The following is a 144,179-nucleotide window of genomic DNA, read 5'->3' as shown; positions in this document are numbered from 1 at the left end:
ACGAAGGTTTGAATGTCCTACCATAGTTTGTAAATAGCGGGTAAGAAAAGGTTCGAATGCCCGACTATATATTAACAAAAGCGGGAGGAGAGGTCTTCGGATGAGAGTGGGTGAGAATTTCCAACCATAATCTATAAAATACGGTGAGTCTTTTCCGCTGTAGAATGCCCGACTATAGACCATCAAATGCGGGAGCGGAGGTGTTCGGCTCTGAGTAGGTGTGAATGTCCGACCATAATTGCTGAAGAATGTGTTAGAAAAGGTAAGAATGCTGGACCATACATCATCAAAAGCGGTAGAGGTTGTGTTCGGCTGCAAAAAGGTGTGACTGTTCGACTAAAGTTTGTAAAAAGTGGGTAAGACAAGGTGCGAATGCCTGACAATGTATGATCAAAAGCGGGAGCGGAGGTGTTCAGCTGCAAGAAGGTCTACATGTCCATCAATAATTGCTAGAAAACATGAAAGAAACTTTTCGAAAATCAAACCGCACATGATCATAAGTGGGATAGGAGGTGTTCAGCTGCAAGGTGTGAATGTCCACCCATAATTCCTGAAAAATGGGCAAAAAAAAGGTGTGAATGCCCAACCATACATCATCAAAAGCAGGAGTGGAAGTGTTCGGCTACAAGAAGGTGTGAACGTCCAACCAAAATATGTAAAAAGAAGTTAAGAAAAGGTTCGAATATCCAACCAAACATAATCAAAAGTGGGAGCAGAGCTGTTTGACAGCAAGTAGGTGTGAATGTCAGATCATAATTTGCAAAAAGCTGATGAGAAAGGGTGAAAATGCCCGACTATACATCATCAAAAGCGAGAGAGGTTGTGTTCGGCTGCAAGTAGGTGTGAATGTCCAGCCATAATTACTCACAAACGGGTAAGAAAAGGTAGTATTGCAGGACCATATATGATCAAAACAGGGAGCGGAGGTGGTTCAGCTGCAAGAAGGTTTGAATGTCAAACTAAAGTTCAAATATATTAACAAAAGCGGGAGGAGAGGTCTTCGGATGAAAGTGGTTGAAAATTTCCATCCATAATGTATAAAATGCGGTGAAAAAAAAGGTGTGATAGAACACTAAAAGGTTGAGCGGAAGTGTTCGGCTGCAAGAAGGTGTGAATGTCCGACTATATTTGGTGAAAAGCAGGTGAAGCAAGGTCTGAATGCCCAACCTTACATCATCAAAAGCAAGATCAGAGTTGTTTGGCTGCAAAAAGGCCATAGTTTGCCAAAAGCGGGTAAGGTGCGAATGTCCGACTAAATATCAACAAAATTTGGGGCGGAGGTTTTCGGATGCAAGTGGGTGTGAATATCCCACCATACAAGTATGGTGGAGCGGAAGCTGTGAATAGCCGACCATAGTTTGGAAAAAGCGGGTAAGAAAAGGTTAAAATACCCGACTGTACACAATCAATAGCGGGAGCGGATGTGTTCGGCTACAAGAAGGTGTGACAGTCCGACCATGGTTTGTAAAAAGCGGGTAAGAAAAGGTGCGAATGTCCGACAATGTAAGATCAAAAGAGAGAGCGGAGGTTTTCGGATACACGAAGGTTTGAATGTCCTACCATAGTTTGTAAATAGCGGGTAAGAAAAGGTTCGAATGCCCGACTATATATTAACAAAAGCGGGAGGAGAGGTCTTCGGATGAGAGTGGGTGAGAATTTCCAACCATAATCTATAAAATACGGTGAGTCTTTTCCGCTGTAGAATGCCCGACTATAGACCATCAAATGCGGGAGCGGAGGTGTTCGGCTCTGAGTAGGTGTGAATGTCCGACCATAATTGCTGAAGAATGTGTTAGAAAAGGTAAGAATGCTGGACCATACATCATCAAAAGCGGTAGAGGTGGTGTTCGGCTGCAAAAAGGTGTGACTGTTCGACTAAAGTTTGTAAAAAGTGGGTAAGACAAGGTGCGAATGCCTGACAATGTATGATCAAAAGCGGGAGCGGAGGTGTTCAGCTGCAAGAAGGTCTACATGTCCATCAATAATTGCTAGAAAACATGAAAGAAACTTTTCGAAAATCAAACCGCACATGATCATAAGTGGGATAGGAGGTGTTCAGCTGCAAGGTGTGAATGTCCACCCATAATTCCTGAAAAATGGGCAAAAAAAAGGTGTGAATGCCCAACCATACATCATCAAAAGCAGGAGTGGAAGTGTTCGGCTACAAGAAGGTGTGAACGTCCAACCAAAATATGTAAAAAGAAGTTAAGAAAAGGTTCGAATATCCAACCAAACATAATCAAAAGTGGGAGCAGAGCTGTTCGACAGCAAGTAGGTGTGAATGTCAGATCATAATTTGCAAAAAGCTGATGAGAAAGGGTGAGAATGCCCGACTATACATCATCAAAAGCGAGAGAGGTTGTGTTCGGCTGCAAGTAGGTGTGAATGTCCAGCCATAATTACTCACAAACGGGTAAGAAAAGGTAGTATTGCAGGACCATATATGATCAAAACAGGGAGCGGAGGTGGTTCAGCTGCAAGAAGGTTTGAATGTCAAACTAAAGTTCAAATATATTAACAAAAGCGGGAGGAGAGGTCTTCGGATGAAAGTGGTTGAAAATTTCCATCCATAATGTATAAAATGCGGTGAAAAAAAAGGTGTGATAGAAAACTAAAAGGTTGAGCAGAAGTGTTCGGCTGCAAGAAGGTGTGAATGTCCGACTATATTTGGTGAAAAGCAGGTGAAGCAAGGTCTGAATGCCCAACCTTACATCATCAAAAGCAAGATCAGAGTTGTTTGGCTGCAAGAAGGCCATAGTTTGCCAAAAGCGGGTAAGTTGCGAATGTCCGACTAAATATCAACAAAATTTGGGGCGGTGGTTTTCGGATGCAAGTGGGTGTGAATATCCCACCATACAAGTATGGTGGAGCGGAAGCTGTGAATAGCCGACCATAGTTTGGAAAAAGCGGGTAAGAAAAGGTTAAAATACCCGACTGTTCACAATCAATAGCGGGAGCGGATGTGTTCGGCTACAAGAAGGTGTGACAGTCCGACCATGGTTTGTAAAAAGCGGGTAAGAAAAGGTGCGAATGTCCGACAATGTATGATCAAAAGAGAGAGCGGAGGTTTTCGGATACACGAAGGTTTGAATGTCCTACCATAGTTTGTAAATAGCGGGTAAGAAAAGGTTCGAATGCCCGACTATACACCATAAAAAGCGGGAGCGGAGGTGTTCCGCTGTAAGACGGTGTGAATGTCCGACCATAGTTGGTAAAAAGCGGGTAAGAAAAGGTTAAAATACCCGACTGTACACAATCAATAGCGGGAGCGGAGTTGTTCGGCTACAAGAAGGTGTGAAAGTCCCACCATGGTTTGTAAAAAGCAGTTAAGAAAAGGTTCGAATATCCAATCAAACATAATCAAAATCGGGAGCAGAGCTGTTCGACTGCAAGTAGGTGTGAATGTCCAGCCATAATTACTCACAAACGGGGGAAGAAAAGGTAGTATTGCCAGACCATACATGATCAAAACAGGGAGCGGAGGTTCAGCTGCAAGGTGTGAATGTCTGACTATAGTTTGTAAAAAGCGGGTAAGACAAGGTGCGAATGTCCAACAATGTATGATCAAAAGAGAGAGCGGAGGTGTTCGGCTGCAAGGTCTGAATGTCCAACCATAATTTGTAAAAACCGGGTAAGAAAAGGCTCGAAAGCCCGACTATACATCATCAAAAGCGGGAGCGGAGGTGTTCAGCTGCAAGAAGGTGTGAATGTTCGACCATAATTGCTAGAAAAATGTGTTAGAAAAGGTAAGAATACTGGACCATACATCATCAAAAGCGGGAGAGGTGGTGTTCGGCTGCAAGAAGGTGTGAAAGTCCGACAATGGTTTGTAAAAAGTGGGTAAAAAAAGGTTCGAATGCCCGAATATACATCATCAAAAGCGGAAGCGGAGGTGTTCGGATGCAAGAAGGTGTGAACGTCCGACCAAAGTTTGTAAAAAGCATTGAAAAGCGAGAAAAAGCATTTCGTGAGTTCTGCATGATTTGGGATTTTGCTTATAAAATGCATTACTTCACTCAAACTATGTTAAAACTGATTTGTCCTTCATATTTACCATGTCTATAAATATTTAAACAAAAAAACAACGTTGGACTTTGCAGTAAAAGAAAGAGCAAATCTAAAGTTTCAGGAATCCGAGTATAAGCCTGCTTTCATGAGTTCTGCACGATTTCGGATTTTGCTATAAAATGAATTGCTTTGCTCAAACCAAGTTAAAACTGCTTTGTCCTTCCATATTCATCAATGTCTAGATCGACTTCAACAAAGAAAAACATTGGACTTTGCAGTAGAAGAAGTTGAAATCCATCTACACATTGATAAATATGAAGGACAAAGCAGTTCCCACTTGCCCATAAGAAAATAAGCTTATTCTCGGATTCCTGATCCTTCAGTGTTGCTCTTTCTTCTACTGCAAAATACAATGTTGTTCTTTGTTGAAGTCGATCTAGACATTGATAAATATGAAGGAAAAAGCAGTTTTAACTTGGTTTGAGTGAATGAATTAATTTTAGACATAAAATCCGAAATCATGCAGAACTCCTCAAAAGGGGCGTATGGCTTAATCACAAGTGTGGTTCTTTCTCATTCAGGGTAGTATGAGGAAGTTTATGCTTGAAATATATGTAGAAATGGGTACATATGAAGGACAAAGCAGTGTTAACTTAGTTTGAGTGAAGGAATTCATTTTATACATAAAATCCCAAATCATGCAGAACGTATGAAAAGAAGCTTATTCTCGGATTCCTGATCCTTCAGTTTTGCTCTTTCTTCTACTGCAAAATACAATGTTGTTCTTTGTTGAAGTCGATCTAGACATTGATAAATATGAAGGAAAAAGCAGTTTTAACTTGGTTTGAGTGAATGAATTCATTTTATACATAAAATCCGAAATCGTGCAGAACTCATGAAAATAAGCTTATTCTCGGATTCCTAAAACTTTTGATTTGCTCTTTCTTTTATTGCAAAGTACAACGTTGTTTTTTTGTTTAAATCTATCGAGACATTGATAAATATGAAGGTAAAAGCCGTTTTAACATAGTTTGAGTGAAGGAATTAATTTTATAGATAAAATCCCAAATCATGCAGAACTCCTCAAAAGGGAGGTATGGCTTAATCCAAAGTGTGGCTCTTTCTCATTCAGGGTAATATGAGGAAGTTTATGCTTGAAATATATGTAGAAATGGGTACATATGAAGGACAAAGCAGTGTTAACTTAGTTTGCGTGAAGAAATTCATTTTATACATAAAATCCGAAATCGTGCAGAACTCATGAAAATAAGCTTATTCTCGGATTCCTAAAACTTTTGATTTGCACTTTCTTTTACTGCAAAGTACAACGTTGTTTTTTGTTGAAATCTATCTAGACATTGATAAATACCAGCCGAAACTCTGCTGCCGCTTTTGATAATTTATGGTTGGGCATTCTTACCTTTTCTTACCCGCTTTTTACAAATTATGATCTTACATTCACACCTACTTGCAGTCGAACACCTTCTCATCCACTTATGATCATGTGCGGTTGGGCTTTTGCACCTTTTCTTACCCATTTTTCAGTAATTATGGGTGGACATTCAGACCTTGTCTTACCCGCTTTTTACAAACTTTAGTCGGACTTTCACACCTTTTAGTAGCCGAACAACTCCGCTCCCGCTATTGATTGTGTACAGTCGGGTATTTTAACTTTTTCTTACCCGCTTTTTACCAACTATGGTTGGACATTCACACCTTCTTACAGCAGAACACCTCCGCTCCCTGTTTTGATGATGTATGGTTTGACATTCGCACCTTCTCTCACTCGCCTTTTACTATGGTCGGCCATTCACAGCTTCCTCTCCACCATACTTGTATGGTGGGATATTCACACCCACCTGCATCCGAAGACCTCCGCCCCCACTTTTGTTGATATTTAGTCGGTCATTCGCACCTTACCCGCTTTTGGCAAACTATGGCCTTCTTGGAGCCAAACACCTCTGATCTCGCTTTTGATGATGTAAGGTTGGGCATTCAGACCTTGCTTCACCTGCTTTTCACCAAATATAGTCGGACATTCACACCCACTTGCATCCGAAGACCTCCGCCCCAAATTTTGTTGATATTTAGTCGGACATTCGCACCTTACCCGCTTTTGGCAAACTATGGCCTTCTTGCAGCCAAACACCTCTGATCTCGCTTTTGATGATGTAAGGTTGGGCATTCAGACCTTGCTTCACCTGCTTTTCACCAAATATAGTCGGACATTCAAACCTTCTTGCAGCCGAACACTTCCGCTCCACCTTTTAGTGTTCTATCACAACTTTTTTTTCACCGCATTTTATACATTATGGTTGGAAATTTTCAACCACTTTCATCCGAAGACCTCTCCTCCCGCTTTTGTTAATATATTTGAACTTTAGTCAGACATTCACACCTTGCAGCTGAACCACCTCCGCTCCCTGTTTTGATCATATATGGTCTGGCAATACTACCTTTTCTTACCCGTTTGTGAGTAATTATGGCTGGACATTCACACCTACTTGCAGCCGAACACAACCTCTCTCGCTTTTGATGATGTATAGTCGGGAATTCTCACCCTTTCTCATCAGCTTTTTGCAAATTATGATCTGACATTCACACCTACTTGCAGTGGAACAGCTCTGCTCCCGCTTTTGATTATGTTTGGTTGGATATTCGAACCTTTTCTTAACTTCTTTTTACATATTTTGGTTGGACGTTCACACCTTCTTGTAGCCGAACACTTCCACTCCTGCTTTTGATGATGTATGGTTGGGCATTCACACCTTTTTTTTGCCCATTTTTCAGGAATTATGGGTGGACATTCACACCTTGCAGCTGAACACCTCCTATCCCACTTATGATCATGTGCGGTTTGATTTTCGTAAAGTTTCTTTCATGTTTTCTAGCAATTATTGATGGACATGTAGACCTTCTTGCAGCTGAACACTTCCGCTCCCGCTTTTGATCATACATTGTCAGGCATTTGCACCTTGTCTTACCCACTTTTTACAAACTTTATTCGAACAGTCACACCTTTTTGCAGCCGAACACCACCTCTACCGCTTTTGATGATGTATGGTCCAGCATTCTTACCTTTTCTAACACATTCTTCAGCAATTATGGTCGGACATTCACACCTACTCAGAGCCGAACACCTCCGCTCCCGCATTTGATGGTCTATAGTCGGGCATTCTACAGCGGAAAAGACTCATTCTTATGTTTGGTTAGATATTCGAACCTTTTCTTAACTGCTTTTTACAAACTTTGGTCGGACGTTCACAATATCTTGCAGCCGAACACCTCCGCTTCCGCTTTTGATGGTGTATATTCGGGCATACGAACCTTTTCTTACCCGCTTTTTACAAACCAAGGTCGGACTTTCACACCGTCTTACAGCGGAACACCTCCGCTCCCTCTTTTGATGATGTATGGTTAGGCATTCGCACCTTTTCTTACCCATTTTTCAGTAATTATGGGTAGACATTCACACCTTCTTGCAGCTGAACACCTCCTCTCCTGCTTATGATCATGTGCAGTTTGATATTCTAAAATTTTCTTTCATGTTTTCTAGCAATTATTGATGGACATTCAGACCGTCTTGAAGCCGAAAACCTCCACTCCCTCTTTTGATCATACATTGTCGGGCAATCGCACGTTTTCTTACCCGCTTTTTACAAACCATGGTCGGACTTTCACATCTTCTTGTAGCCGAACAACTCCGCTCCCGCTATTGATTGTGTACAGTCGGGTATTTTAACCTTTTCTTACCTGCTTTTTACCAACTATTGTTGGACATTCACACCGTCTTACAGCGGAACACCTCCGCTCCCTCTTTTGATGGTGTATGTTCGGGCACTCGAACCTTGTCTTACCCGCTTTTTACAAACTATGGTCAGACATTCAAACCTTCTTGTAGCCGAACACATCCACTCCTGTTTTTGATGATGGGTATTCAAACCTACTTGTTGCCCGCTTTTCATTAATTATGGGTGGACATACACACCTTGTCGCAGCCAAACACCTCCGCTCCCTGTTTTGATCATGTATGATTGGACATTCGCACCTTTTCTCACCCGCTTTTTACTATGGTCGGCCATTCACGGCTTCCTCTCCACCATACTTGTATGGTGGGATATTCACACCCACTTGCATCCGAAGACCTCCGCCCCCACTTTTGTTGATATTTAGTCGGTCATTCGCAGCTTACCCGCTTTTGGCAAACTATTGCCTTCTTGCAGCCAAACACCTCTGATCTCGTTTTTGATGATGTAAGGTTGGGCATTCAGACCTTGCTTCACCTGCTTTTCACCAAATATAGTCGAACAGTCACACCTTCTTGCAGCCGAACACTTCTGCTCCACCTTTTAGTGTTCTATGGGGTATTCACACCTTTTTTTTCACCGCATTTTATTGATTATGGTTGGAAATTCTCACCCACTCTTATCCGAAGACCTCTCCTCCTGCTTTTGTTAATATATAGTCGGGCATTCAAACCTTTTCTTACCCGCTTTTTACAAATTATGGTCGAACATTCACACCTACTTGCAGCCGAACACCTCCGCTCCCGCTTTTGATGGTGTATAGTCGGGCTTTCGAGCCTTTTCTTCCCCGGTTTTTACAAATTATGGTTGTACATTCAGACCTTCTTGCAGCCGAAAACCTCCGCTCCCTCATTTGATCATACATTGTCAGGCATTCGCACCTTGTCTTGCCCGCTTTTTATAAACTTTAGTCGGACATTCAAACCTTCTTGCAGCTGAACCACCTCCGCTCCCTGTTTTGATCATATATGGTCTGGCAATAGTAGCTTTTCTTACCCGTTTGTGAGTAATTATGGCTGGATATTCACACCTTCTTGCAGCCGAACACAACCTCTCCCGCTTTTGATGATATATGGTCCGGCATTCTTACCTTTTCTAACACATTTTTCAGCAATTATGGTCGGACATTCACACCTACTCACAGACGAACACCTCCGCTACCACATTTGATTATGTTTGGTTGGATATTCGAAACTTTTCTTCACTGCTTTTTACAAACTTTGGTCGGACGTTCACACCTTCTTGCAGCCGAACACCTCCGCTTCCGCTTTTGATGGTATATATTCGGGCATTCGAACCTTTTCTTACCAGCTTTTTACAAACCATGGTCGGACTTTCACACCTTCTTGTAGCCGAACAACTCCGCTCCCGCTATTGATTGTGTACAGTCGGGTATTTTAACCTTTTCTTACCTGCTTTTTACCAACTATTGTTGGACATTCACACCGTCTTACAGCGGAACACCTCCGCTCCCTCTTTTGATGGTGTATGTTCGGGCACTCGAACCTTGTCTTACCCGCTTTTTACAAACTATGGTCAGACATTCAAACCTTCTTGTAGCCGAACACATCCACTCCTGTTTTTGATGATGGGTATTCAAACCTACTTGTTGCCCGCTTTTCATTAATTATGGGTGGACATACACACCTTGTCGCAGCCAAACACCTCCGCTCCCTGTTTTGATCATGTATGATTGGACATTCGCACCTTTTCTCACCCGCTTTTTACTATGGTCGGCCATTCACGGCTTCCTCTCCACCATACTTGTATGGTGGGATATTCACACCCACTTGCATCCGAAGACCTCCGCCCCCACTTTTGTTGATATTTAGTCGGTCATTCGCAGCTTACCCGCTTTTGGCAAACTATTGCCTTCTTGCAGCCAAACACCTCTGATCTCGTTTTTGATGATGTAAGGTTGGGCATTCAGACCTTGCTTCACCTGCTTTTCACCAAATATAGTCGAACAGTCACACCTTCTTGCAGCCGAACACTTCTGCTCCACCTTTTAGTGTTCTATGGGGTATTCACACCTTTTTTTTCACCGCATTTTATTGATTATGGTTGGAAATTCTCACCCACTCTTATCCGAAGACCTCTCCTCCTGCTTTTGTTAATATATAGTCGGGCATTCAAACCTTTTCTTACCCGCTTTTTACAAATTATGGTCGAACATTCACACCTACTTGCAGCCGAACACCTCCGCTCCCGCTTTTGATGGTGTATAGTCGGGCTTTCGAGCCTTTTCTTCCCCGGTTTTTACAAATTATGGTTGTACATTCAGACCTTCTTGCAGCCGAAAACCTCCGCTCCCTCATTTGATCATACATTGTCAGGCATTCGCACCTTGTCTTGCCCGCTTTTTATAAACTTTAGTCGGACATTCAAACCTTCTTGCAGCTGAACCACCTCCGCTCCCTGTTTTGATCATATATGGTCTGGCAATAGTAGCTTTTCTTACCCGTTTGTGAGTAATTATGGCTGGATATTCACACCTTCTTGCAGCCGAACACAACCTCTCCCGCTTTTGATGATATATGGTCCGGCATTCTTACCTTTTCTAACACATTTTTCAGCAATTATGGTCGGACATTCACACCTACTCACAGACGAACACCTCCGCTACCACATTTGATTATGTTTGGTTGGATATTCGAAACTTTTCTTCACTGCTTTTTACAAACTTTGGTCGGACGTTCACACCTTCTTGCAGCCGAACACCTCCGCTTCCGCTTTTGATGGTATATATTCGGGCATTCGAACCTTTTCTTACCAGCTTTTTACAAACCATGGTCGGACTTTCACACCTTCTTGTAGCCGAACAACTCCGCTCCCGCTATTGATTGTGTACAGTCGGGTATTTTAACCTTTTCTTACCTGCTTTTTACCAACTATTGTTGGACATTCACACCGTCTTACAGCGGAACACCTCCGCTCCCTCTTTTGATGGTGTATGTTCGGGCACTCGAACCTTGTCTTACCCGCTTTTTACAAACTATGGTCAGACATTCAAACCTTCTTGTAGCCGAACACATCCACTCCTGTTTTTGATGATGGGTATTCAAACCTACTTGTTGCCCGCTTTTCATTAATTATGGGTGGACATACACACCTTGTCGCAGCCAAACACCTCCGCTCCCTGTTTTGATCATGTATGATTGGACATTCGCACCTTTTCTCACCCGCTTTTTACTATGGTCGGCCATTCACGGCTTCCTCTCCACCATACTTGTATGGTGGGATATTCACACCCACTTGCATCCGAAGACCTCCGCCCCCACTTTTGTTGATATTTAGTCGGTCATTCGCAGCTTACCCGCTTTTGGCAAACTATTGCCTTCTTGCAGCCAAACACCTCTGATCTCGTTTTTGATGATGTAAGGTTGGGCATTCAGACCTTGCTTCACCTGCTTTTCACCAAATATAGTCGAACAGTCACACCTTCTTGCAGCCGAACACTTCTGCTCCACCTTTTAGTGTTCTATGGGGTATTCACACCTTTTTTTTCACCGCATTTTATTGATTATGGTTGGAAATTCTCACCCACTCTTATCCGAAGACCTCTCCTCCTGCTTTTGTTAATATATAGTCGGGCATTCAAACCTTTTCTTACCCGCTTTTTACAAATTATGGTCGAACATTCACACCTACTTGCAGCCGAACACCTCCGCTCCCGCTTTTGATGGTGTATAGTCGGGCTTTCGAGCCTTTTCTTCCCCGGTTTTTACAAATTATGGTTGTACATTCAGACCTTCTTGCAGCCGAAAACCTCCGCTCCCTCATTTGATCATACATTGTCAGGCATTCGCACCTTGTCTTGCCCGCTTTTTATAAACTTTAGTCGGACATTCAAACCTTCTTGCAGCTGAACCACCTCCGCTCCCTGTTTTGATCATATATGGTCTGGCAATAGTAGCTTTTCTTACCCGTTTGTGAGTAATTATGGCTGGATATTCACACCTTCTTGCAGCCGAACACAACCTCTCCCGCTTTTGATGATATATGGTCCGGCATTCTTACCTTTTCTAACACATTTTTCAGCAATTATGGTCGGACATTCACACCTACTCACAGACGAACACCTCCGCTACCACATTTGATTATGTTTGGTTGGATATTCGAAACTTTTCTTCACTGCTTTTTACAAACTTTGGTCGGACGTTCACACCTTCTTGCAGCCGAACACCTCCGCTTCCGCTTTTGATGGTATATATTCGGGCATTCGAACCTTTTCTTACCAGCTTTTTACAAACCATGGTCGGACTTTCACACCTTCTTGTAGCCGAACAACTCCGCTCCCGCTATTGATTGTGTACAGTCGGGCATTCGAACCTTTTCTTACCCGCATTTTACGAACTATGGTCGGACATTCAAACCTTCTTTTAGCCGAACACATCCACTCCTGCTTTTGATGATGTATGGTTGAGCATTCGCACCTTTTCTTACCCATTTTTTACAAACTATGGTATTGACATTCACACCTTCTTGCAGCTGAACACCTCCTCTCCCGCTTATGATGATGTCCGGTTTGATATTCGAAAATTTTCTTTCATGTTTTCTAGCAATTATTGATGGACATTCAGACCTTCTTGCAGCTGAACACCTCCGCTCACGCTTTTGATGATGTATAGTCGGGCTTTCGAGCCTTTTCTTCCCCGGTTTTTAAAAAATTATTGTTGGACATTCAGACCTTCTTGCAGCCGAAAACCTCCGCTCCCTCTTTTGATCATACATTGTCGGGCATTCGCACCTTCTCTTACCCGCTTTTTACAAACCAGGGTCGGACTTTCACACCTTTTAGTAGCCGAACAACTCCGCTCCCGCTATTGATTGTGTACAGTCGGGTATTTTAACCTTTTCTTACCCGCTTTTTACCAACTATGGTCAGACATTCACACCTTCTTACAGTGGAACACCTCCTCTCCCGCTTATGATCATGTACGGTTTGATATTCGAAAATTTACTTTCTTGTTTTAAAGCAATTATTGATGGACATTCAAACCTTCTTTTTGATGGTGTGTAGTCGGGCTTTCGAGCCTTTTCTTCCCGGTTTTTACAAACCATGGTCGGACTTTCACACCTTGTAGCCGAACAACTCCGCTCCCGCTATTGATTGTGTACAGTCGGGTATTTTAACCTTTTTTTACCAGCTTTTTACCAACTATGGTCGGACATTCACACCGTCTTACAGCGGAACACCTCTGCTCCCGTTTTTGATGGTGTATAGTCGGGCATTCGAACCTTTTCTTACCCGCTTTTTACAAACTATGGTGGGACATTCAAACCTTCTTGTATCCGAAAACCTCCGCTCTCTCTTTTGATCATACATTGTCGGACATTAGTACCTGTTCTTACCCGCTTTTTACAAACCATGGTCGGACTTTCACACCTTCTTGTAGCCGAACACATCCGCTCCCGCTATTGATTGTGTACAGTCGGGTATTTTAACCTTTTCTTACCCGCTTTTTACCAACTATGGTCGGACATTCACACCTTCGTACAGCGGAACACCTCCGCTCCCTCTTTTGATGGTGTATAGTCGGGTATTCAAACCTTTTCTTACCCGCTTTTTCCAAACTATGGTCGACTATTCACAGCTTCCTCTTCACCATACTTGTATGGTTGGATATTCACACCCACTTGCATCCGAAGACCTCTGCCCCAAATTTTGTTGATATTTAGTCGGACATTCGCACCTTACCCGCTTTTGGCAAACTATGGCCTTCTTGCAGCCAAACACCTCTGATCTCGCTTTTGATGATGTAAGGTTGGGCATTCAGACCTTGCTTCACCTGCTTTTCACCAAATATAGTCGGACATTCACACCTTCTTGCAGCCGAACACTTCCGCTCCACCTTTTAGTGTTCTATGGGGTATTCACACCTTTTTTTCACCGCATTTTATACATTATGGTCGGAAATTTTCAACCACTCTCATCCGAAGACCTCTCCTCCCGCTTTCTTTAATATATTTGAACTTTAGTCGGACATTCAAACCTTCTTGCAGCTGAACCACCTCCGCTCCCTGTTTTGATCATATATGGTCTGGCAATACTACCTTTTCTTACCCGTTTGTGAGTAATTATGGCTGGACATTCACACCTACTTGCAGTCGAACACAACCTCTCTCGCTTTTGATGATGTATGGACCGGCATTCTTACCTTTTCTAACACATTTTTCAGCAATTATGGTCGGAGATTCACACCTACTCACAGCCGAACAACTCCGCTCCCGCATTTGATGGTGTATAGTCGGGCATTCTCACCCTTTCTCATCAGTTTTTTGCAAATTATGATCTGATATTCACACCTACTTGCAGTCGAACAGCTCTGCTCCCGCATTTGATTATGTATGGTTGGATATTCGAACCTTTTCTTAACTGCTTTTTACAAACTTTGGTTTGACGTTCACACCTTCTTGTAGCCGAACACATGCACTCCTGCTTTTGATGATGTATGGTTGGGCATTCGCACCTTTTTTTTACCCATTTTTCAGGTATTATGGGTGGACATTCACACCTTCTTGCAGCTGAACACCTCCTCTCCCACTTATGATCATGTGTGGTTTGATTTTCGAAAAGTTTCTTTCATGTTTTCTAGCAATTATTGATGGACATTTAGACCTTCTTGCAGCTGAACACCACCTCTCCCGATTTTGATTATGTATGGACCGGCATTTTTACCTTTTCTAACACATTTTTCAGCAATTATGGTTGGAGATTCACACCTACTCACAGCCGAACAACTCCGCTACCGCATTTGATGGTGTATAGTCGGGCATTCTCACCCTTTCTCATCAGCTTTTTGCAAATTATTCTCTGACATTCACACCTACTTGCAGTCGAACAGCTCTGCTCCCGCTTTTGATTATGTTTGGTTAGATATTCGAACCTTTTCTTAACTGCTTTTACACAAACTTTGGTTGGACGTTCACACCTTCTTGCAGCCGAACACCTACGCTTCCGGTTTTGATAGTGTATATTCGGGCATACAAACCTTTTCTTACCCGCTTTTTACAAACCAAGGTCGGACTTTCACACCTTTTCTTAGCTGAACAACTCCGCTCCCTCTTTTGATTGTGTACAGTCGGGTAATTTAACCTTTTCTTACCCGCTTTTTACCATCTATGGTCGGACATTCACACCGTCTTACAGCGGAACACCTCCGCTCCCTCTTTTGATGATGTATGGTTAGGCATTCGCACCTTTTCTTACCCATTTTTCAGGAATTATGGGTAGACATTCACACCTTCTTGCAGCTGAACACCTCCTCTCCCGCTTATGATCATGTGCAGTTTGATATTCGAAAATTTTCTTTCATGTTTTCTAGCAATTATTGATGGACATTCAGACCGTCTTGCAGCTGAACACCTCCGCTCCCACTTTTGATGGTGTATAGTCGGGCTTTCGAGCCTTTTCTTCCCCGGTTTTTACAAATTATGGTTGGACATTCAGACCTTCTTGCAGCCGAAAACCTCCACTCCCTCTTTTGATCATACATTGTCGGGCATTCGCACCTTTTCTTACCCGCTTTTTACAAACCATGGTCGGACTTTCACACCTTTTAGTAGCCGAACAACTCCGCTCCCGCTATTGATTGTGTACAGTCGGGTATTTTAACCTTTTCTTACCCGCTTTTTACCAACTATGGTTGGACATTCACACCTTCTTACAGCAGAACACCTCCGCTCCCTGTTTTGATTATGTATGGTTTGACATTCGCACCTTCTCTCACCCGCCTTTTACTATGGTCGGCCATTCACAGCTTCCTCTCCACCATACTTGTATGGTGGGATATTCACACCCACTTGCATCCGAAGACCTCCGCCCCCACTTTTGTTGATATTTAGTCGGTCATTCGCACCTTACCCGCTTTTGGCAAACTATGGCCTTCTTGCAGCCAAACACCTCTGATCTCGCTTTTGATGATGTAAGGTTGGGCATTCAGACCTTGCTTCACCTGCTTTTCACCAAATATAGTCGGACATTCACACCCACTTGCATCCGAAGACCTCCGCCCCAAATTTTGTTGATATTTAGTCGGACATTCGCAACTTACCCGCTTTTGGCAAACTATGGCCTTCTTGCAGCCAAACACCTCTGATCTCGCTTTTGATGATGTAAGGTTGGGCATTCAGACCTTGCTTCACCTGCTTTTCACCAAATATAGTCGGACATTCACACCTTCTTGCAGCCGAACACTTCCGCTCCACCTTTTAGTGTTCTATCACACCTTTTTTTCACCGCATTTTATACATTATGGTTGAAAATTTTCAACCACTCTCATCCGAAGACCTCTCCTCCCGCTTTTGTTAATATATTTGAACTTTAGTCGGACATTCAAACCTTCTTGCAGCTTAACCACCTCCGCTCCCTGTTTTGATCATATATGGTCTGGCAATACTACCTTTTCTTACCCGTTTGTGAGTAATTATGGCTGGACATTCACACCTACTTGCAGTCGAACACAACCTCTCTCGCTTTTGATGATGTATGGACCGGCATTCTTACCTTTTCTAACACATTTTTCAGCAATTATGGTCGGAGATTCACACCTACTCACAGCCGAACAACTCCGCTCCCGCATTTGATGGTGTATAGTCGGGCATTCTCACCCTTTCTCATCAGTTTTTTGCAAATTATGATCTGATATTCACACCTACTTGCAGTCGAACAGCTCTGCTCCCGCTTTTGATTATGTATGGTTGGATATTCGAACCTTTTCTTAACTGCTTTTTACAAACTTTGGTTGGACGTTCACACCTTCTTGTAGCCGAACACATGCACTCCTGCTTTTGATGATGTATGGTTGGGCATTCGCACCTTTTTTTTACCCATTTTTCAGGTATTATGGGTGGACATTCACACCTTCTTGCAGCTGAACACCTCCTCTCCCACTTATGATCATGTGTGGTTTGATTTTCGAAAAGTTTCTTTCATGTTTTCTAGCAATTATTGATGGACATTTAGACCTTCTTGCAGCTGAACACCACCTCTCCCAATTTTGATTATGTATGGACCGGCATTTTTACCTTTTCTAACACATTTTTCAGCAATTATGGTTGGAGATTCACACCTACTCACAGCCGAACAACTCCGCTACCGCATTTGATGGTGTATAGTCGGGCATTCTCACCCTTTCTCATCAGCTTTTTGCAAATTATGATCTGACATTCACACCTACTTGCAGTCGAACAGCTCTGCTCCCGCTTTTGATTATGTATGGTTAGATATTCGAACCTTTTCTTAACTGCTTTTACACAAACTTTGGTTGGACGTTCACACCTTCCTGCAGCCGAACACCTACGCTTCCGGTTTTGATAGTGTATATTCGGGCATACAAACCTTTTCTTACCCGCTTTTTACAAAACATGGTCGGACTTTCACACCTTTTCTTAGCTGAACAACTCCGCTCCCTCATTTGATTGTGTACAGTCGGGTATTTTAACCTTTTCTTACCCGCTTTTCACCAACTATGATCGGACATTCACACCGTGTTACAGCGGAACACTTCCGCTCCCTCCTTTGATGATGTATGTTCAGGCATTCAAACCTTTTCTTACCCGCTTTTTACAAACTATGGTCGGACATTCAAACCTTCTTGTAGCCGAACACATCCACTCCTGCTTTTGATGATGTATGGTTGGGCATTCGAACCTACATGTTGCCCGCTTTTCATTAATTATGGGTGGACATTCACACCTTGTCGCAGCCAAACACCTCCGCTCCCTGTTTTGATCATGTATGGTTTGACATTCGCACCTTCTCTCAACCGCTTTTTACTATGGTCGGCCATTCACAGCTTCCTCTCCACCATACTTGTATGTTGGGATATTTACACCCACTTGCATCCGAAGACCTCCGCCCCCACTTTTGTTGAAATTTAGTCGGTCATTCGCACCTTACCTGCTTTTGGCAAACTATGGCCTTCTTGCAGCCAAACACCTCTGATCTCGCTTTTGATGATGTAAGTTTGCGCATTCAGACCTTGCTTCACCTGCTTTTCACCCAATATAGTCGGACATTCACACCTTCTTGCAGCCGAAAACTTCCGCTCCACCTTTTAGTGTTCTATGGGGCATTCAAACTTTTTTTTCACCGCATTTTATAGATTATGGTTGGAAATTCTCACCCACTCTAATCCGAAGACCTCTCCTCCCGCTATATAGTCGGGCATTCGAACCTTTTCTTACCCGCTTTTTAAAAATTATGGTCGAACATTCACACCTACTTGCAGCCGAATACTTCCGCTCCACCTTTTAGTGATGTATGGTTGGCATTTGTACCTTTTCTTACCCTCTTTTTATACTGATTGCTAAAGATTAAGTTGTTCTTTCTCAAACTACAACATTTTTTAAATTGTTGAAACTTGATTTGAAGTGGATAAATAAGGAGGACAAACAGTTTTAAGTCAGGCTGATAGAAGGAATTAATTTTATAGCAAAATCTGTACTACGTAAAATGTCGAGAGATGCTTATTGCTGAAGAAGTTCTTTCTCATTCTACAAAGTACAACATTGTTTATCGTTGAAACTTGATTAGACATGAATAAATATGGACAAAGCAGTCTTAACTTGGTTTGAGTTAAGGAATTCGTTTTATAGGAGAATCCTTTAAAATAGAGCTTTTTTTCGGATTCCTGAAGAATGAGTCTGGTTCTTTCTCATAATACAAAGTTTGTTGTTTATTGTTGAAACGTCATCAGAAGTGAAGAAATAAATGAATGCCTATCAACAAATGTGGGATCTAAACTCTAGTGCTTCCTCTAAAATAATTTCCTCTCTCAATTCAGAAATGTGTGTGTGTAAGTCACAACACCCGTGACACCAAAACGGCTTTCTTTTCTCTCTTTTCTCTACACTCTGCACTGTGAGCACACACACCAAATCAGAAAGGCTTTTTTCCCCCCTTTCTACATTATGGACTGTGGGGACACAAAACCGCTCTCTCTTTTTTTTTTTGATTGTGTACCAGGGCGTTGTCTCACGTATTAGATTATGCTTAAGATACGAATGGGTTTATCAGTCACACCAGAATCCATACATACTGATCCTCCCGTAATAAAATGGTCGGATCTTATCAAACACACTTTGTTTCTTGTGACAATCAAGTCAGCGAAACAGCGTATACACGTCAAGACACTAAATCAAGTTTGCCACAAGAACTCATAAGTTTGGCAGTATTGCTCTGCCGTCAGCAATCATACACCCATTTTATTTTCGTGAGACTTGTGCAGGGCACCTTTTCATCTACTGTTCTATCACTATGAATTAGTTTATCTATTATCAATAAGGATACTTCTACAACTACTATCTAAGTATGTCCGGACTTCTTATGTTGTCAGTTGCTATATATGAATAAGTGGGTAGCTACTGACAAGCATTAAGCATGTCACACAGCCCAAACATATAACATTTCAGGACACACCACACAGTTAACAACCACAGTGAAGCGTGTCAAAGCCCAAACATGTAACATTCAACAGGACACTTACACAACACATTCAAATCAAACAGTCAGACAACATACAAGAACATATACCCCAGCCGGCATTTCCGGAAAGACCAGCCCAGTTCTCCAGTCGTTTGAGTAATATATTGTGGTCAACTGTATCAAAGGCAGCACTGAGATCCAGTAAAACTAAGACTGACATTTTTCCACTGTCTGTATTCAGACATATGTCATTAAACACTTTGGTCAGAGCAGTCTCAGTGCTGTGGTTCTGTCTAAAGCCTGACTGGAAGGTATCATAGCAGTTATTTTGTGTTAAAAAGTAATTAAGCTGTTGAAAAACCGCTTTTTCAATGATCTTACTTAAAAATTGGAGATTTGAGATGGGCCTGTAGTTGTTCATTTGCGTCTTGTCAAGATTGTCCTTTTTCAGCAGAGGTTTAATTACAGCTGTTTTTAGTGGCTCTGGAAACACACCTGACGTTAAGGACAAGTTCACGATCAGTAACAGGTCCAACTCCAAAGTCTTTGAGACCCCTTTGAAAAAACCTGTTGGTAGGATGTCTAAACAGCAAGAGGAGGACTTCAGGTGACGTAAGATGTCCTCCAGGTCTTTACTGTTAATGGGTTGAAATAGTGTCATGGTGTTTAAACCGGTTTTCGGTGGACACAGTGCATATGCTGAACCTGCTGCTGATGTACCAACTGCTTGTCTAATATTTTGGACTTTGTCTATGAAGAATTTGGCAAAGTCATTGCAGACCATGGTGGAATGGAGTTCAGTTGCCACTGACACAGGAGGGTTTGTTAGCCTGTCAACTGTAGCAAATAAGGCCCGAGCATTATGACTGTTTTTGGTGATGATGTCAGAGAAGTAGGATTTCCTTGCATTCCTCAGTTGTAAATTATAAGAGTGAAGTTTCTCTTTATAGATGTCATAATGAACCTGGAGATTTGTTTTTCTCCATCTGCGCTCAGCTTTCCGACACTCTCTTTTCCCATTTTTCACCAGTGTGGAATTTCGCCATGGAGACTTCTTCCTTCCAGAGATAACCTTCACCTTAATGGGAGCAATAGTATCCATAACATTTAACATTTTAGTATTAAAGCTACTGACGACCTCACTGACTGAACCCCCGGAAAGGGCAGGTGTTAAAGAGAAGACCTGGTTAAAGATCTTACTACTTTTTTCAGTTACACACCATTTTGAGATCACTGCTGTTGAGACATTTGTGTGCACTGAAATCGTACTCTCAAAGAAAAAAAAAAAAAGAAAACACAGGAATGGTCAGACAGGCCCACATCAGACACAGTAATCTTTGAAATGCTTAGACCCTTAGAGATCACTAAGTCTAGAGTGTGCCCCCTATTGTGCGTGGGCTCTGTTATATGCTGAGTCAGACCAAAGTTGTCCAGAGTGTTACTCAGGTCTTTAATCCCTCTGTCCTGAGGGTTGTCCATATGGATGTTAAAATCACCAACAATAATTATACAGTCAAAATCAACACAGATCATAGACAGCAGTTCACTGAGGTCTTCAGAAAAATCTGCACAGTATTTAGGGGGCCTGTAAATATTCAGAAACAGGACTCTGGGTGAGGCCTTCAGCTGTATAGCCATATATTCAAAGGACTGAAAACTTCCAGGAGATAACTGCTTACATTGAAATGATTAATTGAATAAGACTGCGACCCCTCCTCCTCTCCTGCTCACTCTGGCCTCGCTGTTAAAACTGTAACCAGGAGGTGTTGACTCAATAAGAACAGCAGCACTGTTATTTTGTTCCAACCAAGTTTCAGTTAAAAACATAAAATCCAGGGTGTGCTCAGTGATAAAATCATTAATTAAGAATGTTTTCCCAGCTAAAGACCTAACATTTAATAAAGCCAACTTAAGTGTTTTAGAGGTATTATTTGCCCCCTCGTGTTTGGGAGCAGTCTGTGGCACACAAGGTATGTTTACTTTATTTAAAGATCTTTTTGAGTGCAACTCTCTTTGTTTTGACTGGGTCACATTTCTCCTTCTGTCACCTAAAAGTACAGACATTTTAAAATCTTCTAACGAACAGGGCCCCAGCTTGTCCTGGGAAAAGTCACGACTGTCAGAATCCACACAGCCTGGACCCCAAGGGGGTGGGGCTGGGCTCCGTCGCTTCGGCTGCTCTAGTAGGGGCGGGGCTCGGCGGGGAACCTTTGGCCGCTTTGGTTGGGGGTTTATGGGGGATAAAAAGGGATTGGGCTGGGGGGTAGATCTAAGCCCAACATTAACCCGTTCCATCATCTCCTCAGTGAATTTCAGGTGAGGGGAGGAGGAGGGAGAAAGGGAGGGTGAGGAGCACAAAGGTGCGAATGCCCAACCATACATCATCAAAAGCAGGAGTGGATGTGTTCGGCTACAAGAAGGTTTTAATGCCCGACCATAGTTTGTAAAAAGCGGGTAAGAAAAGGTTCGAATGCCCGAACATACACCATCAAAGGAGGGAGCGGAGGTGTTCCGGTGTAAGACGGTGTGAATGTCCAACCATAGTTGGCAAAAAGCGGGTAAGAAAAGGTTAAAATACCCGACTGTACACAATCAATAGCGGTAGCGCAGTTGTTAGGCTACAAGAAGGTGTGAAAGTCCGACCATGGTTTGTAAAAAGCGGCTAGGAAAAGGTTCAAATGCGCGAATATATACCATCAAAAGCGGAAGCGGAGGTGTTCGGCTGCAAGAAGGTGTGAACGTCCGACCAAAGTTTGTAAAAAACAGTTAAGAAAAGTATCGAATATCCAACCAAACATAATCAAAATCGGGAGCAGAGCTGTTCGACTGCAAGTAGGTGTGAATGTCAGATCATAATTTGCAAAAAGCTGATCAGAAAGGGTGAGAATGCCCAACTATACACCATCAAATGCGGGAGCGGAGGTGTTCGTCTGTGAGTAGGTGTGAATCTCCGACCATAATTGCTTAAAAATGTGTTAGAAAAGGTAAGAATGCCGGTCCATACATCATCAAAAGCGGGAGAGGTGGTGTTCAGCTGCAAGTAGGTATGAATGTCCAGCCATAATTACTCACAAACGGGTAAGAAAAGGTAGTATTGCTAGACCATACATGATCAAAACAGGGAGCGGAGGTGGTTCAGCGGCAAGAAGGTGTGAATGTCCGACTAAAGTTTGTAAAAAGCGGATAAGACAAGGTGCGAATGCCTGACAATGTATGATCAAAAGAGGGAGCGGAGGTGTTCGGCTGCAAGAAGGTCTGAATGTCCACCAATAATTACTGAAAAATGGTTAAGAAAAGGTGCGAATGCCCAACCATACATCATCAAAAGCAGGAGTGGATGTGTTCGGCTACAAGAAGGTTTGAATGTCCGACCATAGTTTGTAAAAGGCGGGTAAGAAAAGGTTCGAATGACCGAACATACACCATCAAAAGAGGGAGCGGAGGTGTTCTGCTGTAAGATGGTGTGAATGTCCGACCATAGTTGCTAAAAAGCGGGTAAGAAAAGGTTAAAATACCCGACTTTGCACAATCAAAAGAGGGAGCGGAGTTGTTCAGCTACAAGAAGGTGTGAAAGTCCGACCATGTTTTGTAAAAAGCGGGTAAGAAAAGGTTGGCATGCCCGAATATACACCATCAAAAGTTGGAGCGGAGGTGTTCAGCTGCAAGAAGGTCTGAATGTCCATCAATAATTGCTAGAAAACATGAAAGAGAATTTTCGAGTATCAAACCACACATGATCATAAGCGGGAGAGGAGGTGTTTAGCTGCAAGAAGGTGTGAATGTCCACCCATAATTACTGAAAAATGGATAAGAAAAGGTGCGAATGCCCAACCATACATCATCAAAAGCAGGAGTGGATGTGTTTGGCGACAAGAAGGTTTGAATGCCCGACCATATTTTGTAAAAAGCGGGTAAGAAAAGGTTCGAATGCCCGAACATACACCATCAAAGGAGGGAGCGGAGGTGTTCCGGTGTAAGACGGTGTGAATGTCCAACCATAGTTGGCAAAAAGCTGGTAAGAAAAGGTTAAAATACCCGACTGTACACAATCAATAGCGGTAGCGGAGTTGTTAGGCTACAAGAAGGTGTGAAAGTCCAACCATGGTTTGTAAAAAGCGGCTAGGAAAAGTTTCGAATGCGCGAATATATACCATGAAAAGCGGAAGCGGAGGTGTTCGGCTGCAAGAAGGTGTGAACGTCCGACCAAAGTTTGTAAAAAAGCAGTTAAGAAAAGTATCGAATATCCAACCAAACATAATCAAAAGCGGGAGCAGAGCTGTTCGACTGCAAGTAGGTGTGAATTTCAGATCATAATTTGCAAAAAGCTGATGAGAAAGGGTGAGAATGCCCGACTATACACCATCAAATGCGGGAGCGGAGGTGTTCGTCTGTGAGTAGGTGTGAATCTCCGACCATAATTGCTTAAAAATGTGTTAGAAAAGGTAAGAATGCCGGTCCATACATCATCAAAAGCGGGAGACGTGGTGTTCAGCTGCAAGTAGGTATGAATGTCCAGCCATAATTACTCACAAACGGGTAAGAAAAGGTAGTATTGCTAGACCATACATGATCAAAACAGGGAGCGGAGGTGGTTCAGCTGCAAGAAGGTGTGAATGTCCGACTAAAGTTTGTAAAAAGCGGGTAAGACAAGGTGCGAATGCCTGACAATGTATGATCAAAAGAGGGAGCGGAGGTGTTCGGCTGCAAGAAGGTCTGAATGTCCACCAATAATTACTGAAAAATGGTTAAGAAAAGGTGCGAATGCCCAACCATACATCATCAAAAGCAGGAGTGGATGTGTTCGGCTACAAGAAGGTTTGAATGTCCGACCATAGTTGCTAAAAAGCGGGTAATAAAAGGTTAAAATACCCAACTGTGCACAATCAAAAGAGGGAGCGGAGTTGTTCAGCTACAAGAAGGTGTGAAAGTCCGACCATGTTTTGTAAAAAGCGGGTAAGAAAAGGTTGGCATGCCCGAATATACACCATCAAAAGCGGAAGCGGAGGTGGTCGACTTCAAGAAGACGTGAACGTCCGACCAAAGTTTGTAAAAAGCAGTTAAGAAAAGATTCGAATATCCAACCAAAAATAATCAAAAGCGGGAGCAGAGCTGTTCGACTTCAAGTAGGTGTGAATGTCAGATCATAATTTGCAAAAAGCTGATCAGAAAGGGTGAGAATGCCCGACTATACACCATCAAATGCGGGAGCGGAGTTGTTCGGCTGTGAGTAGGTGTGAATCTCCGACCATAATTGCTGAAAAATGTGTTAGAAAAGGTAAGATTGCCGGTCCATACATCATAAAAAGCGGGAGAGGTGGTGTTCGGCTGCAAGTAGGTGTGAATGTCCAGCCATAATTACTCACAAACCGGTAAGAAAAGGTAGTATTGCCAGACCATACATGATCAAAACAGGGAGCGGAGGTGGTTAAGCTGCAAGAAGGTGTTAACGTCCGACTAAAGTTTGTAAAAAGCTGATGAGAAAGGGTGAGAATGCCCGACTATACATCATCAAATGCGGGAGCGGAGGTGTTCGGCTGTGAGTAGATGTGAATCTCCAACCATAATTGCTGAAAAATGTGTTAGAAAAGGTAAGAATGCCGGTCCATACATCATCAAAAGCGGGAGAGGTGGTGTTCGGCTGCAAGTAGGTGTGAATGTCCAGCCATAATTACTCACAAATGGGTAAGAAAAGGTAGTATTGCCAGACCATACATGATCAAAACAGGGAGCGGAGGTGGTTAAGCTGCAAGAAGGTGTTAATGTCCGACTAAAGTTTGTAAAAAGCGGGTAAGAAAAGGTGCGAATGCCCGACAATGTATGATCAAAAGAGGAAGCGGAGGTTTTCGGCTGAAAGAAGGTCTGATGGTCCAACCATAATTTGTAAAAACCGGGGAAGAAAAGGCTCGAAAGCCCGACTATACAACATCAAAAGCTGGAGCGGAGGTGTTCAGCTGTAAGACGGTGTGAATGTCCGACCATAGTTGGTAAAAAGCGGGTAAGAAAAGGTTAAAATACCCGACTGTACACAATCAATAGCGGGAGCGGAGTTGTTTGGCTACAAGAAGGTGTGAAAGTCCGACCATGGTTTGTAAAAACCGGGAAGAAAAGGCTTGAAAGCCCGACTATACACCATCAAAAAGAAGGTTTGAATGTCCATCAATAATTGCTTTAAAACAAGAAAGTAAATTTTCGAATATCAAACCGTACATGATCATAAGCGGGAGAGGAGGTGTTCCGCTGTAAGACGGTGTGAATGTCCGACCATAGTTGGTAAAAAGTGGGTAAGAAAAGGTTAAAATACCCGACTGTACACAATCAATAGCGGGAGCGGAGTTGTTCGGCTACTAAAAGGTGTGAAAGTCCGACCCTGGTTTGTAAAAAGCGGGTAAGAAAAGGTTCAAATGCCCGAACATACACCATCAAAAGAGGGAGCGGAGGTGTTCCGCTGTAAGACGGTGTGAATGTCCGATCATAGTTGGTAAAAAGCGGGTAAGAAAAGGTTAAAATACCCGACTGTACACAATCAAAAGAGGGAGCGGAGTTGTTCAGCTAAGAGAAGGTGTGAAAGTCCGACCATGGTTTGTAAAAAGCGGGTAAGAAAAGGTTCGTATGCCCGAATATACACTATCAAAACCGGAAGCGTAGGTGTTCGGCTGCAAGAAGGTGTGAACGTCCGACCAAAGTTTGTAAAAAAGCAGTTAAGAAAAGGTTCGAATATCTAACCAAACATAATCAAAAGCGGGAGCAGAGCTGTTCGGCTGTGAGTAGGTGTGATTCTCCAACCATAATTGCTGAAAAATGTGTTAGAAAAGGTAAGAATGCCGGTCCATACATCATCAAAAGCGGGAGAGGTGGTGTTCGGCTGCAAGTAGGTGTGAATGTCCATTAATAATTGCTTTAAAACATGAAAGAAAATTTTCGAATATCAACCCTTACATGATCATTAGCGGGGGAGGAGGTGTTCAGCTGCAGGAAGGTGTGAATATCCACCCATAATTACTGAAAAATGGGTAGGAAAAGATGCGAATGTCCAACCATAAATCATCAAAAGCAGGAGTGGAGTTGTTCAGCTACAAGAAGGTATGAAAGTCCAACCATGGTTTGTAAAAAGCGGGTAAGAGAAGGTTCGAATACCCGAATATATACCATCAAAAGCGGAAGCGGGGGTGTTCGGCCGCAAGAAGGTGTGAACGTCCGACCAAAGTTTGTAAAAAGCAGTTAAGAAAAGGTTTGAATATCCAACCGAACATAATCAAAAGCGGGAGCAGAGCTGTTCGACTGCAAGTAGGTGTGAATGTCAGATCATAATTGCTGAAAAATGTGATAGAAAAGACTAGAATGCCGGACAATACATCATCAAAAGCGGGAGAGGTGGTTTTTCGGCTGCAAGTAGGTGTGAATGTCCAGCCATAATTACTCACAAACGGGGGAAGAAAAGGTAGTATTTCCAGACCACACATGATCAAAACAGGGAATGGAGGTGGTTCAGCTGCAAGGTGTGAATGTCTGACTAAAGTTTGTAAAAACCGTGTAAGACAAGGGGCGAATGCCCGACAATGTATGATCAAAAGAGGGAGCGGAGGTTTTCGGCTGCAAGGTCTGAATGTCCAACAAATAATTTGTAAAAATCGGGGAAGAAAAGGCTCGAAAGCCCGACTATACACCATCAAAAGCTGGAGCAGAGGTGTTCAGGTGCAAGAAGGTCTGAATGTCCGACCAATAATTACTGAAAAATGGGTAAGAAAAGGTGTGAATGCCAAATCATACATCATCAAAAGCAGGAGCGGATGTGTTCGGCTACAAGAAGGTTTGAATGTCCAACCATAGTAAGTAATAGGTGGGTAAGAAAAGGCTCGAATGCCCGACTATACACCATCAAAAGCGGAAGCGGAGGTGTTCGGCTGCAAGACGGTGTGAACGTCCGACCAAAGTTTGTAAAAAGCATTAAGAAAATGATCGAATATCCAACCAAACATAATCAAAAGCGGGAGCAGAGCTGTTCGACTGCAAGTAGGTGTGAATATCAGATCATAATTTGCAAAAAGCTGATGAGAAAGGGTGAGAATGCCCGACTATACACTATCAAATGTGGGAGCGGAGGTGTTCGTCTGTGAGTAGGTGTGAATGTCCGACCATAATTGCTGAAAAATGTGTTAGAAAAGGTAAGAATGCCGGACCATATATCATCAAAAGCGGGAGAGGTTGTGTTCGGCTGCAAGAAGGTGTGAATGTCCAGCCATAATTACTCACAAACGAGTAAGAAAAGGTACTATTGCCAGACCATATATGATCAAAACAGGGAGCGGAGGTGGTTCAGCTGCAAGAAGGTTTGAATGTCCGACTAAAGTTTGTAAAAAGCGGGTAAGACAAGGTGTGAATGCCCGACAATGTATGATCAAAAAGAGGAGCGGAGGTTTTCGGCTGCAAGAAGGTCTGAATGTCCACCCATAATTACTGAAAAATGGGTAAGAAAAGGTGCGAAAGCCCAACCGCACATGATCATAAGTGGATGAGAAGGTGTTCGACTGCAAGTAGGTGTGAATGTAAGATCATAATTTGTAAAAAGTGGGTAAGAAAAGGTAAGAATGCCCAACCATAAATTATCAAAAGCGGCAGCAGAGTTTCGGCTGGTATTTATCAATGTCTAGATAGATTTCAACAAAAAAACAACGTTGTACTTTGCAGTAAAAGAAAGTGCAAATCAAAAGTTTTAGGAATCCGAGAATAAGCTTATTTTCATGAGTTCTGCACGATTCCGGATTTTATGTATAAAATGAATTCCTTCACTCAAACTATGTTAAAACGGCTTTTACCTTCCTATTTATCAATGTCTCGATAGATTTAAACAAAAAAACAACGTTGTACTTTGCAATAAAAGAAAGAGCAAATCAAAAGTTTTAGGAATCCGAGAATAAGCTTATTTTCATGAGTTCTGCACGATTTCGGATTTTATGTATAAAATGAATTCATTCACTCAAACCACGTTAAAACTGCTTTTTCCTTCATATTTATCAATGTCTAGATCGACTTCAACAAAGAACAACATTGTATTTTGCAGTAGAAGAAAGAGCAAAACTGAAGGATCAGGAATCCGAGAATAAGCTTATCTTCATACGTTCTGCATGATTTGGGATTTTATGTATAAAATGAATTCCTTCACTCAAACTGAGTTAACACTGCTTTGTCCATCATATGTACCCATTTCTACATATATTTCAAGCATAAACTTCCTCATACTACCCGGAATGAGAAAGAACCACACTTGTGATTAAGCCATACGCCCCTTTTGAGGAGTTCTTCATGATTTGGGATTTTATCTATAAAATCAATTCCTTCACTCAAACTATGTTAAAAAGGCTTTTGCCTTCATATTTATCAATGTCTCGATAGATTTAAACAAAAAAACAACGTTGTACTTTGCAGTAAAAGAAAGAGCCAATCAAAAGTTTTAGGAATCCGAGAATAAGCTTATTTTCATGAGTTCTGCACGATTTCGGATTTTATGTATAAAATGAATTCATTCACTCAAACCAAGTTAAAACTGCTTTTTCATTCATATTTATCAATGTCTAGATCGACTTCAACAAAGAACAACATTGTATTTTGCAGTAGAAGAAAGAGCAAAACTGAAGGATCAGGAATCCGAGAATAAGCTTATTTTCTTATGGGCAAGTGGGAACTGCTTTGTCCTTCATATTTATCAATGTGTAGATGGATTTCAACTTCTTCTACTGCAAAGTCCAATGTTTTTCTTTGTTGAAGTCGATCTAGACATTGATGAATATGGAAGGACAAAGCAGTTTTAACTTGGTTTGAGCAAAGCAATTCATTTTATAGCAAAATCCGAAATCGTGCAGAACTCATGAAAGCAGGCTTATACTCGGATTCCTGAAACTTTAGATTTGCTCTTTCTTTTACTGCAAAGTACAACGTTGTTTTTTTGTTTAAATATTTCTAGACATGGTAAATATGAAGGACAAATCAGTTTTAACATAGTTTGAGTGAAGTAATGCATTTTATAAGCAAAATCCCAAATCATGTAGAACTTACGAAATGCTTTTTCTCGCTTTTCACTGCTTTTTACAAACTTTGGTCGGACGTTCACACCTTCTTGCATCCGAACACCTCCGCTTCCGCTTTTGATGATCTATATTCGGGCATTCGAACCTTTTTTTACCCGCTTTTTACAAACCATTGTCGGACTTTCACACCTTCTTGCAGCCGAACACCACCTCTCCCGCTTTTGATGATGTATGGTCCAGTATTCTTACCTTTTCTAACACATTTTTCAGCAATTATGGTCGGACATTCACACCTACTCACAGCTGGACACCTCCGCTCCCGCTTTTGATCATAAAATGTCGGGACATCGCTCCTTGTCTTACCAGCTTTTTACAAACTTTAGTCGAAAATTCACACCTTCTTGCAGCTGAACACCTCCGCTCCCGCTTTTGATGATGTATAGTCGGGCTTTCGAGCCTTTTCTTACCCGGTTTTTAAAAATTATGGTTGGACATTCAGACCTTGCAGCCGAACACCTCCACTCTCTCTTTTGATCATACATTGTTGGGCATTCGCACCTTGTCTTACCCGCTTTTTACAAACTATAGTCAGACATTAACACCTTGCAGCTGAACCTCCGCTCCCTGTTTTGATCATGTATGGTCTGGCAATACTACCTTTTCTTCCCCCGTTTGTGAGTAATTATGGCTGGACATTCACACCTACTTGCAGTCGAACAGCTCTGCTCCCGCTTTTGATTATGTTTGGTTGGATATTCGAACCTTTTCTTAACTGCTTTTTACAAACCATGGTCGGACTTTCACACCTTCTTGCAGCTGAACACCTCCGCTCCCGCTTTTGATGGTGTATAGTCGGGCTTTCGAGCCTTTTCTTCCCCGATTTTTACAAATTATGGTTGGACATTCAGACCTTGCAGCCGAAAACCTCCGCTCCCTCTTTTGATCATACATTGTCGGGCATTCGCCCCTTGTCTTACACGGTTTTTACAAACTTTAGTCAGACATTCACACCTTGCAGCTGAACCACCTCCATTCCCTGTTTTGATCATGTGTGGTCTGGAAATACTACCTTTTCTTCCCCCGTTTGTGAGTAATTATGGCTGGACATTCACACCTACTTGCAGCCGAAAAACCACCTCTCCCGCTTTTGATGATGTATTGTCCGGCATTCTAGTCTTTTCTATCACATTTTTCAGCAATTATGATCTGACATTCACACCTACTTGCAGTCGAACAGCTCTGCTCCCGCTTTTGATTGTGTTCGGTTGGATATTCAAACCTTTTCTTAACTGCTTTTTACAAACTTTGGTCGGACGTTCACACCTTCTTGCAGCCGAACACCCCCGCTTCCGCTTTTGATGGTATATATTCGGGTATTCGAACCTTCTCTTACCCGCTTTTTACAAACCATGGTTGGACTTTCATACCTTCTTGTAGCTGAAAAACTCCACTCCTGCTTTTGATGATTTATGGTTGGACATTCGCATCTTTTCCTACCCATTTTTCAGTAATTATGGGTGGATATTCACATCTTCTTGCAGCTGAACACCTCCTCTCCCGCTAATGATCATGTAAGGTTTGATATTCGAAAATTTTCTTTCATGTTTTAAAGCAATTATTAATGGACAATCACACCTACTTGCAGCCGAACACCACCTCTCCCGCTTTTGATGATGTATGGACCGGCATTCTTACCTTTTCTAACACATTTTTCAGCAATTATGGTTTGAGAATCACACCTACTCACAGCCGAACAACTCCGCTACCGCATTTGATGGTGTATAGTCGGGATTTCTCACCCTTTCTCATCAGCTTTTTGCAAATTATTCTCTGACATTCACACCTACTTGCAGTCGAACAGCTCTGCTCCCGCTTTTGATTATGTTTGGTTAGATATTCGAACCTTTTCTTAACTGCTTTTTACAAACTTTGGTCGGACGTTCACAATATCTTGCAGCCGAACACCTCCGCTTCCGCTTTTGATGGTGTATATTCGGGCATACGAACCTTTTCTTACCCGCTTTTTACAAACCAAGGTCGGACTTTCACACCTTCTCTTAGCTGAACAACTCCGCTCCCTCTTTTGATTGTGTACAGTCGGGTAATTTAACCTTTTCTTACCCGCTTTTTACCATCTATGGTCGGACATTCACACCGTCTTACAGCGGAACACCTCCGCTCCCTCTTTTGATGATGTATGGTTAGGCATTCGCACCTTTTCTTACCCATTTTTCAGTAATTATGGGTAGACATTCACACCTTCTCTTAGCTGAACACCTCCTCTCCCGCTTATGATCATGTGCAGTTTGATATTCGAAAATTTTCTTTCATGTTTTCTAGCAATTATTGATGGACATTCAGACCGTCTTGCAGCTGAACACCTCCGCTCCCACTTTTGATGGTGTATAGTCGGGCTTTCGAGCCTTTTCTTCCCCGGTTTTTACAAATTATGGTTGGACATTCAGACCTTCTTGCAGCCGAAAACCTCCACTCCCTCTTTTGATCATACATTGTCGGGCATTCGCACCTTTTCTTACCCGCTTTTTACAAACCATGGTCGGACTTTCACACCTTTTAGTAGCCGAACAACTCCGCTCCCGCTATTGATTGTGTACAGTCGGGTATTTTAACCTTTTCTTACCCGCTTTTTACCAACTATGGTTGGACACCTTCTTACAGCAGAACACCTCCGCTCCCTGTTTTGATTATGTATGGTTTGACATTCGCACCTTCTCTCACCCGCCTTTTACTATGGTCGGCCATTCACAGCTTACTCTCCACCATACTTGTATGGTGGGATATTCACACCCACCTGCATCCGAAGACCTCCGCCCCACTTTTGTTGATATTTAGTCGGTCATTCGCACCTTACCCGCTTTTGGCAAACTATGGCCTTCTTGCAGCCAAACACCTCTGATCTCGCTTTTGATGATGTAAGGTTGGGCATTCAGACCTTGCTTCACCTGCTTTTCACCAAATATAGTCAGACATTCACACCCACCTGCATCCGAAGACCTCCGCCCCCACTTTTGTTGATATTTAGTCGGACATTCGCACCTTACCCGCTTTTGGCAAACTATGGCCTTCTTGCAGCCAAACACCTCTGATCTCGCTTTTGATGATGTAAGGTTGGGCATTCAGACCTTGCTTCACCTGCTTTTCACCAAATATAGTCGGACATTCACACCTTCTTGCAGCCGAACACTTCCGCTCCACCTTTTAGTGTTCTATCACACCTTTTTTTCACCGCATTTTATACATTATGGTTGGAAATTTTCAACCACTCTCATCCGAAGACCTCTCCTCCCGCTTTTGTTAATATATTTGAACTTTAGTCGGACATTCAAACCTTCTTGCAGCTGAACCACCTCCGCTCCCTGTTTTGATCATATATATTCTGGCAATACTACCTTTTCTTACCCGTTTGTGAGTAATTATGGCTGGACATTCACACCTACTTGCAGCCGAACACAACCTCTCTCGCTTTTGATGATGTATGGACCGGCATTCTTACCTTTTCTAACACATTTTTCAGCAATTATGGTCGGAGATTCACACCTACTCACAGCCGAACAACTCCGCTCCCGCATTTGATGGTGTATAGTCGGGCATTCTCACCCTTTCTCATCAGCTTTTTGCAAATTATGATCTGACATTCACACCTACTTGCAGTCGAACAGCTCTGCTCCCGCTTTTGATTATGTATGGTTGGATATTCGAACCTTTTCTTAACTGCTTTTTACAAACTTTGGTTGGACGTTCACACCTTCTTGTAGCCGAACACATGCACTCCTGCTTTTGATGATGTATGGTTGGGCATTCGCACCTTTTTTTTACCCATTTTTCAGGTATTATGGGTGGACATTCACACCTTCTTGCAGCTGAACACCTCCTCTCCCACTTATGATCATGTATGGTTTGATTTTCGAAAATTTTCTTTCATGTTTTCTAGCAATTATTGATGGACATTTAGACCTTCTTGCAGCTGAACATCACCTCTCCCGATTTTGATTATGTATGGACCGGCATTTTTACCTTTTCTAACACATTTTTCAGCAATTATGGTTGGAGATTCACACCTACTCACAGCCGAACAACTCCGCTACCGCATTTGATGGTGTATAGTCGGGCATTCTCACCCTTTCTCATCAGCTTTTTGCAAATTATGATTTGACATTCACACCTACTTGCAGTCGAACAGCTCTGCTCCCGCTTTTGATTATGTATGGTTGGATATTCGAACCTTTTCTTAACTGCTTTTTACAAACTTTGGTTGGACGTTCACACCTTCTTGTAGCCGAACACATGCACTCCTGCTTTTGATGATGTATGGTTGGGCATTCGCACCTTTTTTTTACCCATTTTTCAGGTATTATGGGTGGACATTCACACCTTCTTGCAGCTGAACACCTCCTCTCCCACTTATGATCATGTGTTGTTTGATTTTCAAAAATTTTCTTTCATGTTTTCTAGCAATTATTGATGGACATTTAGACCTTCTTGCAGCTGAACACCACCTCTCCCGATTTTGATTATGTATGGACCGGCATTTCTACCTTTTCATTTATTTCTTCACTTCTGATAAAAATGATAAGACTGACCTAAAGAATTGGAGGCCCATCACACTTTTAAACTTTGACTGTAAACTTTTTAGCAAGGTTTTAACGACACGGATGTCCTATGTTTTAGAGGAGGTAATTCACCCAGACCAGGCTTGTGCCATCTCAGAGAGACAACTCACCGACAGCCTCGTACTGATTCGAGACATCATTGATTACGCTAGAGACAGAAACACCCGGCTTGTCATCTTAAATTTAGACTTTGAAAAAGCTTTTGATCGGGTCTCGCATCAATATCTCTTTCAGGTGTTGCAGCCATCGAATAGGGCCCGATTGTTCCTACTTGGTGAGATTTGCTCGGTTGAGACGCTTGCTCCCCCCCCTTGCTCCTGGGCTGACCAAGTAGGAACAATCGGGCCCTATTCGATGGCTGCCTTGTCTTTTACTCTGTGCAAAAGACAAGGCAGCCACAAACACCACGGGAACACCGTATTGAGGCTTTGTTCTGACCACTCATTCGGTGTCGCGTTTCTTTCAAGCAATTCTCCCGGTTAGCCCACACTCGGCTCGCTCCCAGAACTGTGTTAAAGTCTACTTCGCATTCACTCTCTTTTCTCAGCAGATTAAAAGAAAGTTTCATCTTGGGCTCCCTGAAACTTCCATCCTGCACCGCTGTTTGCTTTTTCACAAGAGCAGAGAAGAGCGCACCGTTCCCAGCGGTACTGCAGTACCGGGTCGATGCTTGGAGTGAACGGAGCAAGCTCCTTTTTCAACTCCTATTGATAAAAATCCATTTAATATGTAGTCCTTGCATAGACATATCACATATTAAACTGATAAGAACAGATACTACACTTGATCTTAGCCAAAATGCCGAGAAGCGATATCTGTCCACTGGTTCACGTCCGAGGGCCCTTCCTGGCACAATGCGCACTTGTAGCGGTGTTCTTTTTATGGCCATAGTGTCACTTTGCACCTCCGCCCACCCGCTGCACTGAGCACTCTTCAGCCCTTTTAAATGGTATAACTTTACACTACCACACGCTCCAGCGAGCACCATTCAAGCAACAACTTTGCACTCCAGCTTCGAACATCGGCACAGTCGCAACAAGTAAGGCGACTCTACTCAGAGAAGTCACTCTGCACAGTAACAAGATTTCTTTTGCACAGACAGAAAGGGCTTCACCCGCAAAGGTAAAGCCTGCCAAAAATAGAAACAACTCATTAGTGCTGCTCTCCACGAAAGTCTTTAGTAAAAGGCGAAAGACTTGTATGTTATGAAGAGAAACCAGAGTACGATTATCCGTCACTGCGGGAGCAGGGCATCAGGCTAGTTGCCATAGCCACCTTCCCCATGGTGAGCGTTGCTTGGTTGAAACGCTTGCCCCTGTGCAATCGACAAGGCAGCAACAAAAACACCACGGGAACACCGTATTGAGGCTTTGTTCTGACCGCTCATTCGGTGTCGCGTTTCTTTCAAGCAATTTTCCCGGTTAGCCCACACTCGGCTCGCTCCCAGAGCCGTGTTAAAGTCTACTTAGCATTCACTCTCTTTTCTCAGCAGACTCTTGGGATTTTATCTATAAAATGAATTCCTTCACTCAAACTATGTTAAAACTGCTTTGTCCTTCACATTTACCATGTCTAGACAGATTTAAACAAAAAAAAAAAACAACGTTGTACTTTGCAGTAAAAGAAAGAGCAAATCTAAAGTTTCAGGAATCCGAGAATAAGCTTACTTTCATGAGTTCTTCACGATTTCGGATTTTGCTATAAAATGAATTCCTTCACTCAAACTAAATTAAAACTGCTAAACCGCTAATCTGTTACATGTAAGGCAGATGTCAAATTCACCGAAATAGGATCTAAGGGTATTCGGCCAATCGAGCTGTAGCAGCTTCGGTAAAAGAGTATAAGTTGAAGAGTTTGTGAATAAAGGTGTGCGCACACATAGTGAGCTGTAGGAAAATAGGCAGGGAGCAATGCCGGCTGGGGTATATGTTCTTGTATGTTGTCTGACTGTTTGATTTGAATGTGTTGTGTAAGTGTCCTGTTGAATGTTACATGTTTGGGCTTTGACACTTCACTGTGGTTGTTAACTGTGTGGTGTGTCCTGAAATGTTATATGTTTGGGCTGTGTGACATGCTTAATGCTTGTCAGTAGCTACCCACTTATTCATATATAGCAACTGACAACATAAGAAGTCTGGACATACTTTGATAGTAGTTGTAGAAGTATCCTTATTGATAATAGATAAACTAATTCATAGTGATAGAACAGTAGATGAACAGGTGACTGCACATGTCTCACGAAAATAAAATGGGTGTATGATTGCTGACGGCAGAGCAATACTGCCAAACTTATGAGTTCTTGTGGCAAACTTGATTCAGTGTCTTGACGTGTATACGCTGTTTCGCTGACTTGATTGTCACAAGAAACAAAATGTGTTTGATAAGATCCGACCATTTTATTACGGGAGGATCAGTATGTATGGATTCTGATGTGACTGATAAACCCATTCGTATCGTAAGCATAATCTAATACGTGAGACAACGCCCTGGCACACAATCAAAAAAAAAAAGAGAGAGCGGTTTTGTGTCCCCACAGTCCATAATGTAGAAAAGAGAGAAAAAAGCCTTTCTGATTTGGTGTGTGTGCTCACAGTGCAGAGTGTAGAGAAAAGAGAGAAAAGAAAGCCGTTTTGGTGTCACGGGTGTTGTGACTTACACACACACATTTCTGAATTGAGAAAGGAAATTATTTTAGAGGAAGCACTAGAGTTTAGATCCCACATTTGTTGATAGGCATTCATTTATTTCTTCACTTCTGATGAAGTTTCAACAATAAACAACAAACTTTGTATTATGAGAAAGAACCAGACTCATTCTTCAGGAATCCGAAAATAAGCTCTATTTTACGAGTTATGCACGAATTCGGATTCTCCTATAAAACGAATTCCTTAACTCTAACCAAGTTAAGACTGCTTTGTCCTTCATATTTATTCATGTCTAATCAAGTTTCAACGATAAACAACGTTGTACTTTGTAGAATGAGAAAGAACTTCTTCAGCAATAAGCATCTCTCGACATATGACGAAATACAGATTTTGCTATAAAATTAATTCCTTCTATCAGCCAAACTTAAAACTGTTTGTCCTCCTTATTTATCCACTTCAAATGAAGTTTCAACAATTAAAAAAATGTTGTAGTTTGAGAAAAAACAACTTAATCTTAAGCAATCAGTAGGGTAAGAAAGGGTAAGAAAAGGTGCAAATGCCAACCATACATCACTAAAAGGTGGAGCGGAAGTATTCGGCTGCAAGTAGGTGCGAATGCCCGACTATACACCATCAAAAGCGGGAGCGGAGGTGTTCGGCTGCAAGTAGGTGTGAATGTTCGACCATAATTTGTAAAAAGCGGGTAAGAAAAGGTTCTAATGCCCGACTATATATTAACCAAAGCAGGAGGAGAGGTCTTCGGATAAGAGTGGGTGAGAATTTACAACCATAATCTATAAAATGCGGTGAAAAAAAAGGTGTGAATACCCCATAGAACACTAAAAGGTAGAGCGGAAGTGTTCGGCTGCAAGAAGGTGTGAATGTCTGACCATAGTTTGTAAAAAGCGGGTAAGAAAAGGTTCGAATGCCCGAACATACACCATCAAAGGAGGGAGCGGAGGTGTTCCGCTGTAAGAAGGTGTGAATGTCCGACCATAGTTGGCAAAAAGCGGGTAAGAAAAGGTTAAAATACCCGATTGTACACAATCAATAGCGGGAGCAGAGTTGTTCCGCTACTAAAAGGTGTGAAAGTCCGACCATGGTTTGTAAAAAGCGGGTAAGAAAAGGTGCGAATGCCCGACAATGTATCATCAAAAGAGGGAGCGGAGGTTTTCGGCTGAAACAAGTTCTGAATGTCCATCCATATTTTGTAAAAATCTGGGAAGAAAAGGCTCGAAAGCCCGACTATACACCATCAACAGCTGGAGCGGAGGTGTTCAGCTGCAAGAAGGTCTGAATGTGCATCAATAATTGCTAGAAAACATGGAAGAGAATTTTCGAATATCAAACCGCACATGATCATAAGCGGGAGAGGAGGTGTTCAAATGCAAGAAGGTGTGAATGTCCACCCATAATTACTGCAAAATGGGTAAGAAAAGGTACGAATGCCCAACCATACATGATCCTAACAGGGAGCTGAGGTGTTTGGCTGCGACAAGGTGTGTATGTCCACCCATAATTAATGAAAAGCGGGCAACAAGTAGGTTTGAATACCCATCATCAAAAGCAGGAGTGGATGTGTTCGGCTACAAGAAGGTTTGAATGTGTGACCATAGTTTGTAAAAAGCGGGTAAGAAAAGGTTCGAATGCCCGAACATACACCATCAAAGGAGGGAGCGGAGGTGTTCCGCTGTAAGACGGTGTGAATGTCCAACCATAATTGGCAAAAAGCAGGTAAGAAAAGGTTAAAATACCCTATTGTACACAATCAATAGCGGGAGCAGAGTTGTTCCGCTACTAAAAGGTGTGAAAGTCCGACCATGAATTGTAAAAAGCTTGTAAGAAAAGGTGTGAATGCCCGACAATGTATGATCAAAAGAGGGAGCGGAGGTTTTCGGCTGAAAGAAGGTCTGAATGTCCATTCATAATTTGTAAAAATCGGGGAAGAAAAGGCTCGAAAGCCCGACTATACACCATCAACAGCTGGAGCGGAGGTGTTCAGCTTCAAGACGGTCTGAATGTCCATCAATAATTGCTAGAAAACATGGAAGAGAATTTTCGAATATCAAACCGCACATGATCATAAGCGGGAGAGGAGGTGTTAAAATGCAAAAAGGTGTGAATGTCCACCCATAATTACTGCAAAATGGGTAAGAAAAGGTACGAATGCCCAACCATACATCATCAAAAGCAGGAGTGGATGTGTTCGGCTACAAGAAGGTTTTAATGTCCGACCATAGTTTGTAAAAAGCGGGTAAGAAAAGGTTCGAATGCCCGAACATACACCATCAAAAGAGGGAGCGGAGGTGTTCCACTGTAAGAAGGTGTGAATGTCTGACCATAGTTGGTAAAAAGCGGGTAAGAAAAGGTGAAAATACCCGACTGTACACAATCAATAGCGGGAGCGGAGTTGTTCGGCTACTAAAAGGTGTGAAAGTCCGACCCTGGTTTGTAAAAAGCGGGTAAGAAAAGGTTCGAATGCCCAAATATATACCATCAAAAGCGGAAGCGGAGGTGTTCGGCTGCAAGAAGGTGTGAACGTCCGACCAAAGTTTGTAAAAAGCAGTGAAGAAAAGTTTCGAATATCCAACCAAACATAATCAAAAGCGGGAGCAGAGCTGTTCGACTGCAAGTAGGTGTGAATGTCAGATCATAATTTGCAAATAGCTGATGAGAAAGGGTGAGAATGCCCGACTATACACCATCAAATGCGGGAGCGGAAGTGTTCGGCTGTGAGTAGGTGTGAATGTCAAACCATAATTGCTGAAAAATGTGTTAGAAAAGACTAGAATGCCGGACCATACATCATCAAAAGCGGGAAAAGTGGTGTTCGGCTGCAAGTAGGTGTGAATGTCCAGCCATAATTACTCACAAACGGGTAAGAAAAGGTAGTATTGCCAGACCATATATGATCAAAACAGGGAGCGGAGGTGGTTCAGATGCAAGAAGGTTTGAATGTCAAACTAAAGTTCAAATATATTAACAAAAGCGGGAGGAGAGGTCTTCGGATGAAAGTGGTTGAAAATGTCCAACCATAATGTATAAAATGCGGTGAAAAAAAAGGTGTGATAGAACACTAAAAGGTGGAGCGGAAGTGTTCGGCTGCAAGAAGGTGTGAATGTCCGACTATATTTGGTGAAAAGCAGGTGAAGCAAGGTCTGAATGCCCAACCTTACATCATCAAAAGCAAGATCAGAGTTGTTTGGCTGCAAGAAGGCCATAGTTTGCCAAAAGCGGGTAAGGTGCGAATCCGACTAAATATCAACAAAATTTGGGGCGGAGGTTTTCGGATGCAAGTGGGTGTGAATATCCCACCATACAAGTATGGTGGAGAGGAAGCTGTGAATAGCCGACCATAGTTTGGAAAAAGCGGGTAAGAAAAGGTTTGAATGCCCGAACATACACCATCAAAAGAGGGACCGGAGGTGTTCCGCTGTACGAAGGTGTGAATGTCCGACCATACTTGGTAAAAAGCGGGTAAGAAAAGGTTAAAATACCCGACTGTACACAATCAATAGCGGGAGCGGATGTGTTCGGCTACAAGAAGGTGTGACAGTCCGACCATGGTTTGTATAAAGCGGGTAAGAAAAGGTGCGAATGTCCGACAATGTATGATCAAAAGAGAGAGCGGAGGTTTTCGGATACACGAAGGTTTGAATGTCCTACCATAGTTTGTAAATAGCGGGTAAGAAAAGGTTCGAATGCCCGACTATACACCATAAAAAGCGGGAGCGGAGGTGTTCCGCTGTAAGACGGTGTGAATGTCCGACCATAGTTGGTAAAAAGCGGGTAAGAAAAGGTTAAAATACCCGACTGTACACAATCAATAGCGGGAGCGGAGTTGTTCGGCTACAAGAAGGTGTGAAAGTCCGACCATGGTTTGTAAAAAGCAGTTAAGAAAAGGTTCGAATATCCAACCAAACATAATCAAAAGCGGGAGCAGAGCTGTTCGACTGCAAGTAGGTGTGAATGTCCAGCCATAATTACTCACAAACGGGGGAAGAAAAGGTAGTATTGCCAGACCATACATGATCAAAACAGGGAGCGGAGGTTCAGCTGCAAGGTGTGAATGTCTGACTATAGTTTGTAAAAAGCGGGTAAGACAAGGTGCGAATGCCCAACAATGTATGATCAAAAGAGAGAGCGGAGGTGTTCGGCTGCAAGGTCTGAATGTCCAACCATAATTTGTAAAAACCGGGTAAGAAAAGGCTCGAAAGCCCGACTATACATCATCAAAAGCGGGAGCGGAGGTGTTCAGCTGCAAGAAGGTGTGAATGTCCGACCATAATTGCTGAAAAATGTGTTAGAAAAGGTAAGAATACTGGACCATACATCATCAAAAGCAGGAGAGGTGGTGTTCGGCTGCAAGAAGGTGTGAAAGTCCGACAATGGTTTGTAAAAAGCGGGTAAAAAAAGGTTCGAATGCCCGAATATACATCATCAAAAGCGGAAGCGGAGGTGTTCGGATGCAAGAAGGTGTGAACGTCCGACCAAAGTTTGTAAAAAGCAGTGAAAAGCGAGAAAAAGCATTTCGTGAGTTCTGCATGATTTGGGATTTTGCTTATAAAATGCATTACTTCACTCAAACTATGTTAAAACTGATTTTTCCTTCATATTTACCATGTCTAGAAATATTTAAACAAAAAAACAACGTTGTACTTTGCAGTAAAAGAAAGAGCAAATCTAAAGTTTCAGGAATCCGAGTATAAGCCTGCTTTCATGAGTTCTGCACGATTTCGGATTTTGCTATAAAATGAATTGCTTTGCTCAAACCAAGTTAAAACTACTTTGTCCTTCCATATTCATCAATGTCTAGATCGACTTCAACAAAGAAAAACATTGGACTTTGCAGTAGAAGAAGTTGAAATCCCAAATCATGCAGAACTCCTCAAAAGGGGCGTATGGCTTAATCACAAGTGTGGTTCTTTCTCATTCAGGGTAGTATGAGGAAGTTTATGCTTGAAATATATGTAGAAATGGGTACATATGAAGGACAAAGCAGTTTTAACTTAGTTTGAGTGAAGGAATTCATTTTATACATAAAATCCCAAATCATGCAGAACGTATGAAAAGAAGCTTATTCTCGGATTCCTGATCCTTCAGTTTTGCTCTTTCTTCTACTGCAAAATACAATGTTGTTCTTTGTTGAGGTCGATCTAGACATTGAAAAATATGAAGGAAAAAGCAGTTTTAACTTGGTTTGAGTGAATGAATTCATTTTATACATAAAATCCGAAATCGTGCAGAACTCATGAAAATAAGCTTATTCTCGGATTCCTAAAACTTTTGATTTGCTCTTTCTTTTATTGCAAAGTACAACGTTGTTTTTTGTTTAAATCTATCGAGACATTGATAAATATGAAGGTAAAAGCCGTTTTAACATAGTTTGAGTGAAGGAATTAATTTTATAGATAAAATCCCAAATCATGCAGAACTTCTCAAAAGGGAGGTATGGCTTAATCACAAGTGTGGCTCTTTCTCATTCAGGGTAATATGAGGAAGTTTATGCTTGAAATATATGTAGAAATGGGTACATATGAAGGACAAAGCAGTGTTAACTTAGTTTGCGTGAAGAAATTCATTTTATACATAAAATCCAAAATCGTGCAGAACTCATGAAAATAAGCTTATTCTCGGATTCATAAAACTTTTGATTTGCACTTTCTTTTACTGCAAAGTACAACGTTGTTTTTTGTTGAAATCTATCTAGACATTGATAAATACCAGCCGAAACTCTGCTGCCGCTTTTGATAATTTATGGTTGGGCATTCTTACCTTTTCTTACCCGCTTTTTACAAATTATGATCTTACATTCACACCTACTTGCAGTCGAACACCTTCTCATCCACTTATGATCATGTGCGGTTGGGCTTTCGCACCTTTTCTTACCCATTTTTCAGTAATTATGGGTGGACATTCAGACCTTCTTGCAGCCGAAAACCTCCGCTCCTCTTTTGATCATACATTGTCGGGCATTCACACCTTGTCTTACCCGCTTTTTACAAACTTTAGTCGGACATTCAAACCTTCTTGCAGCTGAACCACCTCCGCTCCCTGTTTTGATCATATATGGTCTGGCAATAGTACCTTTTCTTACTCGTTTGTGAGTAATTATGGCTGGACATTCACACCTTCTTGCAGCCGAACACAACCTCTCCCGCTTTTGATGATATATGGTCCGGCATTCTTACCTTTTCTAACACATTTTTCAGCAATTATGGTCGGACATTCACACCTACTCACAGACGAACACCTCCGCTCCCACATTTGATAGTGTATAGTCGGGCATTCTCACCCTTTCTCATCAGCTTTTTGCAAATTATGATCTGATATTCACACCTACTTGCAGTCGAACAGCTCTGCTCCCGCTTTTGATTATGTTTGGTTGGATATTCGAACATTTTCTTAATGCTTTTTACAAACTTTGGTCGGACGTTCACACCGTCTTGCAGCCGAACACCTCCGCTTCCGCTTTTGATGGTGTATAGTCGGGCATTCGAGCCTTTTCTTACCCACCTATTACTTACTATGGTCGGACATTCAAACCTTCTTGTAGCCGAACACATCCGCTCCTGCTTTTGATGATGTATGATTTGGCATTCGCACCTTTTCTTACCCATTTTTCAGTAATTATTTCGGACATTCAGACCTTCTTGCACCTGAACACCTCTGCTCCCGCTTTTGATGGTGTAGAGCCTTTTCTTCCCCGATTTTTACAAATTATGGTTGGACATTCAGACCTTGCAGCCGAAAACCTCCGCTCCCTCTTTTGATCATACATTGTCGGACATTCGCCCCTTGTCTTACACGGTTTTTACAAACTTTAGTCAGACATTCACACCTTGCAGCTGAACCACCTCCATTCCCTGTTTTGATCATGTGTGGTCTGGAAATACTACCTTTTCTTCCCCTGTTTGTGAGTAATTATGGCTGGACATTCACACCTACTTGCAGCCGAAAAACCACCTCTCCCGCTTTTGATGATGTATTGTCCGGCATTCTAGTCTTTTCTATCACATTTTTCAGCAATTATGATCTGACATTCACACCTACTTGCAGTCGAACAGCTCTGCTCCCGCTTTTGATTATGTTCGGTTGGATATTCGAACATTTTCTTAACTGCTTTTTACAAACTTTGGTCGGACGTTCACACCTTCTTGCAGCGGAACACCTCCGCTCCCTCTTTTGATGGTGTATGTTCGGGCATTCGAACCTTTTCTTACCCGCTTTTTACAAACCAGGGTCGGACTTTCACACCTTTTAGTAGCCGAACAACTCCGCTCCCGCTATTGATTGTGTACAGTCGGGTATTTTAACCTTTTCTTAACCGCTTTTTATCAACTATGGTCGGACATTCACACCGTCTTACAGCGGAACACCTGCTCTCCCGCTTATGATCATGTACGGTTTGATATTCGAAAATTTACTTTCTTGTTTTAAAGCAATTATTGATGGACATTCAAACCTTCTTTTTGATGGTGTATAGTCGGGCTTTCGAGCCTTTTCTTCACGGTTTTTACAAACCATGGTCGGACTTTCACACCTTCTTGTAGCCGAACAACTCCGCTCCCGCTATTGATTGTGTACAGTCGGGTACTTTAACCTTTTCTTACCCGCTTTTTACCAACTATGGTCGGACATTTACACCGTCTTACAGCGGAACACCTCTGCTCCCGCTTTTGAAGGTGTATAGTCGGGCATTCGAACCTTTTCTTACCCGCTTTTTACAAACTATGGTGGGACATTCAAACCTTCTTGTATCTGAAAACCTCCGCTCTCTCTTTTGATCATACATTGTCGGACATTCGCACCTTTTCTTACCCGCTTTTTACAAACCATGGTCGGACTTTCACACCTTCTTGTAGCCGAACACATCCGCTCCCGCTATTGATTGTGTACAGTCGGGTATTTTAACCTTTTCTTACCCGCTTTTTACCAACTATGGTCGGACATTCACACCTTCGTACAGCGGAACACCTCCGCTCCCTCTTTTGATGGTGTATGTTCGGGTATTCAAACCTTTTCTTACCCGCTTTTTCCAAACTATGGTCGGCTATTCACAGCTTCCTCTCCACCATACTTGTATGGTTGAATATTCACACCCACTTGCATCCGAAGACCTCTGCCCCAAATTTTGTTGATATTTAGTCGGACATTCGCACCTTACCCGCTTTTGGCAAACTATGGCCTTCTTGCAGTCAAACACCTCTGATCTCGCTTTTGATGATGTAAGGTTGGGCATTCAGACCTTGCTTCACCTGCTTTTCACCAAATATAGTCGGACATTCACACCTTCTTGCAGCCGAACACTTCCGCTCCACCTTTTAGTGTTCTATCACATCTTTTTTTCACCGCATTTTATACATTATGGTCGGAAATTTTCAACCACTCTCATCCGAAGACCTCTCCTCCCGCTTTCTTTAATATATTTGAACTTTAGTCGGACATTCAAACCTTCTTGCAGCTGAACCACCTCCGCTCCCTGTTTTGATCATATATGGTCTGGCAATACTACCTTTTCTTACCCGTTTGTGAGTAATTATGGCTGGACATTCACACCTACTTGCAGCCGAACACAACCTCTCTCGCTTTTGATGATGTATGGACCGGCATTTTTACCTTTTCTAACACATTTTTCAGCAATTATGGTCGGAGATTCACACCTACTCACAGCCGAACAACTCCGCTCCCGCATTTGATGATGTATAGTCGGGCATTCTCACCCTTTCTCATCAGCTTTTTGCAAATTATGATCTGACATTCACACCTACTTGCAGTCGAAAAGCTCTGCTCCCGCTTTTGATTATGTTTGGTTGGATATTCGAACCTTTTCTTAACTGCTTTTTACATATTTTGGTTGGACGTTCACACCTTCTTGTAGCCGAACAGTTCCACTCCTGCTTTTGATGATGTATGGTTGGGCATTCACACCTTTTTTTTGCCCATTTTTCAGGAATTATGGGTTGACATTCACACCTTGCAGATGAACACCTCCTATCCCACTTATGATCATGTGCGGTTTGATTTTCGAAAAGTTTCTTTCATGTTTTCTAGCAATTATTGATGGACATGTAGACCTTCTTGCAGCTGAACACCACCTCTCCCGATTTTGATGATGTATGGACTGGTATTTTTACCTTTTCTAACTCATTTTATAGATAAAATCCCAAGAGTCTGCTGAGAAAAGAGAGTGAATGCGAAGTAGACTTTAACACGGTTATGGGAGCGAGCCAAGTGTGGGCTAACCGAGAGAATTGCTTGAAAGAAACGCGACACCGAATGAGCGATCAGAACAAAGCCTCAATACGGGATTCTCGTGGTGTTTTTGTTGCTGCCTTGTCTTTTGCACAGAGTAAAAGACAAGGCAGCCATCGAATAGGGCCCGATTGTTCCTAGTTGGTCAGCCGAGGAGCAAGGGGGGGGGGGAGCAAGCGTCTCAACCAAGCAAAGCTCACCATGGGGAAGGTGGCTATGCCAACTAGCCTGATGCCCTGCTCCCGCAGTGACGGATAATCGTACTCTGGTTTCTCTTCATAACGTACAAGTCTTTCGCCTTTTACTAAAGATTTCTGTGGAGAGCAGCACTAATGAGTTGTTTCTATTTTTGGCAGGCTTTACCTTTGCGGGTGAAGCCCTTTCTGTCTGTGCAAAAGAAATCTTCTTACTGTGCAGAGTGACTTCTCTGAGTAGAGTCGCCTTACTTGTTGCGACTGTGCCGATGTTCGAAGCTGGAGTGCAAAGTTGTTGCTTGAATGGTGCTTGCTGGAGCGTGCGGGAGTGCAAAGTTATACCATTTAAAAGGGCTGAAGAGTGCTCAGTGCAGCGGGTGGGCGACACTCTGGCCACCTTGAAAACCGAGGTTACATCCACTACCAGGGGCAGCCCAAGTTCTGCCGCAAGTGTGGTGAGCATGGGCACCTGGTTGAGGCTTGTACCAAGGTGTTATGTGGGAAGAGCAGAGAAATTGGGCAAACTTTTGGAGAGTGTCCAAATGGCAGGAAATGTAATCTCTGTGGAGAATTAAATCACCTCTTCAGAGATTGCCCTAAATCTTTTGCCAGCAAATTAAAGACGGTAAAGCCACAGTCAAGCCAACAAAGAGAAGGACCAAAGGTGGCAGTTGGTGAACAAAGTGAAGAGGTTGACCCAATAAATTCAAACTTCCCGCCAAAAGCTTGGATTGGAAGTGAGGAGCAAAAAGGGGAGGGGCCTGTAGAGGCCTCACCACTCAGTGTTGAAGTCTGTGAGAATTCACAGGCAGAGGGTGGAGCTACGCTAAATGAGGAGGAAGAGCAGACAGGTGAGTCTAGTGAAGATACTCACCTCCCCGAAGGTCAACAGCCGAAGAGGACGGCATCTGAGCCTCTGATTCCCCAGTGGTATCAGAGAAGAGGGGAAGGGTTAGGTCCCTTTCAGACAGTTCTTCAGTGGAAGAACCAAGAGTCTTCCCCTCCGACTCACCAAATGAGCTCTCCTTTTTAACTTCAGCTCTGCAATCAACCCCCAGGGACTCAAAGTTAAATGCAACATTGCGTCAGAGGCCAACACCGAGAGTCCGAAAAGGAAATATAGATCACCCTACTCACTTTTCACCTAAAGAAATGAAGGAAGAGCTAGTTTCCCAAGAAATAACCTGTGTGTAATTTGTTTTGATAACTTAGAAAAACGAAAATGACATACCTACTTTCCTTTATGCTTTTAATGGTTCTCACCTTCTCAACACTAAATGTGAGAAGTGTGAAATCAAAGACAAGAGCCCAGAGTATTTTATCCTTCTTAGACTCCATAAAATCAGATGTGTTTTTAATACAAGAATGTGGACTACCTTTTTTAAAAAACCATAGACAGTGGGAGGAAATGTGGCCCCATTTATCGATATGGAGTGGCTCAAATCAAAATAAAAATGATGGTGTGGCCATTCTAATTAAAAATCCGCATGTTCTGGTGAAAGGTAGCACAGTGGTGAGAGACGGACGGGCACTTTTAGCACACTTGAATTTTATGGGGCAAGACTTTAACCTCTTAAATATTTATGGTTTCAATGGAAAAAATGAAAGGTATGACCTTTTAGAAGATATACAGCTTTACATGCTAGGGCAAGTACCTTTAGTTGTAGGAGGGGATTTTAACTGTATCTTGAGCAGGAAAGATAGAAAAAGAGCAGGGGTAGATTTTAAAGTGGATAAGACTTCGATTTTACTTCAGGGCATATGCAGGGATTTTAAGCTTACTGACTGTTTTAAAACCATGCATCCCAGAGAGGAGGGCTTCACCTGGTTTAGTCATGATGGCACCAGAGCCTCTCGCATTGATTATTTCTTTACTAGAGATTGCCCACCCACTGATGTTAGATTAACCCCTGTTTTCTTTTCAGACCACCTTATGCTCTCCTGCACCCTTTCACCCCCTTCTGGTGTTACGGTAGGAAGTGGTCTGTGGAAACTCAACTGTTCCCTGTTGGAGGATGAAATCATAGTCAGTCAGTACAGGCAATGTTATAAAGAGTGGCAGACCCTTCAAGACCTCTACGAAACACATGCACAATGGTGGGAAATGGTGAAGGAAACGACCCAGACTTTTTTTAAACAGCAAGGTAAACGTAAAAAAAGGAAAGAGAATAGATGTATGATGGGACTACATAAACGCTTACAGCGCTACTTTAAACTAAATCAGTGTGGCATAGACTTTAAAGAAGAAATCAAAGATGTCAAAAAGGAAATGTCAGTTTTAGCAGAAATAAAGAGTAAAGGAATTTTTGTAAGAAGCAGGGAGCAGGAAATTGAGGAAGGTGAAAAAGAAAGAAAGTTATAAATAAAAAGGAGTGTATTCAAAATCTAAAAAGAGAAGATGGGTTTTTAACAAAATCCACACAAGAGATGATTGAAACTGTACATACCTTTTATAGTAACATGTACAAAGAGAAACCAGTGCACTTGGAAACATCGGCAGAAATCTTAAAATTCGTTGACAAAACCGTAAAAGAGAATGCACACTTAAAAAAATGCCTAACAGGTTTTAAGAGAAGTCGAGCTCCGGGTTTAGACGGGCTTCCTGCAGAATTCTATCTGACCTATTGGGACCTTTTATCATCAGACATTTTAGATGTTTTTAAAGATTTTGAAAAACTCGACCGACTGCCTGACAGTTTTAGAGTGGGAATAGTGACTCTACTTTATAAAAAAAATGATAAGACTGACCTAAAGAATTGGAGGCCCATCACACTTTTAAACTTTGACTGTAAACTTTTTAGCAAGGTTTTAGCGACACGGATGTCCTCTGTTTTAGAGGAGGTAATTCACCCAGACCAAGCTTGTGCCATCTCAGGGAGACAACTCACCGACAGCCTCGTACTGATTCGAGACATCATTGATTACGCTAGAGACAGAAACACCCGGCTTGTCATCTTAAATTTAGACTTTGAAAAAGCATTTGATCGGGTCTCGCATCAATATCTCTTTCAGGTGTTGCAGCCATCGAAAAGGGCCCGATTGTTCCTACTTGGTGAGCTTTGCTTGGTTGAGACGCTTGCCCCCCCCCCCCTGCTCCTCGGCTGACCAAGTAGAAACAATCTATTCGATGGCTGCCTTGTCTTTTACTCTGTGCAAAAGACAAGGCAGCCACAAACACCACGGGAACACCATATTGAGGCTTTGTTCTGACCACTCATTCGGTGTCGCGTTTCTTTCAAGCAATTCTCCCGGTTAGCCCGCACTCGGATCGCTCCCAGAGCCGTGTTAAAGTCCACTTCGCATTCACTCTCTTTTCTCAGCAGATTAAAAGAAAGTTTCATCTTGGGCTCCCTGAAACTTCCATCCTGCACCGCTGTTTGCTTTTTCACAAGAGCAGAGGAGAGCGCACCGTTCCCAGCGGCACTGCAGTACCGGGTCGAGGCTTGGAGTGAACGGAGCAAGCTTCTTTTTCAACTCCTATTCTTAAAAATCCATTTAATATGTTGTCCTCGTATAGAGGACATATTAAACTGATAAGAACAGATACTACACTTGATCTTAGCCAAAAGGCCGAGAAGCGATAACTGTCCACTGTTTCAGGTCCGAGGGCCCTTGCTGGCACAATGCGCACTTGTAGCAGTGTTCTTTTTATGGCCATAGGTGGCCAGAGTGTCACGTTGCACCTCCGCCCACCCGCTGCACTGAGCACTCTTCAGCCCTTTTAAATGGTATAACTTTGCACTCCCGCATGCTCCAGCAAGCACCATTCAAGCAACAACTTTGCACTCCAGCTTCGAACATCGGCACAGTCGCAACAAGTAAGGCGACTCTACTCAGAGAAGTCACTCTGCAAAGTAGCAAGATTTCTTTTGCACAGACAGAAAGGGCTTCACCCGCAAAGGTAAAGCCTGCCAATAATAGAAACAACTCATTAGTGCTGCTCTCCACGGAAGTCTTTAGTAAAAGGCGAAAGACTTGTATGTTATGAAGAGAAACCAGAGTACGATTATCCGTCACTGCGGGAGCAGGGCATCAGGCTAGTTGGTATAGCCACCTTCCCCATGGTGAGCTTTGCTTGGTTGAGACGCTTGCCCCCCCCCTTGCTCCTCGGCTGACCAAGTAGGAACAATCGGGCCCTATTCGATGGCTGCCTTGTCTTTTACTCTATGCAAAAGACAAGGCAGCAACAAAAACACCACGAGAATCCCGTATTGAGGCTTTGTTCTGACCGCTCATTCGGTGTCGCGTTTCTTTCAAGCAATTCTCCCGGTTAGCCGACACTCGGCTCGCTCCCATAGCCGTGTTAAAGTCTACTTCGCATTCACTCTCTTTTCTCTGCAGACTCTTGGGATTTTATCTATAAAATGAATTCCTTCACTCAAACTATGTTAAAACTGCTTTGTCGTTCATATTTACCATGTCTAGAAAGATTTAAACAAAGAAAACAACGTTGTACTTTGCAGTAAAAGAAAGAGCAAATCGAAAGTTTCAGGAATCCGAGAATAAGCTTACTTTCATGAGTGCTTCACGATTTCGGATTTTGCTATAAAATGAATTCCTTCACTCAAACTAAATTAAAACTGCTAAACCGCTAATCTGTTACATGTAAGGCAGATGTCAAATTCACCGAAATAGGATCTAAGGGTATTCGGCCAATCGAGCTGTAGCAGCTTCGGTAAAAGAGTATAAGTTGAACAGTTTGTGAATAAAGGTGTGCGCACACATAGTGAGCTGTAGAAAAATAGGCAGGGAGCAATGCCGGCTGGGGTATATGTTCTTGTATGTTGTCTGACTGTTTGATTTGAATGTGTTGTGTAAGTGTCCTGTTGAATGTTTGGGCTTTGACACTTCACTGTGGTTGTTAACTGTGTGGTGTGTCCTGAAATGTTATATGTTTGGGCTGTGTGACATGCTTAATGCTTGTCAGTAGCTACCCACTTATTCATATATAGCAACTGACAACATAAGAAGTCCGGACATACTTTGATAGTAGTTGTAGAAGTATCCTTATTGATAATAGATAAACTAATTCATAGTGATAGAACAGTAGATGAACAGGTGCCTGCACGTCTCACGAAAATAAAATGGGTGTATGATTGCTGACGGCAGAGCAATACTGCCAAACTTATGAGTTCTTGTGGCAAACTTGATTCAGTGTCTTGACGTGTATACGCTGTTTCGCTGACTTGATTGTCACAAGAAACAAAGTGTGTTTGATAAGATCCGACCATTTTATTACGGGAGGATCAGTATGTATGGATTCTGATGTGACTGATAAACCCATTCGTATCTTAAGCATAATCTAATACGTGAGACAACGCCCTGGCACACAATCAAAAAAAAAGAGAGAGCGGTTTTGTTTCCCCACAGTCCATAATGTAGAAAAGAGAGAAAAAAGCCTTTCTGATTTGGTGTGTGTGCTCATAGTGCAGAGTGTAGAGAAAAGAGAGAAAAGAAAGCCGTTTTGGTGTCACGGGTGTTGTGACTTACACACACACATTTCTGAATTGAGAAAAGAAATTATTTTAGAGGAAGCAGTAGAGTTTAAATCCCACATTTGTTGATAGGCATTCATTTATTTCTTCACTTCTGATGAAGTTTCAACAATAAACAACAAACTTTGTATTATGACAAAGAACCAGACTCATTCTTCAGGAATCCGAAAATAAGCACGAATTCGGATTCTCCTATAAAACGAATTAATTAACTCAAACCAAGTTAAGACTGCTTTGTCCTTCATATCTATTCATGTCTAATCAAGTTTCAACAAAGTTGTACTTTGTAGAATGAGAAAGAACTTCTTCAGCAATAAGCATCCCTCGACATATGACGAAATACAGATTTTGCTATAAAATTAATTTCTTCTATCAGCGTGACTTAAAACTGTTTGTCCTCCTTATTTATCCACTTCAAATCAAGTTTCAACAATTAAAAAAAAATGTAGTTTGAGAAAGAACAACTTAATCTTCAGCAATCAGTATAAAAAGAGGGTAACAAAAGGTGCAAATGCCAACCATACATCACTAAAAGGTGGAGCGGAAGTATTCAGCTGCAAGTAGGTGTGAATGTTCGACCATAATTTCTAAAAAGTGGGTAAGAAAAGGTTCGAATGCCCGACTAAATATTAACAAAAGCGGGAGGAGAGGTCTTCGGATGAGAGTGGGTGAGAATTTACTACCATACAAGTATGGTGGAAAGGAAGCTGTGATTGGCCCCCTGCTGAATTGCGGTAATTAGGGACCAGTGTCCACTGAAAGGGGGAAAAAGGGACGAGATCGTACTTTTGAATCAATGGCCAGAAGCCATTGGCAGTGCAGGCATCAACAATAATGGTGTTATTTCACCCATTAACACTTAAGGTACCTCATGCAGTGGCTGTGATATGGTTACTTAACAAAATATCTTTACCAGACATCTCTCCTACATAACAGTTCTTCTTTCACAGCCACACCTTGTTGTCGAGAGATGTGCTACACTTAATCCATCCACACTGCTACCTACCCCACAGATGGAAAGCCTCATGATTGCATGTCAGAAATAACCATCAGTGTTTTACCCAGGCCAGACTTAACTGATATACGTTATGAAAATGCAGAAATAACTATATTTATTCAACAGGTCAAGCAAAAAACCCTGATGGCACAAATGCTACAGGATTTGCAGTAGTAACAGAAACTGAAGTTTTCTTAAAACAACCACTACCAAAAAATTACTCTGTTCAAGCAGTCGAATTGGTAGCTTTAACTGAAGCTTGTAAATTAAATAACAAAAAGGTTGTTAACGTTTACACTGACAGTCAGTATGCCTTCTCAACTGTACATGTGTTAACACAGCATTGGAAAAACAGGTATGTTGACATCCACAGCTAAATGTATAAACTACAAATATTTTAGCATTATTAGATGTTATTCAATTGCCATCTACAATAGACTCGTATGAATGACCGGAAGGAAAACCATACTGCCAAAGAATTTGTTTAAATATGCTGCAGTATTGAGCCACGGACCATGTCATGTCTCAACAGGAGGGATGGAAGCAATAATGAACCAGGTTTTTACAGCATATGGTTTTACTAATTATTAAAAAAAATTTTTTAGAATAAATAAATGAATAAAGTTTTGTCTAGGTGGGAGATTCACACCTACTCACAGCCGAACAACTCCGCTACCGCATTTGATGGTGTATAGTCGGTTATTCTCACCCTTTCTCATCAGCTTTTTGCAAATTATGATCTGACATTCACACCTACTTCCAGTCGAACAGCTCTGCTCCCGCTTTTGATTATGTTTGGTTAGATATTCGAACCTTTTCTTAACTGCTTTTTACAAACTTTGGTCGGACGTTCACAATATCTTGCAGCCGAACACCTCCGCTTCCGCTTTTGATGGTGTATATTCGGTGTATATATACTGCCAAAGACCATGTCATGTCTCAACAGGAGGGATGGAAGCAATAATGAACAAGGTTTTTACAGCATATGGTTTTACTAATTATTGAATTTTTTTTTTTTAGAATAAATAAATTAATAAAGTTTTGTCTAGCAGGTCAAATATGTGCAAAATACATTCCACATGGCAATCTAAGACCAAAACGAAGATAATTCCCTAAGCCAGTGTATCTTTTTCAACATATTTGTTTGTATTTCATTATTTCATTATTGTGTAGATTTCATGGAACTAAATTAATGTTAAGGGAAACGATTCTGCTCAGTGACAACAGAGGTTTTTACCAAATGGTCTGAAATATTTCCATGTGCACAAGCAGATGCACTCTCAGTAGCAAAATCACGCGTAAAATAACTCATTTCTAGATTTGAAATTCCTGAAAAGATCTTCAGTGATAATTTGACACACTTTGTAAACTATGTCATCTCACTGATGGCAAAGAACTTAAAATAGATCTTAGAAACCACTGTGATATAGAAGGTTTCGCTAACACATTGGAATTGTTTTACTATTTACATATGCATGTGCAGTGAAGAATTGCTTGCTGCTGATAAATGCAAAGAAGAACAGCTTACACATAGATGCTCACATATAGGCTGCTGAATGCAATGAAGACCTGCTTATCCAGTAAAGTTCAATGTCAATGTGTAATATTCAATTAGGATTTGCAAAACAGTGAAGTTAAACAATGAATGGGTCCATAGTCGGTATGAGAAGACTACAGGAATATTTACCTGGGTGTACGTTCAAACAGAGATGAGAAAATTGCGATAAATTATTGTTTGTTTGTTTGTTAGTATGTATATGAATGTTATGTGTATAAACTGTGTTGAGTTGTAGTTACTCAGTAGTGTCTCAGTGAAACAACCGACGGGGGAAGCCTTGCGGTGACAACAAAAGCAGTGTTTTACTGATCAGTCAAGTTGCTCCAGTGTACTCCATACAAACTGGTTGGCTACTGAAGGGATAGAAAATGGGGAATGCTCTTCTTAAAGCAAACAAGGAATTAGATGGGAAAAATACATGTTTTAACGGGACCCAGACAATATTATATAGATGTCGCCACTGAAGTAAAGAACATTTACGTGGGATGGTGTGAGGGTCCTCGTTTGGCTGACGTTCGCCGATATGCTCGCCATGCTCAGAACCAAGTTGAGACGCGTAAGACAACCAAAAGGGACAAGTGTGAAAAGGAGCTGCATTTGGCAACCATGACCATGTATGACCATGTAAACAGAGGACGAGGCCGAAGTCGAAGACGTGGACGTGTGGGAGAGGAGGTCGAAATGGGCCACGCCAGAGCTATGATCCGAATATTTGTTTTTACTGTGGCCAGACTGGACACTGGAAGAAGGACTGTCCACAGCTAAAAAGTGATGAAATTGGGCAAAAGGCTGACTGAGGGTGGGAGGCAGGTTCTGGACGTCACGCGGCAGCGGAGCCTCCACTAATGGGTGATAGCACAAACACACTCACACATTCTTCCTGCTCTGTGTAGTGAAGCAACGCTTGCCGACTGTGATTCACGTAGTAAAGTTTTGCATGCTATTTCCGTCCTAGAGCAAAGATATTTCTCTCAGAATATAGGAACTTATGTTCATCAGTAGTGACGTCAGGGGAGTTTTATTGTCCTCCAAAGTTAAGTGGAAACCACGTTTACTGTATGTCTGCATCAGGCCAGGTTGTGAAGGAGAAAATGACAATGCCCATTGCGTGTTGTCACTCCCGATGAGCTCTCCTTCAAACACTCATTTTTGTTATCAGAGTTGTGTCCCATTAACCTGATGGGCTGTGATCTCATGTGTAAATTAGGCATTATTTTAACTTCTACACCAGAGGGTGTTAAGGTTATGTTACAGCCTGACAAAGTTTTCACAGCAGTGCAGTTTGATTCATCGGCACTTACATATGCTTATGAGTGGAAACTTCCCAGCTCTCCTTTTTCACAACAACTAGTGGAAGAAGCAAAAGTGTTAGTTTCACCCCTTTCTGATTTCATGCAACCTACTGATTTGCACTGCACATCACACATTTCTTTGGGGCCTGACAATGACTATGAGAAGAAGTGAAAAAATATGTGCGCCTACTTTATTGGCTGTGTCGCTCACTCCAGAGCACTTCGATTTTTTTAATGTTTGTGGTACTCGCCCTCACATTTCCTTGGCCAAACGTACACACTGGCAGTGACAAGGTGTGGGAGAGTTTGTTGCTACATGTAAGAAATAAATGGAGTGGACTGTTTCACCTGCTGGTCCAAATTTGATGTTTTCTGAACGATTGTCAGCATAGAAAAAAACATTTTTGAGTACAATGCATTGTCAAAGAACTGTGGACTTAATTCCTACCACAGAATCACATTTTGAAGCATGTTTTTTATCTGAAACAGATTTGTCTTCGATACCCATGTTGGCTGAAGTGCCCAATGATCTTTGGGCTAAGAGCAAATATGATGTGGGGTTGATAAAAGGCTGTGAACCAGTAATTGTCACCCCTAAATCAGACTTTTGTCCATGTAAAAAACAATACCCTTTTAAGCCTGAAGCAATTAAAGGGATTAAACCTGTTTTTCAATCTTTTCAGAAAACAGGCGTTATTGTTCCTTTTGAAAATTCACCTGTGCTTACTCCATTGTTTCCTGTTAAAAAGATTAAAGATGCTGGCCAGCCAGATGAATGGCGTTTTGTACAGGACCTCCAAGCGGTGAATGCTGCAGTTCAGCCACATGCTCCTACTGTGCCCAACCCACACACTATTTTGTCTCAAATTACATCAGATGCACAGTTTTTCTCACCCTGATAGCCCATTTTGGTTTGCATTTTAGTTTGAAGGGAGATCTTGGACTTTTACCCGGTTATGCCAGGGGTACTGTGAAAGTCCCACTATTTACAATGCTGCCCTCAAAGCTAGTCTGGATTAACTTCAATCAACCACAGGCTCTGCTCTTTTGCAGTATGTGGATGACATCCTTTTATGTGGTCCATCTAAACAACAGTGTGAAAAAGACAGTGAATCTGTTGAAACATCTTCCTTCTTATGGCCATAAAGCCAGCCTTTCTAAGTTACAGTTTGTACAGGACGAAGTCACCTTTTTGGGTCATGTGATTTCTAAGGATGGGCGCTCACTTTCTCCTAAACGTGTTGCTGCAGTTCAGATCATTCCTAAACCGGTTACTAAAAAACAGCTTATGTCATTCTTAGGTATAACATCTTACTGCAGGAACTTTATTCCTAACTACTCTTTTCTCGAAGCTCTCTTAGGTGCTCTTATCCATGGTAAAGGCAGCTGCAGTTCTGACATGCAGCTCCAGTCAGCTGATCGTGTTCCATGGATTCCTGAGGCTGAATCAGCCTTTAGTCAGCTTAAGCTGGCTCTTCAAACAGCACCAACACTTGGCATTCCAGATCCTCATAAACCTTTCATACAGGCAGTTGATGAGAAGCATGGTTGTATGACATCTGTTCTTATGCAGGAACATGGGGCAGGCAAAGGCCAGTGGCTCATTTCTCAGCAAAACTGGACTCTGTGGCTGCAGGCCTGCCTGGTTGTCTTTGTGCTGTTGCAGCTGCAGAGAAAGCTGTCCTGGCCTCCCAAGATATTGTGGGCTACGCTAATTTGACTGTTTTGGTTCCTCATGCTGTTGCCATTATTCTTCTCGAGCAGAAAACTTCACATCTTTCAACTGCTTGTTGGCTCAGATACACCTCTGTGCTCCGTGATATGCCAAATGTCACTGTTAAACATTGTACTGTTCTGAATCCTGCTACTTTGCTTCCGACTCCTGAGGATGGGGAGCCTCATGACTGTGAAGCTGTTTTGGAACAAGTTTGTACACCCCAACCTGATCTTTTAGAGACTCCTCTTCCAAACTCTGACATGATTCTTTTTGTAGATGGATCAGCTTTGCGTGATCCAGCCACAGGTACTAACTGTGTTTGGTTTGCAGTATGTTCTTCACATGACACTTTGTTGTCTGGTTCTCTTCCTAAACATTTCTCTGCTCAAACTACTGAGCTTATTGCACTTACTGAAGCTTGTAAGTTGGCAGCTGGTAAGTCTGTCACTATTTACACAGATTCCAGATATGCTTTTGGTGTTGTTCATGACTTTGGTGCGCTGTGGAAACACAGGCATTTCCTTAAATCAGATGGTAAAACTATTCTGAACTCCAAGCAGGTTTCTGATCTTCTTGATGCGATCCTTTTGCCTACAGCAATCTCGGTCTGTAAGTGTACGGCTCACACTAACTCAGACGATCCTGTTGCTTGTGGCAATGCCAGAGCTGATGCTGCAGCTAAGCAAGCAGCTAATTTTTTTCCTGTTTTCGCTTCCCTCTCTTTGCAGGCAGAAGACTCCCTCACAGATCTCCATGCTTTGCAAACTTTTGCCTCTGCAGATGAAATTTGGTCCTCTGGACGCATTTGGTCCTCTGTGGGTGCAACTCATACGGATGGTGTTTGGATGTGACCTGATGGTAAACCCTGTCTACCTAAACATTTTTTTCCTCATTTTTCAAAATTGACACATGGGTTGAACCATGTGTCAAAAGGGGGGATGCTGAATGCACTCACTGCTCAGTGGTTCACAAAAGGGTTCAGTTCATATGCGCAAAAATACTGTCAGTCATGTATGGTTTGTGCCACACATAATGTAGGAAAGGCATTACACACATCGCAAGTTGCACACCCTCCACCAGAGAAACCTTTTGAACATTTGATGATGGATTTTGTTGAACTCACACCAGCTGAAGGAAAGAAATATGCACTAGTAATAGTGGACGTGTTTAGTAAATGGGTTGAAGTTTTCCCTGCAAAACATGCAAACAGTAATGCAGTGACTAAAGCACTGCTAAACAGAAATCATTCCTAGATGGGGCATTCCAGAGAAGATCAGCAGTGATAATGGCACACATTTTGTAAACACTGCATTGACTGAGGTTGGTAAATTCCTGGGAATAAGCTTGCGCACACATTGTGCTTATCATCCACAGAGTGGAGGTGCTGTGGAAAGAGAAAATGGTACATTAAAGTCCAAGTTAGCCAAATGTTGTGAAGAATCAGGTCTGCCATGGACAAAAGCATTACCTATTGTGCTTACCTACATGAGAATGAGAATCAGAGCTCAAGTGAATCTCAGCCCATTTGAAATTTTATTTGGCAGACCTCCTAACCTGGGATTGGGACCTGTAACCAGACCCCTCCCTTCCACAACTGTTTGTGATGATGCTATGTTGTCTTACTGTCGAAACCTTTCCACTGTTCTATCTCAAGTTTCACGGGCAGTAAAAGCAGCCCTTCCAGCCACAGAAAACACACCACTCCAACCAGATGACAGGTGGTGAAGGAACTTCGCAGGAAACATTGGAAGTCCAAACGTTGGCAAGGCCCGTTCCAGGTGCTACTGGTCACTCACACAGCTGTTAAAGTTGCAGAGAGAGCAACCTGGATTCATGCCAGTCACTGTAAGAAGGTACCAGAACCAGTAGATTACTTCCACCCTGACTTACATCAGCCTAACCAACACGCCCGGAAGGACAAAGATAAGAGTCAGCAGTAAAAGCTGTACTCCACCGGTGTGTTAAGTGCTAGTAACCTCTGACACCGAAGATTGAAACATCCTTACTGAGACCAGCGATGAAGATGATCATACACATGCTGTGAACCATGGAAGAAACTGTTTGTTGTTTGTATTTTCTTATTTGTAACCAGCATGTGCACATTGTATCTTGATTTCACAGGAAGCAATAATACAGGGCTGCTGTATTTCCCCACGACCCGAGAGACCACCAGACGCCCGAAGCCACACAGCCCCCCCCAGCACACACCCAACCGCCCAGAGCGACGGGACAGCAACCCACCACCACCACTATGTGATCAAGCTAATCAGAAGGGACCAGAGAGAATTAAATTCAGCCAATTGATGTTTTGAGGAAGCAGACATTGTTTCCATGCTAATATAATCTAAAAGAAAATTTCTAAACTGGTTAATACACAGATTGTTCTTCGCTTTCCAGTTCATGAGAATAGTTTTCTTTGCTATACATAACACTGTGAGGATCATGTGTGCTAAGCTAAATTCCACATTGATGTTGTCTAAGTCACCCAGTATGCACAGTGTGGGGCATGCAGGAATGCTACACTTTAGTCATGTTGATAGGTCCGCACAGACTTCAAGCCAGAACCTCTGGACAGGCGCACAAAACCACAAAGCGTGTGCATAATCACCAGGTGTGTTATCTGTGCAATGTGAGCAGATGTTTGAGTGTGTTAGACCCATCCTGAACATCCTTTGTCCTGTATAGTGTGTTCTATGAAGAATTTTGTATTGTATGAGCTGTAAATTAGGATTTCGAGTCATTCTGAAGGTGTTCAAACATATATGTGGCCAGAAGCTATGACTAGAACTGATGGATAAATCTGCCTCCCATTTTGAGGACGGTAGAGACATTGTGTCATCTATCTTAGACAATAATTTATATATTTTTGATAGTAGTTTTGGGGTGCAGATGCTTAGAAATTCTACTACCCTAATCGGGAGTTGTAAGTCTGGTTGGTGGAGGATATATTTCTTTGTTATTATAGACTTAAGTTGTTGATATTCTAGGAATTTATTGCTGCCTATCTCATGTTGTGATATGAGCTCATCAAATGAAATAAAATGTCCATTTTGGATTATATGTTCCAGATGTTTGATTCCTTTGATCTTCCACAGAGTAAAGTTTAGCATTTTTTTGTTTTGCAGGATGTCAGGATTGTTCCAGATGGGTGTAAGCTTACACGGGATAAGTGAAGACTTTGTTATTTTAAGAAATTCCCACCAGGCTGTCAGAGAGGTGCTGATGTTAATGCTTTTGAAACATTTGTGATTTTTTACGTTTTGACTAATAAGTGGCAGGTCAGAGATTTCCAGATTATCACACAATGCTTGTTCTATATTTATCCATGTTCATCTATTGGGCTAGGATTAAACCATTTTGATATATACCGTAACCTATTGGCTAAGGAATAGTGCTGAAAATTAGGTAAATCTAATCCACCACTGTCCTTGGTCTTCTGTAGGGTTTTTAAACTAATACGTGGTGGTTTGTTTTTCCACAGAAATTTGGAGATGCATGAATCTAGTGAATTAAACCAAGTAGCAGGTTGGTTTTATGGGGATCATTGAGAACAAATAGTTAACTTTTGGTAGTATCATCATTTTAATGGTTGTAACTCTCCCCATAAGTGATATAGGTAAGGACTTCCAACGAGAGAGATTGTCCTCTACTGTCTTTAATACTTGCACATAAATTAGCTTTGTTAGCTCTGAGAGCCTGGAGGAAATGTTTATGCCTAAATATCTAATATTTCCTGACTGTAAAGTGATCGCAGTTATATTCTGGACCCTACAGTTAATGGGCAGAACTGTGGTCTTAGACCAATTGATAGAGTAGTCAGAAAGTGCTGAGAATTTATTTATGAGTGTGATCGTGAGTGAGAGACGTCTGTGAGTTCTGAAGGAAAAGTAATACATCATCAGCATAAAGACTTATTTTATGCTCAATATTTTGGGGTTGGATGTCTTTAATATTTCTATCTTGTCTGATAGCAGCTGCTAAAGGTTTGATGAAAATAGCAAAAAGTGAGGGAGAAAGTGAGCAACCCTGTCTTGTACTTCTCTGCAGACTGAAGCTTGGAGAAGTTTGATCATTTGTCCTGACACTTGCATTTGGGGAGTCAGTTATTTTCTTGTGAGGAGATAAGAGGCTTTAATAATAATATCTTGCAAGAGAGAACAACACAGTACAGAATACAGAGTTGCTCTGACCACTGAAGCAAAAACACACAGTTATATTGCCCGCTCATCACGTCATCTGTTTTTGAAAATTTTGAAAGCAAGAAAGTTATTTGAGTCATTTGGTCTTTTTCACACTGTTGTTTAGATGGACTACATAAAAGGATGTCATCCACATACTGCAAAAGAGAAGAACCTGTGGTTGATTGAAGTTAATCCAGACTAGCTTTGAGGGCAGCATTGTAAATAGTGGGACTTTCACAGTACCCCTGGCATAACCGGGTAAAAGTCCAAGATCTCCCTTCAAACTAAAAAGCAAACCAAAATGGGCTATCAGGGTGCACTGGCGACAAGTCAACCACTGAGAAAAACTGTGCATCTGATGTAATTTGAGACAAAATAGTGTGTGGGTTGGGCACAGTAGGAGCATGTGGCTGAACTGCAGCATTCACCGCTTGGAGGTCCTGTACAAAACGCCATTCATCTGGCTGGCCAGCATCTTTAATCTTTTTTAACAGGAAACAATGGAGTAAGCACAGGTGAATTTTCAAAAGGAACAATAACGCCTGTTTTCTGAAAAGATTGAAAAACAGGTTTAATCCCTTTAATTGCTTCAGGCTTAAAAGGGTATTGTTTTTTACATGGACAAAAGTCTGATTTAGGGGTGACAATTACTGGTTCACAGCCTTTTATCAACCCCACATCATATTTGCTCTTAGCCCAAAGATCATTGGGCACTTCAGCCAACATGGGTATCGAAGACAAATCTGTTTCAGATAAAAAACATGCTTCAAAATGTGATTCTGTGGTAGGAATTAAGTCCACAGTTCTTTGACAATGCATTGTACTCAAAAATGTTTTTTTGTATGCTGACAATCGTTCAGAAAACATCAAATTTGGATCAGCAGGTGAAACGGTCCACTCCATTTCTTTCTGACATGTAGCAACAAACTCTCCCACACCTTGTCACTGCCAGTGTGTACGTTTGGCCAAGGAAATGTGAGGGCGAGTACCACAAACATTAAAAAAATCGAAGTGCTCTGGAGTGAGCGACACAGCCAATAAAGTAGGCGCACATATTTTTTCACTTCTTCTCATAGTCATTGTCAGGCCCCAAAGAAATGTGTGATGTGCAGTGCAAATCAGCAGGTTGCATGAAATCAGAAAGGGGTGAAACTAACGCTTTTGCTTCTTCCACTAGTTGTTGTGAAAAACGAGAGCTGGGAAGTTTCCACTCATAAGCATATGTAAGTGCCGATGAATAAAACTGCACTGCTGTGAAAACTTTGTCAGGCTGTAACATAACCTTAACACCCTCTGGTGTAGAAGTTAAAATAATGCCTAATTTACACATGAGATCACAGCCCATCAGGTTAATGGGACACAACTCTGATAACAAAAATGAGTGTTTGAAGGAGAGCTCATCGGGAGTGACAACACGCAATGGGCATTGTCATTTTCTCCTTCACAACCTGGCCTGATGCAGACATACAGTAAACGTGGTTTCCACTTAACTTTGGAGGACAATCAAACTCCCCTGACGTCACTACTGATGAACATAAGTTCCTATATTCTGAGAGAAATATCTTTGCTCTAGGACGGAAATAGCATGCAAAACTTTACTACGTGAATCACAGTCGGCAAGCGTTGCTTCACTACACAGAGCAGGAAAAATGTGTGAGTGTGTTTGTGCTATCACCCATTAGTGGAGGCTCCGCTGCCGCGTGACGTCCAGAACCTGCCTCCCACCCTCAGTCAGCCTTTTGCCCAATTTCATCTCTTTTTAGCTGTGGACAGTCCTTCTTCCAGTGTCCAGTCTGGCCACAGTAAAAACAAATATTCGGATCATAGCTCTGGCGTGGCCCATTTCGACCTCCTCTCCCACACGTCCACGTCTTCGACTTCGGCCTCGTCCTCTGTTTACACCAACTGCGTAATACATGGTCATGGTTGCCAAATGCAGCTCCTTTTCACACTTGTCCCTTTTGGTTGTCTTACGCGTCTCAACTTGGTTCTGAGCATGGCGAGCATATCGGCGAACGTCAGCCAAACGACGACCCTCACACCATCCCACGTAAATGTTCTTTACTTCAGTGGCGACATCTATATAATATTGTCTGGGTCCCGTTAAAACATGTATTTTTCCCATCTAATTCCTTGTTTGCTTTAAAACAAGTATTCCCCATTTTCTATCCCTTCAGTAGCCAACCAGTTTGTATGGAGTACACTGGAGCAACTTGACTGATCAGTAAAACACTGCTTTTGTTGTCACCGCAAGGCTTCCCCCGTCGGTTGTTTCACTGAGACACTACTGAGTAACTACAACTCAACACAGTTTATACACATAACATTCATATACATACTAACAAACAAACAAACAATAATTTATCGCAATTTTCTCATCTCTGTTTGAACGTACACCCAGGTAAATATTCCTGTAGTCTTCTCATACCGACTATGGACCCATTCATTGTTTAACTTCACTGTTTTGCAAATCCTAATTGAATATTACACATTGACATTGAACTTTACTGGATAAGCAGGTCTTCATTGCATTCAGCAGCCTATATGTGAGCATCTATGTGTAAGCTGTTCTTCTTTGCATTTATCAGCAGCAAGCAATTCTTCACTGCACATGCATATGTAAATAGTAAAACAATTCCAATGTGTTAGCGAAACCTTCTATATCACAGTGGTTTCTAAGATCTATTTTAAGTTCTTTGCCATCAGTGAGATGACATAGTTTACAAAGTGTGTCAAATTATCACTGAAGATCTTTTCAGGAATTTCAAATCTAGAAATGAGTTATTTTACGCGTGATTTTGCTACTGAGAGTGCATCTGCTTGTGCACATGGAAATATTTCAGACCATTTGGTAAAAACCTCTGTTGTCACTGAGCAGAATCGTTTCCCTTAACATTAATTTAGTTCAATGAAATCTACACAATAATGAAATAATGAAATCCAAACAAATATGTTGAAAAAGATACACTGGCTTAGGGAATTATCTTCGTTTTGGTCTTAGATTGCCCTGTGGAATGTATTTTGCACATATTTGACCTGCTAGACAAAACTTTATTCATTTATTTATTCTAAAAAAAAAAATTCAATAATTAGTAAAACCATATGCTGTAAAAACCTTGTTCATTATTGCTTCCATCCCTCCTGTTGAGACATGACATGGTCCGTGGCTCAATACTGCAGCATATTTAAACAAATTCTTTGGCAGTATGGTTTTCCTTCCGGTCATTCATACGAGTCTATTGTAGATGGCAATTGAATAACATCTAATAATGCTAAAATATTTGTAGTTTATACATTTAGCTGTGGATGTCAACATACCTGTTTTTCCAATGCTGTGTTAACACATGTACAGTTGAGAAGGCATACTGACTGTCAGTGTAAACGTTAACAACCTTTTTGTTATTTAATTTACAAGCTTCAGTTAAAGCTACCAATTCGACTGCTTGAACAGAGTAATTTTTTGGTAGTGGTTGTTTTAAGAAAACTTCAGTTTCTGTTACTACTGCAAATCCTGTAGCATTTGTGCCATCAGGGTTTTTTGCTTGACCTGTTGAATAAATATAGTTATTTCTGCATTTTCATAACGTATATCAGTTAAGTCTGGCCTGGGTAAAACACTGATGGTTATTTCTGACATGCAATCATGAGGCTTTCCATCTGTGGGGTAGGTAGCAGTGTGGATGGATTAAGTGTAGCACATCTCTCGACAACAAGGTGTGGCTGTGAAAGAAGAACTGTTATGTAGGAGAGATGTCTGGTAAAGATATTTTGTTAAGTAACCATATCACAGCCACTGCATGAGGTACCTTAAGTGTTAATGGGTGAAATAACACCATTATTGTTGATGCCTGCACTGCCAATGGCTTCTGGCCATTGATTCAAAAGTACGATCTCGTCCCTGTTTCCCCCTTTCAGTGGACACTGGCCCCTAATTACCGCAATTCAGCAGGGGGTCTTTCATTAGGAGTACTGGACTCCCCCGTGCACGGTTTCAGCTCCGACCCTGGAAAGCGGAAAAAACGTTGAGATCTGGTTTGAGGACCCAATTGTTGAGAAAAGTCTCTCAATGAGACTCAGAGTTGCTGGAGTCAGTTAATGCAAATGTTTAATCTTGCAGCAAGTTCAAGAATGTGTGTGTGTATGGGTGTATGTGTGCGAACGTGTGTGAGTTTGTGTGTGTGAGAGTTTAAAGAACCTGTTATCCACAGGCAAGTCTTAACTAGTATGGCACAGGTCCAGCCTGTCTCATCTTTTTTGGAAGGTCCAGCGCTCGGCCGTAACCCTTCTGTCTGTTTGGACTCTCACATACATTCGGTTAATCATAGAAAAACGAGAACAAAACTTTTTAGCCCCTTCAATTCATAAAACAGACATGGTGCAGTTATTTCCATTCTAGAAAATAAGAGTAATCACCACCATTCCTATAAATTCTGGATATTCTAACAATCTGAATCTTTTTTAAATGTTCGATGAAGCCCTTTGCTGTTCTGTTTAGAGACTCAGCTGATCATAAACCAAGTTTTGCTCTTGAACCAAGCTTCTAAACTCTTCACCTTTTTCATTTCTCAGTTAGTATTCACTTTAAAACTGATTAAAAGAAAAATTAAATGAATGCCTATCAACAAATGTGGGATCTAAACTCTAGTGCTTTCTCTAAAATAATTTCCTTTCTCAATTCAGAAATGTGTGTGTGTAAGTCACAACACCCGTGACACCAAAACGGCTTTCTTTTCTCTCTTTTCTCTACACTCTGCACTGTGAGCACACACACCAAATCAGAAAGGCTTTTTTCTCTCTTTTCTACATTATGGACTGTGGGGACACAAAACCGCTCTCTCTCTTTTTTTTTTTTGATTGTGTGCCAGGGCGTTGTCTCACGTATTAGATTATGCTTAAGATACGAATGGGTTTATCAGTCACATCAGAATCTATACATACTTATCCTCCCGTAATAAAATGGTCGGATCTTATCAAACACACTTTGTTTCTTGTGACAAGTCAGCGAAACAGCGTATACACGTCAAGACACTGAATCAAGTTTGCCACAAGAACTCATAAGTTTGGCAGTATTGCTCTGCCGTCAGCAATCATACACCCATTTTATTTTCGTGAGACATGTGCAGGCACCTGTTCATCTACTGTTCTATCACTATGAATTAGTTTATCTATTATCAATAAGGATACTTCTACAACTACTATCAAAGTATGTCCGGACTTCTTATGTTGTCAGTTGCTATATATGAATAAGTGGGTTGCTACTGAAAAGCATTAAGCATGTCACACAGCCCAAACATATAACATTTCAGGACACACCACACAGTTAACAACCACAGTGAAGCGTGTCAAAGCCCAAACATGTAACATTCAACAGGACACTTACACAACACATTCAAATCAAACAGTCAGACAACATACAAGAACATATACCCCAGCCGGCATTGCTCCCTGCCTATTTTCCTACAGCTCACTATGTGTGCGCACACCTTTATTCACAAACTCTTCAACTTATACTCTTTTACCGAAGCTGCTACAGCTCGATTGGCCAAATACCCTTAGATCCTATTTCGGTGAATTTGACATCTGCCTTGTATGTAACAGATTAGCGGTTTAGCAGTTTTAATTTAGTTTGAGTGAAGGAATTCATTTTATAGCAAAATCCGAAATCGTGAAGAACTCATGAAAGTAAGCTTATTCTCAGATTCCTGAAACTTTAGATTTGCTCTTTCTTTTACTGCAAAGTACAACGTTGAGCAGCACTAATGAGTTGTTTCTATTTTTGGCAGGCTTTACCTTTGCGGATGAAGCCCTTTCTGTCTGTGCAAAAGAAATCTTGTTACTGTGCAGAGTGACTTCTCTGAGTAGAGTCGCCTTACTTGTTGCGACTGTGCCGATGTTCGAAGCTGGAGTGCAAAGTTGTTGCTTGAATGGTGCTCGCTGGATCGTGTGGTAGTGTAAAGTTATACCATTTAAAAGGGCTGAAGAGTGCTCAGTGCAGCGGGTGGGCGGAGGTGCAAAGTGACACTATGGCCATAAAAAGAACACCGCTACAAGTGCGCATTGTGCCAGGAAGGGCCCTCGGACGTGAACCAGTGGACAGTTATCGCTTCTCGGCCTTTTGGCTAAGATCAAGTGTAGTATCTGTTCTTATCAGTTTAATGTCTGATATGTCCTCTATGCGAGACTACATATTAAATGGATTTGTATCAATAGGAGTTGAAAAAGGAGCTTGCTCCGTTCACTCCAAGCATCGACCCGGTACTGCAGTGCCGCTGGGAACGGTGCGCTCTCCTCTGCTCTTGTGAAAAAGCAAACAGCGGTGCAGGATGGAAGTTTCAGGGAGCCTAAGATGAAACTTTCTTTTAATCTGCTGATAAAAGAGAGTGAATGCGAAGCAGACTTTAACACGGCTCTGGGAGCGAGCCGAGTGCGGGCTAACTGGGAGAATTGCTTGAAAGAAACGCGACACCGAATGAGCAGTCAGATCAAAGCCTCAACACGGTGTTCCCGTGTTGTTTGTGGCTGCCTTGTCTTTTGCACAGAGTAAAAGACAAGGCAGCCATCGAATATGGCCCGATTGTTCCTACTTGGTCAGCCGAGGAGCAAGGGGGGGGAGCAAGCGTCTCAACCAAGCAAAGCTCACCATGGGGAAGGTGGCTATGCCAACTAGCCTGATGCCCTGCTCCCGCAGTGATGGATAATCATACACTGGTTTCTCTTCATAATGTACAAGTCTTTCGCCTTTTACTAAAGACTTCCGTGTAGAGCAGCACTAATGAATTGTTTCTATTTTTGGCAGGCTTTACCTTTGCGGGTGAAACCCTTTCTGTCTGTGCAAAAGAAATCTTGTTACTGTGCAGAGTGACTTCTCTGAGTAGAGTCGCCTCACTTGTTGCGACTGTGCCGATGTTGCTTGAATGGTGCTCGCTGGAGCGTGCGGTAGTGTAAAGTTATACCATTTAAAAGGGTTGAAGAGTGCTCAGTGCAGCGGAGGTGCAAAGTGACACTATGGCCATAAAACGAACACCGCTACAAGTGCGCATTGTGCCAGGAAGGGCCCTCGGACGTGAACCAGTGGACAGTTATCGCTTCTCGGCCTTTTGGCTAAGATCAAGTGTAGTATCTGTACTTATCAGTTTAATATGTTATATGTCTATGCAAGGACTACATATTAAATGGATTTTTATCAATAGAAGTTGAAAAAGGAGCTTGCTCCGTTCACTCCAAGCATCGACCCGGTACTGCAGTGCCGCTGGGAACGGTGCGCTCTCCTCTGCTCTTGTGAAAAAGCAAACAGCGGTGCAGGATGGAAGTTTCTTTAATCTGCTGAGAAAAGAGAGTGAATGCGAAGCAGACTTTAACACGGCTCTGGGAGCGGGCCGAGTGCGGGCTAACCAGGAGAATTGCTTGAAAGAAACGCGACACCGAATGAGCGGTCAGAACAAAGCCTCAATACGGTGTTCCTGTGGTGTTTTTATAAAATGCGGTGTAAAAAAAGGTGTGAATGCCCCATAGAAAACTAAAAGGTGGAGCGGAAGTGTTCGGCTGCAAGAAGGTGTGAATGTCCGACTATATTTGGTGAAAAGCAGGTGAAGCAAGGTCTGAATGCCCAACCTTACATCATCAAAAGCGAGATCAGAGGTTTTTGGCTTCAAGAAGGCCATAGTTTGCCAAAAGCGGGTAAGGTGCGAATGATCGGCTAAATATCAACAAAAGTGGGGGCGGAGGTCTTCGGATGCAAGTGGGTGTGAATATCCCACCATACAAGTATGGTGGAGAGGAAGCTGTGAATGGCCGACCATAGTTTGCAAAAAGCGGGTGAGAAAAGGTGCGAATGTCCAACCATACATGATCAAAACAGGGAGCGGAGGTGTTTGGCTGCGACAAGGTGTGAATGTCCACCCATAATTAATGAAAAGCGGGCAACAAGTAGGTTCGAATGCCCAACCATACATCATCAAAAGCAGGAGTGGATGTGTTCGGCTACAAGAAGGTTTGAATGTCCGAGCATAGTTTGTAAAAAGCGGGTAAGAAAAGGTTCGAATGCCCGAACATACACCATCAAAAGAGGGAGCGGAGGTGTTCCGCTGTAAGACGGTGTGAATGTCCGACCATAGTTGGTAAAAAGTGGGTATGAAAAGGTTCGAATGCCCAAATTCGGCTGCAAAAAACTGTGTTCGGCTGCAAAAAGGTGTGAATGTTCGACTAAATTTTGTAAAAAGCGGGTAAGACAAGGTGCGAATGCCTGACAATCTATGATCAAAAGCGGGAGCGGAGGTGTTCAGCTGCAAGAAGGTCTAAATGTCCATTTTTAATTGCTAGAAAACATGAAAGAAAATTTTCGAAAATCAATCCGCACATGATCATAAGTGGGAGAGGAGGTGTTCAGCTGCAAGAAGGTGTGAATGTCCTACCATAATTGCTGAAAAATGTGTTAGAAACGGTAAGAATGTCGGAATATACATCATCAAAAGCTAGAGAGGTGGTGTTCGGCTGCAAGTAGGTGTGAATGTCTGACTAAAGTTCAAATATATTAACAAAAGCGGGAGGAGAGGTCTTCGGATGAGTGGTTGAGAATTTCCAACCATAATCTATAAAATGCGGTGAAAAAAAAGGTGTGATAGATACCTAAAAGGTGGAGCGGAAGTGTTCGGCTGCAAGAAGATGTGAATGTTATATATATAGTTGGTGAAAAGCAGGAAAAGCAAGGTCTGAATGCCCAATCTTACATCATCAAAAGCGAGATCAGAGGTGTTTGGCGGCAAGAAAACGGGTAAGGTGTGAATGATCGACTAAATATCAACAAAAGTGGGGGCGGAGGTCTTCGGATGCAAGTGGGTGTGAATATCCCACCATACAAGTATGGTGGAGAGGAAGCTGTGAATGGCCGACCATAGTTTGCAAAAAGCGGGTGAGAAAAGGTGCGAATGTCCAACCATACATGATCAAAACAGGGAGCGGAGGTGTTTGGCTGCGACAAGGTGTGAATGTCCACCCATAATTAATGAAAAGCGGCAACAAGTAGGTTCGAATGCCCAACCATACATCAACAAAAGCAGGAGTGGATGTGTTTGGCTACAAGAAGGTTTGAATGTCCGAGCATAGTTTGTAAAAAGCGGGTAAGAAAAGGTGCGAATGCCCGACAAAGTATGATCAAAAGAGGGAGTGGAGGTTTTCGGCTACAAGAAGGTTTGAATGTCCGACCATAGTTTGTAAAAAGCGGGTAAGAAAAGGTTCGAATGCCCGAATATATACCATCAAAAGCGGAAGCGGAGGTGTTCGGCTGAAAGACGGTGTGAATGTCCGACCATAGTTGGTAAAAAGCGGGTAAGAAAAGGTTCGAATGCCCGAATATATACCATCAAAAGCGGAAGCGGAGGTGTTCGGCTGTAAGAAGTTGTGAACGTCCTACCAAAGTTTGTAAAAAGCAGTTAAGAAAAGGTTCGAATATCCAACCAAACATAATAAAAAGTGGGAGCTGAGCTGTTCGACTGCAAGTAGGTGTGAATGTCCAGCCATAATTCCTGAAAAATGGGTAAGAAAAGGTGCGAATGCCCAACCATACATCATCAAAAGAAGAAGTGGATGTGTTCTGCTACAAGAATGTTTGAATGTCCTACCATAGTTTGTAAAAAGTGGGTAAGAAAAAGTTCGAATGCCCGAACATACACCATCAAAAGAGGGAGCGGAGGTGTTCCGCTGTAAGACGGTGTGAATGTCCGACCATAATTGGTAAAAAGCGGGTAAGAAAAGGTTAAAATACCCGACTGTACACAATCAATAGCGGGAGCGGAGTTGTTCAGCTACAAGAAGGTGTGAAAGTCCGACCATGGTTTGTAAAACGCGGGTAAGACAAGGTGCGAATGCCCGACAATGTATGATCAAAAGAGGGAGCGGAGGTGTTCGGCTGCAAGGTCTGAATTTCCAACCATAATTTGTAAACACCGTTGAAGAAAAGCCTCGAAAGCCCGACTATACACCATCAAAAGCGGGAGCAGAGGTGTTCAGCTGCACACAATCAGGTTTTTGCAAATTATGATCTGACATTCACACATGCTTTTGATGATGTATGGTTGGGCATTCGCACCTTTTTTTACCCATTTTTCAGGAATTATGGGTGGACATTCACACCTTCTTGCAGCTGAACACCTCCTCTCCCACTTATGATCATGTGCGGTTGGATATTCGAAAATTTTCTTTCATGTTTTCTAGCAATTATTGATGGACATTCAGACCTTCTTGCAGCTGAACCCCTCTGCTCCCGCTTTTGATGGTGTATAGTCGGGCTTTCGAGCCTTTTCTTACCCGGTTTTTACAAATTATGGTTGGACATTCAGACCTTCTTTTAGCCGAAAACCTCCGCTCCCTCTTTTGATCATACATTGTCGGGCATTCGCACCTTTTCTTACCCGCTATTTACAAAAAATGGTCGGCCATTCACACCTTCTTGTAGCCGAACACATTCGCTCCCGCTATTGATTGTGTACAGTCGGGTATTTTAACCAACTACGGTCGGACATTCACACCTTCTTATGGCGGAACACCTCCGCTCCCTCTTTTGATGGTGTATGTTCGGGCATTCGAACCTTTTCTTACCCGCTTTTTACAAACTATGCTCGGACATTCAAACCTTCTTGTAGCCTAACACATCCACTCCTGCTTTTGATGATGTATGGTTGGGCATTCGCACCTTTTTTTTTACCCATTTTTGAGGAATTATGGGTGGACATTCACACCTTCTTGCAGCTGAACACCTCCTCTCCCACTTATGATCATGTACGGTTGGATATTCGAAATTTTTTTTTCATGTTTTCTAGCAATTATTGATGGACATTCAGACCTTCTTGCAGCTGAACACCTCCGCTCCCGCTTTTGATGGTGTATAGTTGGGCTTCCGAGCCTTTTCTTACCCGGTTTTTACAAATTATGGTTGGACATTTAGACCTTCTTGCAGCCGAAAACCTCCGTTCCCTCTTTTGATCATACATTGTCGGGCATTCGCACCTTTTCTTACCCGCTTTTTACCAATTATGGTCGGATATTCACACCTTCTTACAGCTGAAAACCTCCGCTCCCTTTTTTGATCATTTATGGTCTGGCAAAACTACCTTTTCGTACCCGTTTTTGAGTAATTATGGCTGGACATTCACAGCTTCTTGCAGCCGAACACCTCTTCTTCCGCTTTTGATGATGAATGGTCCGGCATTCTTACCTTTTCTAACACATTTTTCAGCAATTATTGTCGGTCATTCACACCTTTCTCATCAGCTTTTTGCAAATTATGATCTGACATTCACACCTACTTGCAGCCGAACACCTCGGCTTCCGCTTTTGATGGTGTATATTTTGGCATTCGAACCTTTTCTTACCCGCTTTTTACCAACTATGGTCGGACATTCACACCTTCTTACAGCGGAACACCTCCGCTCCCTCTTTTGATGGTGTATGTTCTGGCATTCGAACCTTTTCTTACCCACTTTTTACAAACTATGCTCGGACATTCACACCTTCTTGCAGCGAAACACCTCCGCTCCCTCTTTTGATTGTGTATGTACAGGCATTCGAACCTTTTCTTACCCGCCTTTTACAAACTATGGTTGGACATTCAAACGTTCTTGTGGCCGAACACATCCACTTCTGCTTTTGATGATGTATAGTTGGGCATTCACACCTTTTCTTACCCATTTTTCAGTAATTATTGGTGGACTTTCACACCTTCTTGTAGCCGAACAACTCCGCTTCCGCTATTGATTGTGTACAGTCGGGTTTATTAACCTTTTCTTACCCGCTTTTTACCAACTATGGTCGGACATTCGCAGCATCTTACAGCGGAACACCTCCGCTCCCTCTTTTGATGGTGTATGTTCGGGCATTCGAACTTTTTCTTACCAACTTTTTACAAACTATGGTCGGACATTCAAACCTTCTTGTAGCAGAACACATCCACTTCTTCTTTTGATGATGTATGGTTGGGCATTCGCACCTTTTCTTACCCATTTTTCAGGAATTATGGGTGGACATTCACACCTACTTGCAGTCGAACAGCTCTGCTCCCACTTTTTATTATGTTTGGTTGGATATTCGAACCTTTTCTTAACTGCTTTTTACCAACTATGGTCGGACATTCACACCGTCTTTCAGCGGAACACCTCCGCTCCCTCTTTTGATGGTGTATGTTCGGGCATTCGCACCTTTTCTTACCCGCTTTTTACAAACTATGGTCGTACATTCAAACCTTCTTGTAGCCGAAAACCTCCACTCCCTCTTTTGATCATACTTTGTCGGGCATTCGCACCTTTTCTTACCCGCTTTTTACAAACTATGCTCGGACATTCAAACCTTCTTGTAGCCAAACACATCCACTTCTGCTTTTGTTGATGTATGGTTGGGCATTCGAACCTACTTGTTGCCCGCTTTTCATTAATTATGGGTGGACATTCACACCTTGTCGCAGCCAAACACCTCCGCTCCCTGTTTTGATCATGTATGGTTGGACATTCGCACCTTTTCTCACCCGCTTTTTGCAAACTATGGTCGGCCATTCACAGCTTCCTCTCCACCATACTTGTATGGTGGGATATTCACACCCACTTGCATCCGAAGACCTCCGCCCCCACTTTTGTTGATATTTAGTCGGTCATTCACACCTTACCCGTTTTCTTGCCGCCAAACACCTCTGATCTCGCTTTTGATGATGTAAGATTGGGCATTCAGACCTTGCTTTTCCTGCTTTTCACCAACTATATATGTAACATTCACACCTTCTTGCAGCCGAACACTTCCGCTCCACCTTTTAGGTATCTATCACACCTTTTTTTTCACCGCATTTTATAGATTATGGTTGGAAATTCTCAACCACTCATCCGAAGACCTCTCCTCCCGCTTTTGTTAATATATTTGAACTTTAGTCAGACATTCACACCTACTTGCAGCCGAACACCACCTCTCTAGCTTTTGATGATGTATGGTCCGGCATTCTTACCGTTTCTAACACATTTTTCAGCAATTATGGTAGGACATTCACACCTTCTTGCAGCGGAACACCTCCTCTCCCACTTATGATCATGTGCGGATTGATTTTCGAAAATTTTCTTTCATGTTTTCTAGCAATTAAAAATGGACATTTAGACCTTCTTGCAGCTGAACACCTCCGCTCCCGCTTTTGATCATAGATTGTCAGGCATTCGCACCTTGTCTTACCCGCTTTTTACAAAATTTAGTCGAACATTCACACCTTTTTGCAGCCGAACACAGTTTTTTGCAGCCGAATTTGGGCATTCGAACCTTTTCATACCCACTTTTTACCAACTATGGTCGGACATTCACACCGTCTTACAGCGGAACACCTCCGCTCCCTCTTTTGATGGTGTATGTTCGGGCATTCGAACCTTTTCTTACCCGCTTTTTACAAACTATGCTCGGACATTCAAACCTTCTTGTAGCCGAACACATCCACTCCTGCTTTTGATGATGTATGGTTGGGCATTCGAACCTACTTGTTGCCCGCTTTTCATTAATTATGGGTGGACATTCACACCTTGTCGCAGCCAAACACCTCCGCTCCCTGTTTTGATCATGTATGGTTGGACATTCGCACCTTTTCTCACCCGCTTTTTGCAAACTATGGTCGGCCATTCACAGCTTCCTCTCCACCATACTTGTATGGTGGGATATTCACACCCACTTGCATCCGAAGACCTCCGCCCCCACTTTTGTTGATATTTAGTCGGTCATTCACACCTTACCCGTTTTCTTGCCGCCAAACACATCTGATCTCGCTTTTGATTATGTAAGATTGGGCATTCAGACCTTGCTTTTCCTGCTTTTCACCAACTATATATATAACATTCACACCTTCTTGCAGCCGAACACTTCCGCTCCACCTTTTAGGTATCTATCACACCTTTTTTTTCACCGCATTTTATAGATTATGGTTGGAAATTCTCAACCACTCATCTGAAGACCTCTCCTCCCGCTTTTGTTAATATATTTGAACTTTAGTCAGACATTCACACCTACTTGCAGCCGAACACCACCTCTCTAGCTTTTGATGATGTATGGTCCGGCATTCTTACCGTTTCTAACACATTTTTCAGCAATTATGGTAGGACATTCACACCTTCTTGCAGCTGAACACCTCCTCTCCCACTTATGATCATGTGCGGATTGATTTTCAAAAATTTTCTTTCATGTTTTCTAGCAATTAAAAATGGACATTTAGACCTTCTTGCAGCTGAACACCTCCGCTCCCGCTTTTGATCATACATTGTCAGGCATTCGCATCTTGTCTTACCCGCTTTTTACAAAATTTAGTCGAACATTCACACCTTTTTGCAGCCGAACACAGTTTTTTGCAGCCGAATTTGGGCATTCGAACCTTTTCATACCCACTTTTTACCAACTATGGTCGGACATTCACACCGTCTTACAGCGGAACACCTCCGCTCCCTCTTTTGATGGTGCATGTTCGGGCATTCGAACCTTTTCTTACCCGCTTTTTACAAACTATGCTCGGACATTCAAACCTTCTTGTAGCCGAACACATCCACTCCTGCTTTTGATGATGTATGGTTGGGCATTCGAACCTACTTGTTGCCCGCTTTTCATTAATTATGGGTGGACATTCACACCTTGTCGCAGCCAAACACCTCCGCTCCCTGTTTTGATCATGTATGGTTGGACATTCGCACCTTTTCTCACCCGCTTTTTGCAAACTATGGTCGGCCATTCACAGCTTCCTCTCCACCATACTTGTATGGTGGGATATTCACACCCACTTGCATCCGAAGACCTCCGCCCCCACTTTTGTTGATATTTAGCCGATCATTCGCACCTTACCCGCTTTTGGCAAACTATGGCCTTCTTGCAGCCAAAAACCTCTGATCTCGCTTTTGATGATGTAAGGTTGGGCATTCAGACCTTGCTTCACCTGCTTTTCACCAAATATAGTCGGACATTCACACCTTCTTGCAGCCGAACACTTCCGCTCCACCTTTTAGTTTTCTATGGGGCATTCACACCTTTTTTTACACCGCATTTTATAAAAACACCACAGGAACACCGTATTGAGGTTTTGTTCTGACCGCTCATTCGGTGTCGCGTTTCTTTCAAGCAATTCTCCTGGTTAGCCCGCACTCGGCTCGCTCCCAGAGCCGTGTTAAAGTCTGCTTCGCATTCACTCTCTTTTCTCAGCAGATTAAAAGAAACTTCCATCCTGCACTGCTGTTTGCTTTTTCACAAGAGCAGAGGAGAGCGCACCGTTCCCAGCGGCACTGCAGTACCGGGTCGATGCTTGGAGTGAACGGAGCAAGCTCCTTTTTCAACTCCTATTGATAAAAATCCATTTAATATGTAGTCCTTGCATAGACATATCACATATTAAACTGATAAGTACAGATACTACACTTGATCTTAGCCAAAAGGCAGAGAAGCGATATCTGACCACTGGTTCACGTCCGAGGGCCCTTCCTGGCACAATGCGCACTTGTAGCGGTGTTCGTTTTATGGCCATAGTGTCACTTTGCACCTCCGCCCACCCGCTGCACTGAGCACTCTTCAACCCTTTTAAATGGTATAACTTTACACTACCGCACGCTCCAGCGAGCACCATTCAAGCAACATCGGCACAGTCGCAACAAGTAAGGCGACTCTACTCAGAGAAGTCACTCTGCACAGTAACAAGATTTCTTTTGCACAGACAGAAAGAGCTTCACGCGCAAAGGTAAAGCCTGCCAAAAATAGAAACAATTCATTAGTGCTGCTCTCCACGGAAGTCTTTAGTAAAAGGCGAAAGACTTGTACATTATGAAGAGAAACCAGTGTATGATTATCCATCACTGCAGGAGCAGGGCATCAGGCTAGTTGGCATAGCCACCTTCCCCATGGTGAGCTTTGCTTGGTTGAGACGCTTGCTCCCCCCCCTTGCTCCTTGGCTGACCAAGTAGGAACAATCGGGCCCTATTCGATGGCTGCCTTGTCTTTTACTCTGTGCAAAAGACAAGGCAGCCACAAACAACACGGGAACACCGTATTGAGGCTTTGTTCTGACTGCTCATTCGATGTCGCGTTTCTTTCAAGCAATTCTCCCGGTTAGCCCGCACTCGGCTCGCTCCCAGAGCCGTGTTAAAGTCTGCTTTGCATTCACTCTCTTTTCTCAGCAGATTAAAAGAAAGTTTCATCTTAGGCTCCCTGAAACTTCCATCCTGCACCGCTGTTTGCTTTTTCACCAGAGCAGAGAAGAGCGCACCGTTCCCAGCGGCACTGCAGTACCGGGTCGATGCTTGGAGTGAACGGAGCAAGCTCCTTTTTCAACTCCTATTGATAAAAATCCATTTAATATGTAGTTCTCGCATAGAGGACATATCAGACATTAAACTGATAAGAACAGATACTACACTTGATCTTAGCCAAAAGGCCGAGAAGCGATAACTGTCCACTGGTTCACGTCCGAGGGCCCTTCCTGGCACAATGCGCACTTGTAGCGGTGTTCTTTTTATGGCCATAGTGTCACTTTGCACCTCCGCCCACCCGCTGCACTGAGCACTCTTCAGCCCTTTTAAATGGTATATCTTTACACTACCACACGCTCCAGCGAGCACCATTCAAGCAACAACTTTGCACTCCAGCTTCGAACATCGGCACAGTCGCAACAAGTAAGGCGACTCTACTCAGAGAAGTCACTCTGCACAGTAACAAGATTTCTTTTGCACAGACAGAAAGGGCTTCATCCGCAAAGGTAAAGCCTGCCAAAAATAGAAACAACTCATTAGTGCTGCTCAATGTTGTACTTTGCAGTAAAAGAAAGAGCAAATCTAAAGTTTCAGGAATCCGAGAATAAGCTTACTTTCATGAGTTCTTCACGATTTCAGATTTTGCTATAAAATGAATTCCTTCACTCAAACTAAATTAAAACTGCTAAACCGCTAATCTGTTACATACAAGGCAGATGTCAAATTCACCGAAATAGGATCTAAGGGTATTTGGCCAATCGAGCTGTAGCAGCTTCGGTAAAAGAGTATAAGTTGAAGAGTTTGTGAATAAAGGTGTGCGCACACATAGTGAGTTGTAGGAAAATAGGCAGGGAGCAATGCCGGCTGGGGTATATGTTCTTGTATGTTGTCTGACTGTTTGATTTGAATGTGTTGTGTAAGTGTCCTGTTGAATGTTACATGTTTGGGCTTTGACACGCTTCACTGTGGTTGTTAACTGTGTGGTGTGTCCTGAAATGTTATATGTTTGGGCTGTGTGACATGCTTAATGCTTTTCAGTAGCAACCCACTTATTCATATATAGCAACTGACAACATAAGAAGTCCGGACATACTTTGATAGTAGTTGTAGAAGTATCCTTATTGATAATAGATAAACTAATTCATAGCGATAGAACAGTAGATGAACAGGTGCCTGCACATGTCTCATGAAAATAAAATGGGTGTATGATTGCTGACCGCAGAGCAATACTGCCAAACTTATGAGTTCTTGTGGCAAACTTGATTCAGTGTCTTGACGTGTATACGCTGTTTCGCTGACTTGTCACAAGAAACAAAGTGTGTTTGATAAGATCCGACCATTTTATTACGGGAGGATCAGTATGTATGGATTCTGATGTGACTGATAAACCCATTCGTATCTTAAGCATAATCTAATACGTGAGACAACGCCCTGGCACACAATCAAAAAAAAAAAGAGAGAGAGCGGTTTTGTGTCCCCACAGTCCATAATGTAGAAAAGAGAGAAAAAAGCCTTTCTGATTTGGTGTGTGTGCTCACAGTGCAGAGTGTAGAGAAAAGAGAGAAAAGAAAGCCGTTTTGGTGTCACGGGTGTTGTGACTTACACACACACATTTCTGAATTGAGAAAGGAAATTATTTTAGAGAAAGCACTAGAGTTTAGATCCCACATTTGTTGATAGGCATTCAATTAATTTTTCTTTTAATCAGTTTTAAAGTGAATACTAACTGAGAAATGAAAAAGGTGAAGAGTTTAGAAGCTTGGTTCAAGAGCAAAACTTGGTTTATGATCAGCTGAGTCTCTAAACAGAACAGCAAAGGGCTTCATCGAACATTTAAAAAAGATTCAGATTGTTAGAATATCCAGAATTTATAGGAATGGTGGTGATTACTCTTATTTTCTAGAATGGAAATAACTGCACCATGTCTGTTTTATGAATTTAAGGGGCTAAAAAGTTTTGTTCTCGTTTTTCTATGATTAACCGAATGTATGTGAGAGTCCAAACAGACAGAAGGGTTACGGCCGAGCGCTGGACCTTCCAAAAAAGATGAGACAGGCTGGACCTGTGCCATACTAGTTAAGACCTGCCTGTGGATAACAGGTTCTTTAAACTCTCACATACACAAACTCACACACGTTCGCACACATACACCCATTCACACACCTATTCTTGAACTTGCTGCAAGATTAAACATTTGCATTAACTGACTCCAGCAACTCTGAGTCTCATTGAGAGACTTTTCTCAACAATTGGGTCCTCAAACCAGATCTCAACGTTTTTTCCGCTTTCCAGGGTCGGAGCTGAAACCGTGCACGGGGGAGTCCAGTACTCCTAATGAAAGACCCCCTGCTGAATTGCGGTAATTAGGGGCCAGTGTCCACTGAAAGGGGGAAAAAGGGACGAGATCGTACTTTTGAATCAATGGCCAGAAGCCATTGGCAGTGCAGGCATCAACAATAATGGTGTTATTTCACCCATTAACACTTAAGGTACCTCATGCAGTGGCTGTGATATGGTTACTTAACAAAATATCTTTAGCAGACATCTCTCCTACATAACAGTTCTTCTTTCACAGCCACACCTTGTTGTCGAGAGATGTGCTACACTTAATCCATCCACACTGCTACCTACCCCACAGATGGAAAGCCTCATGATTGCATGTCAGAAATAACCATCAGTGTTTTACCCAGGCCAGACTTAACTGATATACGTTATGAAAATGCAGAAATAACTATATTTATTCAACAGGTCAAGCAAAAAACCCTGATGGCACAAATGCTACAGGATTTGCAGTAGTAACAGAAACTGAAGTTTTCTTAAAACAACCACTACCAAAAAATTACTCTGTTCAAGCAGTCGAATTGGTAGCTTTAACTGAAGCTTGTAAATTAAATAACAAAAAGGTTGTTAACGTTTACACTGACAGTCAGTATGCCTTCTCAACTGTACATGTGTTAACACAGCATTGGAAAAACAGGTATGTTGACATCCACAGCTAAATGTATAAACTACAAATATTTTAGCATTATTAGATGTTATTCAATTGCCATCTACAATAGACTCGTATGAATGACCGGAAGGAAAACCATACTGCCAAAGAATTTGTTTAAATATGCTGCAGTATTGAGCCACGGACCATGTCATGTCTCAACAGGAGGGATGGAAGCAATAATGAACAAGGTTTTTACAGCATATGGTTTTACTAATTATTGAATTTTTTTTTTAGAATAAATAAATGAATAAAGTTTTGTCTAGCAGGTCAAATATGTGCAAAATACATTCCACAGGGCAATCTAAGACCAAAACGAAGATAATTCCCTAAGCCAGTGTATCTTTTTCAACATATTTGTTTGTATTTCATTATTTCATTATTGTGTAGATTTCATTGAACTAAATTAATGTTAAGGGAAACGATTCTGCTCAGTGACAACAGAGGTTTTTACCAAATGGTCTGAAATATTTCCATGTGCACAAGCAGATGCACTCTCAGTAGCAAAATCACGCGTAAAATAACTCATTTCTAGATTTGAAATTCCTGAAAAGATCTTCAGTGATAATTTGACACACTTTGTAAACTATGTCATCTCACTGATGGCAAAGAACTTAAAATAGATCTTAGAAACCACTGTGATATAGAAGGTTTCGCTAACACATTGGAATTGTTTTACTATTTACATATGCATGTGCAGTGAAGAATTGCTTGCTGCTGATAAATGCAAAGAAGAACAGCTTACACATAGATGCTCACATATAGGCTGCTGAATGCAATGAAGACCTGCTTATCCAGTAAAGTTCAATGTCAATGTGTAATATTCAATTAGGATTTGCAAAACAGTGAAGTTAAACAATGAATGGGTCCATAGTCGGTATGAGAAGACTACAGGAATATTTACCTGGGTGTACGTTCAAACAGAGATGAGAAAATTGCGATAAATTATTGTTTGTTTGTTTGTTAGTATGTATATGAATGTTATGTGTATAAACTGTGTTGAGTTGTAGTTACTCAGTAGTGTCTCAGTGAAACAACCGACGGGGGAAGCCTTGCGGTGACAACAAAAGCAGTGTTTTACTGATCAGTCAAGTTGCTCCAGTGTACTCCATACAAACTGGTTGGCTACTGAAGGGATAGAAAATGGGGAATACTTGTTTTAAAGCAAACAAGGAATTAGATGGGAAAAATACATGTTTTAACGGGACCCAGACAATATTAGATAGATGTCGCCACTGAAGTAAAGAACATTTACGTGGGATGGTGTGAGGGTCCTCGTTTGGCTGATGTTCGCCGATATGCTCGCCATGCTCAGAACCAAGTTGAGACGCGTAAGACAACCAAAAGGGACAAGTGTGAAAAGGAGCTGCATTTGGCAGCCATGACCATGTATTACGCAGTTGGTGTAAACAGAGGACGAGGCCGAAGTCGAAGACGTGGACGTGTGGGAGAGGAGGTCAAAATGGGCCACGCCAGAGCTATGATCCGAATATTTGTTTTTACTGTGGCCAGACTGGACACTGGAAGAAGGACTGTCCACAGCTGAAAAGTGATGAAATTGGGCAAAAGACTGACTGAGGGTGGGAGGCAGGTTCTGGACGTCACGCGGCAGCGGAGCCTCCACTAATGGGTGATAGCACAAACACACTCACACATTTTTCCTGCTCTGTGTAGTGAAGAAACGCTTGCCGACTGTGATTCACGTAGTAAAGTTTTGCATGCTATTTCCGTCCTAGAGCAAAGATATTTCTCTCAGAATATAGGAACTTATGTTCATCAGTAGTGACGTCAGGGGAGTTTGATTGTCCTCCAAAGTTAAGTGGAAACCACGTTTACTGTATGTCTGCATCAGGCCAGGTTGTGAAGGAGAAAATGACAATGCCCATTGCGTGTTGTCACTCCCGATGAGCTCTCCTTCAAACACTCATTTTTGTTATCAGAGTTGTGTCCCATTAACCTGATGGGCTGTGATCTCATGTGTAAATTAGGCATTATTTTAACTTCTACACCAGAGGGTGTTAAGGTTATGTTACAGCCTGACAAAGTTTTCACAGCAGTGCAGTTTGATTCATCGGCACTTACATATGCTTATGAGTGGAAACTTCCCAGCTCTCCTTTTTCACAACAACTAGTGGAAGAAGCAAAAGTGTTAGTTTCACCCCTTTCTGATTTCATGCAACCTACTGATTTGCACTGCACATCACACATTTCTTTGGGGCCTGACAATGACTATGAGAAGAAGTGAAAAAATATGTGCGTCTACTTTATTGGCTGTGTCGCTCACTCCAGAGCACTTCGATTTTTTTAATGTTTGTGGTACTCGCCCTCACATTTCCTTGGCCAAACGTACACACTGGCAGTGACAAGGTGTGGGAGAGTTTGTTGCTACATGTCAGAAAGAAATGGAGTGGACCGTTTCACCTGCTGATCCAAATTTGATGTTTTCTGAACGATTGTCAGCATACAAAAAAACATTTTTGAGTACAATGCATTGTCAAAGAACTGTGGACTTAATTCCTACCACAGAATCACATTTTGAAGCATGTTTTTTATCTGAAACAGATTTGTCTTCGATACCCATGTTGCCTGAAGTGCCCAATGATCTTTGGGCTAAGAGCAAATATGATGTGGGGTTGATAAAAGGCTGTGAACCAGTAATTGTCACCCCTAAATCAGACTTTTGTCCATGTAAAAAACAATACCCTTTTAAGCCTGAAGCAATTAAAGGGATTAAACCTGTTTTTCAATCTTTTCAGAAAACAGGCGTTATTGTTCCTTTTGAAAATTCACCTGTGCTTACTCCATTGATTCCTGTTAAAAAGATTAAAGATGCTGGCCAGCCAGATGAATGGCGTTTTGTACAGGACCTCCAAGCGGTGAATGCTGCAGTTCAGCCACATGCTCCTACTGTGCCCAACCCACACACTATTTTGTCTCAAATTACATCAGATGCACAGTTTTTCTCAGTGGTTGACTTGTCGCCAGTGCACCCTGATAGCCCATTTTGGTTTGCTTTTTAGTTTGAAGGGAGATCTTGGACTTTTACCCGGTTATGCCAGGGGTACTGTGAAAGTCCCACTATTTACAATGCTGCCCTCAAAGCTAGTCTGGATTAACTTCAATCAACCACAGGCTCTGCTCTTTTGCAGTATGTGGATGACATCCTTTTATGTAGTCCATCTAAACAACAGTGTGAAAAAGACAGTGAATCTGTTGAAACATCTTCATTCTTATGGCCATAAAGCCAGCCTTTCTAATTTACAGTTTGTACAGGAGGAAGTCACCTTTTTGGGTCATGTGATTTCTAAGGATGGGCGCTCAGTTTCTCCTAAACGTGTTGCTGCAGTTCAGATCATTTCAGATCGTTACTAAAAAACAGCTTATGTCATTCTTAGGTATAACATCTTACTGCAGGAACTTTATTCCTAACTACTCTTTTCTCGAAGCTCTCTTAGGTGCTCTTATCCATGGTAAAGGCCTCCAGTCAGCTGATCGTGTTCCATGGACTCCTGAGGCTGAATCAGCCTTTAGTCAGCTTAATCTGGCTCTTCAAACAGCACCAACACTTGGCATTCCAGATCCTCATAAACCTTTCATACAGGCAGTTGATGAGAAGCATGGTTGTATGACATCTGTTCTTATGCAGGAACATGGGGCAGGCAAAGGCCAGTGGCTCATTTCTCAGCAAAACTGGACTCTGTGGCTGCAGGCCTGCCTGGTTGTCTTCGTGCTGTTGCAGCTGCAGAGAAAGCTGTCCTGGCCTCCCAAGATATTGTGGGCTACGCTAATTTGACTGTTTTGGTTCCTCATGCTGTTGCCATTATTCTTCTCGAGCAGAAAACTTCACATCTTTCAACCACTCGTTGGCTCAGATACACCTCTGTGATATGCCAAATGTCACTGTTAAACGTTGTACTGTTCTGAATCCTGCTACTTTGCTTCCGACTCCTGAGGATGGGGAGCCTCATGACTGTGAAGCTGTTTTGGAACAAGTTTGTACACCCCGACCTGATCTTTTAGAGACTCCTCTTCCAAACTCTGACATGATTCTTTTTGTAGATGGATCAGCTTTGCGTGATCCAGCCACAGGTACTAACTGTGTTTGGTTTGCAGTATGTTCTTCACATGACACTTTGTTGTCTGGTTCTCTTCCTAAACATTTCTCTGCTCAAACTACTGAGCTTATTGCACTTACTGAAGCTTGTAAGTTGGCAGCTGGTAAGTCTGTCACTATTTACACAGATTCCAGATATGCTTTTGGTGTTGTTCATGACTTTGGTGCGCTGTGGAAACACAGGCATTTCCTTAAATCAGATGGTAAAACTATTCTGAACTCCAAGCAGGTTTCTGATCTTCTTGATGCGATCCTTTTGCCTACAGCAATCTCGGTCTGTAAGTGTGCGGCTCACACTAACTCAGACGATCCTGTTGCTTGTGGCAATGCCAGAGCTGATGCTGCAGCTAAGCAAGCAGCTAAATCTTTTCCTGTTTTCGCTTCCCTCTCTTTGCAGGCAGAAGACTCCCTCACAGATCTCCATGCTTTGCAAACTTTTGCCTCTGCAGATGAAATTTGGTCCTCTGGATGCATTTGGTACTCTGTGGGTGCAACTCATATGGATGGTGTTTGGATGGGACCTGATGGTAAACCCTGTCTACCTAAACATTTTTTTCCTCATTTTTCAAAATTGACACATGGGTTGGACCATGTGTCAAAAGGGGGGATGCTGAATGCACTCACTGCTCAGTGGTTCACAAAAGGGTTCAGTTCATATGCGCAAAAATACTGTCAGTCATGTATGGTTTGTGCCACACATAATGTAGGAAAGGCATTACACACATCGCAAGTTGCACACCCTCCACCAGAGAAACCTTTTGAACATTTGATGATGGATTTTGTTGAACTCACACCAGCTGAAGGAAAGAAATATGCACTAGTAATAGTGGACGTGTTTAGTAAATGGGTTGAAGTTTTCCCTGCAAAACATGCAAACAGTAATGCAGTGACTAAAGCACTGCTAAACAGAAATCATTCCTAGATGGGGCATTCCAGAGAAGATCAGCAGTGATAATGGCACACATTTTGTAAACACTGCATTGACTGAGGTTGGTAAATTCCTGGGAATAAGCTTGCGCACACATTGTGCTTATCATCCACAGAGTGGAGGTGCTGTGGAAAGAGAAAATGGTACATTAAAGTCCAAGTTAGCCAAATGTTGTGAAGAAACAGGTCTGCCATGGACAAAAGCATTACCTATTGTGCTTACCTACATGAGAATGAGAATCAGAGCTCAAGTGAATCTCAGCCCATTTGAAATTTTATTTGGCAGACCTCCTAACCTGGGATTGGGACCTGTAACCAGACCCCTCCCTTCCACAACTGTTTGTGATGATGCTATGTTGTCTTACTGTCGAAACCTTTCCACTGTTCTATCTCAAGTTTCACAGGCAGTAAAAGCAGCCCTTCCAGCCAGAGAAAACACACCACTCCAACCAGATGACAGGTGGTGAAGGAACTTCGCAGGAAACATTGGAAGTCCAAACGTTGGCAAGGCCCGTTCCAGGTGCTACTGGTCACTCACACAGCTGTTAAAGTTGCAGAGAGAGCAACCTGGATTCATGCCAGTCACTGTAAGAAGGTACCAGAACCAACACTTCCACCCTGACATACATCAGCCTAACCAACACGCCCGGAAGGACAAAGATAAGAGTCAGCAGTAAAAGCTGTACTCCACCGGTGTGTTAAGTGCTAGTAACCTCTGACACCGAAGTATGAAACATCCTTACTGAGACCTGCGATGAAGGTGATCATACACATGCTGTGAACCATGGCAGAAACTGTTTGTTGTTTGTATTTTCTTATTTGTAACCAGCATGTGCACATTGTACACATTCGTCCTGTACAAACTGTAACTTAGAAAGGCTGGCTTTATGGCCATAAGAAGGAAGATGTTTCAACAGATTCACTGTCTTTTTCACACTGTTGTTTAGATGGACTACATAAAAGGATGTCATCCACATACTGCAAAAGAGCAGAGCCTGTGGTTGATTGAAGTTAATCCAGACTAGCTTTGAGGGCAGCATTGTAAATAGTGGGACTTTCACAGTACCCCTGGCATAACCGGGTAAAAGTCCAAGATCTCCCTTCAAACTAAAAAGCAAACCAAAATGGGCTATCAGGGTGCACTGGCGACAAGTCAACCACTGAGAAAAACTGTGCATCTGATGTAATTTGAGACAAAATAGTGTGTGGGTTGGGCACAGTAGGAGCATGTGGCTGAACTGCAGCATTCACCGCTTGGAGGTCCTGTACAAAACGCCATTCATCTGGCTGGCCAGCATCTTTAATCTTTTTAACAGGAAACAATGGAGTAAGCACAGGTGAATTTTCAAAAGGAACAATAACGCCTGTTTTCTGAAAAGATTGAAAAACAGGTTTAATCCCTTTAATTGCTTCAGGCTTAAAAGGGTATTGTTTTTTACATGGACAAAAGTCTGATTTAGGGGTGACAATTACTGGTTCACAGCCTTTTATCAACCCCACATCATATTTGCTCTTAGCCCAAAGATCATTGGGCACTTCAGCCAACATGGGTATCGAACATGGGCATTGTCATGTTTCAGATAAAAAACATGCTTCAAAATGTGATTCTGTGGTAGGAATTAAGTCCACAGTTCTTTGACAATGCATTGTACTCAAAAATGTTTTTTTGTATGCTGACAATCGTTCAGAAAAGATCAAATTTGGATCAGCAGGTGAAATGGTCCACTCCATTTCTTTCTGACATGTAGCAACAAACTCTCCCACACCTTGTCACTGCCAGTGTGTACGTTTGGCCAAGGAAATGTGAGGGCGAGTACCACAAACATTAAAAAATCGAAGTGCTCTGGAGTGAGCGACACAGCCAATAAAGTAGGCGCACATATTTTTTCACTTCTTCTCATAGTCATTGTCAGGCCCCAAAGAAATGTGTGATGTGCAGTGCAAATCAGTAGGTTGCATGAAATCAGAAAGGGGTGAAACTAACGCTTTTGCTTCTTCCACTAGTTGTTGTGAAAAAGGAGAGCTGGGAAGTTTCCACTCATAAGCATATGTAAGTGCCGATGAATCAAACTGCACTGCTGTGAAAACTTTGTCAGGCTGTAACATAACCTTAACACCCTCTGGTGTAGAAGTTAAAATAATGCCTAATTTACACATGAGATCACAGCCCATCAGGTTAATGGGACACAACTCTGATAACAAAAATGAGGAGGAGAAGGAGAGGAGAGCTCATCGGGAGTGACAACACGCAATGGGCATTGTCATTTTCTCCTTCACAACCTGGCCTGATGCAGACATACAGTAAACGTGGTTTCCACTTAACTTTGGAGGACAATCAAACTCCCCTGACGTCACTACTGATGAACATAATTTCCTATATTCTGAAAGAAATATCTTTGCTCTAGGACGGAAATAGCATGCAAAACTTTACTACGTGAATCACAGTCGGCAAGCGTTTCTTCACTACACAGAGCAGGAAAAATGTGTGTGTGTTTGTGCTATCACCCATTAGTGGAGGCTCCGCTGCCGCGTGACGTCCAGAACCTGCCTCCCACCCTCAGTCAGCCTTTGGCAAAATTTCATCACTTTTCAGCTGTGGACAGTCCTTCTTCCAGTTTCCAGTCTGGCCACAGTAAAAACAAATATTCGGATCATAGCTCTGGCGTGGCCCATTTCGACCTCCTCTCCCACACGTCCACGTCTTCGACTTCGGCCTCGTCCTCTGTTTACACACACTGCGTAATACATGGTCATGGCTGCCAAATGCAGCTCCTTTTCACACTTGTCCCTTTTGGTTGTCTTACGCGTCTCTACTTGGTTATGAGCATGGCGAGCATATCGGCGAACGTCAGCCAAACGAGGACCCTCACACCATCCCACGTAAATGTTCTTTACTTCAGTGGCGACATCTGGCATGAGGCCTTTAATTATTGCATCGCAAACTGTGGCCTTCTCTCAGCCAAACACCTCTGATCTCGCTTTTCATGATGTAAGTTCCTGCGTATGCTGCCGCTTACCTGGATGACGTCATCATCCATAGCAACAGCTGGGCGGAGCACGTTCAGCAGATGGCGGCAGTGCTGGAGTCACTGCGGCAGGCGGGGCTCACGGCCTACCCAAAGAAGTGTGCAGTTGGATGGAGGGAGGTACGGTATCTGGGGTACCACTTGGGCGGCGGACAGGTGCGTCCACAGGTAGACAAGACAGCAGCGATTGCAGCCTGCCCAAAACCTAAGACCAAGAAAGAGGTGAGGCGGTTTTTGGGGCTGGCCGGATATTACCGGCGATTTATTCCCAACTTCGCGGAGCTGACCAGCCCTTTGACCAACCTTACCCGAAAAGGTGCCTCTGATCCGGTCCGGTGGACGAAGCAGTGCCAGGTGTCACTTGAGAGGGTAAAGCAGACCCTCTGTGGGGAGCCTCTTCTCCACACACCTAACTCCTCTCTCCCATTTGTCCTGCAGACTGATGCATCGGGAAGGGGGTTGGGGGCTGTTCTGTCCCAGCAGGTGCGGGGCGTTGACCGCCCAGTGCTTTACATCAGCCAGAAACTATCCGAGAGGGAGACCAGATACAACACGGTGGAGAGGGAGTGCCTGGCCATCCGGTGGGTGGTCGGCGCTCTGCGGTATTACTTGCTGGGGCGCCCATTCACCCTTTGCTCGGACCTTGCTCCCCTCCAGTGGCTCCACCGAATGAAAAATGTCAATGCACGGTATGTCAATCCGCTGGTATCTGGCACTACAGCCTTTTAAATTCAAAGTGGTCCATAGGCCGGGGGCACAGATGGCGGTGGCCGACTTCCTTTACAGCTCGCATGGTGAGGTGGGGGGGGGGGGGAGTAGGTTCGGCCGGACCGCTCCCCGGCCAAGGTCAGGCGGTGGAGGTATGTGGAGGGGGCGTGGTGCATCAGCTGCAGGAGAGAGCTGTGGAGAGAGCTCTGGGGAGCAGGACTAGGTGAGTGATTAGTACACCGGCAGTCACTTGTCTAATCACTCTCCTCTTTAAAAAGCTCAGAGCTGTAAGGAGGATTGAAGTGGAGTCGGCAGCACGAACCGGGAGGGAAGGCCTGCGAACGACTCCACATTCATGAAAAAGGGTTAAATAAACTATACGTTGAACCGTCCTCTGTCTCTGAGTCTCTCTGAAAGAACCCGCAGTGGCAACAGGCCGCCTCAATGTGCAATTATTAAAGACAGTAAAGGACGATCTCTCTCGTTGGAAGTCCTTACCTATATCACTTATGGGGAGAGTTACAACCATTAAAATGATGATACTACCAAAAGTTAACTATCTGTTCTCAACGATCCCCATAAAACCACCTGCTACTTGGTTTAAGTCACTAGATTCATGCATCTCTAAATTTCTGTGGAAAAACAAACCACCACGTATTAGTTTAAAAACCCTACAGAAGACCAAGGACAGGGTGGATTAGATTTACCTAATTTTCAGCACTATTCCTTAGCCAATAGGTTACAGTATATATCAAAATGGTTTAAACCTAGCCCAATAGATGAACATGGATAAGTATAGAACAAGCATTGTGTGATAATCTGGAAATCTCTGACCTGCCACTTATTAGTCAAAACGTGAAAAATCACAAATGTTTCAAAAGCATTAACATCAGCACCTCTCTGACAGCCTGGTGGGAATTTCTTAAAATAACAAAGTCTTCACTTGTCCCGTGTAAGCTTACACCCATCTGGAACAATCCTGACATCCTGCAAAACAAATAAATGCTAAACTTTACTCTGTGGAAGATCAAAGGAATCAAACATCTGGAACATATAATCCAAAATGGACATTTTATTTCATTTGATGAGCTCATATCACAACATGAGATAGGCAGCAATAAATTCCTAGAATATCAACAACTTAAGTCTATAATAACAAAGAAATATATCCTCCACCAACCAGACTTACAACTCCCGATTAGGGTAGCAGAATTTCTAAGCATCTGCACCCCAAAACTACTATCAAAAATATATAAATTATTTGTCTAAGATAGATGACACAATGTCTCTACCGTCCTCAAAATGGGAGGCAGATTTATCCATCAGTTCTAGTCATAGCTTCTGGCCACAAATATGTTTGAACACCTTCACAATGACTCGAAATCCTAATTTACAGCTCATACAATACAAAATTCTTCATAGAACACACTATACAGGACAAAGGATGTTCAGGATGGGTCTAACACACTCAAACATCTGCTCACATTGCACAGATAACACACCTGATGATTATGCACACGCTTTGTGGTTTTGTGCGCCTGTCCAGAAGTTCTGGCTTGAAGTCTGTGCGGACCTATCAACATGGCTAAAGTGTAGCATTCCTGCATGCCCCACACTGTGCATACTGGGTGACTTAGACAACATCAACGTGGAATTTAGCTTAGCACACATGATCCTCACAGTGTTATGTATAGCAAAGAAAACTATTCTCATGAACTGGAAAGCGAAGAACAATCTGTGTATTAACTAGTTTAGAAATTTTCTTTTAGATTATATTAGCATGGAAACAATGTCTGCTTCCTCAAAACATCAATTGGCTGAATTTAATTCTCTCTGGTCCCCTCTGATTAGCTTGATCACATAGTGTTGGTGGTGGGTTGCTGTCCCGTCGCTCTGGGCGGTTGGGTGTGTGCTGGGGGGGGGCTGTGTGGCTTCGGGCGTCTGGTGGTCTCTCGGGTCGTGGGGACCGGGTTGGTCATTGCTGGGGGGGACTGTGTGTCGGGCTTGGAGGGCAGCTTTGGGGGCTTGCGGGTGGGGCTGTCTTGCGGTGTGGGGCGGGGTCCCTTAGGGGCCTTGGGGTGGTGGCTGCTGGCTCTGTACCGGTTGACGGGGCCGCTCTGGCGTGGGTGGTGGAGCTGGGCCTGGACCTGGTGGCTTGCCGCTGCCTTGCGCCCGGGGCGGGGCCCTGCCTGTGCCTGGGGGGTCTGGGTTGCCCTGGACATGCCACAGCATGCGTGGGTTGGTGCAGGTCCTGGTGCCGGCCTTGTTGCTCTGGGAACTCCAAGGTGTCCGCAGGTGGTTGTTTTTTTTAGGGTGTTGGGGCGTGCGGTGAGGAGGAGGGGGTCTGTATGGGGGTGTGCTTTTCCCCTGTTGGGGGGGGCCTGGGGGGGGCCTGGGTGATGGTGGGTCTCAGGCCCGGGCTGCTGCGACTGGTGGAACCGGGTGATTTGTTTGTTTGTTTGTTTGATTTTTGTTGTTGTTTGTTTGTTTTTGTAGAGGTCCTCCGGGGTGGGGTTGGATTGAGTGGGGTGGGGCGGGATGGGTTCCTTCTGGGGGTACAGTAGCTCCCGGAATATGGTGACTGCAGGCCCCGAGCCTGGTGGACATCAGGCCCTCCTGCCCTGTGTTGGGTCCCAGGTAGCGGGGATGCCTATTGCAGCCAGTCTCTGGTTGCCCTCTCCGGGGTGGGAGGGACCAGGAGGATGAATTAATTATTCTGCTAGTTTATATATTGTAAACATAAACAATAAACAATTATAAAACTTCCCTTGGCAAAGCAAATCTGTTTGGCATAAAGGTATTCAGACTACAATTCTGCTGCCATAATGCACAATTCCGGATTTTGATATAAAATGAATTCCTTCACTCAAACCAAGTTAAAACTGCTTTTTCCTTCATATTTATCCATGTCATAATAGCTTTAAACAAAAAAGAATACTGTACTTTGCAGGATAGGAAAGAACAACACTAAACCTTTAGGAATCCGAGAAAAATCTTATTTTCACGAGTTCTACACAATTTCGGATTTTGATATAAAATGAATTCCTTCACTCAAACCAAGTTAAAACTGCTTTGTCCTTCATATTTATCCATGTCTGAATCGGTTTCAACAAAATAGAAAGTATTACTTTGCAGTATACCAAAGAACAACACTAAACCTTTAGGAATCCGAGAATAAACTTATTTCCACGAGTTCTACACAATTTCGGATTTTGATATAAAATGAATTCCTTCACTCAAACCAAGACAAGCAAGTATGGTCGGACATTCACACCTACTCACAGCCGAACACCTCCGCTCCCGCATTTGATGGTGTATAGTCGGGCATTCTCACCATTTCTCATCAGGTTTTTGCAAATTATGATCTGACATTCACACCTGCTTTTGATGATGTATGGTTGGGCATTCGCACCTTTTTTTATCCATTTTTCAGGAATTATGGGTGGACATTCACACCTTCTTGCAGCTGAACACCTCCTCTCCCACTTATGATCATGTGCGGTTGGATATTCGAACATTTTTTTTCATGTTTTCTAGCAATTATTGATGGACATTGAGACCTTCTTGCAGCTGAACACCTCTGCTCCCACTTTTGATGGTGTATAGTCGGGCTTCCGAGCCTTTTCTTCCCCGGTTTTTACAAATTATGGTTGGACATTCAGACCTTCTTGCAGCCGAAAACCTCCGCTCCCTCTTTTGATCATACATTGTCGGGCATTCGCACCTTTTCTTAACCGCTTTTTACAAAACATGGTCGGACTTTCACACCTTCTTGTAGCCGAACACATCCCTTCCCACTATTGATTGTGTACAGTCGGCCATTTTAACCTTTTCTTACCCGCTTTTTACCAACTACGGTCAGACATTCACACCTTCTTATGGCTGAACACCTCCGCTCCCTCTTTTGATGGTGTATGTTCGGGCATTCGAACCTTTTCTTACCCGCTTTTTACAAACTATGCTCGGACATTCAAACCTTCTTGTAGCCGAACACATCCACTCCTGCTTTTGATGATGTATGGTTGGGCATTCGCACCTTTTTTTTTACCCATTTTTGAGGAATTATGGGTGGACATTCACACCTTCTTTTAGCCAAAAACCTCCACTCCCTCTTTTGATCATACTTTTACGGGCATTCGCACCTTTTCTTATCCGCTATTTACAAAACATGGTCGGACTTTCACACCTTCTTGTAGCCGAACACATTCGCTCCCGCTATTGATTGTGTACAGTCGGGTATTTTAACCTTTTCTTACCCACTTTTTACCAACTACGGTCGGACATTCACACCTTCTTATGGCGGAACACCTCCGCTCCCTGTTTTGATCATTTATGGTCTGGCAATACTAACTTTTCTTACCCGTTTTTGAGTTATTATGGCTGGACATTCACAGCTTCTTGCAGCCGAACACCTCTTCTCCCGCTTTTGATGATGAATGGTCCGGCATTCTTACCTTTTCTAACACATTTTTCAGCAATTATTGTCGGTCATTCACACCTTTCTCATCAGCTTTTTGCCAATTATGATCTGACATTCACACCTACTTGCAGCCGAACACCTCGGCTTCCGCTTTTGATGGTGTATATTTTGGCATTCAAACCTTTTCTTACCCGCTTTTTACAAACCATGGTCGGACTTTCACCCCTTCTTTTAGCCGAACAACTCCGCTCCCGCTATTGATTGTGTAGAGTCGGGTATTTCAACCTTTTCTTCCCCGCTTTTTACCAACTATGGTCGGACATTCACACCTTCTTACAGCGGAACACCTCCGCTCCCTCTTTTGATGGTGTATGTTCTGGCATTCGAACCTTTTCTTACCCACTTTTTACAAACTATGCTCGGACATTCACACCTTCTTGCAGCGAAACACCTCCGCTCCCTCTTTTGATTGTGTATGTTCGGGCATTCGAGGCTTTTCTTCAACGGTGTTTACAAATTATGGTTGGAAATTCAGACCTTGCAGCCGAACAACTCCGCTCCCTCTTTTGATCATACATTGTCGGGCATTCGCACCTTGTCTTACCCGCGTTTTACAAACCATGGTCGGACTTTCACAACTTCTTGTAGCCGTACAACTCCGCTCCCGCTATTGATTGTGTACAGTCGGGTTTTTTAACCTTTTCTTACCCGCTTTTTACCAACTATGGTAAGACATTCGCAGCATCTTACAGCGGAACACCTCAGCTCCCTCTTTTGATGGTGTATGTTCGGGCATTCGAACTTTTTCTTACCCACTTTTTACAAACTATGGTCGGACATTCAAACCTTCTTGTAGCAGAACACATCCACTTCTTCTTTTGATGATGTATGGTTGGGCATTCGCACCTTTTCTTACCCATTTTTCAGGAATTATGGGTGGACATTCACACCTACTTGCAGTCGAACAGCTCTGCTCCCACTTTTGATTATGTTTGGTTGGATATTCGAACCTTTTCTTAACTGCTTTTTACAAACTTTGGTCGGACGTTCACACCTTCTTGCAGCCGAACACCTCCGCTTCCGCTTTTGATGGTATATATTCGGGCATTCGAACCCTTCTTACCCGCTTTTTACCAACTATGGTCGGACATTCACACCGTCTTTCAGTGTAACACCTCCGCTCCCCCTTTTGATGGTGTATGTTCGGGCATTCGCACCTTTTCTTACCCGCTTTTTACAAACTATGGTCGTACATTCAAACCTTCTTGTAGCCGAAAACCTCCACTCCCTCTTTTGATCATACTTTGTCGGGCATTCGCACCTTTTCTTACCCGCTTTTTACAAACTATGCTCGGACATTCAAACCTTCTTGTAGCCAAACACATCCACTCCTGCTTTTGTTGATGTATGGTTGGGCATTCGAACCTACTTGTTGCCCGCTTTTCATTAATTATGGGTGGACATTCACACCTTGTCGCAGCCAAACACCTCCGCTCCCTGTTTTGATCATGTATGGTTGGACATTCGCACCTTTTCTCACCCGCTTTTTTTTCAAACTATGGTCGGCCATTCACAGCTTCCTCTCCACCATACTTGTATGGTGGGATATTCACACCCACTTGCATCCGAAGATCTCCGCCCCCACTTTTGTTGATATTTAGTCGGTCATTCACACCTTACCAGTTTTCTTGCCGCCAAACACCTCTGATCTCGCTTTTGATGATGTAAGATTGGGCATTCAGACCTTGCTTTTCCTGCTTTTCACCAACTATAGATGGACATTCACACCTTCTTGCAGCCGAACACTTCCGCTCCACCTTTTAGTTTTCTATGGGGCATTCACACCTTTTTTTTCACCGCATTTTATAAAAACACCACAGGAACACCGTATTGAGGCTTTGTTCTGACCGCTCATTTGGTGTCGCGTTTCTTTCAAGCAATTCTCCTGGTTAGCCCGCACTCGGCTCGCTCCCAGAGCCGTGTTAAAGTCTACTTCGCATTCACTCTCTTTTCTCAGCAGACTAAAAGAAACTTCCATCCTTCACCGCTGTTTGCTTTTTCACAAGAGCAGAGGAGAGCGCACCGTTCCCAGCGGCACTGCAGTACCGGGTCGATGCTTGGAGTGAACGGAGCAAGCTCCTTTTTCAACTCCTATTGATAAAAATCCATTTAATATGTAGTCCTCGCACAGAGGACATATCAGACATTAAACTGATAAGAACAGATACTACACTTGATCTTAGCCAAAAGGCCGAGAAGCGATAACTGTCCACTGGTTCACGTCCGAGGGCCCTTCCTGGCACAATGCGCACTTGTAGCGGTGTTCTTTTTATGGCCATAGTGTCACTTTGCACCTCCACCCACCCGCTGCACTGAGCACTCTTCAACCCTTTTAAATGGTATAACTTTACACTACCGCACGCTCCAGCGAACACCATTCAAGCAACAACTTTGCACTCCAGCTTCGAACATCGGCACAGTCGCAACAAGTAAGGCGACTCTACTCAGAGAAGTCACTCTGCACAGTAATAAGATTTCTTTTGCACAGACAGAAAGGGCTTCATCCGCAAAGGTAAAGCCTGCCAAAAATAGAAACAACTCATTAGTGCTGCTCAACGTTGTACTTTGCAGTAAAAGAAAGAGCAAATCTAAAGTTTCAGGAATCCGAGAATAAGCTTACTTTCATGAGTTCTTCACGATTTTGGATTTTGCTATAGAATGAATTCCTTCACTCAAACTAAATTAAAACTGCTAAACCACTAATCTGTTAAATGCAAGGCAGATGTCAAATTCACCGAAATAGGATCTAAGGGTATTTGGCCAATCGAGCTGTAGCAGCTTCGGTAAAAGAGTATAAGTTGAAGACTTTGTGAATAAAGGTGTGCGCACACATAGTGAGTTGTAGGAAAATAGGCAGGGAGCAATGCCGGCTGGGGTATATGTTCTTGTATGTTGTCTGACTGTTTGATTTGAATGTGTTGTGTAAGTGTCCTGTTGAATGTTACATGTTTGGGCTTTGACACGCTTCACTGTGGTTGTTAACTGTGTGGTGTGTCCTGAAATGTTATATGTTTGGGCTGTGTGACATGCTTAATGCTTTTCAGTAGCAACCCACTTATTCATATATAGCAACTGACAACATAAGAAGTCCGGACATACTTTGATAGTAGTTGTAGAAGTATCCTTATTGATAATAGATAAACTAATTCATAGTGATAGAACAGTAGATGAACAGGTGCCTGCACATGTCTCATGAAAATAAAATGGTTGTATGATTGCTGACGGCAGAGCAATACTGCCAAACTTATGAGTTCTTGTGGCAAACTTGATTCAGTGTCTTGACGTGTATACGCTGTTTCGCTGACTTGTCACAAGAAACAAAGTGTGTTTGATAAGATCCGACCATTTTATTACGGGAGGATCAGTATGTATGGATTCTGATGTGACTGATAAACCCATTCGTATCTTAAGCATAATCTAATACGTGAGACAACGCCCTGGCACACATTATGGACTGTCCCCACAGTCCATAATGTAGAAAAGAGAGAAAAAAGCCTTTCTGATTTGGTGTGTGTGCTCACAGTGCAGAGTGTAGAGAAAAGAGTGAAAAGAAAGCCGTTTTGGTGTCACGGGTGTTGTGACTTACACACACACACATTTCTGAATTGAGAAAGGAAATTATTTTAGAGAAAGCACTAGAGTTTAGATCCCACATTTGTTGATAGGCATTCATTTAATTTTTCTTTTAATCAGTTTTAAAGTGAATACTAACTGAGAAATGAAAAAGGTGAAGAGTTTAGAAGCTTGGTTCAAGAGCAAAACTTGGTTTATGATCAGCTGAGTCTCTAAACAGAACAGCAAAGGGCTTCATCGAACATTTAAAAAAGATTCAGATTGTTAGAATATCCAGAATTTATAGGAATGGTGGTGATTACTCTTATTTTCTAGAATGGAAATAACTGCACCATGTCTGTTTTATGAATTTAAGGGGCTAAAAAGTTTTGTTCTCGTTTTTCTATGATTAACCGAATGTATGTGAGAGTCCAAACAGACAGAAGGGTTACGGCCGAGCGCTGGACCTTCCAAAAAAGATGAGACAGGCTGGACCTGTGCCATACTAGTTAAGACCTGCCTGTGGATAACAGGTTCTTTAAACTCTCACATACACAAACTCACACACGTTCGCACACATACACCCATTCACACACCTATTCTTGAACTTGCTGCTAGATTAAACATTTGCATTAACTGACTCCAGCAACTCTGAGTCTCATTGAGAGACTTTTCTCAACAATTGGGTCCTCAAACCAGATCTCAACGTTTTTTCCGCTTTCCAGGGTCGGAGCTGAAACCGTGCACGGGGGAGTCCAGTACTCCTAATGAAAGACCCCCTGCTGAATTGCGGTAATTAGGGGCCAGTGTCCACTGAAAGGGGGAAAAAGGGACGAGATCGTACTTTTGAATCAATGGCCAGAAGCCATTGGCAGTGCAGGCATCAACAATAATGGTGTTATTTCACCCATTAACACTTAAGGTACCTCATGCAGTGGCTGTGATATGGTTACTTAACAAAATATCTTTACCAGACATCTCTCCTACATAACAGTTCTTCTTTCACAGCCACACCTTGTTGTCGAGAGATGTGCTACACTTAATCCATCCACACTGCTACCTACCCCACAGATGGAAAGCCTCATGATTGCATGTCAGAAATAACCATCAGTGTTTTACCCAGGCCAGACTTAACTGATATACGTTATGAAAATGCAGAAATAACTATATTTATTCAACAGATCAAGGAAAAAAACCCTGATGGCACAAATGCTACAGGATTTGCAGTAGTAACAGAAACTGAAGTTTTCTTAAAACAACCACTACCAAAAAATTACTCTGTTCAAGCAGTCGAATTGGTAGCTTTAACTGAAGCTTGTAAATTAAATAACAAAAAGGTTGTTAACGTTTACACTGACAGTCAGTATGCCTTCTCAACTGTACATGTGTTAACACAGCATTGGAAAAACAGGTATGTTGACATCCACAGCTAAATGTATAAACTACAAATATTTTAGCATTATTAGATGTTATTCAATTGCCATCTACAATAGACTCGTATGAATGACCGGAAGGAAAACCATACTGCCAAAGAATTTGTTTAAATATGCTGCAGTATTGAGCCACGGACCATGTCATGTCTCAACAGGAGGGATGGAAGCAATAATGAACCAGGTTTTTACAGCATATGGTTTTACTAATTATTAAAAAAAAATTTTTAGAATAAATAAATGAATAAAGTTTTGTCTAGGTGGGAGATTCACACCTACTCACAGCCGAACAACTCCGCTACCGCATTTGATGGTGTATAGTCGGTTATTCTCACCCTTTCTCATCAGCTTTTTGCAAATTATGATCTGACATTCACACCTACTTCCAGTCGAACAGCTCTGCTCCCGCTTTTGATTATGTTTGGTTAGATATTCGAACCTTTTCTTAACTGCTTTTTACAAACTTTGGTCGGACGTTCACAATATCTTGCAGCCGAACACCTCCGCTTCCGCTTTTGATGGTGTATATTCGGGCATACGAACCTTTTCTTACCCGCTTTTTACAAACCAAGGTCGGACTTTCACACCTTCTCTTAGCTGAACAACTCCGCTCCCTCTTTTGATTGTGTACAGTCGGGTAATTTAACCTTTTCTTACCCGCTTTTTACCATCTATGGTCGGACATTCACACCGTCTTACAGCGGAACACCTCCGCTCCCTCTTTTGATGATGTATGGTTAGGCATTCGCACCTTTTCTTACCCATTTTTCAGTAATTATGGGTAGACATTCACACCTTCTTGCAGCTGAACACCTCCTCTCCCGCTTATGATCATGTGCAGTTTGATATTCGAAAATTTTCTTTCATGTTTTCTAGCAATTATTGATGGACATTCAGACCGTCTTGCAGCTGAATACCTCCGCTCCCACTTTTGATGGTGTATAGTCGGGCTTTCGAGCCTTTTCTTCCCCGGTTTTTACAAATTATGGTTGGACATTCAGACCTTCTTGCAGCCGAAAACCTCCACTCCCTCTTTTGATCATACATTGTCGGGCATTCGCACCTTTTCTTACCCGCTTTTTACAAACCATGGTCGGACTTTCACACCTTTTAGTAGCCGAACAACTCCGCTCCCGCTATTGATTGTGTACAGTCGGGTATTTCAACCTTTTCTTACCCGCTTTTTACCAACTATGGTTGGACATTCACACCTTCTTACAGCAGAACACCTCCGCTCCCTGTTTTGATTATGTATGGTTTGACATTCGCACCTTCTCTCACCCGCCTTTTACTATGGTCGGCCATTCACAGCTTCCTCTCCACCATACTTGTATGGTGGGATATTCACACCCACTTGCATCCGAAGACCTCCGCCCCCACTTTTGTTGATATTTAGTCGGTCATTTGCACCTTACCCGCTTTTGGCAAACTATGGCCTTCTTGCAGCCAAACACCTCTGATCTCGCTTTTGATGATGTAAGGTTGGGCATTCAGACCTTGCTTCATCTGCTTTTCACCAAATATAGTCGGACATTCACACCCACTTGCATCCGAAGACCTCCGCCCCAAATTTTGTTGATATTTAGTCGGACATTCGCACCTTACCCGCTTTTGGCAAACTATGGCCTTCTTGCAGCCAAACACCTCTGATCTCGCTTTTGATGATGTAAGGTTGGGCATTCAGACCTTGCTTCACCTGCTTTTCACCAAATATAGTCGGACATTCACACCTTCTTGCAGCCGAAGACCTCCGCCCCAAATTTTGTTGATATTTAGTCGGACATTCGCACCTTACCCGCTTTTGGCAAACTATGGCCTTCTTGCAGCCAAACACCTCTGATCTCGCTTTTGATGATGTAAGGTTGGGCATTCAGACCTTGCTTCACCTGCTTTTCACCAAATATAGTCGGACATTCACACCTTCTTGCAGCCGAACACTTCCGCTCCACCTTTTAGTGTTCTATCACACCTTTTTTTCACCGCATTTTATACATTATGGTTGGAAATTTTCAACCACTCTCATCCGAAGACCTCTCCTCCCGCTTTTGTTAATATATTTGAACTTTAGTTGGACATTCAAACCTTCTTGCAGCTGAACCACCTCCGCTCCCTGTTTTGATCATATATGGTCTGGCAATACTACCTTTTCTTACCCGTTTGTGAGTAATTATGGCTGGACATTCACCCCTACTTGCAGCCGAACACAACCTCTCTCGCTTTTGATGATGTATGGACCGGCATTCTTACCTTTTCTAACACATTTTTCAGCAATTATGGTCGGAGATTCACACCTACTCACAGCCGAACAACTCCGCTCCCGCATTTGATGGTGTATAGTCGGGCATTCTCACCCTTTCTCATCAGCTTTTTGCAAATTATGATCTGACATTCACACCTACTTGCAGTCGAACAGCTTTGCTCCCGCTTTTGATTATGTATGGTTGGATATTCGAACCTTTTCTTAACTGCTTTTTACAAACTTTGGTTGGACGTTCACACCTTCTTGTAGCCGAACACATGCACTCCTGCTTTTGATGATGTATGGTTGGGCATTCGCACCGTCTTACAGCGGAACACCTCCGCTCCCTCTTTTGATGATGTATGGTTAGGCATTCGCACCTTTTCTTACCCATTTTTCAGTAATTATGGGTAGACATTCACACCTTCTTGCAGCTGAACACCTCCTCTCCCGCTTATGATCATGTGCAGTTTGATATTCGAAAATTTTCTTTCATGTTTTCTAGCAATTATTGATGGACATTCAGACCGTCTTGCAGCTGAATACCTCCGCTCCCACTTTTGATGGTGTATAGTCGGGCTTTCGAGCCTTTTCTTCCCCGGTTTTTACAAATTATGGTTGGACATTCAGACCTTCTTGCAGCCGAAAACCTCCACTCCCTCTTTTGATCATACATTGTCGGGCATTCGCACCTTTTCTTACCCGCTTTTTACAAACCATGGTCGGACTTTCACACCTTTTAGTAGCCGAACAACTCCGCTCCCGCTATTGATTGTGTACAGTCGGGTATTTCAACCTTTTCTTACCCGCTTTTTACCAACTATGGTTGGACATTCACACCTTCTTACAGCAGAACACCTCCGCTCCCTGTTTTGATTATGTATGGTTTGACATTCGCACCTTCTCTCACCCGCCTTTTACTATGGTCGGCCATTCACAGCTTCCTCTCCACCATACTTGTATGGTGGGATATTCACACCCACTTGCATCCGAAGACCTCCGCCCCCACTTTTGTTGATATTTAGTCGGTCATTTGCACCTTACCCGCTTTTGGCAAACTATGGCCTTCTTGCAGCCAAACACCTCTGATCTCGCTTTTGATGATGTAAGGTTGGGCATTCAGACCTTGCTTCATCTGCTTTTCACCAAATATAGTCGGACATTCACACCCACTTGCATCCGAAGACCTCCGCCCCAAATTTTGTTGATATTTAGTCGGACATTCGCACCTTACCCGCTTTTGGCAAACTATGGCCTTCTTGCAGCCAAACACCTCTGATCTCGCTTTTGATGATGTAAGGTTGGGCATTCAGACCTTGCTTCACCTGCTTTTCACCAAATATAGTCGGACATTCACACCTTCTTGCAGCCGAAGACCTCCGCCCCAAATTTTGTTGATATTTAGTCGGACATTCGCACCTTACCCGCTTTTGGCAAACTATGGCCTTCTTGCAGCCAAACACCTCTGATCTCGCTTTTGATGATGTAAGGTTGGGCATTCAGACCTTGCTTCACCTGCTTTTCACCAAATATAGTCGGACATTCACACCTTCTTGCAGCCGAACACTTCCGCTCCACCTTTTAGTGTTCTATCACACCTTTTTTTCACCGCATTTTATACATTATGGTTGGAAATTTTCAACCACTCTCATCCGAAGACCTCTCCTCCCGCTTTTGTTAATATATTTGAACTTTAGTTGGACATTCAAACCTTCTTGCAGCTGAACCACCTCCGCTCCCTGTTTTGATCATATATGGTCTGGCAATACTACCTTTTCTTACCCGTTTGTGAGTAATTATGGCTGGACATTCACCCCTACTTGCAGCCGAACACAACCTCTCTCGCTTTTGATGATGTATGGACCGGCATTCTTACCTTTTCTAACACATTTTTCAGCAATTATGGTCGGAGATTCACACCTACTCACAGCCGAACAACTCCGCTCCCGCATTTGATGGTGTATAGTCGGGCATTCTCACCCTTTCTCATCAGCTTTTTGCAAATTATGATCTGACATTCACACCTACTTGCAGTCGAACAGCTTTGCTCCCGCTTTTGATTATGTATGGTTGGATATTCGAACCTTTTCTTAACTGCTTTTTACAAACTTTGGTTGGACGTTCACACCTTCTTGTAGCCGAACACATGCACTCCTGCTTTTGATGATGTATGGTTGGGCATTCGCACCTTTTTTTTGCCCATTTTTCAGGTATTATGGGTGGACATTCACACCTTCTTGCAGTGGAACACCTCCTCTCCCACTTATGATCATGTGTGGTTTGATTTTCGAAAATTTTCTTTCATGTTTTCTAGCAATTATTGATGGACATTTAGACCTTCTTGCATCTGAACACCACCTCTCCCGATTTTGATTATGTATGGACCGGCATTTTTACCTTTTCTAACACATTTTTCAGCAATTATGGTCGGAGATTCACACCTACTCACAGCCGAACAACTCCGCTACCGCATTTGATGGTGTATAGTCGGGCATTCTCACCCTTTCTCATCAGCTTTTTGCAAATTATGATCTGACATTCACACCTACTTCCAGTCGAACAGCTCTGCTCCCGCTTTTGATTATGTTTGGTTAGATATTCGAACCTTTTCTTAACTGCTTTTTACAAACTTTGGTCGGACGTTCACAATATCTTGCAGCCGAACACCTCCGCTTCCGCTTTTGATGGTGTATATTCGGGCATACGAACCTTTTCTTACCCGCTTTTTACAAACCAAGGTCGGACTTTCACACCTTCTCTTAGCTGAACAACTCCGCTCCCTCTTTTGATTGTGTACAGTCGGGTAATTTAACCTTTTCTTACCCGCTTTTTACCATCTATGGTCGGACATTCACACCGTCTTACAGCGGAACACCTCCGCTCCCTCTTTTGATGATGTATGGTTAGGCATTCGCACCTTTTCTTACCCATTTTTCAGTAATTATGGGTAGACATTCACACCTTCTTGCAGCTGAACACCTCCTCTCCCGCTTATGATCATGTGCAGTTTTATATTTGAAAATTTTCTTTCATGTTTTCTAGCAATTATTGATGGACATTCAGACCTTCTTGCAGCTGAACACCTCCGCTCCCACTTTTGATGGTGTATAGTCGGGCTTTCGAGCCTTTTCTTCCCCGGTTTTTACAAATTATGGTTGGACATTCAGACCTTCTTGCAGCCGAAAACCTCCACTCCCTCTTTTGATCATACATTGTCGGGCATTCGCACCTTTTCTTACCCGCTTTTTACAAACCATGGTCGGACTTTCACACCTTTTAGTAGCCGAACAACTCCGCTCCCGCTATTGATTGTGTACAGTCGGGTATTTTAACCTTTTCTTACCAGCTTTTTACCAACTGTACATGTAAGGCAGATGTCAAATTCACCGAAATAGGATCTAAGGGTATTCGGCCAATCGAGCCGTAGCAGCTTCGGTAAAAGAGTATAAGTTGAAGAGTTTGTGAATAAAGGTGTGCGCACACATAGTGAGCTGTAGGAAAATAGGCAGGGAGCAATGCCGGCTGGGGTATATGTTCTTGTATGTTGTCTGACTGTTTGATTTGAATGTGTTGTGTAAGTGTCCTGTTGAATGTTTGGGCTTTGACACTTCACTGTGGTTGTTAACTGTGTGGTGTGTCCTGAAATGTTATATGTTTGGGCTGTGTGACATGCTTAATGCTTGTCAGTAGCTACCCACTTATTCATATATAGCAACTGACAACATAAGAAGTCTGGACATACTTTGATAGTAGTTGTAGAAGTATCCTTATTGATAATAGATAAACTAATTCATAGTGATAGAACAGTAGATGAACAGGTGCCTGCACGTCTCACGAAAATAAAATGGGTGTATGATTGCTGACGACAGAGCAATACCGCCAAACTTATGAGTTCTTGTGGCAAACTTGATTCAGTGTCTTGACGTGTATACGCTGTTTCGCTGACTTGATTGTCACAAGAAACAAAGTGTGTTTGATAAGATCCGACCATTTTATTACGGGAGGATCAGTATGTATGGATTCTGATGTGACTGATAAACCCATTCGTATCTTAAGCATAATCTAATACGTGAGACAACGCCCTGGCACACAATCAAAAAAAAAAAGAGAGAGCGGTTTTGTGTCCCCACAGTCCATAATGTAGAAAAGAGAGAAAAAAGCCTTTCTGATTTGGTGTGTGTGCTCATAGTGCAGAGTATAGAGAAAAGAGAGAAAAGAAAGCCGTTTTGGTGTCACGGGTGTCGTGACTTACACACACACATTTCTAAATTGAGAAAGGAAATTATTTTAGAGGAAGCACTAGAGTTTAGATCCCACAATTGTTGATAGGCATTCATTTATTTCTTCACTTCTGATGAAGTTTCAACAATAAACAACAAACTTTGTATTATGAGAAAGAACCAGACTCATTCTTCAGGAATCCGAAAATAAGCACGAATTCGGATTCTCCTATAAAACGAATTAATTAACTCAAACCAAGTTAAGACTGCTTTGTCCTTCATATTTATTCATGTCTAATCAAGTTTCAACGATAAACAACGTTGTACTTTGTAGAATGAGAAAGAACTTCTTCAGCAATAAGCATCTCTCGACATATGACGAAATACAGATTTTGCTATAAAATTAATTTCTTCTATCAGCGTGACTTAAAACTGTTTGTCCTCCTTATTTATCCACTTCAAATCAAGTTTCAACAATTAAAAAAAAAATTGTAGTTTGAGAAAGAACAACTTAATCTTCAGCAATCAGTATAAAAAGAGGGTAACAAAAGGTGCAAATGCCAACCATACATCACTAAAAGGTGGAGCGGAAGTATTCAGCTGCAAGTAGGTGTGAATGTTCGACCATAATTTGTAAAAAGTGGGTAAGAAAAGGTTCGAATGCCCGACTAAATATTAACAAAAGCGGGTGGAGAGGTCTTCGGATGAGAGTGGGTGAGAATTTCCTACCATACAAGTATGGTGGAGAGGAAGCTGTGATTGGCCGACAATAGTAAAAAGCAGGTGAGAAAAGGTGCGAATGTCAAAACATACATGATCAAAACAGGGAGCGGAGGTGTTTGGCTGCGACAAGGTGTGAATGTCCACCCATAATTAATGAAAAACGGGCAACAAGTAGGTTCGAATGCCCAACCATACATCATCAAAAGCAGGAGTGGATGTGTTCGGCTTCAAGAAGGTATGAATGTCCATCAATAATTGCTATAAAACATGAAAGAAAATTTTCGAATATCAAACCGCACATAATCATAAGCGGGAGAGGAGGTGTTCCGCTGCAAGAAGGTGTGAATATCCACCCATAATTACTGAAAAATGGGTAAGAAAAGGTGCGAATGCCCAACCATACATCATCAAAAGCAGGAGTGGATGTGTTCGGCTACAAGAAGGTTTGAATGTCCGACCATAGTTTGTAAAAAGCGGGTAAGAACAGGTTTGTATGCCCGACTGTACACAATCAAAAGAGGGAGCGGAGTTGTTCAGCTACAAGAAGGTGTGAAAGTCCGACCATGGTTTGTAAAAAGCGGGTAAGAACAGGTTCGTATGCCCGAATATACACCATCAAGTGCGGGAGCGGAGGTGTTCGGCTGTGAGTAGGTGTGAATCTCCAACCATAATTGCTGAAAAATGTGTTAGAAAAGGTAAGAATGCCGGTCCATACATCATCAAAAGCGGGAGAGGTGGTGTTCGGCTGCAAGTAGGTGTGAATGTCCAGCCATAATTACTCACAAATGAGTAAGAAAAGGTAGTATTGCCAGACCATACATGATCAAAACAGGGAGCGGAGGTGGTTAAGCTGCAAGAAGGTGTTAATGTCCGACTAAAGTTTGTAAAAAGCGGGTAAGAAAAGGTGCGAATGCCCGACAATGTATGATCAAAAGAGAGAGCGGAGGGGTTCGGCTGCAAGGTCTGAATGTCCAACCATAATTTGTAAAAACCGGCTAAGAAAAGGCTCGAAAGCCCGACTATACATCATCAAAAGCGGAAGCGGAGGTGTTCAGCTGCAAGAAGGTGTGAATGTTTGACTAAAGTTTGTAAAAAGCTGGTAAGACAAGGAGCGATGTCCCGACATTGTATGATCAAAAGCGGGAGCGGAGGTGTCCAGCTGTGAGTAGGTGTGAATGTCCGACCATAATTGCAGAAAAATGTGTTAGAAAAGGTAAGAATACTGGACCATACATCATCAAAAGCGGGAGAGGTGGTGTTCGGCTGCAAGAAGGTGTGAAAGTCCAACAATGGTTTGTAAAAAACGGGTAATAAAAGGTTCGAATGCCCGAATATACATCATCAAAAGCGGAAGCGGAGGTGTTCGGATGCAAGAAGGTGTGAACGTCCGACCAAAGTTTGTAAAAAGCAGTGAAAAGCGAGAAAAAGCTTTTCGTGAGTTCTGCATGATTTGGGATTTTGCTTATAAAATGCATTACTTCACTCAAACTATGTTAAAACTGATTTGTCCTTCATATTTACCATGTCTAGAAAGATTTAAACAAAAAAACAACGTTGTACTTTGCAGTAAAAGAAAGAGCAAATCTAAAGTTTCAGGAATCCGAGTATAAGCCTGCTTTCATGAGTTCTGCACGATTTCGGATTTTGCTATAAAATGAATTGCTTTGCTCAAACCAAGTTAAAACTGCTTTGTCCTTCCATATTCATCAATGTCTAGATCGACTTCAACAAAGAAAAACATTGGACTTTGCAGTAGAAGAAGTTGAAATCCATCTACACATTGATAAATATGAAGGACAAAGCAGTTCCCACTTGCCCATAAGAAAATAAGCTTATTCTCGGATTCCTGATCCTTCAGTTTTGCTCTTTCTTCTACTGCAAAATACAATGTTGTTCTTTGTTGAAGTCGATCTAGACATTGATAAATATGAAGGAAAAAGCAGTTTTAACTTGGTTTGAGTGAATGAATTCATTTTATACATAAAATCCGAAATCGTGCAGAACTCCTCAAAAGGGGCGTATGGCTTAATCACAAGTGTGGCTCTTTCTCATTCAGGGTAGTATGAGGAAGTTTATGCTTGAAATATATGTAGAAATGGGTACATATGAAGGACAAAGCAGTGTTAACTTAGTTTGAGTGAAGGAATTCATTTTATACATAAAATCCCAAATCATGCAAAACGTATGAAAAGAAGCTTATTCTCGGATTCCTGATCCTTCAGTTTTGCTCTTTCTTCTACTGCAAAATACAATGTTGTTCTTTGTTGAAGTCGATCTAGACATTGATAAATATGAAGGAAAAAGCAGTTTTAACTTGGTTTGAGTGAATGAATTAATTTTATACATAAAATCCGAAATCGTGCAGAACTCATGAAAATAAGCTTATTCTCGGATTCCTAAAACTTTTGATTTGCTCTTTCTTTTATTGCAAAGTACAACGTTGTTTTTTTGTTTAAATCTATCGAGACATTGATAAATATGAAGGTAAAAGCCGTTTTAACATAGTTTGAGTGAAGGAATGAATTTTATAGATAAAATCCCAAACCATGCAGAACTCCTCAAAAGGGGCGTATGGCTTAATCACAAGTGTGGCACTTTCTCATTCAGGGTAGTATGAGGAAGTTTATGCTTGAAATATATGTAGAAATGGGTACATATGAAGGACAAAGCAGTGTTAACTTAGTTTGCGTGAAGGAATTCATTTTATACATAAAATCCGAAATCGTGCAGAACTCATGAAAATAAGCTTATTCTCGGATTCCTAAAACTTTTGATTTGCACTTTCTTTTACTGCAAAGTACAACGTTGTTTTTTGTTGAAATCTATCTAGACATTGATAAATACCAGCCGAAACTCTGCTGCCGCTTTTGATAATTTATGGTTTGATAATTCTTACCTTTTCTTACCCGCTTTTTACAAATTATGATCTTACATTCACACCTACTTGCAGTCGAACACCTTCTCATCCACTTATGATCATGTGCGGTTGGGCTTTCGCACCTTTTCTTACCCATTTTTCAGTAATTATGGGTGGACATTCAGACCTTCTTGCAGCCGAAAACCTCCGCTCCTCTTTTGATCATACATTGTCGGGCATTCACACCTTGTCTTACCCGCTTTTTACAAACTTTAGTCGGACATTCAAACCTTATTGCAGCTGAACCACCTCCGCTCCCTGTTTTGATCATATATGGTCTGGCAATAGTACCTTTTCTTACCCGTTTGTGAGTAATTATGGCTGGACATTCACACCTACTTGCAGCCGAACACAACCTCTCCCGCTTTTCATGATATATGGTCCGGCATTCTTACCTTTTCTAACACATTTTTCAGCAATTATGGTCGGACATTCACACCTACTCACAGACGAACACCTCCGCTCCCACATTTGATAGTGTATAGTCGGGCATTCTCACCCTTTCTCAACAGCTTTTTGCAAATTATGATCTGACATTCACACCTACTTGCTGTCGAACAGCTCTGCTCCCGCTTTTGATTATGTTTGGTTGGATATTCGAACATTTTCTTAACTGCTTTTTACAAACTTTGGTCGGACGTTCACACCGTCTTGCAGCCGAACACCTCCGCTTCCGCTTTTGATGGTATATAGTCGGGCATTCGAGCCTTTTCTTACCCGCCTATTACTTACTATGGTTGGACATTCAAACCTTCTTGTAGCCGAACACATCCGCTCCTGCTTTTGATGATGTATGATTTGGCATTCGCACCTTTTCTTACCGATGTTTCAGTAATTTTTGGTCGGACATTCAGACCTTCTTGCACCTGAACACCTCTGCTCCCGCTTTTGATGGTGTATAGTCGGGCTTTCGAGCCTTTTCTTCCCCGATTTTTACAAATTGTGGTTGGACATTCAGACCTTGCAGCCGAAAACCTCCGCTCCCTCTTTTGATCATACATTGTCGGTCATTCGCCCCTTGTCTTACACGGTTTTTACAAACTTTAGTCAGACATTCACACCTTGCAGCTGAACCACCTCCATTCCCTGTTTTGATCATGTGTGGTCTGGAAATACTACCTTTTCTTCCCCCGTTTGTGAGTAATTATGGCTGGACATTCACACCTACTTGCAGCCGAAAAACCACTTCTCCCGCTTTTGATGATGTATTGTCCGGCATTCTAGTCTTTTCTATCACATTTTTCAGCAATTATGATCTGACATTCACACCTACTTGCAGTCGAACAGCTCTGCTCCCGCTTTTGATTATGTTCGGTTGGATATTCAAACCTTTTCTTAACTGCTTTTTACAAACTTTGGTCGGACGTTCACACCTTCTTGCAGCCGAACACCTCCGCTTCCGCTTTTGATGGTATATATTCGGGTATTCGAACCTTCTCTTACCCGCTTTTTACAAACCATGGTTGGACATTCATACCTTCTTGTAGCTGAACAACTCCACTCCTGCTTTTGATGATTTATGGTTGGACATTCGCATCTTTTCCTACCCATTTTTCAGTAATTATGGGTGGATATTCACACCTTCTTGCAGCTGAACACCTCCTCTCCCGCTAATGATCATGTAAGGTTTGATATTCGAAAATTTTCTTTCATGTTTTAAAGCAATTATTAATGGACATTCACACCTACTTGCAGCCGAACACCACCTCTCCCGCTTTTGATGATGTATGGCATTCTTACCTTTTCTAACACATTTTTCAGCAATTATGGTTGGAGAATCACACCTACTCACAGCCGAACAACTCCGCTACCGCATTTGATGGTGTATAGTCGGGATTTCTCACCCTTTCTCATCAGCTTTTTGCAAATTATTCTCTGACATTCACACCTACTTGCAGTCGAACAGCTCTGCTCCCGCTTTTGATTATGTGTGGTTAGATATTCGAACCTTTTCTTAACTGCTTTTTCACAAACTTTGGTCGAACGTTCACGCCTTCTTGCAGCCGAACACCTACGCTTCCGGTTTTGATAGTGTATATTCGGGCATACGAACCTTTTCTTACCCGCTTTTTACAAACCATGGTCGGACTTTCACACCTTCTCTTAGCTGAACAACTCCGCTCCCACTTTTGATTGTGTACAGTCGGGTATTTTAACCTTTTCTTACCTGCTTTTTACCAACTATGATCGGACATTCACACCGTCTTACAGCGGAACACCTCCGCTACCTCTTTTGATGGTGTATGTTTGGGCATTCGAACCTTTTCTTACCCGCTTTTTACAAACCATGGTTGGACATTCATACCTTCTTGTAGCTGAACAACTCCACTCCTGCTTTTGATGATTTATGGTTGGACATTCGCATCTTTTCCTACCCATTTTTCAGTAATTATGGGTGGATATTCACACCTTCTTGCAGCTGAACACCTCCTCTCCCGCTAATGATCATGTAAGGTTTGATATTCGAAAATTTTCTTTCATGTTTTAAAGCAATTATTAATGGACATTCACACCTACTTGCAGCCGAACACCACCTCTCCCGCTTTTGATGATGTATGGCATTCTTACCTTTTCTAACACATTTTTCAGCAATTATGGTTGGAGAATCACACCTACTCACAGCCGAACAACTCCGCTACCGCATTTGATGGTGTATAGTCGGGATTTCTCACCCTTTCTCATCAGCTTTTTGCAAATTATTCTCTGACATTCACACCTACTTGCAGTCGAACAGCTCTGCTCCCGCTTTTGATTATGTGTGGTTAGATATTCGAACCTTTTCTTAACTGCTTTTTCACAAACTTTGGTCGAACGTTCACGCCTTCTTGCAGCCGAACACCTACGCTTCCGGTTTTGATAGTGTATATTCGGGCATACGAACCTTTTCTTACCCGCTTTTTACAAACCATGGTCGGACTTTCACACCTTCTCTTAGCTGAACAACTCCGCTCCCACTTTTGATTGTGTACAGTCGGGTATTTTAACCTTTTCTTACCTGCTTTTTACCAACTATGATCGGACATTCACACCGTCTTACAGCGGAACACCTCCGCTACCTCTTTTGATGGTGTATGTTTGGGCATTCGAACCTTTTCTTACCCGCTTTTTAAAACCAGGGTCGGACTTTCACACCTTTTAGTAGCCGAACAACTCCGCTCCCGCTATTGATTGTGTACAGTCGGGTATTTTAACCTTTTCTTACCCGCTTTTTACCAACTATGGTCGGACATTCACACCTTCTTACAGTGGAACACCTCCGCTCCCTCTTTTGATGGTGTATGTTTGGGCATTCGAACCTTTTCTTACCCGCTTTTTACAAACTATGGTCGGACATTCAAACCTTCTTGTAGCCGAACACATCAACTCGTGCATTTGATGATGTATGGTTGGGAATTCGCACCTTTTCTTACCCATTTTTCAGTAATTATGGGTGGACATTCACACCTTCTTGCAGCTGAACACCTCCTCTCCCGCTTATTATCATGTGCGGTTTGATATTCGAAAATTCTCATTCATGTTTTCTAATAATTATTGATGGACATTCAGACCTTCTTGCAGCTGAACACCTCCGCTCCAGCTTTTGATGGTGTATAGTCGGGCTTTCGAGCCTTTTCTTCCCCGGTTTTTACAAATTATGGTTGGACATTCAGACCTTCTTTCAGCCGAAAACCTCCGCTCCCTCTTTTGATCATACATTGTCGGGCATTCGCACCTTTTCTTACCCGCTTTTTACAAACTTTAGTTGGACATTAACACCTTCTTGCAGCTTAACCACCTCCGCTCCCTGTTTTGATCATGTATGGTCTGGCAATACTACCTTTTCTTACCCATTTGTGAGTAATTATGGCTGGACATTCACACCTACTTGCAGCCGAACACCACCTCTCCCGCTTTTGATGATGTATGGACCGGCATTCTTACCTTTTCTAACACATTTTTCAGCAATTATGGTTGGAGATTCACACCTACTCACAGCCGAACACCTCCGCTCCCGCATTTGATGGTGTATATTCGGGCATACGAACCTGTTCTTACCCGCTTTTTACAAACCATGGTCGGACTTTCACACCTTCTTGTAGCTGAACAACTCCGCTCCCTCTTTTGATTGTGTACAGTCGGGCATACAAACCTGTTCTTACCCGCTTTTTACAAACTACGGTCGGACATTCAAACCTTCTTGTAGCCGAAAACATCCACTCCTGCTTTTGATGATGTATGGTTGGGCATTCGCACCTTTTCTTACCCATTTTTCAGTAATTATGGGTGGATATTCACACCTTCTTGCAGCTGAACACCTCCTCTCCCGCTTATGATTATGTGCGGTTTGATATTCGAAAATTTTCTTTCATGTTTTATAGCAATTATTGATGGACATTCATACCTTCTTGAAGCCGAACACATCCACTCCTGCTTTTGATGATGTATGGTTGGGCATTCGAACCTACTTGTTGCCCGTTTTTCATTAATTATGGGTGGACATTCACACCTTGTTGCAGCCAAACACCTCCGCTCCCTGTTTTGATCATGTATGTTTTGACATTCGCACCTTTTCTCACCTGCTTTTTACTATTGTCGGCCAATCACAGCTTCCTCTCCACCATACTTGTATGGTAGGAAATTCTCACCCACTCTCATCCGAAGACCTCTCCACCCGCTTTTGTTAATATTTAGTCGGGCATTCGAACCTTTTCTTACCCACTTTTTACAAATTATGGTCGAACATTCACACCTACTTGCAGCTGAATACTTCCGCTCCACCTTTTAGCGATGTATGGTTGGCATTTGCACCTTTTGTTACCCTCTTTTTATACTGATTGCTGAAGATTAAGTTGTTCTTTCTCAAACTACAATTTTTTTTTAATTGTTGAAACTTGATTTGAAGTGGATAAATAAGGAGGACAAACAGTTTTAAGTCACGCTGATAGAAGAAATTAATTTTATAGCAAAATCTGTATTTCGTCATATGTCGAGAGATGCTTATTGCTGAAGAAGTTCTTTCTCATTCTACAAAGTACAACGTTGTTTATCGTTGAAACTTGATTACACATGAATAAATATGAAGGACAAAGCAGTCTTAACTTGGTTTGAGTTAATGAATTCGTTTTATAGGAGAATCCGAATTCGTGCTTATTTTCGGATTCCTGAAGAATGAGTCTGGTTCTTTCTCATAATACAAAGTTTGTTGTTTATTGTTGAAACTTCATCAGAAGTGAAGAAATAAATGAATGCCTATCAACAAATGTGGGATCTAAACTCTACTGCTTCCTCTAAAATAATTTCTTTTCTCAATTCAGAAATGTGTGTGTGTAAGTCACAACACCCGTGACACCAAAACGGCTTTCTTTTCTCTCTTTTCTCTACACTCTGCACTATGAGCACACACACCAAATCAGAAAGGCTTTTTTCTCTCTTTTCTACATTATGGACTGTGGGGACACAAAACCGCTCTCTCTTTTTTTTTTTGATTGTGTGCCAGGGCGTTGTCTCACGTATTAGATTATGCTTAAGATACGAATGGGTTTATCAGTCACATCAGAATCCATACATACTGATCCTCCCGTAATAAAATGGTCGGATCTTATCAAACACACTTTGTTTCTTGTGACAATCAACTCAGCGAAACAGCGTATACACGTAAAGACACTGAATCAAGTTTGTCACAAGAACTCATAAGTTTGGCAGTATTGCTCTGCCGTCAGCAATCATACACCCATTTTATTTTCGTGAGACGTGCAGGCACCTGTTCATCTACTGTTCTATCACTATGAATTAGTTTATCTATTATCAATAAGGATACTTCTACAACTACTATCAAAGTATGTCCAGACTTCTTATGTTGTCAGTTGCTATATATGAATAAGTGGGTAGCTACTGACAAGCATTAAGCATGTCACACAGCCCAAACATATAACATTTCAGGACACACCACACAGTTAACAACCATAGTGAAGTGTCAAAGCCCAAACATTCAACAGGACACTTACACAACACATTCAAATCAAACAGTCAGACAACATACAAGAACATATACCCCAGCCGGCATTGCTCCCTGCCTATTTTCCTACAGCTCACTATGTGTGCGCACACCTCTATTCACAAACTCTTCAACTTATACTCTTTTACCGAAGCTGCTACAGCTCGATTGGCCGAATACCCTTAGATCCTATTTCGGTGAATTTGACATCTGCCTTACATGTAACAGATTAGCGGTTTAGCAGTTTTAATTTAGTTTGAGAGAAGGAATTCATTTTATAGCAAAATCCGAAATAGTGAAGCACTCATGAAAGTAAGCTTATTCTCGGATTCCTGAAACTTTAGATTTGCTCTTTCTTTTACTGCAAAGTACAACGTTGTTTTTTTTGTTTAAATCTTTCTAGACATGGTAAATATGAACGACAAAGCAGTTTTAACATAGTTTGAGTGAAGGAATTCATTTTATAGATAAAATCCCAAGAGTCTGCAGAGAAAAGAGAGTGAATGCGAAGTAGACTTTAACACGGCTATGGGAGCGAGCCGAGTGTCGGCTAACCGGGAGAATTGCTTGAAAGAAACGCGACACCGAATGAGCGGTCAGAACAAAGCCTCAATACGGGATTCTCGTGGTGTTTTTGTTGCTGCCTTGTCTTTTGCATAGAGTAAAAGACAAGGCAGCCATCGAATAGGGCCCGATTGTTCCTACTTGGTCAGCCGAGGAGCAAGGGGGGGGGGGGGCAAGCGTCTCAACCAAGCAAAGCTCACCATGGGGAAGGTGGCTATACCAACTAGCCTGATGCCCTGCTCCCGCAGTGACGGATAATCGTACTCTGGTTTCTCTTCATAACATACAAGTCTTTCGCCTTTTACTAAAGACTTCCGTGGAGAGCAGCACTAATGAGTTGTTTCTATTATTGGCAGGCTTTACCTTTGCGGGTGAAGCCCTTTCTGTCTGTGCAAAAGAAATCTTGCTACTTTGCAGAGTGACTTCTCTGAGTAGAGTCGCCTTACTTGTTGCGACTGTGCCGATGTTCGAAGCTGGAGTGCAAAGTTGTTGCTTGAATGGTGCTTGCTGGAGCATGCGGGAGTGCAAAGTTATACCATTTAAAAGGGCTGAAGAGTGCTCAGTGCAGCGGGTGGGCGGAGGTGCAACGTGACACTCTGGCCACCTATGGCCATAAAAAGAACACTGCTACAAGTGCGCATTGTGCCAGCAAGGGCCCTCGGACCTGAAACAGTGGACAGTTATCGCTTCTCGGCCTTTTGGCTAAGATCAAGTGTAGTATCTGTTCTTATCAGTTTAATATGTCCTCTATACGAGGACAACATATTAAATGGATTTTTAAGAATAGGAGTTGAAAAAGAAGCTTGCTCCGTTCACTCCAAGCCTCGACCCGGTACTGCAGTGCCGCTGGGAACGATGCGCTCTCCTCTGCTCTTGTGAAAAAGCAAACAGCGGTGCAGGATGGAAGTTTCAGGGAGCCCAAGATGAAACTTTCTTTTAATCTGCTGAGAAAAGAGAGTGAATGCGAAGTGGACTTTAACACGGCTCTGGGAGCGAGCCGAGTGCGGGCTAACCGGGAGAATTGCTTGAAAGAAACGCGACACCGAATGAGTGGTCAGAACAAAGCCTCAATACGGTGTTCCCGTGGTGTTTGTGGCTGCCTTGTCTTTTGCACAGAGTAAAAGACAAGGCAGCCATCGAATAGATTGTTTCTACTTGGTCAGCCGAGGAGCAGGGGGGGGGGGGGGGGGGCAAGCGTCTCAACCAAGCAAAGCTCACCAAGTAGGAACAATCGGGCCCTTTTCGATGGCTGCAACATCTAAAAGAGATATTGATGCGAGACCCGATCAAATGCTTTTTCAAAGTCTAAATTTAAGATGACAAGCCGGGTGTTTCTATCTCTAGCGTAATCAATGATGTCTCGAATCAGTACGAGGCTGTCGGTGAGTTGTCTCCCTGAGATGGCACAAGCTTGGTCTGGGTGAATTACCTCCTCTAAAACAGAGGACATCCGTGTCGCTAAAACCTTGCTAAAAAGTTTACAGTCAAAGTTTAAAAGTGTGATGGGCCTCCAATTCTTTAGGTCAGTCTTATCATTTTTTTTATAAAGTAGAGTCACTATTCCCACTCTAAAACTCTCAGGCAGTCGGTCGAGTTTTTCAAAATCTTTAAAAACATCTAAAATGTCTGATGATAAAAGGTCCCAATAGGTCAGATAGAATTCTGCAGGAAGCCCGTCTAAACCCGGAGCTCGACTTCTCTTAAAACCTGTTAGGCATTTTTTTAACTCTAAAGCAGTAAAATTCTGTGTCAAGTGTGCATTCTCTTTTACGGTTTTGTCAACGAATTTTAAGATTTCTGCCGATGTTTCCAAGTGCACTGGTTTCTCTTTGTACATGTTACTATAAAAGGTATGTACAGTTTCAATCATCTCTTGTGTGGATTTTGTTAAAAACCCATCTTCTCTTTTTAGATTTTGAATACACTCCTTTTTATTTATAACTTTCTTTCTTTTTCACCTTCCTCAATTTCCTGCTCCCTGCTTCTTACAAAAATTCCTTTACTCTTTATTTCTGCTAAAACTGACATTTCCTTTTTGACATCTTTGATTTCTTCTTTAAAGTCTATGCCACACTGATTTAGTTTAAAGTAGCGCTGTAAGCGTTTATGTAGTCCCATCATACATCTATTCTCTTTCCTTTTTTTACGTTTACCTTGCTGTTTAAAAAAAGTCTGGGTCGTTTCCTTCACCATTTCCCACCATTGTGCATGTGTTTCGTAGAGGTCTTGAAGGGTCTGCCACTCTTTATAACATTCCCTGTACTGACTGACTATGATTTCATCCTCCAACAGGGAACAGTTGAGTTTCCACAGACCACTTCCTACCGTCACACCAGAAGGGGGTGAAAGGGTGCAGGAGAGCATAAGGTGGTCTGAAAAGAAAACAGGGGTTAATCTAACATCAGTGGGTGGGCAATCTCTAGTAAAGAAATAATCAATGCGAGAGGCTCTGGTGCCATCATGACTAAACCAGGTGAAGCCCTCCTCTCTGGGATGCATGGTTTTAAAACAGTCAGTAAGCTTAAAATCCCTGCATATGCCCTGAAGTAAAATCGAAGTCTTATCCACTTTAAAATCTACCCCTGCTCTTTTTCTATCTTTCCTGCTCAAGATACAGTTAAAATCCCCTCCTACAACTAAAGGTACTTGCCCTAGCATGTAAAGCTGTATATCTTCTAAAAGGTCATACCTTTCATTTTTTCCATTGAAACCATAAATATTTAAGAGGTTAAATTCTTGCCCCATAAAATTCAAGTGTGCTAAAAGTGCCCGTCCGTCTCTCACCACTGTGCTACCTTTCACCAGAACATGCGGATTTTTAATTAGAATGGCCACACCATCATTTTTATTTTGATTTGAGCCACTCCATATCGATAAATGGGGCCACATTTCCTCCCATTGTCTATGGTTTTTTAAAAAAGGTAGTCCACATTCTTGTATTAAAAACACATCTGATTTTATGGAGTCTAAGAAGGATAAAATACTCTGGGCTCTTGTCTTTGATTTCACACTTCTCACATTTAGTGTTGAGAAGGTGAGAACCATTAAAAGCATAAAGGAAAGTAGGTATGTCATTTTCGTTTTTCTAAGTTATCAAAACAAATTACACACAGGTTATTTCTTGGGAAACTAGCTCTTCCTTCATTTCTTTAGGTGAAAAGTGAGTAGGGTGATCTATATTTCCTTTTCGGACTCTCGGTGTTGGCCTCTGACGCAATGTTGCATTTAACTTTGAGTCCCTGGGGGTTGATTGCAGAGCTGAAGTTAAAAAGGAGACCTCATTTGGTGAGTCGGAGGGGAAGACTCTAGGTTCTTCCACTGAAGAACTGTCTGAAAGGGACCTAACCCTTCCCCTCTTCTCTGATACCACTGGGGAATCAGAGGCTCAGATGCCGTCCTCTTCGGCTGTTGACCTTCGGGGAGGTGAGTATCTTCACTAGACTCACCTGTCTGCTCTTCCTCCTCATTTAGCGTAGCTCCACCCTCTGCCTGTGAATTCTCACAGACTTCAACACTGAGTGGTGAGGCCTCTACAGGCTCCTCCCCTTTTTGCTCCTCACTTCCAATCCAAGCTTTTGGCGGGAAGTTTGAATTTATTGGGTCAACCTCTTCACTTTGTTCACCAACTGCCACCTTTGGTCCTTCTCTTTGTTGGCTTGACTGTGGCTTTACCGTCTTTAATTTGTTGGCAAAAGATTTAGGGCAATCTCTGAAGAGGTGATTTAATTCTCCACAGAGATTACATTTCCTGCCATTTGGACACTCTCCAAAAGTTTGCCCAATTTCTCTGCTCTTCCCACATAACACCTTGGTACAAGCCTCAACCAGGTGCCCATGCTCACCACACTTGCGGCAGAACTTGGGCTGCCCCTGGTAGTGGATGTAACCTCGGTTTTCAAGGTGGCCAGAGTGTCGCCCACCCGCTGCACTGAGCACTCTTCAGCCCTTTTAAATGGTATAACTTTGCACTCCCGCACGCTCCAGCAAGCACCATTCAAGCAACAACTTTGCACTCCAGCTTCGAACATCGGCACAGTCGCAACAAGTAAGGCGACTCTACTCAGAGAAGTCACTCTGCACAGTAAGAAGATTTCTTTTGCACAGACAGAAAGGGCTTCACCCGCAAAGGTAAAGCCTGCCAAAAATAGAAACAACTCATTAGTGCTGCTCTCCACAGAAATCTTTAGTAAAAGGCGAAAGACTTGTACGTTATGAAGAGAAACCAGAGTACGATTATCCGTCACTGCGGGAGCAGGGCATCAGGCTAGTTGGCATAGCCACCTTCCCCATGGTGAGCTTTGCTTGGTTGAGACGCTTGCTCCCCCCCCCCCCTTGCTCCTCGGCTGACCAACTAGGAACAATCGGGCCCTATTCGATGGCTGCCTTGTCTTTTACTCTGTGCAAAAGACAAGGCAGCAACAAAAACACCACGAGAATCCCGTATTGAGGCTTTGTTCTGATCGCTCATTCGGTGTCGCGTTTCTTTCAAGCAATTCTCCCGGTTAGCCCACACTCGGCTCGCTCCCATAGCCGTGTTAAAGTCTACTTCGCATTCACTCTCTTTTCTCAGCAGACTCCTGGGATTTTATCTATAAAATGAATTCCTTCACTCAAACTATGTGAAAACTGCTTTGTCCTTAATATTTACCATGTCTAGAAAGATTTAAACAAAAAAAACAACGTTGTACTTTGCAGTAAAAGAAAGAGCAAATCTAAAGTTTCAGGAATCCGAGAATAAGCTTACTTTCATGAGTTCTTCACAATTTCGGATTTTGCTATAAAATGAATTCCTTCACTCAAACTAAATTAAAACTGCTAAACCGCTAATCTGTTATATGTAAGGCAGATGTCAAATTCACCGAAATAGGATCAAAGGGTATTCGGCCAATCGAGCTGTAGCAGCTTCGATAAAAGAGTATAAGTTGAAGAGTTTGTGAATAAAGGTGTGCGCACACATAGTGTGCTGTACGAAAATAGGCAGGGAGCAATGCCGGCTGGGGTATATGTTCTTGTATGTTGTCTGACTGTTTGATTTGAATGTGTTGTGTAAGTGTCCTGTTGAATGTTACATGTTTGGGCTTTGACACGCTTCACTGTGGTTGTTAACTGTGTGGTGTGTCCTGAAATGTTATATGTTTGGGCTGTGTGACATGCTTAATGCTTGTCAGTAGCTACCCACTTATTCATATATAGCAACTGACAACATAAGAAGTCCGGACATACTTTGATAGTAGTTGTAGAAGTATCCTTATTGATAATAGATCACTAATTCATAGTGATAGAACAGTAGATGAACAGGTGCTTGCACATGTCTCACGAAAATAAAATGGGTGTATGATTGCTGACGGCAGAGCAATACTGCCAAACTTATGAGTTCTTGTGGCAAACTTGATTCAGTGTCTTGACGTGTATACGCTGTTTCGCTGACTTGATTGTCACAAGAAACAAAGTGTGTTTGATAAGATCCGACCATTTTATTACGGGAGGATCAGTATGTATGGATTCTGATGTGACTGATAAACCCATTCGTATCTTAAGCATAATCTAATACGTGAGACAACGCCCTGGCACACGATAAAAAAAAAAAAAAGAGAGAGAGCGGTTTTGTGTCCCCACAGTCCATAATGTAGAAAAGAGAGAAAAAAGCCTTTCTGATTTGGTGTGTGTGCTCATAGTGCAGAGTGTAGAGAAAAGAAAGCCGTTTTGGTGTCACGGGTGTTGTGACTTACACACACACATTTCTAAATTGAGAAAGGAAATTATTTTAGAGGAAGCACTAGAGTTTAGATCCCACAATTGTTGATAGGCATTCATTTATTTCTTCACTTCTGATGAAGTTTCAACAATAAACAACAAACTTTGTATTATGAGAAAGAACCAGACTCATTCTTCAGGAATCCGAAAATAAGCACGAATTCGGATTCTCCTATAAAACGAATTAATTAACTCAAACCAAGTTAAGACTGCTTTGTCCTTCATATTTATTCATGTCTAATCAAGTTTCAATGATAAACAACGTTGTACTTTGTAGAATGAGAAAGAACTTCTTCAGCAATAAGCATCTCTCGACATATGACGAAATACAGATTTTGCTATAAAATTAATTCCTTCTATCAGCCTGACTTAAAACTGTTTGTCCTCCTTATTTATCCACTTCAAATCAAGTTTCAACAATTAAAAAAAAATTGTAGTTTGAGAAAGAACAACTTAATCTTCAGCAATCAGTATAAAAAGAGGTGCAAATGCCAACCATACATACCTAAAAGGTGGAGCGGAAGTATTCAGCTGCAAGTAGGTGTGAATGTTCGACCATAATTTGTAAAAAGTGGGTAAGAAAAGGTTCGAATGCCCGACTATATATTAACAAAAGCGGGAGGAGAGGTCTTCGGATGAGAGTGGGTGAGAATTTCCAACCATAATCTATAAAATACGGTGAAAATTAATATGTGAATGCCTCATAGAACACTAAAAGCGGAAGTGTTCGGCTGCAAGAAGGTGTGAATGTCCGACTATATTTGGTGAAAAGCAGGTGAAGCAAGGTCTGAATGCCCAACCTTACATCATCAAAAGCGAGATCAGAGGTGTTTGGCTGCAAGAAGGCCATAGTTTGCCAAAAGCGGGTAAGGTGCGAATGACCGACTAAATATCAACAAAAGTGGGGGCGGAGGTCTTCGGATGCAAGTGGGTGTGAATGTCCCACCATACAAGTATGGTGGAGAGGAAGCTGTGAATGGCCGACCATAGTAAAAGGCGGGTGAGAGAAGGTGCGAATGTCAAACCATACATAATCAAAACAGGGAGCGGAGGTGTTCTGCTGTAAGAAGGTGTGAATGTCCAACCATAGTTGGTAAAAAGCGGGTAAGAAAAGGTTAAAATACCCGACTGTACACAATCAATAGCGGGAGCGTAGTTGTTCGGCTACTAAAAGGTGTGAAAGTCCGACCATGGTTTGTAAAAAGCGGGTAAGAAAAGGTGCGAATGCCCGACAATGTATGATCAAAAGAGGGAGTGGAGGTTTTCGGCTGCAAGAAGGTCTGAATGTCCAACCATAATTTGTAAAAACCGGGGAAGAAAAGGCTCGAAAGCCCGACTATTCACCATCAAAAGTGGGAGCGGAGGTGTTCAGCTGCAAGACGGTCTGAATGTCCATCAATAATTGCTAGAAAACATGAAAGAAAATTTTCGAATATCAAACTGCACATGATCATAAGCGGGAGAGGAGGTGTTCAGTTGCAAGAAGGTGTGAATGTCTACCCATAATTACTGAAAAATGGGTAAGAAAAGGTGCGAATGCCTAACCATACATCATCAAAAGAGGGAGCGGAGGTGTTCCGCTGTAAGACGGTGTGAATGTCCGACCATAGATGGTAAAAAGCGGGTAAGAAAAGGTTAAATTACCCGACTGTACACAATCAAAAGAGGGAGCGGAGTTGTTCAGCTAAGAGAAGGTGTGAAAGTCCGACCTTGGTTTGTAAAAAGCGGGTAAGAAAAGGTTCGTATGCCCGAATATACACCATCAAAAGCGGAAGCGGAGGTGTTCGGCTGCAAGATATTGTGAACGTCCGACCAAAGTTTGTAAAAAGCAGTTAAGAAAAGGTTTGAATATCTAACCAAACATAATCAAAAGCGGGAGCAGAGCTGTTCGACTGGAAGTAGGTGTGAATGTCAGATCATAATTTGCAAAAAGCTGATGAGAAAGGGTGAGAATGCCCGACTATACACCATCAAATGCGGTAGCGGAGTTGTTCGGCTGTGAGTAGGTGTGAATCTCCAACCATAATTGCTGAAAAAAGTGTTAGAAAAGGTAAAAATGCCGGTCCATACATAATCAAAATCGGGAGAGGTGGTGTTCAGCTGCAAGAAGCTCTAAATGTCCATCAATAATTGCTAGAAAACATGAAAGAAAATTTTCGAAAATCAAACCACACATGATCATAAGTGGGAGAGGAGGTGTTCAGCTGCAAGAAGGTGTGAATGTCCACCCATAATACCTGAAAAATGGGTAAAAAAAAGGTGCGAATGCCCAACCATACATCATCAAAAGCAGGAGTGCATGTGTTCGGCTACAAGAAGGTGTGAACGTCCAACCAAAGTTTGTAAAAAGCCGTTAAGAAAAGGTTAGAATATCCAACCATACATAATCAAAAGCGGGAGCAGAGCTGTTCGACTGCAAGTAGGTGTGAATGTCAGATCATAATTTGCAAAAAGCTGATGAGAAAGGGTGAGAATGCCCGACTATACACCATCAAATGCGGGAGCGGAGTTGTTCGGCTGTGAGTAGGTGTGAACCCTAATTGCTGAAAAATGTGTTAGAAAAGGTAAGAATGCCGGTCCATGCATCATCAAAAGCGAGAGAGGTTGTGTTCGGCTGCAAGTAGGTGTGAATGTCCAGCCATAATTACTCACAAACGGGTAAGAAAAGGTAGTATTGCCAGACCATATATGATCAAAACAGGGAGCGGAGGTGGTTCAGCTGCAAGAAGGTTTGAATGTCCGACTAAAGTTCAAATATATTAACAAAAGCGGGAGGAGAGGTCTTCGGATGAGAGTGGTTGAAAATTTCCAACCATAATGTATAAAATGCGGTGAAAAAAAGGTGTGATAGAACACTAAAAGGTGGAGCGGAAGTGTTCGGCTGCAAGAAGGTGTGAATGTCCGACTATATTTGGTGAAAAGCAGGTGAAGCAAGGTCTGAATGCCCAACCTTACATCATCAAAAGCGAGATCAGAGGTGTTTGGCTGCAAGAAGGCCATAGTTTGCCAAAAGCGGGTAAGGTGCGAATGTCCGACTAAATATCAACAAAATTTGGGGCGGAGGTCTTCGGATGCAAGTGGGTGTGAATGTCCGACTATATTTGGTGAAAAGCAGGTGAAGCAAGGTCTGAATGCCCAACCTTACATCATCAAAAGCGAGATCAGAGGTGTTTGGCTGCAAGAAGGCCATAGTTTGCCAAAAGCGGGTAAGGTGCGAATGACCGACTAAATATCAACAAAAGTGGGGGCGGAGGTCTTCGGATGCAAGTGGGTGTGAATATCCCACCATACAAGTATGGTGGAGAGGAAGCTGTGAATGGCCGACCATAGTAAAAGGCGGGTGAGAGAAGGTGCGAATGTCAAACCATACATAATCAAAACAGGAAGCGGAGGTGTTCTGCTGTAAGAAGGTGTGAATGTCCAACCATAGTTGGTAAAAAGCGGGTAAGAAAAGGTTAAAATACCCGACTGTACACAATCAATAGCGGGAGTGGAGTTGTTCGGCTACTAAAAGGTGTGAAAGTCCGACCATGGTTTGTAAAAAGCGGGTAAGAAAAGGTGCGAATGCCCGACAATGTATGATCAAAAGAGGGAGTGGAGGTTTTCGGCTGCAAGAAGGTCTGAATGTCCAACCATAATTTGTAAAAACCGGGGAAGAAAAGGCTCGAAAGCCCGACTATACACCATCAAAAGTGGGAGCGGAGGTGTTCAGCTGCAAGACGGTCTGAATGTCCATCAATAATTGCTAGAAAACATGAAAGAAAATTTTCGAATATCAAACTGCACATGATCATAAGCGGGAGAGGAGGTGTTCAGCTGCAAGAAGGTGTGAATGTCTACCCATAATTACTGAAAAATGGGTAAGAAAAGGTGCGAATGCCTAACCATACATCATCAAAAGAGGGAGCGGAGGTGTTCCGCTGTAAGACGGTGTGAATGTCCGACCATAGATGGTAAAAAGCGGGTAAGAAAAGGTTAAATTACCCGACTGTACACAATCAAAAGAGGGAGCGGAGTTGTTCAGCTAAGAGAAGGTGTGAAAGTCCGACCTTGGTTTGTAAAAAGCGGGTAAGAAAAGGTTCGTATGCCCGAATATACACCATCAAAAGCGGAAGCGGAGGTGTTCGGCTGCAAGATATTGTGAACGTCCGACCAAAGTTTGTAAAAAGCAGTTAAGAAAAGGTTCGAATATCTAACCAAACATAATCAAAAGCGGGAGCAGAGCTGTTCGACTGGAAGTAGGTGTGAATGTCAGATCATAATTTGCAAAAAACTGATGAGAAAGGGTGAGAATGCCCGACTATACACCATCAAATGCGGTAGCGGAGTTATTCGGCTGTGAGTAGGTGTGAATCTCCAACCATAATTGCTGAAAAATGTGTTAGAAAAGGTAAAAATGCCGGTCCATACATCATCAAAATCGGGAGAGGTGGTGTTCAGCTGCAAGAAGGTCTAAATGTCCATCAATAATTGCTAGAAAACATGAAAGACAATTTTCGAAAATCAAACCACACATGATCATAAGTGGGAGAGGAGGTGTTCAGTTGCAAGAAGGTGTGAATGTCCACCCATAATACCTGAAAAATGGGTAAAAAAAAGGTGCGAATGCCCAACCATACATCATCAAAAGCAGGAGTGCATGTGTTCGGCTACAAGAAGGTGTGAACGTCCAACCAAAGTTTGTAAAAAGCAGTTAAGAAAAGGTTCGAATATCCAACCAAACATAATCAAAAGCGGGAGCAGAGCTGTTCGACTGCAAGTAGGTGTGAATGTCAGATCATAATTTGCAAAAAGCTGATGAGAAAGGGTGAGAATGCCCGACTATACACCATCAAATGCGGGAGCGGAGTTGTTCGGCTGTGAGTAGGTGTGAATCTCCGACCATAATTGCTGAAAAATGTGTTAGAAAAGGTAAGAATGCCGGTCCATACATCATCAAAAGTGAGAGAGGTTGTGTTCGGCTGCAAGTAGGTGTGAATGTCCAGCCATAATTACTCACAAACGGGTAAGAAAAGGTAGTATTGCCAGACCATATATGATCAAAACAGGGAGCGGAGGTGGTTCAGCTGCAAGAAGGTTTGAATGTCAAACTAAAGTTCAAATATATTAACAAAAGCGGGAGGAGAGGTCTTCGGATGAAAGTGGTTGAAAATTTCCAACCATAATGTATAAAATGCGGTGAAAAAAAAGGTGTGATAGAACACTAAAAGGTGGAGCGGAAGTGTTCGGCTGCAAGAAGGTGTGAATGTCCGACTAAAGTTTGTAAAAAGTGGGTAAGACAAGGTGCGAATGCCTGACAATGTACGATCAAAAACGGGAGCGGAGGTGTTCAGCTGCAAGAAGGTCTACATTTCCATCAATAATTGCTAGAAAACATGAAAGAAAATTTTCGAAAATCAAACCGCACATGATCATAAGTGGGATAGGAGGTGTTCAGCTGCAAGGTGTGAATGTCCACCCATAATTCCTGAAAAATGGGCAAAAAAAAAAAAAAAGGTGAGAATGCCCGACTATACATCATCAAATGCGGGAGCGGAGTTGTTCGGCTGTGAGTAGGTGTGAATCTCCGACCATAATTGCTGAAAAATGTGTTAGAAAAGGTAAAAATGCCGGTCCATACATCATCAAAAGCGAGAGAGGTTGTGTTCGGCTGCAAGTAGGTGTGAATGTCCAGCCATAATTACTCACAAACGGGTAAGAAAAGGTAGTATTGCCAGACCATATATGATCAAAACAGGGAGCGGAGGTGGTTCAGCTGCAAGAAGGTTTGAATGTCCGACTAAAGTTCAAATATATTAAAGAAAGCGGGAGGAGAGGTCTTCGGATGAGAGTGGTTGAAAATTTCCGACCATAATGTATAAAATGCGGTGAAAAAAAGGTGTGATAGAACACTTAAAGGTGGAGCGGAAGTGTTCGGCTGCAAGAAGGTGTGAATGTCCGACTATATTTGGTGAAAAGCAGGTGAAGCAAGGTCTGAATGCCCAACCTTACATCATCAAAAGCGAGATCAGAGGTGTTTGGCTGCAAGAAGGCCATAGTTTGCCAAAAGCGGGTAAGGTGCGAATGTCCGACTAAATATCAACAAAATTTGGGGCAGAGGTCTTCGGATGCAAGTGGGTGTGAATATCCAACCATACAAATATGGTGGAGAGGAAGCTGTGAATAGCCGACCATAGTTTGGAAAAAGCGGGTAAGAAAAGGTTTGAATACCAAAACATACACCATCAAAAGAGGGAAAGGAGGTGTTCCGCTGTACGAAGGTGTGAATGTCCGACCATAGTTGGTAAAAAGCGGGTAAGAAAAGGTTAAAATACCCGACTGTACACAATCAATAGTGGGAGCGGATGTGTTCGGCTACAAGAAGGTGTGAAAGTCCGACCATGGTTTGTAAAAACCGGGAAGAAAAGGCTCGAAAGCCCGACTATACACCATCAAAAAGAAGGTTTGAATGTCCATCAATAATTGCTTTAAAACAAGAAAGTAAATTTTCGAATATCAAACCGTACATGATCATAAGCGGGAGAGGAGGTGTTCCGCTGTAAGACGGTGTGAATGTCCGACCATAGTTGGTAAAAAGCGGGTAAGAAAAGGTTAAAATACCCGACTGTACACAATCAATAGCGGGAGCGGAGTTGTTCGGCTACTAAAAGGTGTGAAAGTCCGACCCTGGTTTGTAAAAAGCGGGTAAGAAAAGGTTCGCATGCCCGAACATACACCATCAAAAGAGGGAGCGGAGGTTTTCCGCTGTAAGACGGTGTGAATGTCCGATCATAGTCGGTAAAAAGCGGGTAAGAAAAGGTTAAAATACCCGACTGTACACAATCAAAAGAGGGAGCGGAGTTGTTCAGCTAAGAGAAGGTGTGAAAGTCCGACCATGGTTTGTAAAAAGCGGGTAAGAAAAGGTTCGTATGCCCGAATATACACTATCAAAACCGGAAGCGTAGGTGTTCGGCTGCAAGAATGTGTGAACGTCCGACCAAAGTTTGTAAAAAAGCAGTTAAGAAAAGGTTCGAATATCTAACCAAACATAATCAAAAGCGGGAGCAGAGCTGTTCGACTGCAAGTAGGTGTGAATGTCAGAGAATAATTTGCAAAAAGCTGATGAGAAAGGGTGAGAAATCCCGACTATACACCATCAAATGCGGTAGCGGAGTTGTTCGGCTGTGAGTAGGTGTGATTTTCCAACCATAATTGCTGAAAAATGTGTTAGAAAAGGTAAGAATGCCGGTCCATACATCATCAAAAGCGGGAGAGGTGGTGTTCGGCTGCAAGTAGGTGTGAATGTCCATTAATAATTGCTTTAAAACATGAAAGAAAATTTTCGAATATCAAACCTTACATGATCATTAGCGGGAGAGGAGGTGTTCAGCTGCAAGAAGATGTGAATATCCACCCATAATTACTGAAAAATGGGTAGGAAAAGATGCGAATGTCCAACCATAAATCATCAAAAGCAGGAGTGGAGTTGTTCAGCTACAAGAAGGTATGAAAGTCCAACCATGGTTTGTAAAAAGCGGGTAAGAGAAGGTTCGAATACCCGAATATATACCATCAAAAGCGGAAGCGGGGGTGTTCGGCTGCAAGAAGGTGTGAACGTCCGACCAAAGTTTGTAAAAAGCAGTTAAGAAAAGGTTTGAATATCCAACCGAACATAATCAAAAGCGGGAGCAGAGCTGTTCGACTGCAAGTAGGTGTGAATGTCAGATCATAATTGCTGAAAAATGTGATAGAAAAGACTAGAATGCCGGACAATACGTCATCAAAAGCGGGAGAGGTGGTTTTTCGGCTGCAAGTAGGTGTGAATGTCCAGCCATAATTACTCACAAACGGGGGAAGAAAAGGTAGTATTTCCAGACCACACATGATCAAAACAGGGAATGGAGGTGGTTCAGCTGCAAGGTGTGAATGTCTGACTAAAGTTTGTAAAAACCGTGTAAGACAAGGGGCGAATGCCCGACAATGTATGATCAAAAGAGGGAGCTGAGGTTTTCGGCTGCAAGGTCTGAATGTCCAACCATAATTTTAAAAAATTGGGGAAGAAAAGGCTCGAAAGCCCGACTATACACCATCAAAAGCGGGAGCAGAGGTGTTCAGGTGCAAGAAGGTCTGAATGTCCGACCAATAATTACTGAAAAATGGGTAAGAAAAGGTGCGAATGCCAAATCATACATCATCAAAAGCAGGAGCGGATGTGTTCGGCTACAAGAAGGTTTGAATGTCCAACCATAGTAAGTAATAGGTGGGTAAGAAAAGGCTCGAATGCTCGACTATACACCATCAAAAGCGGAAGCGGAGGTGTTCGGCTCCAAGACGGTGTGAACGTCCGACCAAAGTTTGTAAAAAGCTTTAAGAAAATGTTCGAATATCCAACCAAACATAATCAAAAGCGGGAGCAGAGCTGTTCGACTGCAAGTAGGTGTGACTATCAGATCATAATTTGCAAAAAGCTGATGAGAAAGGGTGAGAATGCCCGACTATACACTATCAAATGTGGGAGCGGAGGTGTTCGTCTGTGAGTAGGTGTGAATGTCCGACCATAATTGCTGAAAAATGTGTTAGAAAAGGTAAGAATGCCGGTCCATACATCATCAAAAGCGGGAGAGGTTGTGTTCGGCTGCAAGAAGGTGTGAATGTCCAGCCATAATTACTCACAAACGGGTAAGAAAAGGTAGTATTGCCAGACCATATATGATCAAAACAGGGAGCGGAGGTGGTTCAGCTGCAAGAAGGTTTGAATGTCCAACTAAAGTTCAAATATATTAACAAAAGCGGGAGGAGAGGTCTTCGGATGAAAGTGGTTGAAAATTTCCAACCATAATGTATAAAATGCGGTGAAAAAAAAGGTGTGATAGAACACTAAAAGGTGGAGCGGAAGTGTTCGGCTGCAAGAAGGTGTGAATGTCCGACTATATTTGGTGAAAAGCAGGTGAAGCAAGGTCTGAATGCCCAACCTTACATCATCAAAAGCGAGATCAGAGGTGTTTGGCTGCAAGAAGGCCATAGTTTGCCAAAAGCGGGTAAGGTGCGAATGTCCGACTAAATATCAACAAAATTTGGGGCAGAGGTCTTCGGATGCAAGTGGGTGTGAATATCCAACCATACAAGTATGGTGGAGAGGAAGCTGTCAATAGCCGACCAGCGGGTAAGAAAAGGTGTGAATGCCCGACAATGTATGATCAAAAGAGGAGCGGAGGTTTTCGGCTGCAAGAAGGTCTGAATGTCCACCCATAATTACTGAAAAATGGGTAAGAAAAGGTGCGAATGCCCAACCGCACATGATCATAAGTGGATGAGAAGGTGTTCGACTGCAAGTAGGTGTGAATGTAAGATCATAATTTGTAAAAAGCGGGTAAGAAAAGGTAAGAATGCCCAACCATAAATTATCAAAAGCGGCAGCAGAGTTTCGGCTGGTATTCATCAATGTCTAGATAGATTTCAACAAAAAACAACGTTGTACTTTGCAGTAAAAGAAAGTGCAAATCAAAAGTTTTAGGAATCCGAGAATAAGCTTATTTTCATGAGTTCTGCACGATTTCGGATTTTATGTATAAAATGAATTTCTTCATGCAAACTAAGTTAACACTGCTTTGTCCTTCATATGTACCCATTTCTACATATATTTCAAGCATAAACTTCCTTATATTACCTTGAATGAGAAAGAGCCACACTTGTGATTAAGCCATACCTCCCTTTTGAGGAGTTCTGCATGATTTGGGATTTTATCTATAAAATTAATTCCTTCACTCAAACTATGTTAAAACGGCTTTTACCTTCATATTTATCAATGTCTAGATAGATTTAAACAAAAAAACAACGTTGTACTTTGCAATAAAAGAAAGAGCAAATCAAAAGTTTTAGGAATCCGAGAATAAGCTTATTTTCATGAGTTCTGCACGATTTCGGATTTTATGTATAAAATGAATTCATTCACTCAAACCAAGTTAAAACTGCTTTTTCCTTCATATTTATCAATGTCTAGATCGACTTCAACAAAGAACAACATTGTATTTTGCAGTAGAAGAAAGAGCAAAACTGAAGGATCAGGAATCCGAGAATAAGCTTCTTTTCATACGTTCTGCATGATTTGGGATTTTATGTATAAAATGAATTCCTTCACTCAAACTAAGTTAACACTGCTTTGTCCTTCATATGTACCCATTTCTACATATATTTCAAGCATAAACTTCCTTATACTACCCTGAATGAGAAAGAACCACACTTGTGATTAAGCCATACGCCCCTTTTGAGGAGTTCTGCATGATTTGGGATTTTATCTATAAAATCAATTCCTTCACTCAAACTATGTTAAAACGGCTTTTACCTTCATATTTATCAATGTCTCGATAGATTTAAACAAAAAAACAACGTTGTACTTTGCAGTAAAAGAAAGAGCCAATCAAAAGTTTTAGGAATCCGAGAATAAGCTTATTTTCATGAGTTCTGCACGATTTCGGATTTTATGTATAAAATGAACTCATTCACTCAAACCAAGTTAAAACTGCTTTTTCCTTCATATTTATCAATGTCTAGATCGACTTCAACAAAGAACAACATTGTATTTTGCAGTAGAAGAAAGAGCAACACTGAAGGATCAGGAATCCGAGAATAAGCTTATTTTCTTATGGGCAAGTGGGAACTGCTTTGTCCTTCATATTTATCAATGTGTAGATGGATTTCAACTTCTTCTACTGCAAAGTCCAATGTTTTTCTTTGTTGAAGTCGATCTAGACATTGATGAATATGGAAGGACAAAGCAGTTTTAACTTGGTTTGAGCAAAGCAATTCATTTTATAGCAAAATCCGAAATCGTGCAGAACTCAGGAAAGCAGGCTTATACTCGGATTCCTGAAACTTTAGATTTGCTCTTTCTTTTACTGCAAAGTACAACGTTGTTTTTTTGTTTAAATATTTCTAGACATGGTAAATATGAAGGACAAATCAGTTTTAACATAGTTTGAGTGAAGTAATGCATTTTATAAGCAAAATCCCAAATCATGCAGAACTCACGAAATGCTTTTTCTCGCTTTTCACTGCTTTTTACAAACTTTGGTCGGACGTTCACACCTTCTTGCATCCGAACACCTCCGCTTCCGCTTTTGATGATGTATATTCGGGCATTCGAACCTTTTTTTACCCGCTTTTTACAAACCATTGTCGGACTTTCACACCTTCTTGCAGCCGAACACCACCTCTCCCGCTTTTGATGATGTATGGTCCAGTATTCTTACCTTTTCTAACACATTTTTCAGCAATTATGGTCGGACATTCACACCTACTCACAGCTGGACACCTCCGCTCCCGCTTTTGATCATACAATGTCGGGACATCGCTCCTTGTCTTATCAGCTTTTTACAAACTGTAGTCGAACATTCACACCTTCTTGCAGCTGAACACCTCCGCTCCCGCTTTTGATGATGTATAGTCGGGCTTTCGAGCCATTTCTTACCCGGTTTTTACAAATTATGGTTGGACATTCAGACCTTGCAGCCGATCATACATTGCTCGGACATTCAAACCTTCTTGTAGCCTAACACATCCAGTCCTGCTTTTGATGATGTATGGTTGGGCATTCGCACCTTTTTTTTTACCCATTTTTGAGGAATTATGGGTGGACATTCACACCTTCTTGCAGCTGAACACCTCCTCTCCCACATATGATCATGTGCGGATTGATTTTCGAAAATTTTCTTTCATGTGTTCTAGCAATTAAAAATGGACATTTAGACCTTCTTGCAGCTGAACACCTCCGCTCCCGCTTTTGATCATACATTGTCAGGCATTCACACCTTGTCTTACCCGCTTTTTACAAAATTTAGTCGAACATTCACACCTTTTTGCAGCCGAACACAGTTTTTTGCAGCCGAATTTGGGCATTCACACCTTTTCATACCCACTTTTTACCAACTATGGTCGGACATTCACACCGTCTTACAGCGGAACACCTCCGCTCCCTCTTTTGATGGTGTATGTTCGGGCATTCGAACCTTTTCTTACCCGCTTTTTACAAACTATGCTCGGACATTCAAACCTTCTTGTAGCCGAACACATCCACTCCTGCTTTTGATGATGTATGGTTGGGCATTCGAACCTACTTGTTGCCCGCTTTTCATTAATTATGGGTGGACATTCACACCTTGTCGCAGCCAAACACCTCCGCTCCCTGTTTTGATCATGTATGGTTGGACATTCGCACCTTTTCTCACCCGCTTTTTGCAAACTATGGTCGGCCATTCACAGCTTCCTCTCCACCATACTTGTATGGTGGGATATTCACACCCACTTGCATCCGAAGACCTCCGCCCCCACTTTTGTTGATATTTAGCCGATCATTCGCACCTTACCCGCTTTTGGCAAACTATGGCCTTCTTGCAGCCAAAAACCTCTGATCTCGCTTTTGATGATGTAAGGTTGGGCATTCAGACCTTGCTTCACCTGCTTTTCACCAAATATAGTCGGACATTCACACCTTCTTGCAGCCGAACACTTCCGCTCCACCTTTTAGTTTTCTATGGGGCATTCACACCTTTTTTTACACCGCATTTTATAAAAACACCACAGGAACACCGTATTGAGGCTTTGTTCTGACCGCTCATTCGGTGTTGCGTTTCTTTCAAGCAATTCTCCTGGTTAGCCCGCACTCGGCTCGCTCCCAGAGCCGTGTTAAAGTCTGCTTCGCATTCACTCTCTTTTCTCAGCAGATTAAAGAAACTTCCATCCTGCACCGCTGTTTGCTTTTTCACAAGAGCAGAGGAGAGCGCACCGTTCCCAGCGGCACTGCAGTACCGGGTCGATGCTTGGAGTGAACGGAGCAAGCTCCTTTTTCAACTCCTATTGATAAAAATCCATTTAATATGTAGTCCTTGCATAGACATATAACATATTAAACTGATAAGTTCAGATACTACACTTGATCTTAGCCAAAAGGCCGAGAAGCGATAACTGTCCACTGGTTCACGTCCGAGGGCCCTTCCTGGCACAATGCGCACTTGTAGTGGTGTTCGTTTTATGGCCATAGTGTCACTTTGCACCTCCGCCCACCCGCTGCACTGAGCACTCTTCAACCCTTTTAAATGGTATAACTTTACACTACCGCACGCTCCAGCGAGCACCATTCAAGCAACATCGGCACAGTCGCAACAAGTGAGGCGACTCTACTCAGAGAAGTCACTCTGCACAGTAACAAGATTTCTTTTGCACAGACAGAAAGGGCTTCACCCGCAAAGGTAAAGCCTGCCAATAATAGAAACAACTCATTAGTGCTGCTCTCCACGGAAGTCTTTAGTAAAAGGCGAAAGACTTGTATGTTATGAAGAGAAACCAGAGTACGATTATCCGTCACTGCGGGAGCAGGGCATCAGGCTAGTTGGCATAGCCACCTTCCCCATGGTGAGCTTTGCTTGGTTGAGACGCTTGCTCCCCCCCCTTGCTCCTCGGCTGACCAAGTAGGAACAATCGGGCCCTATTCGATGGCTGCCTTGTCTTTTACTCTGTGCAAAAGACAAGGCAGCCACAAACAACACGGGAACACCGTATTGAGGCTTTGATCTGACTGCTCATTCGGTGTCGCGTTTCTTTCAAGCAATTCTCCCGGTTAGCCCGCACACGGCTCGCTCCCAGAGCCGTGTTAAAGTCTGCTTCGCATTCACTCTCTTTTATCAGCAGATAAAAAGAAAGTTTCATCTTAGGCTCCCTGAAACTTCCATCCTGCACCGCTGTTTGCTTTTTCACAAGAGCAGAGGAGAGCGCACCGTTCCCAGCGGCACTGCAGTACCGGGTCGATGCTTGGAGTGAACGGAGCAAGCTCCTTTTTCAACTCCTATTGATAAAAATCCATTTAATATGTAGTCTCGCATAGAGGACATATCAGACATTAAACTGATAAGAACAGATACTACACTTGATCTTAGCCAAAAGGCCGAGAAGCGATAACTGTCCACTGGTTCACGTCCGAGGGCCCTTCCTGGCACAATGCGCACTTGTAGCGGTGTTCTTTTTATGGCCATAGTGTCACTTTGCACCTCTGCCCACCCGCTGCACTGAGCACTCTTCAGCCCTTTTAAATGGTATAACTTTACACTACCACACGCTCCAGCGAGCACCATTCAAGCAACAACTTTGCACTCCAGCTTCGAACATCGGCACAGTCGCAACAAGTAAGGCGACTCTACTCAGAGAAGTCACTCTGCACAGTAACAACATTTCTTTTGCACAGACAGAAAGGGCTTCATCCGCAAACGTAAAGCCTGCCAAAAATAGAAACAACTCATTAGTGCTGCTCAACGTTGTACTTTGCAGTAAAAGAAAGAGCAAATCTAAAGTTTCAGGAATCCGAGAATAAGCTTACTTTCATGAGTTCTTCACGATTTCGGATTTTGCTATAAAATGAATTCCTTCACTCAAACTAAATTAAAACTGCTAAACCGCTAATCTGTTACATACAAGGCAGATGTCAAATTCACCGAAATAGGATCTAAGGGTATTTGGCCAATCGAGCTGTAGCAGCTTCGGTAAAAGAGTATAAGTTGAAGAGTTTGTGAATAAAGGTGTGCGCACACATAGTGAGTTGTAGGAAAATAGGCAGGGAGCAATGCCGGCTGGGGTATATGTTCTTGTATGTTGTCTGACTGTTTGATTTGAATGTGTTGTGTAAGTGTCCTGTTGAATGTTACATGTTTGGGCTTTGACACGCTTCACTGTGGTTGTTAACTGTGTGGTGTGTCCTGAAATGTTATATGTTTGGGCTGTGTGAAATGCTTAATGCTTTTCTTTTTTTTTTTTTTTTTTCTTTTCCCCTTGTCCTGTTCAGCATTATGGCAGCAGAATTGTAGTCTGAATACCTTTGATGCCAAACAGATTTGCTTTGCCAAGGGAAGTTTTATAAATGTAAAGCTCCCCTTGATGCCCATTTATTTATTTTTGTTTACAATATATAACATGTAATAGAACTGAACCGGACCGGGGGACAAGGAAAGAAGAAGAGGAAAGAAGAGGAAACAGAACAAAAATAGAAACAAAAACCAGACAACCAGCTGCTACACCTGTAAAAAACAAAACAGACAACAATCCATGGCCTCTGAGGGGAATCCAGCCTTAGCGCCACCAGGAGCACCTGAAAGCAGACAAGCAGAGAAAAAACAAACACACAAACAAACAAAAACAAGCACAAGAAGCGGCAATCGCACACAACACAACTGTGGATATAGATGACCTGAAACCACAGGATAACACATCAACTGCTTAGCGAGCATGCTACTGGGCTAATGAATGTGTGTGTGTGTGTGTGTGAGAACATGCAACACCCATGTCACAGGACCTACATGGTAACCGTGGTTAGTTATGAGTGTATAAGTGTACAGGGCCACAATCCACAGCCCCCCCCAAGCAATCAGAAGCAGGCAGAGAGGGCCACAAGACCCAGGCCACCAGCAGCCCCCACGGAGCACAGAACCCAGGAAGCCCACCGCAGGGACAACCAGGCATCCACCCAGAAGACTGCAGAGGAAGCCCCCGGACAGAGCCCCCATAAGCATAGGGCAGAGGCCCTCAGAGAGCCAGGGGCAACAGCCCACCGACCCCGCCAGGTCCCAGCCGCCCAGACATGGGCCGTGCACTGGACCCGGGCCCCGGGAGCCCGAGCGCCCCCAAACCCCCCGGCAGAGGCCCCACCCAATACCCAGGAGGGCCAAGTGCCCCAGACAGCCACGCAGTGGGTCAGCGCCTGCCCCAGCGCCCCTGGCCAAGTGCCCTGGGAGTCAAGACGTGCCCACAGGTGGGTGAAGTCGCGAGCAGCGGGGAGAGGCAACGCCGCCCCCCCATCGGGAGAAGCACAGGCAGGCCAGGCGACAGCAAGTCCCAGATCCAGGCCCAATCATTACCACACACACTTTCACGTCCCATACATCCACACATCCTCCCTCCCTCGACTCCGCTGGGGTGTAGTGCAGCGGGCACACCAGGGGGCCAGCAGCCCCCTAGCCACCACAGACCCCGAACCAGCAGAACAATTAATTAATCCTCTTGGCCCCTCCCGCCCCGAGCAGCAACCAGGAAGCAGGGGTGTGGGAAGAAGACCCCTCCCCTCACCCTTCTGGCTCTTCAATATTTTCTAATAGTGAGCGATTAAAATTGAGGGGCAGCCCAACTTGTAGGACTGGGAGCGCGGCCCTCTGGGCAGCCTACATACCCAAAGAGCCCCGCCCACCAGATGCCACTCAGTGTAACCACCCCCCAAGACCTAATGTGTGTGTGTGAGTGTGTGTTTGATAAGTAGTAATGTCTAAGGTGTAATTAAAACAGGGGCGGGGAACTGCAGAGTGCAACCAAAGGGGACCACCTACGTGGCCCCATCCACTACACCCCACCGAACACACACGCCCCCAAAACCCTTCATGTGTGAGTGTGTGCTGTGTACAGGAGCCAGAAGGGAGAGGGGTATGGGGATATACACCGGGGGGAGCTACTCTCCCCCGGAGAAGGCAGCCAGGGACTGGCTGCAATAGGCATCCCCGCTACCTGGGAGCCAACCCAGGGCAGGTGGGGCTGATGTCCACCAGGCTCGGGGCCTGCAGCGACCATATTGCGGGAGCTACTGTACCCCCAGAAGGTACCCATCCCGCCCCACCCCACCCCGGAGGACCGCTACAAACAACAAACAAACAACAACAAAAAACAAACAAACAAACCTCCCGGTCACACCAGTCGCAGCAGCCCGGGCCTGAGACCCACCATCACACAGGCCGCCACCCCCCCCCAACAGGGGAAAAGCATCCCCCCCCCCCCCACCGCACGCCCCAACACCCTGAAAAAAAAACAACCATCTGCGGACACCTTGGAGGTCCCAGAGCAACAAGCCCGGCACCAGGACCTGCACCAACCCACCCATACTGTGGCGCGTCCAGGACAACCCAGCCCCTCCAGGCACAGGCAGGGCCCCCCCCCGGGCGCAAGGCAGCGCCCAGCCACCAGGGCCCAGGCCCAGCACCACCACCCATGCCGGAGCGGCCCAGCCACCCGGCATAGAGCCAGCAGCCACCACCCCAAGGCCTCTAAGTGACCCCGCCCCACACCGCAAGACAGTCCCACCCGCAAGCCCCCAAAACTGCCCTCCAAGCCCGACACACAGTCCCCCCCAGCAATGACCAACCCGGTCCCCACGACCCGCGAGACCACCAGACGCCCGAAGCCACACAGCCCCCCCCAGCACACACCCAATCGCCCAGAGCGACGGGACAGCAATCCACCACCACCACTATGTGATAAAGCTAATCAGAGGGGACCAGAGAGAATGAAATTCAGCCAGTTGATGTTTTGAGGAGGCAGACATTGTTTCCATGCTAATATAATCTAAAAGAAAATTTCTAAACTGGTTAATACACAGATTGTTCTTCGCTTTCCAGTTCATGAGAATAGTTTTCTTTGCGATACATAACACTGTGAGAACCATGTGTGCTGAGTTAATTTCCATGTTGATGTTGTCTAAGTCACCCAGTATGCACAGTGTGGGGCATGCAGGGATGCTACACTTTAGCCATGTTGATAGGTCCTCACAGACTTCAAGCCAGAACTTCTGGACAGGCGCACAGAACCACAAAGCGTGTGCATAATCATCAGGTGTGTTATCTGTGCAATGTGAGCAGATGTCTGAGTGTGTCAGACCCATCCTGAACATCCTTTGTCCTGTATAGTGTGTTCTATGAAGGATTTTGTATTGTATGAGCTGTAAATTCAAATTCTGAGTCATTCTGAAGGTGTTCAAACATATTTGTGGCCAGAAGCTATGACTAGAACTGATGGATAAATCTGCCTCCCATTTTGAGGATGGAAGAGACATTGTGTCATCTATTTTAGACAATAATTTATATATTTTTGATAGTAGTTTTGGGGTGCAGGTGCTTAGAAATTCTGCTACCCTAATCGGGAGTTGTAAGTCTGGTTGGTGGAGGATATATTTCTTTGTTATTATAGACTTAAGTTGTTGATATTCTAGGAATTTATTGCTGCCTATCTCGTGTTGTGATATGAGCTCATCAAATGAAATAAAATGTCCATTTTGGATTATATGTTCCAGATGTTTGATTCCTTTGATCTTCCACAGAGTAAAGTTTAGCATTTTTTTGTTTTGCAGTATGTCAGGATTGTTCCAGATGGGTGTAAGCTTACATGGGACAATTGAAGACTTTGTTATTTTAAGAAATTCCCACCAGGCTGTCAGAGAGGTGCTGATGTTAATGCTTTTGAAACATTTGTGATGTTTTACGTTTTGACTAATAAGTGGCAGGTCAGAGATTTCCAGATTATCACACAATGCTTGTTCTACATTTATCCATGGTTCATCTATTGGGCTAGGTTTAAACCATTTTGATATATACTGTAACCTATTGGCTAAGGAATAGTGCTGAAAATTAGGTAAATCTAATCCACCACTGTCCTTGGTCTTCTGTAGGGTTTTTAAACTAATACGTGGTGGTTTGTTTTTCCACAGAAATTTGGAGATGCAAGAATCTAGTGACTTAAACCAAGTAGCAGATGGTTTTATGGGGATCATTGAGAACAAATAATTAACTTTTGGTAGTATCATCATTTTAATGGTTGTAACTCTCCCCATAAGTGATATAGGTAAGGACTTCCAACGAGAGAGATCGTCCTCTACTGTCTTTAATAATTGCACATAATTTAGCTTTGTTAGCTCTGAGAGCCTGGAGGAAATGTTTATGCCTAAATATCTGATATTTCCTGACTGTAAAGTGATTGCAGGTATATTCTGGACTCTGCAGTTAATGGGCAGAACTGTGGTCTTAGACCAATTGATAGAGTAGTCAGAAAGTGCTGAGAATTTATTTATGAGTGTGATCGTGTGAGTGAGAGACATCTGTGAGTTCTGAAGGAAAAGTAAAACATCATCAGCATAAAGACTTATTTTATGCTCAATATTTTGGGGTTGGATGCCTTTAATATTTCTATCTTGTCTGATAGCAGCTGCTAAAGGTTCGATGAAAATAGCAAAAAGTGAGGGAGAAAGTGGGCAACCCTGTCTTGTACCTCTCTGCAGACTGAAGTTTGGAGAGGTTTGATCATTTGTCCTAACACACGCATTTGGGGAGCTATATAATATCCTTATCCAGTTGATGAAGTGTGACCCAAACCCAAATTTGTTTAATGCTGCGAATAAAAATTTCCAGTTCACTCGATCAAATGCTTTTTCTGCATCTAGAGAGACTATTGTGGTTTCCAGGTTGTTGATGTTAGAATAGTCTATGAGATTAATTAGCCTGCGAGTGTTAGTGGATGAGTGTCTACCCTTTATAAAACCTGTCTGGTCAGGATGTATTATAAGTGGAGTTATTTTTTCTATTCTTTTGGCGAGGGCTTTACAAATTATTTTGAGGTCTGCATTTATTAGAGATATTGGGCGGTAGCTGGATGGAAGTATGGGGTCTTTTCCTGGTTTCTGTAGCAAGATAATGTTAGCAGAGTTCATGTGTGGGGATAATCTGCCATTCTGCTTAACTTGTAATACCATTTTGTGAAATGCAGGTGCCAAAACAGTCCAAAATTCTTTGTAGAACTCTGCTGGAAAACCATCTGGTCCCGGGGCTTTGTTACTAGGTATATGTTGAAGGGCTTCATGGAGTTCTCCTATTGAAAGAGGTGAATCCAGAGCCATTGTCTGTTCGGTTTGTAATTTTGGAAGGTTGATATTACTAAGAAACTGATCTATGTTACTGTCTGATGGATCATTTTGTGATGAATATAAGGTTTTATAGAAGTCCCTAAAAGCATTGTTGATTACATCGGGGTCATGGGTGACATTTCCTTTTGAGTCTTTAACAGAAGTGATTGTTGTTTTCTCTTTGTTTCTCTTTAGTTGGTTAGCTAGGAACCTTCCAGATTTATTGCCGTGCTCAAAGTTCTCCAAGCGAAGTCTTTGTATGAGAAACTGTGTTTGTTTATCAATAATTTTGTTTAATTCAAGTTTAGCTTTTCTTAATTCATTCAGTGTGTGTTCCTCTTTGGATGTACTGTAGACAATTTCTAATGATTTAATCCTGAGTTCTAAATCTGATTTCCTTCAACTTTCCCTCTTTTTCTTATTTGATGAAAAAGAGATTATTTTGCCTCTCATAACTGCTTTTCCGGCTTCCCAAAGAGTACAAGCTGACATTCCTGGCAGGTCATTATTTTCTAAATATACAGACCATTCCCTTTTGAAATAATTAATAAAATCAGGGTCTTTTAGTAATGATGTATTAAATCTCCAATTCCTAGCTGGTGGTGTAACTCTGTTATTCTTCAGTGTGATAGAAACTGGAGCGTGATCACTGATAGTGATGGGATGGATTTTGGTGTCTGAAATATCCCTCATCAAGGAACTGCTAACTAAGAAATAATCTATTCTTGAGTATGAGTGGTGTACCGGTGAGAAGAAGGTGTATTCTCTAAGAGTGGGGTGGTGGGAGCGCCAAGCATCACAAAGACCAAAATCTTTCATATACTGTTTAACAATATTCGTGGACTGCCAGTTCCGCTGACTTCCTGAAGTACTGAGTCTGTCTACTCCTGAGTCTAATACCATGTTAAAGTCCCCTCCTATGATGAGTGTGTTATCTGAGTGATCAGAGAGTGAAGTGAAAAAGGAGTGAAAAAATGAGGGGTCATCCACATTTGGACCATATATATTTGCAATGCATAAATTCATACTTTGAACAGATAAATTAACTATTAGAAATCTACCTTCTGGATCTATAACTGTGTTGTTTACGGTGAAATTTACTCTTCTATTTATCAGAATGGCTACACCTCTTTGTCTGGAGTTGTAACAGGCTGAGTACACATGAGGAAACTGTGCTGTGGTGAGAACATCAGCTACAGTCTTTGATAAATGAATCTCCTGTAATAAAACAATGTCCGCCTGTAAATCCTTCAATTTATTGGAGATTTTTAATCTCTTCTCCCTGGACCCAGCTCCATGCACATTCCATGAGATAAACCTCAGTGTGGACATGCTCAGACTAACGCAGTGAGTGCTGGATGCTTGCTAAAAGCATCCCGTGCGTGTGTGTGCATATATGCTTCCGTGAACATGCCATTGTTGGTGTTTCAGTTGTCAGTATGAGCTTGCTACAATATGTACTTGCGCTGTCGATGCTGTGTGGAACTTGATTATGTGCTCTGCTCAAAACTCTATGTGCGCCGTGCTTGTTAACATTACTTATTAAGGTGGAAACGCAGCGGGTTGGGGAAGAAAGACAGAATAGAAAAACAGTGCAAAAGAGTGGAAGTGTGAGATAGAAAAAACAAAAACGAAAACAAAAAAACATACCCAAATAAACAAATATGAACTGCATACATCCTATGCTGGTGAGACGGCAGTGAGCTATATATTTTGCCTTGATAGATAACTGTGAATTGGATAGATTATTTCAGAGTTACTTATGTACCATCTATGGTGATATGATTTATACAAGTTAACGAATACAGATCACCTGGAGTTTAGAAGAGCCAAGGAGTGGTTTCCTGGTCGCGGTACAGCTGCCCGTTGATGAATAACTTATCCACCGCGATGACAGCTCGGGAGCCTCCTTCCATGAACTTTCTCCGGATGGGGAACAGAACCCTGCGTCTTTCCAGGATTTCTTTGGGAAACTGGTCGTTGACGCTGAAGTCCGTTCCTCTCAGCTCCCTGCCGCGGCCCCTCACCTGGACCTTCTGTTGGAAATGCTCGAACTTGGCCACAATCGGTCTCGGTCGGCGGGCATCAGGTCTCTTCCCTCCCAGGCGGTGGACTCGGTGAAAAGTAATGTTTTTCACTACATCTCCTGGAAGTTCCAGCTGATTTTGAATGAAGTTTTTTACTGCGAGTTCAGGATCCTCGTCTGCCTGCTCCGGGATTCCAGAAAACACCAGATTGTCCCTCATACTACGAGCCTGGAGATCAATAATTGATTCTTTCATCCTCTTGTTCTCGTCAGAGATCCGGCTCATTCCCTCGGTGAGTGTTTTCACCGATCCTCTGATGGCTGCGTTTTCTGCAGCCAGCGTCTGCACCTGTTGCTGGCTGAACTCCAACGACTCCCGTAATGCCTGGAACTCTCTGTGTAGAATTTCTAACAGAGACATACGGGCGTCGAAGCTGGATAATTTGTTATCGATCGATGTTAAAATGTCCGTCGAATCATTACCAGCTGGAGAAGTCGCTCCGGGTGACTCTTCATTGCGACTTCTCTTTGAAGTTGAAGCCTTGCTGCTAGCAGATGGGGTTTGGTTGTTTTTCCCCATGACGATCCTGTCAAAACACTCGTCGATGAAATCCGTGAGGCTCTCCAGGCTTTCTTCACTGTACTCCAGTGTTTTGTTTTTGTTTCACCCGATAATATATTTATTTAAACAGTAGTTATTGGCGTAATTATAATCTTACTATATTGTTTGCTGTATTTGAGGCGCGCCTTGTTTGAATCTGCCGATAGTCTCACACAATCTCGCGACACTACAGCATCACCTTAATGCTTAATGCTTTTCAGTAGCAACCCACTTATTCATATATAGCAACTGACAACATAAGAAGTCCGGACATACTTTGATAGTAGTTGTAGAAGTATCCTTATTGATAATAGATAAACTAATTCATAGTGATAGAACAGTGGATGAACAGGTGCCTGCACATGTCTCATGAAAATAAAATGGGTGTATGATTGCTGACGGCAGAGCAATATTGCCAAACTTATGAGTTCTTGTGGCAAACTTGATTCAGTGTCTTGACGTGTATACGCTGTTTCGCTGACTTGTCACAAGAAACAAAGTGTGTTTGATAAGATCCGACCATTTTATTATGGGAGGATCAGTATGTATGGATTCTGATGTGACTGATAAACCCATTCGTATCTTAAGCATAATCTAATACGTGAGACAACGCCCTGGCACACAATCAAAAAAAAAAAGAGAGAGAGCGGTTTTGTGTCCCCACAGTCCATAATGTAGAAAAGAGAGAAAAAAGCCTTTCTGATTTAGTGTGTGTGCTCACAGTGCAGAGTGTAGAGAAAAGAGAGAAAAGGAAGCCGTTTTGGTGTCACGGGTGTTGTGACTTACACACACACATTTCTGAATTGAG

At 42.6% G+C, this 144,179-nt stretch overlaps 18 non-coding genes across 18 annotated transcripts; 6 read left to right on the top strand and 12 right to left on the bottom strand.

Annotated features, from left to right (window-relative positions):
• Nucleotides 1–34,523: 34,523 nt before the first annotated feature.
• On the bottom strand, nucleotides 34,524–34,711 carry LOC140320540 (U2 spliceosomal RNA). The gene has a single exon (XR_011918377.1). It is a non-coding gene; the product is annotated as a U2 spliceosomal RNA (small nuclear RNA).
• Nucleotides 34,712–35,009: 298 nt separating this feature from the next.
• Nucleotides 35,010–35,123, bottom strand: LOC140265983 (U5 spliceosomal RNA). The gene has a single exon (XR_011906659.1). It is a non-coding gene; the product is annotated as a U5 spliceosomal RNA (small nuclear RNA).
• Nucleotides 35,124–46,058: 10,935 nt separating this feature from the next.
• On the top strand, nucleotides 46,059–46,172 carry LOC140265947 (U5 spliceosomal RNA). The gene has a single exon (XR_011906627.1). It is a non-coding gene; the product is annotated as a U5 spliceosomal RNA (small nuclear RNA).
• Nucleotides 46,173–49,390: 3,218 nt separating this feature from the next.
• LOC140320583 (U2 spliceosomal RNA) lies at nucleotides 49,391–49,574 on the bottom strand. Its single transcript, XR_011918417.1, has one exon. It is a non-coding gene; the product is annotated as a U2 spliceosomal RNA (small nuclear RNA).
• A 308-nt stretch (nucleotides 49,575–49,882) lies between these two features.
• Nucleotides 49,883–49,996, bottom strand: LOC140265911 (U5 spliceosomal RNA). The gene has a single exon (XR_011906593.1). It is a non-coding gene; the product is annotated as a U5 spliceosomal RNA (small nuclear RNA).
• A 17,335-nt stretch (nucleotides 49,997–67,331) lies between these two features.
• Nucleotides 67,332–67,521, top strand: LOC140320498 (U2 spliceosomal RNA). The gene has a single exon (XR_011918343.1). It is a non-coding gene; the product is annotated as a U2 spliceosomal RNA (small nuclear RNA).
• A 411-nt stretch (nucleotides 67,522–67,932) lies between these two features.
• Nucleotides 67,933–68,046, top strand: LOC140266082 (U5 spliceosomal RNA). Its single transcript, XR_011906750.1, has one exon. It is a non-coding gene; the product is annotated as a U5 spliceosomal RNA (small nuclear RNA).
• Nucleotides 68,047–68,313: 267 nt separating this feature from the next.
• On the top strand, nucleotides 68,314–68,501 carry LOC140320596 (U2 spliceosomal RNA). Its single transcript, XR_011918429.1, has one exon. It is a non-coding gene; the product is annotated as a U2 spliceosomal RNA (small nuclear RNA).
• Nucleotides 68,502–76,476: 7,975 nt separating this feature from the next.
• Nucleotides 76,477–76,664, bottom strand: LOC140320543 (U2 spliceosomal RNA). Its single transcript, XR_011918380.1, has one exon. It is a non-coding gene; the product is annotated as a U2 spliceosomal RNA (small nuclear RNA).
• Nucleotides 76,665–76,936: 272 nt separating this feature from the next.
• Nucleotides 76,937–77,053, bottom strand: LOC140266075 (U5 spliceosomal RNA). The gene has a single exon (XR_011906743.1). It is a non-coding gene; the product is annotated as a U5 spliceosomal RNA (small nuclear RNA).
• Nucleotides 77,054–77,464: 411 nt separating this feature from the next.
• LOC140320336 (U2 spliceosomal RNA) lies at nucleotides 77,465–77,655 on the bottom strand. The gene has a single exon (XR_011918194.1). It is a non-coding gene; the product is annotated as a U2 spliceosomal RNA (small nuclear RNA).
• Nucleotides 77,656–95,714: 18,059 nt separating this feature from the next.
• On the bottom strand, nucleotides 95,715–95,905 carry LOC140320314 (U2 spliceosomal RNA). The gene has a single exon (XR_011918173.1). It is a non-coding gene; the product is annotated as a U2 spliceosomal RNA (small nuclear RNA).
• Nucleotides 95,906–115,581: 19,676 nt separating this feature from the next.
• Nucleotides 115,582–115,695, top strand: LOC140265910 (U5 spliceosomal RNA). The gene has a single exon (XR_011906592.1). It is a non-coding gene; the product is annotated as a U5 spliceosomal RNA (small nuclear RNA).
• Nucleotides 115,696–116,003: 308 nt separating this feature from the next.
• LOC140320586 (U2 spliceosomal RNA) lies at nucleotides 116,004–116,187 on the top strand. The gene has a single exon (XR_011918420.1). It is a non-coding gene; the product is annotated as a U2 spliceosomal RNA (small nuclear RNA).
• Nucleotides 116,188–119,438: 3,251 nt separating this feature from the next.
• On the bottom strand, nucleotides 119,439–119,552 carry LOC140265945 (U5 spliceosomal RNA). The gene has a single exon (XR_011906624.1). It is a non-coding gene; the product is annotated as a U5 spliceosomal RNA (small nuclear RNA).
• A 14,272-nt stretch (nucleotides 119,553–133,824) lies between these two features.
• LOC140320599 (U2 spliceosomal RNA) lies at nucleotides 133,825–134,012 on the bottom strand. Its single transcript, XR_011918432.1, has one exon. It is a non-coding gene; the product is annotated as a U2 spliceosomal RNA (small nuclear RNA).
• A 275-nt stretch (nucleotides 134,013–134,287) lies between these two features.
• Nucleotides 134,288–134,401, bottom strand: LOC140265909 (U5 spliceosomal RNA). The gene has a single exon (XR_011906591.1). It is a non-coding gene; the product is annotated as a U5 spliceosomal RNA (small nuclear RNA).
• A 411-nt stretch (nucleotides 134,402–134,812) lies between these two features.
• On the bottom strand, nucleotides 134,813–135,002 carry LOC140320461 (U2 spliceosomal RNA). The gene has a single exon (XR_011918309.1). It is a non-coding gene; the product is annotated as a U2 spliceosomal RNA (small nuclear RNA).
• Nucleotides 135,003–144,179: the final 9,177 nt, after the last annotated feature.

Source organism: Leuresthes tenuis, unplaced genomic scaffold, assembly GCF_036924035.1.
Source record: "Leuresthes tenuis unplaced genomic scaffold, fLeuTen1.0.hap1 SCAF_12, whole genome shotgun sequence".
NCBI classification, from domain to species: Eukaryota; Metazoa; Chordata; class Actinopteri; order Atheriniformes; family Atherinopsidae; genus Leuresthes; species Leuresthes tenuis.
This window is presented reverse-complemented; position numbering and strand designations above follow the sequence as displayed.